This window comes from Phoca vitulina, unplaced genomic scaffold (assembly GCF_004348235.1).
Source record: "Phoca vitulina isolate PV1807 unplaced genomic scaffold, GSC_HSeal_1.0 scaffold12, whole genome shotgun sequence".
Lineage (NCBI taxonomy): Eukaryota > Metazoa > Chordata > Mammalia > Carnivora > Phocidae > Phoca > Phoca vitulina.
The window spans coordinates 5,493,622-5,598,129 of record NW_022589715.1 but is presented as its reverse complement, the minus strand read 5'-3'; the positions used below and the strand labels follow the sequence as shown (position 1 = coordinate 5,598,129).

Here is a 104,508-nt window from a genome sequence, read left to right as displayed (position 1 = left end):
ACCTGAGCCGAAGGCAGACGCTTAACGACTGAGCCACCCAGGCGCCCCTGCTTGTCTACTTTTTAAAGGATCAATCTAGCAGGGTGCCTGGCTGGCTCCATTGGTAGAGCATGCAACTCGATCTCAGAGTTATAAGTTTAAGCCCCAGGCTGGGTGTAGAGATTACTTAAAAATATAATCTTTAAAAAAAAAAAGGATCAGTCTAGTGAGAATGGATTAGGGAACACTAATACAGAACTAGGAAGATCAGTCAAGTAGGGGCTTGAGTGAAAGAGAGAGGGAGAAGTTGAAGTTCAGAAAGGAATATTCAATGAAAAAGAGGCAGAGAGGGATGCACAGAGCACAGGTGCAGGGAGGTAAAGCCTTGGACAAGATGAGGAAAAACCTCCTGTGCTAACAGAGAAGAGCCTTCCTTTCTGTCGTTCATTTACTACAGATTGAATTGAGCTCCTTCAATATACTGAGCACTCTTCTTGGTGCTGGGGATACAGCAGTGAACAGAACAAAGACCTGGCTCCCGTGGATTTGGTTTTCTTAGGGGAGGGGCATTCTGGCAGGGAGAGGGATGTTGTGATGGGGAGGAAAATGATAAATAGATGAATAAGTAACATGTCAGCAGTTGAGGGGCACCTGGTGGCTCAGTCGTTAAGGGTCTGCCTTCGGCTCAGGTTGTGATCCCAGGGTGCTGGGATCGAGCCCCGCATTGGGCTCCCTGCTCGGCGGGAAGCCTGCTTCTCCCTCTCCCACTCCCCCTGCTTGTGTTCCCTCTCTCACCGTGTCTCTCTCTCTCAAATAAAATCTAAAAAAAAAAAAATGCCAGCAGTTGATACACTGCTATGAAGAAGAATAAGACAGATTAAGACAGAATAAGGAATTTAAAGAGTAATGGGGTGTGAGGTACTTGGTATTTTATGTAGGGTAGTCAGGGAAATCCTCCCCAGTAAGGTGACATTTGAGCAGAGATGTAGAAGATGTGAGAATCTCTTGATCTCTTCTTTCAGTCTAAGATAAGTGAACATCCTATGTGTTCCCATGATGCCTTGTGCTTACCTCTATCCCAGCACTTGCTATATATATATATATATATTTAAACATCTATCTTCTTTCTGCATCTTTTATATCTATCTTCATCACCAAGTACAATGACTGGCACTTAGTCATTAAACTAAATTAGCGGGGCGCCTGGGTGGCTCAGTTGGTTAAGCGTCTGCCTTCGGCTCAGGTCATGATCCCAGGGTCCTGGGATCGAGCCCCACGTCGGGCTCCCTGCTCCGCAGGAAGCCTGCTCTCCCTCTCCCACTCCCCCTGCTTGTGTTCCCTCTCTCGCTGTCTCTCTCTGTCAAAAAATTTAAAAATCTTTAAAAAAAATAAAAAATAAATTAAAAATAAACTAAATTAGCATTTATTGAATGGCTGTAACAGTTTTCAATTTACATATACTAAGATAAATTCAAGATGAAGTAATCATTTAACTGTTAAAACTATGAGACTGAGAAAAATATAACAGTGAATACTACAAAGAATTGATGCCCTTAATATAGTAAGAGATCCTAAGAATCACTAAGCTAGAAAAAACACCCCAACAGAAAAATCAACAAAGGACATAAACGAATTGCCAGTAAGCATAATGTTGAATCTCATTGTAAATAACAAAATGCAAATTAAAAAAAAATAGCTATCTTAAAAATGAAATTTGGTAGATTAAAAAAATTCATCCAGTGTTAATGAAGGTGCAGAAAACCAAGTACCTTTGTGGACTTGTTGGTGGGATACAAGTGGCTGCAACCATTTTGGAGAGCTATTTGGCAACATGTTTTGAAAGCTTTTACATTTTTTTAAAGATTTATTTATTTTAGCGGGGGGAGGAGGGGCAGAGGGAGAGGGTGAGAATCCCAAAGCTGACTCCTGCTAAGCGTGAAAGCTGATGGGGGCGGGGGGAGGGGCTTGCCTGTGGGGTTTGTCATGGGGCTTGATCCCACAACCCTGAAATCAAGAATCAGTCGCTAAACTGACTGAGCCACCCTGGTGCCCCAGCTTTTACATTTTTTTTACACTCTTTGACCCAGTAATTTCACTTATGGAATTATTCTAAGGAAATAATCAGGGATATATATAAATATCTATCGAAGGTATATACACTTCAGCATTATTTATAATACAAAAATGAAAAGAATCTAAATTTCTTACAATGGTAGATACTGATGAAATGGAATACGACTGCAAACATTATAATGTTGTAGAATATTTAATAACTTGGGAAATTGTTTATGGTGTAATACACTGTATTAGTCGAGGTTCTCCAGAGAAACATAACCAATGCCAGATATATACAAAATAATATATAAAATAAGGAATTGGCTCATGCAATTCTGGAGGCTGAGAAGTCTCAAGATCTGTAATTGACAAGCTGAACACCCAGGAGCCAATGGTATAAATTCTAATCCGAAAGCCAGCAGGCTCAAAATCCAGGAAGAGCCAATTTTTCAGTTAGAGCCCTAAGGCAGGAAGAGACTGGTATCCTGGCTCAGGCAGTCACACAGGAGGAATTCTATCTTGCTCAGCCTTTTGTTCTGTTCTATTCAGGTCTTCAATTGATTGGATGAGACCCACCCATAATAGGGGAGGCAATCTGCTTTACTCAGTCTATTGATTCAAATGTTAATCTCACCCAAACACCCTCACCAACACACCCAGAATAATATTTGGCCAAATGTCTGGTCCTGTGGACCAGTCATGTTGAGTCATAAAATTTACCATCACATATACTAAGTAAAAAGAAAAGGTTTTTACAAAACTATATCATATAATTTTTTTCCAAAGTGATATATGCATAGGTAAAAATTGGAACTATAAATTTCAGTTATTAAGAATGGTTATATCTGAGTGGTGGGATTATGGATAACATTTATATTCTTTATTTAACAACATTCACTAAATACTGAGCACCTACTATATGATAAGGACTATGCTAGGAACTAGGCATACCGTAGTTACTGAGATAGCTTTGGACCCTGCCCTCACAAAATTCACAGCCTGGTATTTGTGCTATTATATAATTTCCACAATCAACATGTTACTTATAATCAGGGAAAAAAAGCCTGTGATAGTTTTGTGGGCTAACTCATGTAATTCTCACAACTGGATGAGGTGGGTATTATTGTCATTTCTCTTTTATGTATGGGGAAACTGAGTCCAAGTGAAGTTAAGTGACTTGCCCAAAATTATAGTTGGTATGTGTAGGGAGAACAGGATTCAAACGCAGGTGGTTGGACTGCAGAGCTCACAGTCCTAGTCAACAGTACAGCATGAGCTAACTTATTTGTTTATTTATTTAATTTTATTTAATTTTTAAAAATTTATTTAATCTCTATACCCAATGTGGGGCTTGAACTCATAACCCCAAGATCAGGAGTCACATGCTTTTCTGACTTGGCCAGTCAGGTGCCCCAAACTACTTCTTCTTTTTTTTTTTTTTTTAAGATTTTATTTATTTATTTGAGAGAGAGAGATCATGAGCAGTGGGGAAGGGTAGAGGGAGAAGCAGACTCCCTGCTGAGCAAGGAGCCCATACAGGACTCAATCCCAGGACCTTGGGATCATGACCTGAGCCAAAGGCAGATGCTTAACTGACTGAGCCACCCAGGGGCCCCCCAAAAATTAAGCGTCTGCCTTTGGCTCTGGTTTGGCTCCCTGCTCAGTGGGGAGCCTGTTTCTCCCTCTGCCTCTCCCCCTGCTTGTGCTCTCTCCCTCTCTTTGTCAAATAAGTAAATAAAATCTTAAAAAATAAATTGGCAATTATTTATTGAACATCTACTTTGTACCTGGCACTGTTTTAAGATGCTTGGTCTACAACAGTGAACAAGAGAAGTATTTTACTGGGAAAGTTAAACCATGTAGGATTATTGAGTTTTTTTTATTCTGCTTTTCATATTTTCCATTTCCTGCAGCAAAAGTAAATTATTTTTATAATTTAAGAAAGTTTTTACATTCCCAATTTAATATCACATGGATAATTAATAATCTTTTTTTAAAGATTTTATTTATTTGAGAGAGAGAGAGAGCACACAGAGGGAAAGGAAGAAGCAGACTCCCCACTGAGCAGAGAGGCCAATCCCAGGACCCAAGATCATGACCTGAGCTGAAGGCAGATGCTTAACTGACTGAGCCAACCAGGTGCCCCTGGATAATTAATAATCTTATCCATATAACCCAACGGAGTAATTGAGCTAAGTACAGAAGAACATACAACACTGCGGTCCAAAATAACTCAAAATTTTGAATTGGATTATGATTATTAGCTTTAAATCTTTTTCAAAGTATGCTTGAATGTATATCACATAAATGAATACAAATGAGACAACAAATGTCTAAAACATTAAGTGGTTTTTCTAAACCCAAATAGTAAATTGCAGAGACAGGATTCAATTTCAAGTCTTCTAAGTCCCAGGTCATTGTCTTTTCATTAACTCAGACTGTATTCATCAAAGAGGTAGCTGGATGGCCTTGGGCTAATAATTTAATTTCTCTGATTCTAGGAAGTGATACATTTAAGCTAAGCTTTTAAGTATAAGTAGGACTTTCATAGATGGGACTGTTCATAGAAACAATGAAGGATATTAATATTATAAGGATAATGGCATAAGGAAGGGGGCAGAGGTTTGTTCAAAAATGAGCAGTTTACTTTTATTTGTAAAGTGAAAAAAAGAGTTAACATATGTAAAACACTTAGTATGGTGTCTGGCACATAGTAAATACTCAGTGAATACTCCATCCCCACGTTGGGCATGGAGCCTTGTTAAAATAAAAAAAATTTAAAAATTATGTACTAATTATAAATGTTATATCTGAATTAGTGAAAAGTTAAAGGATATTTTGGAAGAATTAAATTTTATATATTCTAAAGTTTGTGTGTGGGGGTGTATATAGGCTATAAAAGTGCTTCATTAAAGAAGGAAACAACATATTGATAAATTGACTCTCAAATATATGGTATTATTTCACATTCCCATTACTGTGTATAAGTGCCAATTTCACTGCACTCCTGACAAAAACAGCATATTGTTTTAATTTGCATTTTTAGTAAGGATAGACATATTTTTTTCTTTGTGGTTCTTTTCTTGTCTGTTTCTGTGGGTTTCTTTTTTTTTTCCTATTTTTTACTGGGTGAAGTCATTCTTCTTTTTTTTTAAAGTAAGCTCTGTGCCCAAGGTGGGGCTTGAAGTCAAGACCCTGAGATAAGAGTCACATGCTCAACCCACTGAGCCAGCCAGGAACCCTGTCATACTTTGTTCTTAACTAGAGATTCCAGACTTGGATTTTGGGAACTAGGTAGATCTGAAAAACTTTTTCCTTTTTTTTTTTTAAGATTTTATTTATTTATTTGACACAGAGAGAGAGAAAGCGCACAAGCAGGGGGAGGGGCAGAGGGAGAGGGAGAAGCAGGCTCCCTGCCGAGCAAGGATCCCCAAAAGTGGGGCTCAATCCCAGGGTCCCGGGATCACGACCCGAGCTGAAGGCAGACACCCAACCGACTGAGCCACCCAAGCGCCCCCACAAACTTCTTTCTATCAAGAAACCATGAAGAGGAGTGCTGGGCTGGCTCAGTCAGAGGATCATACTGACTCTTGATCTCACGGTTGTGAGTTGGAGCCCCATGTTGGGTGTAGAGATTACTAAAAATAAACAAACTTAAAGGAAGAAAAAGAAAACATGAGATTTTTTAAAAAATTACTCTCAGCATCCTTTCATTGGGGGCGCCTGGGTGGCTCAGATGGTTAAGCCTCTGCCTTTGGCTCAGGTCAGGATCTCCAGGTCCTGGGATTGAGCCCCATATCAGGCTCCCAGCTCTCTCTCAAATGAATAAATAAATTTAAAAAAGGGGGGGGGAGGAACATTTAAAAAAATAAGACATATTCACAGAATAAAAGATGGTTCTTCCCGAGAAGGAGTGGTTGGCAATAGTTCCTAGTTTTCTGGAATTGGAGATATTTTTATCAAAGTTCTGATAGTCCTTGTGGCAAGATTTGGGTACCACTGCACTCACTGTGTTATAATTCTAAGTCTTAGTCTCATTTGAAAAATGAGGTAGTTAAACTGATTTAATAAAATTCCTCATTTCTCTATGTGTTTCAAACCACTTCTTTATTTTTTTAAAAAATATTTTATTTATTTGAGAGAGAGAGCACGAGCTGGGCAGGGGGAGAGGGAGAAGCAGACTCCCCATTGAGTGGGGAGCTCGACCTGGGACTTTATCCCAGGACCCTGAGATCAGGGCCCCAGCCAAAGGCAGGCACTCAATTGACTGAGCCACATAGGCGCCCCTCAAACTGCTTCTTTCTTACAAAGTCTGAACTTACCTCTTTGAGTCACGGTGTATGTATCCATTTGTCATTGGCTTGGGAATAGATTTTCTATTTGCTTTTTTAAAAAAGGTATACTTAGAAATTAGCTTCAAAGGAGCACCTGGGTGGCTCAGTTGGTTAGGTGTCTGATGCAATTTCAGCTCAGGTCATGATTTCAGGGTCATGAGATCGAGCCCCGCGTTGGGCTCCAAGCTGGGCATGGAGCCTGCTTAAGATTCTCTCTCTCCCTCGCCCTCTGCCCCTCCCTCTCTCTCTTTTTCTCTCAAAAAAAAAAAAAAAAAGCTTCAAAGACTTTGTAATAAAAAACAACACCTTCCCCATTGTTCACGAACATGTATCTCCCCATTCCGTAGGCAAATGCCATAGAACCTTAAAGAAGGTTTCAGCATTTGATTTTGGGATTCCTGTAGATTCATTTTTCATGAAGAAAATTTCTTTTTCTGCCTTGTTGCTTTTTATAAGTGTCAGATTGTTTTTGTCTGTGTGGATAGGGTCAAAGAAGAAAAGTGACAATTTCACTTAGAAGTCAATGAGTGAAGAGACAAAGGTGTCTTAGGAGTGGCCACATAAGGCTAGTTACTGTGTTTCAGGGTCTAGTCCCCAGCTTTGCAGAAACAAAACTTCACTTTTGTCAGTGTACCCAGGTCATATCAAATTTTTAGCAACTGACAAAGGTTAGTCAAAACACTGCTACTCCCGTCCCTCTTCATTCTCCTAACAGCTAACATTTATTGAGTACTCAGTATGTGCTAGACACTGGGCAATGTTAATTGCTTGATTTACCTCATCTAATCCTAACAACAACTCTCTAAGATGGGTAGTCTTGCAAACCCCATTTTGCAGATGAGGAAGCTGAAGTACCAGGAGATTAACAACTTGGTCAAGGGTAGGCAGCTATTAAATAGTGGATCCAAGCTTCAAACCCAACTGTCACACTCCATGAGCTTATGCTCTTAATCATTATACTATACCTACCCACCTTAATCATTATACTATACTATACTATACTATACTATACCTACCTAAAAGTATATACCACCTGTTTTAGGAAAGAATTCATAAACAAAAATCATTTTTATTAATTTACAGTAGAGGATATTCATTTCCAGGGACTAAAAGATCAGTATCAAAACATCAAATAAGGGAAGTCAACGGTCTTGAGCAGTAATCTTTAAGTATAGCTGAGGGCTGGCTAATAACATAGGTTCTCTCCTAAGATAGTGCTGAATGAACTGCTAAACTCTATCCAAGCCAGTCTAGCTCTCTCTAGTTAAGACAACAGGCTGACCAAGTCCCTTTCATTGATATTCTTTCTTTAGATAAGGAACAACATAATTGAACTGGGGTTTGATGGTTTTACAGTTCCACACTTTTTAATACAATCAGGCATTCCTCAGAAAGCCTCATTTTTCCTAGATTGTTTTATACTCCTAAACCACCCATTTAGGTAGTATTTGTATCAGTGGATCACTCTTGCATCACATTTTCACTCTTCCTAGTTTCACCCTTTGAGGTTGGTGAAGGCACGGGCATTCTTAATGAGCCACTGTTGCTCCCTCACCCCCATCTTCACACTTCAGTACTGACCATAGTCCAGTTCTTCGCTAATGAAAACTTAATTTCTTTATACAATATGAAAGAATTATAAACATGATTCTGAGAATTTTTCCTTCCTAAAATTTTGTAAGAGCATTCTAGAGGGAATTGAAGATTATGAAATGTCGAAAAAAGAAAAGCAAATTGTAGTTGAATATAGCTGTTTGGACTGACCCACAGTACATATACATATATATATACAGCAGATATATAAATACATATGAAAAGACTAGTGTTTAGAAGTACAGACTATTTCTTTACATTAAAAATAGATACATGTGCAAAAGGCCTAAATTTGTTTTTGTTTTAAGGTTTTCACATATAAGCTAAAATAGTGACAATGATTTAAAAGTGAAACTAAAATAGAGAAGAAAATAAGAGAGAGTGAACTGTTTCTTTAATGCTTCTCTGGAAAAACTGAATCTAGGAAATGCAGATAAATTTTGAAAGCTGCTGTAAAAGGATTAAGAATTAACCCACCCTCTCCTAAACTAATGATAAATCAATATTTAACAACAGTAATATATCAATAATTACTTAAAAATTTCATATTAGGAAATCTTAGACTATTCATTGAATTAAGTAGTTTTATATTCCACTTGAATCTGGGGAGGTGATCTTAATTTAACTCAATGCTATAGGCAGAAATTTATGTGGCTGAAACTGATTTCAAAAGAATCAGTGGGAATAAAAGTACTCTGTACAATAATATCTCCCTGATTTGGATTGACATTTAGTGAAAAGAATTCGTTATGTGTTCTTAGAGAAAGAGTGTACAGTAGAATAGTGTATGGAAATACTATGCGGAACTATTGTTTTTTCATGGTACCAGCCTAGAATTGGCCCTCCTCTAATAGAGATAAAAACCTGTAATTAGCTTATCAAAGCACCTGTCTCTAGAGAGGTAGGCAAGCCAGTCGGGGTTTATCCCTTTTCCTTTAATGTGCTTGAAAGCAGTTTGTTATAAGTTGGAAAACTGCTTCTTTTAATATTTTTTACAGTATTACATCCTTCAAAATTCTCTTTAGTACAATAGACTTTGTATACAAAGACAAAAAACATTTATTGAGGCCTAATAGTATACTAAGTACTATCTTTCAATAAATTACTTATGCTTTGTGCAACAGCACTTTTCATAAGGTTTTTTTTTTTTTTTTTTTGAGAGGGAGGAGGGAGGGGTAGAGGGAGCGAGAGAATCTTAAGCAGGCTTCTCACCCAGTGTGGAGCCTGAAGTGGGGCTTGATCTCACAACTCTGAGAGCATGACATGAGGTGAAATCAAGAGTTGGATGCTTAATAGACCAAGCCACTCAAGTGCCCCCATAAACTCGTAATAGAAGAAAGTCAAATTAGTGAGCCTTTACAGAACTGATACTCTGTCTTCCAGGAAGTATATAAAAAGATCTTTATCATTTAATCCTTTGAGAAGAACCCAGTTAAGTGGAAAACAAAAGTCAATAAAACTAAAAGGAGAACTGGGATTCCTGCGTGGCTCAGTCAGTTAAGTGTCTGCATTCAGCTTAAGTCATGATCCCAGAGTCCTGGGATCAAGTCCCGCATCGGGCTTCTTGCTCAGCGGGGAGCCTGCTTCTCCCTCTGCCTGTGGCTCCCCCTGCTTGTGCTCTCTCTCTGACAAATAAATAAATAAAATCTTAAAAAAAAAAAACCTGAGAACAAATATAACATATCCTATAGAACTTCTATTTTCTTGCTAGAATTTTTTTGCAATGGATGTATTCCATAATTTGATAAATCTGAAAAAAAATGTGTATGAATTTGTAACATTGTCAAGAGAGGATTCCTACTTCACCAACTAAATCTCCTTTCTCCTATACATCATGTGCAGTTTACAGATGAGAAACAGAGAGATATAAATATCTAAGGACTTCATCTTTCAAGTGCAACAATTCCAACTCATATATTCCAAGTATTTATGGTGTAATGTCTTTTTTTGTGTGTGTGGCTGGTGAAAAAGAAGTTAAATCTGTATTTGTAGACTTGGTGTTTTGCAAATACATTGTATAAAATCAAAGCTGAAAAGTATAGCATGGGAAATATAGTCAATAATATTGTAATAATGTTAAATGGGTGACAGATGGTGACTACACTTATGGTGAACATAGAGTAATGTAAAAAATTATTGAAACACTACGTTGCACATGTGAAACTAACATTGTCAACTATACTTAATAAAAATAAAAAATAAAATCAAAACTGAATTCTAAGCGATTCTATCTAAAGAAAAGGTTTACATTTATTTTATATAGAGAATGGCTGAGCTGCAAGGCTGTTACTCAAAGACAACTTAAAGTCCCAGTCCTCAGGATAAGTTATTAGTGGATGAGATGTGTTACTACAATACAAAGCAGAAAGCACTAGAAAGGAAGCACAAGTAAGTCTGTGCTTCAAATGCAAATAATTTCATAATTGCCACTAGCTAGAATGCTTTAAGGATTTAGGGTTTTTGCACAATTTCATAACCGGAAAACGAAACAAAACTCTATTCCTTTGTCCCCCAAGAACTCGTACGGTGTTGGAGAAAATTGGTTCTGAAGGGGCCGGAGGGTCGGTGCAGTCCCTGGGGGCGTCACTCTTTTTGAAGCCCAGGGTGCAGTGACCACTACTCAGAATGGCGGGGTTCATGGAGTTCTCACCCTGGCCAAGCTCCCGATTACCTGTGATGAGCCCCAAAGATGACTGAGTATCAGTCTAGGCCAGGTCCCCCAGCAGAAAGGCGGCGGCAGCTGCAACATCAGCGGTTAAATTTTACAGCCTTTCATAAGGCCGGTCTAATGTACCTGTAGTAAGATTACTAGAGCTGAAGGTCCCTAGATTGGGGGAAATGAAAGGGGGGAGGGAGAAGGGGAGGAAAATGAGGAGGGTACAGGAAAAGGGGGAGGGGAGGGGGCGGGACACCGCGGGGAAGTCCACAGGTTTACAGGCGCGGTCTGGCGTTCCCATGGAAACGTATCCCTCCGCCCGCGCCTAGCGTCTTAGCCTCTTCAGTTCCCTCCGCGCCGCTTCTCCACTGTTTCCGCCCAGCTCCTTTGTGCCGCGCAGAACGTCGAAATGACGCATGCGCAGAGAGACACAGCCGCCGCATATATAAACGCGAACCCAGCCTCTTCCTCGTAGTGCCGCCGGGACCGTTGGCTACTGAGTAGGTTTTGGAGCTTTTGTATTCCTCGCTCCCTGGGCTCTGCGAGCTGCAACAGCCGAGCTCGCGAGCCAGTCATCATGTCGCGTTACGGGCGGTATGGAGGAGGTAAGAGGCCAGGGCCCGGTAAGGGACGTTGCTGTGGATGTAGTGAGTATTGCGAGGCCGTGGGGTTGGCGCGGCGGTTGGGAGACGGTTATTCCGCGTGCGTAATGGCGGCTTCGGCGCACACCATACGAAGCCGGAGGCCGCGGGGGCGGGGTGTCGAGGGCAGCCGGGGGATGGCGGGTGCAGGTCTGTGGTGGGTTCCGTATTCATTCTTGGGCGATTTCGTTTCCCACCACAGCCCGAGGCAAGCCCACGATCACTGATTCCCTGTTGCCCTTCCGCGAGGCGCCCGCCTGCCCCCCCGTCCCCCCCCCCCCGCTCTCGGCTGCCATTTTGCGCACATTGACGACCATGGTGGCGCATTTCCTTGGCGCTTTCCCGCCACTTTAGCAGACAGATGTGGTCGCAGCCGTAAAATCAGGGGTGAATTTGAGACTGAACAAAAGTGTGGCAGCTTCGAGCTGCGCATTCTCGTCAGACAATCGGTCGAACTGAGGAGTGGGAATGGAGACATAATCTTTTCGTCTGGCGGCTGGTTTCTTTTCTCTTTTAGCTCTTTCGAGCGCGGTTTATGGCTCTGGGGCGGGGAGCTGGAGTCTGGGCGAGCCTGCGCCTGGGGCGGTTGCCGCGGAGGACGAGAGCCGGCGCAGCCCCGCTCTCCCGGTCCGGCCCCTGCCGGGGCCCGCCCGCTGCCGACGCTGCCGGCCCGCGCGCTCCCCGCGCGCCCGGGGCTGCCGGGACTCGGGGGCGGGGCCGGGGCGGAGCCCGCCCCACGCCTCGGAATATCCTACCACGTGTCTGTGCTTCTGTTTTGGAGGTCGTTTCCTTATTAGAATGTAAAAATCTTTGTCATACACCTGGCTTCTCAAAATGTATGGGTTTTGCTGGTTTTAAGGCTAAAGTAAATGTTTGATAAAGCATTAAACGTGCTTTGCACAGGATTAAGGATGGCCTGTTTGGGGCACAGAATTCACTCAGACTTAGGCAAATTTTGCATAACATGCATTGTTCTATTTGCGTTTTTAAACAGAAACCAAGGTGTATGTTGGTAATCTGGGAACCGGTGCCGGCAAAGGAGAGTTAGAAAGGGCTTTCAGTTATTATGGTCCCTTAAGAACTGTGTGGATTGCGAGAAATCCTCCAGGATTTGCCTTTGTGGAATTTGAAGATCCTAGAGATGCAGAAGATGCAGTGCGAGGCCTGGATGGGAAGTAAGTAAGATGTTGGTTGTGAAATTGACGTGTATTAGAATATTCCTGTGGGCTGGGTAGTGAGCTAGGTGATAAGCTTGGATTTTGTAGTCTGGAGGAGACTAAATAGCTAATCATAATTCTGTATATTTAAGATATGAAGGGGGCGCAAAGGTGGAGTTGGAAGGGTTTATAAAGATAGCTGAAGTTTGTGAGGGAGAAGAGTGGTTGGAAAGTTCTAAATCTAGAAGTGATGTGTATTCTTAGCATTAGAATTTTGTTGATTCTCTTTTATAGGGTGATTTGTGGTTCCCGAGTGAGAGTTGAATTATCAACAGGCATGCCTCGGAGATCTCGTTTTGATAGACCACCCGCCCGACGTCCCTTTGATCCCAATGATAGATGCTATGAGTGTGGCGAAAAGGGACATTATGCTTATGATTGTCATCGTTATAGCCGGCGGCGGCGAAGCAGGTATTTATTTTAAGAAGAGAATGGTTGGTATACTAGTTAATCAAGTAATTTTTTTATTAGCAAGGCAGAAACTAGTATTTTTCTATAAACTTGAATGTTAATTGTACAGGTGTATTTTACAATTTTTGTTTAATTAAACAAATGTTAATATATTAATAATCAACCTGGTCAAAACCTTTCAGGTTTCTTCGTTTGAGTCAGTCGCCTTGATTCAGAATGTCACGAGCCTTATGATATCATGCTGAGGCGCCTTGCAAATCCGACAATTAAGATCCTCCTAGACCTTGAGGTGATCAGCATAAGAGGCCAGATCCCCTCGAGTCATCTACACCTAGCTTCACCTTATTCTTTAAAGGGCAGAAAATTTGAGACGGTGATCGCCGTAACAGTAAATTTGGCTTACAATTGGGGCCCCCTCCGGTTTAGAAAGAGGAACACCAGATTGACCACATTCCCAACTAGAAAAATCTTCTTGCGTCAATCAAGCCTCACCTGGCTCATTTGGCTGTCAGTTTGATCGTCGTTAGATTGAAGAAAACATCTAGATGCAGCGATCGGCTATAGATACTTCTAGATCGTCTAGATCTACTAGACCATGGGCCAAAGAGGGTCGACCTGCAAACTTGCAAGGTTTATTTTAAATACACATTACAGTGTTTTATATTATGTAATTCTAAGATGTAATTCAGCTTTTAACAAATCTTTTTTTAGGTAGTAAAAAAAAAAAAAAAAAAAAAAAAAACTAATAGGCCCAGAGTTTATTTCCAAATGAGACACTAAATTTAAATAGTTTTGAGATTTGATTTCAGCAGAGGCACACAAACTCTAAAAACGAGTTACCATCTAACATTTTGTTTTTTTCTAACTTAAAAAAATAGGTCACGGTCTAGATCACATTCGAGGTCCAGGGGTAGGCGATACTCTCGCTCACGAAGCAGGAGCAGGGGAAGGAGGTGAGAAATACTGCTTAATTTAAGCTTTAACAAGTGATAAGCTAATTGGACATAAGACTTAAACTTGGATTTATGTTTTAGATCAAGATCAGCATCTCCACGACGATCAAGATCAGTGTCTCTTCGTAGATCAAGATCAGCTTCACTCAGACGATCTAGGTCTGGTTCTATAAAAGGATCGAGGTATTTCCAGTATGTAACACTTTTTTTCCCTTATTTGTATTTGGATTGTCAAGTCTTAATGACTGCACTTTAAGACAATGAGTGTCTTAAAGACATAATTGAAATGGATTGCTTCAGAAAATAATTTTTTGAGGTCTAAAAGTTGAATTTATACGTGACCTGTAAATGGATATTACTGTAATTATACAGATAAAGAAAAGCCCAATCAAAGATTTTTAAAGGCTTGAGAGGCTATGGTAGAGGATGGTCCAAAGCACAAATCCTCAAGTCATTCCAGTGAACACTCCGGGTAGACATACTGAACTCGAGTCAGATTATGTCTGTCTAGGTAAATGATGCTACCTTTAAAAGGTGATAATTTCTGGATCTCTGATAAGGAGGCCCATTAGAACGAGTAGGATAGGGTGCCTGGGTGGCTTAGTTGGTTAAGTGACTGCCTTCGGTTCAGGTCATGATCCTAGGGTCCCAGGATCGAGTCCCACATTGGGCTCCCTGCTCAGTGGGGAGTCTGTTTCTCCCTCTGACCCTACCCCCTCTTGTGTACTCTCTCAAATAAATAAAATCTTTAAAAAAAAAGAATGAGGAGGATACTTAGAAGCAAGTTGAAACATAAAAATTTTTCCTTTTTTGAATGATGGGTGAATTTGAGACCATGGGAAGTTGTTTACAGTAGTAGTGTACCTGTGGGTGAATGTAGGCTGTTTTTAACCAGAGACTTACACTGAAATGTAAGAAGTTAAAAATCAAACTACGAACCTTATTTTTTTTACTCCTTTTATAGAAGTCTTTTAAAGGTGATAGAAATGGTTAAGATTCTAGAAAATGAGATGACAATACTACAGTTGAGTCACTAGTAGGGAATGCCACTGGGAGTTAAATAATAGCACAAAATCTCTAAATGCAGGGATTCTAAAATTTTAGTGCACTTGAGAAAGCTTTGGACTCCTTAGATGAATGCATTGCAGGACCCCAATTTGTGTATTTTAGAGCCAGATTTAGTTTGTATGACAAATCGATGGTCCTGAACTGTGAAAGCTTGTTAATGATCTTAAGAATAGTCTTTAAGACCCAGTTGTGACTTTCTACTCACCACCAGAAGAATTGAAATCTCTGTTTAGGGGTCTGTGTGATGTTGTTTTGATTCCTTTAAGATAAAAATAAACCAAACCATAGCAGTCTTAAATGAAAACCATTTTTTATTTCTCTTGGATACTATATACTCTAAGATAATGTCATACCTCTCTTCAGGAACTGTGACAATCAGTCCAGATCAATGAGTATGATAGAACCAAGTAATTGAAGTGGTAGTTCTTACTGAAAGTGTCGTTTGTCCAGTCATAGGCCGATAGAAGAAAAGAGTTGTGTCTTGCTTAGTTTTTTTTTTTTTTTTTTTTTTGTAATACTTCATTAAAAAACTTTTAGGGGCACCTGGGTGGCTCATCGTTACGTGTCTGCCTTCGGCTTAGGTCATGATCCCAGGGTCCTGGGATCGAGCCCCGCATCTGGCTCCCTGCTCAGCGGGAAGCCTGCTTCTCCCTCTCCCACTCCCCCTGCTTGTGTTCACTCTCTCACTGTGTCTCTGTCAATTTTATAATAAAATCTTTTAAAAAACAACAGTTTTTTTAATCTTTACACCCAGCGTGGGTTCTTAACTCCTAACCCCTGAGATCAAGAGTCACACACTACCTACTGAGTCAGCCAAGCACCCTGTGTCTTGCTTAATTTTAGTTTCTCTATTCTTAGTTTACCTAATAAAAGTGCTCAATAGGTGTTTAAAGAGATTATTCCTATGAACTAATTGGTATAATTGTTTTTCTTTTTATTAAGATCACGGTCGAGGTCAAGATCAAGATCCAGGTCTCTCTCACGACCACGAAGCAGGTAGGGTAAAAATCTGATGAATGCTCTTCTGGTTATATGGCACCAATATCCAAAGAGTTCAAAGTGTTTTGAATTGTTGAAATTTCAAGTGTTAACTTTAAGCTTAGGTGTTAGTGGAACGCAGTACCTTCTTAGTAAATCAAACTTTAGAACTTCCATTTATACGTGGCCTATTGTGGCTGACTTCCTGGACAAGAAAATGTCAAGCTGTAGTGAGAAGTTTCTGGCTTTGGGGTTACATGAAGAGGCCTTGTTAGAACTGATGGGCGCATGGAGAAGCATTCTGAGATAATTGTGCTTAAAGCAGATGTAAAGATGATGATGCAGTGAAGCAGTTCACTCATTTTATGAAGAACAGTTGTTGGAAGATTGGCTTTTGTTTGCAAAAACTGCAAGGCTCTTTCTCAGTTTAATTGTGGCCTGACCTTTTAATTTTAAGCTCAGGGCAACTTTTGGGGGTTCATTTCATGATACTGTGATTATAAGAAAGGGATTGGTTAGTACTTTTTCTTAATAGAATTTCTCATGTTTTGACAGCCGATCAAAGTCCAGATCTCCATCTCCAAAAAGAAGGTAAGCTAAATAATTTGTTGCCAAATCTTAACTGTCAAGTGTGGCCTCTGCAGAATTTGTTTTGCTTACTGCTTACTTTTGCAGGCTTTGAGCTCTTTGGAGAATTGGTGCTATATATATTACTGTATACTAAGTCTCTTAGGTGATTGCTTTTCCTACTTCAACATTCGTGTGTATTTTTGGTAGATATTTAGTCATAAAATGTTACGGTGATTATTAAGATGTTTAGTGCTGTGAACCTTTAACTGTATAATTTCATGTTAAGAAACCTTTTTCCTCCACATGGGACGATAGGTAAATGAAGTACCCACATGAAGGAAAAACCTCCCAGAATTCAAATAGTTCTCTCGCAGTTATAGCAAGGTGGCTATTAAACCTAATCTTAAGTGGGGACAAAGGATTTGTATGTAAATCTTCTGATTTTTAGCTTTCTGCCATAAAGTACTTCTGGCCACCTTTGAGTTTATTGAAATTGAGTTTTGCCCTGACATGTACACAAGAAGAGTAAATTTCAGTAAGTACTAATCAGTGCCGAACTTAATTTTTTTTTTTTTTTTTTTAGTCGTTCCCCATCAGGAAGTCCGCGAAGAAGTGCAAGTCCTGAAAGAGTGGACTGAAGTTTCTCAAGTTCACCTTTTAGGGAAAAGTTATTTTGTTTACATTATTATAAGGGATTTGTGGTGTCAAAGTGTAACCTAGGAAGGGTATTTCAACCATCTAATCAAAATGGATCTGGATTATTACTCTGTAAATTCACAGCAGTAAGATAATATAAAATTTTTGTTGAATGTATTAACATCCTATGGTCTGAAAATGTGGGTTTTTATTTGGCACATTTAAATAAAATGTTTCTAACTAGATTTCTGATTTGTGTTCAATATTAATCAGTTTGTTAAGCTTGAGGGGTAAACCTTGATATTAACCATATTCATACAGACTTAACATTTCAAAGTTTAATGGTGTTGAGTCGTCAACGTCATTAGCTGTGGTATACATACACTTTGAAAATTCCTTTTTATCCTTAGAGCTTTGGGTGAGATAAGAACTCAAGTCCCCTTAATAGCATAAGTGTATATGACAAGTCCCTACATTAATCTTTTGGAGTTGGTGTTATTAGATACCAAGCTCTAATCTCAATCTGTCAACCTAGAGGGACCAATGATTCCGAAGGCTATTTAGTTAAGTATAGTAACTGAGGTTTTGAGGCTATTAGATGGGATGGTGTCAAACTAGAACTCCTGATTTTATTAAGTTCTACCCAATGTTTTTTTGTTTTTTCAACATTTTATACCACAACTTTTGCATGTTTGAGGAATTGTCTGAATTTGGGACAAAACATCTTCATGTAAACCAGCTTTGCAAAATTTTCCAGTCCGGATAATCTGTCTCTTGAAATGGATTGCCATATTCTGAGCAGAGATCTGTTAATTCCCAATCTAGGTTTTTCAGTTTCTGACTACCAACATCTTATTTTGCCAGGCTGGTGCAAAAGTAATTAAAGATGTCAATCAGAGAAAAAAAAGATGTCAATCAGAAATGTTAATGAGACTAAAGCAGTTCTGTAAATCTCACCTACATTTAGCAACACCTTATGTAGTTGTTTTGGTAGCATCTGGTAGATCTTAGAATATAGCCAGTAGATTCTTTATTGAGACTTTATCTTTAGTAGGGCAATAGTTAATTTTGAGTTTTCTGGTCAAGCTTTTACCAGGTATTCATTAGCATTGGTGCAAAAAAGCGGAATACTGGTCTGCATCAGATTTCATTTGGTCTGATCACTAGTGCGTTGAAAGATTGGATGCTTTGTTTTCAGAATTTTGACAACTGGCTGAATTATAATGGTGTAAAGCTGTGTATAATTGGCAGGCTTATTTGTTCCACTTGGTCAGCTTTAATTGTTCTGTATTATATAAAGATAAGTTCACTTAATAAATCTGCAGAGAACAAACAATCCTGATATCAATTTTTGGAAGTGGGAGTTCTGAGCCAAGAGTAGGAATTACGTGTAGCTTGGGGATGGATTGCTAGCAGCATCCTAGAGATTAGTACAAAAGGATGAGAAGGATATAGAGGAGGGTAGGGGCAAAAATGGGTTTAAGAAACCAGCACAGAAAGTTTTGCCCTTAATGAGAAAGGGAATGCTGGGTATCTAGGTTAGTACCTTTCACATGCTTGACAGCAACTACTTCTGTGATTAGTATACATCTTAAAATGATAACACTTTGATGCAGTGTACTTTTGTTTACAGTTTAAGATGTTAGGAATGCTAAATTTATGTGACTGACTTGATAAGTGCTAGTCTAGGCTCATTCCTTCTAAATTTTAAACCTGGCACTACCTGGTAGCTAATTAAACACATTAGACACAGTACTTTGGACATAAAATCTTACTTTGGTCCTCTCACCTACCGAGAGGTGTTGAAAGCTAGGTAATGCATACCCCTGACTTCACAGTGATAGTTTTCCTTTGGACTTGGAGCTAGGCTAAGTATTGAGTGAAAGAGGTCCTACCACCTTGCCATGTTCCCTCCTGAGGATGAAGGAAATCTGAGGGAGTTTGGAAACACCATCAAACTGAGAATTGGTTAAATGAATGGTGGTATGGGATTGTGATTTCTCCTTTGTGTAGCCTATCTTGAAGTCTAAAGAGCATGGTGATTTCCAAGATAATATTAAAAGGAAGTGGAAGCTCTTAACAGCTTGGCAAGGAGTAATCAGAGTGAAGAGTAATAGCAAAAGAATTCATTAGATCTGGCTCTTCTTGAGCAACCGTTATTTGGAGGCCTTTGGAAGGGAGGGCTGTACAACCTCGATGTAAATAATTGCATAGCTGGAAAGACATGATGGAGTAAAAGTCGAAGTAACATACTAGGGGCCTGGCTGGTCTTGGAGTATTTGGAGGGTGGTGAAAACTGGTGACAAGCCAAAGAAATGGGGTGAAGGTGCCTAGGTTTAAGGTATGGTAGTATTAAAGCTGTTCTATCCAGAATTATCTTAAGGGACGGTGGCAGGGAAACACCAGTAGGCAGCTTTAAAGCCAGATAGGTTACTTTTTCCACACCTTAGGGGTTTCCTGTTACCATTCTAGTAAAAATACCAAAGGACATTTTGTCAATGCCCACAACAAAATAGTGCTGTTAACCCCATCTCGCAGAAGAGGAAATGGGTTCAGAAAGATTAATACTGTACTATTATCCTGTTAGGAGGTAGGAAACGTTTGAATCCTACATACCATTCCAAAGCCCTTTTTTTTTTTTTTTAAGGATTTTATTTATTTTGACAGCACAAGCAGGCAGAGCAGCAGAGGGAGAGGGAGAAACAGGCTCTCCGCTGAGCAGGGAGCCCGATGCGGGGCTTGATCCCAGGACCCTGGGATCATGACCTGAGCCGAAGGCAGACACTCAACCGACTGAGCCCACCCAGGCACCCAAAGCCCTTACTTTTCTTATCAATAAAGCACCTATGGCTCCTTTAAAACAAAACCATATGGGAAAATCAGAAAATACAATCTATGATTCTACCCATTGTAGATTATGCCATTGCTAATAATTCGGCTATTTTCTTTCCAGACTTAATGAAGAAAAGATGCTGGATAGAAGGATAACAAGCATGTGGAATGCAGTAGCCAATTAACTGTTACGCCCTCAAGGCCAGTTCTCAGATCTAGTGCTTTTTCCCTTTCCCATAGGCCATTGGCCCAACTTATTTTCCATTTTATTTCATTTTTTGACTTGGTAATATATATTCAAGGTGTATACAGTAAGAAGGCTCCCTACCCTTAACACAGCAGCACAGTTCTCTCCCCAAAGGTAACCCCTGTTACCAATTATATAGCCTGAGGAAATATACATAGATATTTTCTTCTTTTTCCTTTTAACACAAAAGAGATAGACCTTCTTTTTCTCACTTAACATTTTGGAGTTCTTTTATGTAGGTAAAAATGGCACTTCCTCATTTTTTTATGTTGCATACTATTTAGTTCCTGGATATTGCATAATTTATGCAGTTAACTTTTGTGCCCCTTCAATGTGCCAGGTATTGCTAGCCTTGGAAAACAGGTGAACAAAGTCTGTCTTCATGGAGCTTAAGTTCTGGAGAGACAAATGAACAAACAGGTGGGTAATAACATATATGCACAACCATGAAGCTGGGGGGGAGAGAGGGGGTTGGTTGGTGTTGAGTAAAGGGTATCTAAGGAAGGCCTCTGATGGTGACATTTGTGCAAGTGAGGGAGTAAGGTACATCAACTCTGGGCAGAGCGCACAGTAACTGTGAAGGCCCTGAAGAGTTTTCAGTTGGGTAAGGAGGCCACTATGAAGTGAACAGAAGCGAGAAACGGGAAAAGATGGCATAGGAAGGGAGAGGGCTGTAGGATATAGATCATACAGGACCTTGTATACTTAGGAGAGTGCTTGCTTTTTTTCCACTGAGCGTTTTTGAGCGGAGTTAACAGGAACTGAATCAGTTTCTTATCACCTGATAGGGTTGTTTCTAATTAACTGTAACAATGCTGTAGTGAATCAATCACCTTGCACAATACAGTACATGTGAGCCTGCATATCTTGGATAATCCCTAGAAGTTGAATTGCTGGTCAAAGGATATGTGCATTTATATATATATATTTTTTAAAGATTTTATTTATTCGTAAGAGACAGGCAGAGGGAGAAGCAGGCTCCCCGCTGAGCAGGGAGCCCGATGTGGGACTCGATCCCAGGACCCTGGGATCATGATCTGAGCCGAAGGCAGACGCTTAACCATCTGAGCCACCCAGGCGCCCGTGCGTTCATATTTTTGCTAGATATTGTTAGTTTGCCCTGGTGACTAGGTATATGTCTGTTTCTCTCCTGTTGTCTGCGTGGTATACTTTGTGTAACATGGTGGGCTATCACTTGTTAATTTTACCAATCTTGTGTTGGAAAATGGTGTCTCAGCATAGTTTTTTTTTTTAATTGTGGCAGAATGCATATTTTCCCCCTATTCTGGAAAGTTTCCACATATTCAAAAGTCTGGTTGACGTTCCCTTGCTCTCAACACCGTGAACTTCTATAGTCGGATTCCTATTCACACTGTAATTGCCTATTTACTTCTGTGCAGGTATGCTGCCAAAAGTCTAATTGGGACAGCATGTACCAGGCCTTACTCCATTTCCTCATTGCCTGGTACTTGATGAAGGAAAAGTTAGTTAGTGGATGAATGAATGAATTCTAACCTATTAAACCAAGCATATAAAACTGGAACCTCCTCTCTTGTCTGAGACCTTTATAATCCCCATTTCAATGAAAAGTTCCCATTTCCTTCCAGCTGCCTCTAAGACTGACTCTGACCCTGTCTGACTCTGCCTGCAGAGGATCTGGATCCACAGGCCGCTGTTAATGTCCAGCTCCACTCTGCAGCTCTAGTGCAAGGGTTTTTTCTCATTTGGCTTAAACTCCAAGAGTTCTCCTCAGAAAGGGTGTGGAAAATTTCTGTGCAGACAGTTCTCTGAGAAGGGTGGAGACTTACCTACCACTCCAAGAGCTGGTGAGCCCAGATGAGTCCGCCTATCCCATGTGAGAAACATAACGTCATTGGACCAACAGCAGCCATTTCATATGACTATCAGCTGCCTAAGGTTATATCCTGTAATCCTATCCAGTTCTCTGCAGATTCCCTGGGTGGTTCTTGGTAACCAAAGCTTGCAGGAGGCTGAATGTGATCCTATAGGAAGACCTGTTAGTTTTTTGTTTTTTTTTTAAAGATTTTATTTATTCATTTGAGAGAGAGAGAATGAGAGACAGAGAGCACGAGAGGGAAGAGGGCAGAGGGAGAAGCAGACCCCCTGCTGAGCAGGGAGCCCGATGTGGGACTCGATCCCGGGACTCCAGGATCATGACCTGAGCCGAAGGCAGTCGCTTAACCAACTGAGCCACCCAGGCGCCCGGAAGACCTGTTAGTTTTTATTTTGGGTTGTAGCATATCTTGAAGAAATCTGGATTCTAGAAAATGAATCTGTTCAATGCCAAGAATAAAAAATCTGGCTGTAAAGAAAATATATATGGCAGAGGTAAAGTTAGATGGGCTAGTTTATCTCAGTCATTGTCAAAACAACCATCACCAGAGTTCCTGGGCTCCTATAATAAGAACATACTGCCTTCTTTAACTAAGTATGGTTATACTATGCTTTAATGTTTATATTCTTTCAGAGTGCAGGCTGTTTAGACCAGGATTTAGGAAATGATGGCCCACAGGCCAAATCTGGCCCACTGCTGTTTTCATACAGCTAATGAGCTAAGATGGTTTCTACATTTTTATGTGGTTGGAAAAATTAAAAGTGTAATAATACTTAATGACATGAAAATTATATGAAATTCAAATTGCAGCATCCATAAAGTTTTACTGGAACGCAGCCAAGGCTCATTTGTTTACCTATCATCTCTTGACTTTTTGTGTTACAGTGGCAGAGTTGAGTAATTGTGACAGTAAATCACAAAACCATTTACAGAAAATGTTTGCCGCCCCTGGTTTAGACATTTATCTTCAACTGTTCACAATCTTCCGTATAATTCTTTCTGAAGATCTTACCGAGACACACTGTTGGTTCGGGAAGGTTGTTTCTCTGTGACTCATTCTTGAGGAAGTGCTTCATGAAGCTACGGGGCAAATTCTAGCTAAACATTTATGCACTTAGAATATTAGTGAAAGCTTTTACTCTAGGGCGGTGGTTTTCCCTAGTTACATATTAGGATCACCCAGAAGCCTTAGAAACATTCCAATGAAGTCAAAATTGCTGAGGGTGATGCCTGAGCATTAATATTCTAAAAATCTTCCTGGTGATTCTAATACATAACCAGAATATTGCAGTTGGGGGTAGTAATGGCCCACCTAGTTCACTAGTTACTGGACGGATTGGCCTGGCTTATTACTATTATAATACAGTTTGCAATACTCATGTGATTCAAAGGAAGGTTCTAATATGTATTCTTTATGTTTCTCTGATCCTTTCTCTGAGCAAATGACCTTATGCTGGAATGGAACCTTTCTTTCTTTCTTCCTTTCTTTTTTTTTTTTAAGAATTTATTCATTTGAGACAGAATTTATTCATTTGAGACAGAGAGCATGAGCGGGGGAGAGGCAGAGGGAGAGGGAGAAGCAGACTCCCTGCTGAGCTGGGAGCCTGATGTGGGGCTCGGTGTGGGGCTCGGTGTGGGGCACGATCCCAGGACCCTGGAGATCATGACCTGAACCGAAGGCAGAGGCTTAACCATCCGAGCCACCCAGGCGCCCCTGGTAGAACCTTTCTATGAAAATGGTAGAAACTGCATTTTAACTTATGTAAATACCAGCAGAGGTCACTGTGCTCAGAGAAATATTCATCTAAAAGTTAACATGCTGTTCAGGAAATTTGAAGCAGTATTTACTAGAACTATTGGTTTTACCCAACACTGAGGTGACTCCAAGAGTAGCCTCTGGTCACAATTATTGCTTCAGAGCATCTATGGCTCTTCTAGCTGCATACATACATTTATAATTGTATCTTTCTGATATGATGATGCTTTTATTATAAAGTATTTTTGTCTCTCTGAATATTTCTTGTTTTAAAGTCTATTTTGTCTGATAGTAATATAGCCACTCCAGCTCTATTTTTTTTTTTAAGATTTTATTTATATATTTGACACAGAAAGAGAGCACAAGCAGGGGGGAATGGCAGGCAGAGGGAGAGGGAGAAGCAGACTCCCTGCCAAGTGGGGAGCCTGATGCAGGGCTCAAACCCAGGACACCAAGACCATGACCTGAGCTGAAGGCAGATGTCCAACCAACTGAGCCACCCAGGTGCCCCTCCAGCTCTCTATTGATGACTGTTTTGTATGGCACATTTTTTCCATCCACTTAGTTTCAGCCTATTGGTGCATATAGTTAGTTGCTATATCTTGCTTTTTAATTTCAGTCTGACAAAACTGCCTTTTGGGGTATTTAAGCCATCTACAGTTAATACAATCATTGATATGGTTGGATTTACAATTCCCATTTTTTTTTGTATTTCCCTTTTTTTTTCTTAAAGATTTTATTTATTTATTCATGAGAGACAGAGAGAGAGAGAGAGAGGCAGAGGGAGAAGCAGGCTCCCAAGGAGCAGGGAGCCTGATGCGGACTCGATCCCAGGACCCTGAGATCATGACCTGAGCCGAAGGCAGATGCTTAACCATCTAAGCCACCCAGGCGCCCTGTATTTCCCATTTTTGTTGTTTTCTATATGTTTCCTGTCTTCTTTCCCCTCTTCCTCTTGTACCTGCCTTCTTTTGTATTGTTTTTTTGGTGTATCATTTTAATTCCTCTTGATTTTATTTTTTACTGTATTTGTGAGTTATTTCCTTAGTTGTTATATCTTCATTTATCACAATGTACTTCACATTAATATTCTGGTAAAATACAGAAATTTTGCTCCAATGTATTTCCTTTTCCTGGATTTCCTTCCCATGTGCTGTAGGCATTATAACTCAGTGATACAGTGTCATAATTTTTGCTTTATATGCAGTCTTATGTCTTTTAAAAAAGAGATGAGAAAATACACAGGCCCTTTTTGTTACCCATAAATTTACTATATCTGATATTCTTTCTTTCCAAGGATTCATGTTGCCATCTTAATTTCCTTTTAGCATGAAGGACTTCCTCTAGTATTTCTGGCAAGGCAGGTCTGCTAGCAATGAATTCTCTAATTCTTTATCTGGGAATGTTTTCATTTCATCTTTGCTTTTGAATGGTAATTTTGGGTGATATGGAATCCTTGGTTTTTAAGCACTTTGACTATGTCATTCTGCTGCTTCCTGGACTCCACTGTTTCAGATGAGAAGTCACATGTTAATTGTATTGGTGGTCCCCTGTAGTAATGAGTCCTTTTTCTCTTGCTTTCAAATTGTCTTTGTTTTTTGGCATTCAGTAGTTTAAATATTACATATCTAGGTGGGGATCTTTTTGTATTCTCTTGGAGTTATTTGAGCTTCTTGGTTGTATTGATTAATGGTTTTTGTCAAATTTGAGAGTTTTTGCCATTATTTTTTGAAATATTTTTCTGACCGCTTCCTCTTCTTTTGTTTTGTTTTTTGTTTGTTTTGTTTTGTTTTTTGGTTCTCAAGTTTTATTCAAGAACTCATATAAAATATTCCAGATAAATGAGTTTTAATCCTCCTCTTCCTCATCCTGGTTAATCTGGAAGTAATGCATTTTGTAACTCTCATTGCTGTTAGCTACTGTGTGTAACCAATCACATAGATTATTATTCTTCAAATATTTTTTGGTGAGATATTTCAAATACCTTTTGGAAAAAGGCACCTCAGAGGTCACAGTAATCTTGCTCTTGCTCCTTTAGATGGTTACAACCTCTCCACTGAGACTCCCAGTTTCTCCATTCACTTTCCTCTTGCAGAAACTGCTCAAAATTGGCAGTGTCCATGATTCCATCCTCTACAGAGGGGGTGCGGTCAAGGGTTCCTTTTTCTTGCTCCCACTTCGCCATAAGCTTTTTCACAGGTGCCATGGCACTGTGGAGACAGAGCGCGTCCTTTCCTTTTTGGACCCTCACACATGTGTTGATGTGCTTGATGTCTTACAGGTCTCCGAGGTTCTGTTCTGTTTTCCTCTTTCTTGAGATCTTATTTACTTACTTGAGAGAGCACACACAAGCAGGGGGGAGTGGCAGGCAGAGGGAGAGGGAGAAGCGGACACGTGGGACTTGATCCGGGGACCCTGAGATCATGACCTGAGCCGAAGGCAGATGTTTAACCAACTGAGCCACCCAGGTGTCCCTGTTCTGTTTTCTCTATTTTTCAGATTGATGATTTCTATTATCTTCAGGTTCACTTATTTTTTTCTCCTGTCATCTCAAATCTTAGCTTCTCTAGTGTTATTTCATGTGTTACTGTACATTTCAACCCTACAATTTTCACTTGGTTCTTTTTTGTAATCTATCTCTATTCAACTTTTCGGTTATTTTTAAAAACATTCTTGGGGCGCCTGGGTGGCTCAGGCATTAAGCATCTGCCTTCGGCTCAGGTCATGATCCCAGGGTCCTGGGATCGAGCCCCACATCGGGCTCCCTGCTCCGCGGGAAGCCTGCTTCTCCCTCTCTCACTCCCCCTGCTTGTGTTCCCTCTCTCGCTGCGTCTCTCTCTGTCAAATAAATAAATACAATCTTTAAAAAATAAAAAAAACATTCTTGTGTTTATTTTGTAAGTTTAGCTTTCTAGGGGGTTGCCCTGTGTCTGCATAGCTTAGTGGTGCCAAGAAACCCCAACCAGTCAGATTTCTGCCCTTTGCTGATGGGTCTGTTTTAGATGGGGAGTGAATTCAGTGTTTGGGCTGTTTTCAAGTCCGTCCTGGCTTTTGCTTTTTGCTGAACCCCTTTTAATTTCCTGTGCATGTGCATCCAGCCTCAGAGTTGGCCAGGAGTGTACAGCTTGGACCCTACCTGGTCTCTGCTATGCATGTGCACAGCCTCTGATCATCCCGAAATCTGCATTTTCCAACCAGAATGCAGGGTCAGGCTAGTAGAGCCGTCAGCTGTCCCTGCTTGCATAGCAATGAGATCATTGATAAAAATGCTGGGTATTGGTATTGGTATCCCCCGCTGCTCCAAATTGAGTGAACAACCCCTTCAGCCACAGCAACCTGCTGGCCCACACGTTCTATTTTGCTCTGGCAGAACCTCCACAGTGACTGAGCTGGGGGAGGAGGAGGGTGGGAGCAGCTCCAGGCAAAAATGCCACTGTCTCCCACGGTCCCTGCACAAAGTCTGCAGTTGTCCAAACATAAAACACATCTTAGATTGTTGTATGCTTTTGGCCAGTTTCCAGAGCAGCAAAATTGTTTGGTCAATTTTTTTTTCAGCATAATAGTTGCTTTTTTGAGGAGAGGATTTGCTGACCTCCTTCCTGGGCTATAGGTGGAAGTGCTACCCAAAGCATCTGGGACTTGAATTATGTTTTGAATAATTGGAGGAGAAGTTGAAACTTGAAAAAGATAAATGCCTCAATTGGAAAAGGATTGCACTCCTACCAAAATTATCTAAATAGCCCACGGCAAACTGGTGATCCAATTGTTTAAAATGGTTACGACTGATAATGGGAACTGGCTAAGGAACAGGAGGTATGTGCTGTGTTTCCCTTCTGTCTTCTGCTGGTAGTTCTGTATTCTTTCACGCTCTACTCTTCACGAACTATCCTTGTATTCATCGACACTAACTTCCTTTAGTCCTTTGAGATTAGACGGTCATTGGTTACCTAGCGGTCACAACAGTTCAAACTCCACAGTATGCCATCTTAGTTGGTCTTTACAGCGATGTCTGTGTAGTTGTTTAGCATCACATCTTACCTGGTTAGGCAAAATGTCTGGGAACTAGAAAAATGAAAATCCCACAGCTAATAAGAACTTATATTCTAAGAATTTGAAACAGGAATCCATAGATCATTGAACTAAGGTCAGTGATAGGCTCACCTGTGAAGGGTCAGAACTCAGAATAATAGCACTAGTCTGGTTGTGGGTAGGGGGGTGTATGGTAAAGAAGGCATGGACTCCTGGAGGCCTGGAGACTTATTCTTGTGGGGGTGGGGGTAGGTTGTGTTGCATTTTAGTGGGTATTTGCATTTTCAACAAGGCTTTAATAGACCTGTGGTTGTGTGGTGTTTTTCATATTGAATACCATGTTTGTCTTTACCATCTCACATGAGCTAAAATTGTCCTGTTATTAGACTGTAAAGTTTTGTTTCTTGCTGACACCGTCACTGAGTTCGTCGTCAAATGCCACAATCAAGCTCACATGTTGTCACACTCTACATGTCTCATATAGAAGGTCTTTTCTCAGGAAAATCAAAGTTCTCTTTTATGTGTGTATTTTATAAAAAGGGATAGATTGGTTGCTACCACAAAACATCAATTTCTCTAAGATTTTACTCTCATCAGATTTGTTGTTTGACATATAGTTAGCCTTTTTATTGTCTTTCATAAAAACAATTAATTACCAGTATCTTCCTCCAACTGCCCCAAAGGTACATATCCTTACTGGGGCTAAGTAACTCTTATTTATTTGTTTGTTTTTGTTTATTTGTTTTGTTTTTGTTTTGATTTATTTACTTATATATTAAAGAGAGAGAGCACATTGGGGGAGAAGCAGAAGGAGAGGGATAACCAGACTTTGCGCTAAGTTAGGAGCCTGATGTGGGGCTGGATCCCACGACCCTGAGATCATGACCTGAGCCGAAATCAAGAGTCAGATGCCTAACTGGCTGAGCCACCCAGGTGCCCTATTTATTTATTTTTAATTTTTTTAATTATTTTTTTTAATGAGTGGAAGATGTTACTTTATTTTTTCTTTGTAATTATTTTCTTTTTAAAGACAATTCTTTAGAACAGAGGAAAACAAAGTCCGGTTGAACAACATGGGTGTGAACTGCACAGGTGCACATATATGTGGGTTTTTTACAGTTCAGTACCTTAAATGTATTTTCTCTTACAACTCTCTTAATAACATTTTCTTTTCTCTAGCTTACTTTACTGTAAGAATATAATATATAATACATGTAACATGCAAAATATGTGTTAATCAACTGTTTATATGTTATGGTACGGCTTTCGGTCAACAATAGGCTATTAGTAGTTAAGTTTTGGTGAGTCAAAAGTTATACGTGGATTTTTGACTGCATGGGGGTTGATGCCCTGAACCCCTGCATTGCTCAAGGGTCAACTATACTTGGGTAATAAATGTAATCTCAAACCTAGAAGCCACCAAATTGGGAACTAATTTGTAGTTGTTATGTTTCCTTGTGAATAAGAAAATATTCTTTTTCTTTCTTCTCTAGGGTTTCCCGAATGATTTCTGGCACCTAGAATATTACAACCCTGCATTGAACAATTAATTAAACTAGTAGATAGGTTGCAATTAGCTTAATATTTCATCTCTGAGGCCCCTTGGCTAAAGTATATATTGGTAGCTTTAGGGTGAAGAAACCTGGCAACCTTACCCAGGTGAACAAAGTTAACCTCATTGGTGAGAGGCCACACCTGGAACTTGGCATTACCTGAGAGGCTGCAGCATGAAGAACAGCATTATTTCAGTGATACTCCTGTGAAAGATGTATGACACCAATCTGATCAGGAAGAAACACCAGACAAATCCTAATGGAAGCACATTGTATAAAATAGCTTTCCTGCAACCCTCAAAAATATGAAAGTCGTAAAGGTCAAGTCAAGGGAGAACTGAGGAATTGTGTCGGATTGAAGGAAACTGAAGAAACAAGTATGGTCTGTGCTCCTGGTTTGAACCCTTTTGCCAAGAAGGACGTTGAGACAGGTGCTGAAATTTGAATGGGATCTCTGAGTGAGGGGAGTATGGAAATTTTTCTACTGTTGTTGCAACTTCTCTGTAAATTTGAAATATATTTTTTTAAATGTGTCTCCCCCCTCACTTTGCAGACTTAAATTTTTATTTTTTATTTTATTTTTTATTAAAGATTTTTATTTATTTGGCAGAGAGAGAGAGAGAGCACAAGCAGGGGGAGCGGCAGGCAGAGGGAGAGGGAGAAGCAGGCTTCCCGCGGAGCAGAGAGCCTGACATGGGACTTGATCCCAGGATCCTGGGATCATGACCTGAGCCGAAGGCAGATGATTAACTGACTGAGCCACCCAGGCGTCCTAAACATTGGTTTTGTTTTTTTTTTTTTAAAGATTTTATTTATTTATTCATTAGAGAGAGAGAGAGAGAGGCAGAGGGAGAAGCAGGCTCCGAAGGAGCAGGGAGCCCGATGCGGGACTCGATCCCAGGACCCTGAGATCATGACCTGAGCCGAAGGCAGACGCTTAACCATCTGAGCCACCCAGGCGCCCCTAAACATTGGGTTTCTTATTGAAGGGTTTGTGTTCTAAATCTGCCACTTCCTGGCACTATTACTTTCTCCAGCTAGTGACCTCTTGTTTTTAATGAGGATTTTGCTACCTCATTACAGGTTGTAAGGGTCAGATGAAATAATTTCTCCAATCATACTTTTGGCAATCAATAAAATGAAGAAGAGCCATTAAGGAGGAGAATCCTGGCAAGATGGTAACAGTGTAAGAATTGTCCAGAGGGTCCTAGAAGAAGGATGTGTGATGGAAGCTCTAAACAGTAATGTAGTTAGACCTCCACCGCCTGCTCAAGCCCAACCGGGAAGAGAAACAGACCACAGCTCCTAGCCCTCAGGCTCTGGCTGGCTTAATCATTTGCTGTCCACCTTCTCAGGTCCTTCGTTACAGCACAGGGAGGGCCTGTGGAAAAAGAATTTGACTAGTGGCCAGTTTTCGTTGTAGCCCTGCAGACATAGATTTACCTTCCAGATATTTTAAGTCTTATCCCTTTGCCTCACAGGTGAGAAAAATTGAGGCCAAGTGAAATTAGATTGTTTGCCCATGTAGTAAATGCCAGTAGCAAAGTTAGTGCTCAGGGTTTGGTCCATCCTGGTGCAATTCTACATCACCTTATTGTCACTGTTAGTCTTGTCTTCCCCAAAGAGACTGACAGATCCCTGAGGGAATACACTATATCTTAGACATTACTTCCTGAATTCCTTAAAAGACTCAGCAGAGAACTGTGGATACAATAGGTATCTGGAAAATCCATGATGAAATGAATTAAAAATTGATCACTATTTTTGATTTATTGTTGTTGCTAAGAAAGAGGGAGTATGGGAAGCTCAACAGGTGGCCAGTTAGGTGGCTTTCTTCTAGGAAGATGCTGGTGCTTGGACTGGAGAGCACAGTGGAATCCAGAACACACCATATACTCCGTCAATTTCCCAAAAGTCCGTGTCTGACAGATTTAAAAATGAGTGAAGACACGGGGAGTCTTCCGAAGGTACAGCTTTTGGTTTTATTTCAACTGGCTGCTAGTATACAAAAGTAAAAGGTACATTCCTTTAAAAACCTAAACCAACCACCAACCCAAACCCATAACTGGTAATTCAATTGTTCAGGAAAGCGGGGAGCCCCGGGCTCATCTACATAACACGACATTTTGCTCCAGGTGCAATGTGCAGCCCTCAGGTGAGGCCCTGTCTCCACACTAACACAGCTCCGGTCTCCGGTGGCTTGCTGGCTTCCCATGCCTTGGCTGGGCTGGGACTTCTCAACCCCAAAGGCAGAAAATCAAAATCACAGATTCTTTCTGGATATTTTGACCTGGCCCTTTAAGTGACATCTGTAAGACAGCTAAACTCAAACTCAGACTCATACAAACGTGAATCTGGGAAGAAAGGCTGACCCAAAGAGAGGAGGGTCAGACCCCCCCTTTCCCCATCAGTGACCCCGCGAATGCCCTGGCAGACTGAAATGGAAGCAAAGAAGGGGACTCGAATGTGCATGACCTGATGTCAAGTCCTGGCTAAAATCGTCCCCAGCCGTGTGTTTTTATGAGGGTCATTTACCCTCCTGAAGCCCCGGCTCCCTCCCTCTGTCATCTCCTGCCTTCTCAAGGCAGACTGGTCCATCTGCCAGCATGGTGCAGGAGCTAATGCGACTGTAATCCGAAGTGCTGCACAGGAGGGGCGAGGTGGTTTGAGGAGGCAGAGGAGGAGGACAAAGAAAAGGAAAGAAAGAATCAGAGAAAGGTAGGGTGGAGAGACGGGGCCAACACAGTACAAGGGGCGTGGGCACCCCTTCTGGGCTAGGGTCGGGCTTAGGTGATGACATTAGTGGGTGGGTCCTCTTAACTACACAGAGGAGAGAGCTGCTCATTAGAGCTGACCTGGAGCCAGTCACTGGGAAAGAAAATCGATACTCAGACTCACTACTATGAAGCTACCCTTCACATGGCTTTCATCACAGGATCACTTGTAAAGCCTCTGTCGCCTCTCTGGGCAGGAGACAGGCTGCTGAAGGGGCTCCCAGCCTGGCCCTGGAAGAGGTCACGTCTTCACACTTCCTCAAGCCACAGAAAACTTGAACCAAGTGGTGTGGTCATACTCATCCCCAGGCCTCAGCAGCACAGGAGGGAAGTGGGGCTGCGAAGGGAAAAAGAGGACAGGTTACACTTGCCAGCCCAGCTGCACCCTGCCCCATGCAGGATGGCTCTGGACTGGTCTCTAGAACCAGCTGCCAGGGTAACAACTGTTTACTATTGGTTTGCACTGAGAACTCGAGCCACATCACTGAGCACGTTGTTACAGCAGGACTTTCCCGATGAAGGCGGCCGTGTATCAATTTACATTCTGGTGCAAGCTGCAGAGCTGGTGCTTTGGGGAGCACTACTCTAGGCAGTAGCTAGAAAAAGAAGTCATCAGTAAGCAAATAGGAAGAGAAGATGGGATCATTTTAAAAGTGTGGTTGCAGGGGGCACCTGGGTGGCTCAGTCAGTTAGGCGTCTGACTCTCGATTTTGGCTCAGGTCATGATCCCAGGGTTGTGAGATCGAGCCCTGTGTCGGGCTCCGTGCTGGGCCTGGAGCCTACTTAGGATTCCCCTTCTCCCTCCCCTTCTGCACCCCACCCCTCAAAAAAGTATGGTTGCGGAAGATGAGCAGGTATTGATAAGGGGCAACATTGAACTGAATAAAGGCTTTGAAGGCACAAAATAGATTAAAAAAGACATAAATGCTATGTTAGTAACTTGGCTAAAGGTTTCCTCATCATGACTGGGAGAAGAGAACCCTGTGGACTTGTGATTCACACAGACCTGAGTGTCGTGACCTCTGTCATACAGTGTGACCCTGGGCACAACACCACTGAGAAGCCAGGCTGGAGCTTTACCTGATTGACGGCATCAGGCCAATTCTGGGTCTCGAGGCAGAAACCAGAGTGCTTGGGATAGACTGCTCCCCCCTTGCCCTTCAGCGCGCCATCCAGGAAGTTGCCTGTGTAAAACTGGACCCCAGGCTGGGTGGTGTACACCTCCAGTAGCCGCCCGCTTCCAGCATGCCGGACCCTGGGGGTAAGGCAGACCACGTCGGTACATCGGTACGGGATGCAGAGGCCCGCAGGGACCGGGCGAAGCTGGGAAGCAGCCTCTGAGCCAGTAAGCAGGCCCAGCCACAGAGCAGGGACAGATACACGGAGACAAAGATGAGAAGAGCATGATGGGAGATTCTCGTAGTCTCCTGGGTGAGGCATGAGCAGGTGGTTCTGAGGATCCTCCAATGGCCACTTCTCACTGATCTTGGCTTCTCTGAGGAAGGCTCACCCCAGCCGTGTGTGTGTGTGTGTGTGTCTCTCGGGGGCAGCCAGGTTGAAGAGACACAGTTTTCAGGTTCTGGAGGGGCTGAGAGCCTTTCTCATAAAGAGTTGGAGCTCTCTGCTTGGCCTGGCAAAGCCACCAGCTATGTCTTGAAAGAGAAGAGATGCTTCTCTAAATTAAACCATCCCCCTTCCCTGGGGCTCGAGCAGGCGGCGCTTTTTAGTCAGATGTCCCCTGAGAACAGATGTACTGTCAGTTTTTGCTAGATTCACTGTTTCCTTTAAAAAAAAAAACAACCCCCCCCCCCCAAAAAAACAGTTCTCTACAGAGCTGAGAGTACCTACCCGCTCCCATACTTGGTGTTGAAGGGATATGGATAAAGAAAAGCCTCAGTCTTCCCCTCTTACTGAGAGGTAAAACATCCCAGCAGTGTATGGTCCATGAAGACGTTCAGGGAAAGATGTTCGGGAAGAGGAGGGCCAGGATTTGAAGAGTGGAGAGAGGCCGGAGAGTCTCCTTGAGGTGGGTGCAGGAGAGAGAGAAATGTGAGCACTAGGCAAGAGGAGAATGGCAGAATCCAGCTGGAAGAACACAGGGACTGGGGCTCTGAGGCAGAGAAGGCTTTTGAAGTTTCTCTTGGAGTTTGAATCACTTTCCCTGCTTTATTTCAAATCCATTTATTCTAGAGACATTATTTGCTGGTGCCAAGCACGGTGTTAGGCACTAGGGTGGGGAGGGGGGACTCAGGGAGACGAGACGGTGCGAGGAGTCAGAATTTAGTGAGGAGGAGGGAGAGTGCACACAAATGCCACTGAAACAAGGCTGCTGGTGGTGCTGGTGCTGGTGCTGGTGGTGGGTGCTCTGGGGAGAAGGGCAGCCTCTGACGCTCCATGGAAGTAGACAGGGCACGAATCACATGTGAACAAAGTACAAAGGGCTCCAGAAGTTCAAGGAAAGCAGAGGTGACTTCAGTCCAGAGGAATCAGGCCTTCTAAAACCAGTGGGCCTTAAAGAACAGGCACAGATGGGGAGAGAGGCAGCGAAGAGAAACAGGCTGCCAGGTGGGAGCCCAGGGCTAATGGCCTGATGCGGGAGGGGGAGCGGCTCCGGCTCCCTGGAAGAGGAGCTTTGAAAAGTCGGGGGATGTGTATGCGGTCCCTGCAGCAGAGTAAATGCTACTGATCGGCCAGAGAAAAAGCTCCTCATATAGGACGTGGCATCTCTTCTTCCCCACAGAGGCAGCAAGTGAAAAGGACCTACCGTGCACAAAAGTGCTTTTCTTTAGATTCCTTCAGACAGAAATTGTGGTCGAAGCCATTGATATGGAAGTCCTGCAGGTGTTTTCCAAGCTTGACTGGCTTCCGCAGGTCAAAGGCAGTTCCTTGTACTGGAGCAACTTCTCCTGGTGGGAAGAGGCAGATAAAAAGGCAGCAGGCTGGAGCACTCTGGCCAGGCTTTCTTGAAAGAGGAGAGGGATTCTACTTCAGAGCTTTACACCGTGATCCAGTTTAGTTTCTGTCTTTATTTAAAAAAAATTTTTTTTTCTAATTTGAGCATAGTTAACACACAATATTGCATTAGTTTTAGGTGTGCAACGTAGTAATTCAGCTTCTCTCTACATTATGCTGTGCTCTCCATAAGTGGGACCCCCGTGTATCACCAGGCAACTCTTACAGTACCACTGACTATATTCCTTGTGCTGTGCCTTTTATTCCTGCGACTTATTCATTCCATAACCGGAAGCCCAGTTTATTTTCTTTAAAAGTCTTCTTTGTCCTAGAATAGTGTCACATATTTAAAGGTGGACACAAATGCTAGTTAGTTAACATACTCTTTTAGGGTTAGAACTACTTTTGCCGGGGCGTCTGGGTGGCTCAGTTGTTAAGCGTCTGCCTTTGGCTCAGGTCATGATCCCAGGGTCCTGGGATTGAGCCCCACATCGGGCTCCCTGCTCCTCGGGAAGCCTGCTTCTCCCTCTCCCACTCTGCCTGCTTGTGTTCCCTCTCTCACTGTGTCTCTCTCTGTCAAATAAGTAAGTAAATAAATAAATCTTAAAAAAAAAAAAAAAACTACTTTTGCCTTTCATGTGGTCAGATGGAGATGTTGTAGGAACTTGGTTTCTGTGCTATTTTTAGAGGAGAGAGAGGTAGCATGCAAAGTGGGTCTGAAATCTTAGGAGGCTGAGAAAAATCAGGAACTTGTACCTTACCACTAAAAGATTTAAACAAGTAAAAGGAGAACCAACTTTAGCCGTTCAAAACATTGAGTTCTGCTTTTGTGTGTTCCTAAATACTAAGAGGAAACACGAATCTCCTATCTTTGGGCGAAAGACGGCATCCTTTTCTTAAACTCGGAGCTCCTGTTCAGAAACATGGTCTTCCTGGTATGTGAGGACTGGAGTCTGTGAGTTCACACAGAGCTGCGGGGATGCCTGGGGTCCAAAGCACCCAAGGGGGACCCAGAGGCCTGGCCAATACCATCCTAGCGTCCGATGCCCACTATTTGACCAAAGGAATTTGGGAAGCACACAGAAGAATCCTTCTCTTACCAGAGTCAGCTCTAGGAAAAATTAAGTAGCATTCTTTTTGAAAACACCCCTTAAAACCATCTATTTCCTTTGCCCAGTTCTGCTTGTACGAAAAAGAATTTTTGAATGGGTAATATTTGCACATGTAATCTATTTATTTATTTATTTATTTTAAAAAGGTTTTATTTATATGAGAGAGAGTGCGAGAGAGAGAGCATGAGAGGGGCGATGGTCAGAGGGAGAAGCAGACTCCCCGCTGAATGGGGAGCCCGAGGCAGGACTCCATCCTGGGATCCCAGGATCATGACCTGAGCCAAAGGCAGACACTCAACTGACTGAGCCACCCAGGTGCCCACATGTAAACAATTTAAAAGGTAACAAATGTAAAAGATACAAAATACTATAAATGAAAACAATCTCTCTCATCTTTGTTCCCCACAGATCCAATTTCCTTCAACAGAAGCAACCACTGTTGCTTGTTCCTGACCCATCCTTCCAGAGATGTTACAAGGATATCGAAGTATGTTAACGCAGACCCATGCACACACACACAAAGATAGAGCCTATTTCCACCTTGATCTTTTGATTCAATTTGTCTTGGAGGTTGTTGCTAAATTTATTCCTATGTATTTCATTGGACAACTCTATATGCACTCATATTTCTATTTTTTCTATGATAATCTGTCAATTTAAAATTTCTTTTCTGGTGTCATAATTGCAAATTTACATTTTTCTAGAAACATATGCATTCCATCTATATTACTCTCACTTATTTGTAGAGTTGAGGAAGACAGTAACTTATGATTCTTTCAATTTCATCTGTCTGTGGTTATTGGCCTGTGCTCATTTCTAACTTTGTGCATTGAATAGGTTAGCTAATGCTTTATCTATTTTATTTTTTCCCCCCTCCAATGAAGCAGCTCTTGGATTTATGTATTAGTACTACATTTTTCCTCCTCTTTTCAAAATAATAATTTCTGCTTTTATTTGTATTAATTTTTCTTTCGTTTTCTTGGGTTTATTTTGTTATTTTTCAAATATCTTGCATTAGATGCCTAATTTATTTTCACATTTTTTGGATTAATATAAGTAGTGCTACAATATTCTTCTGAGCAATAGGCTTTATAACACATATAGGAATTTCTGTTATATATAATTATAACATCATATTTCCATTTATTATATATTCCAATATGTATTATGTATATATTTCCATTATATGTAATTATGATATATTATTTACTTATTTTCTAGATGTTACTAGTTTTGGGGTTTGAATTCCCTTTTGATCCAAGAATTATTAAGAGTTAAAACATTTCTAGGTCAGTATTGGCTGTCTTACTCCTATTTTGTGAAACTACCTGAAGTTTTCTTTATGCTCTCAGATATGGTGAACTCTCATTGTAAATTGCATCCTTTATCATTACAAGGTACCCTCCTTTATGTAATTTAATGCTTTCTGTCCTGAAATCAGCCTTTACTGATATCAAGATTGAGACTCCTGCCACTTTGGCTTTCATTTGCTTGGTTTGCTTTGAAATCTCATATTTTTAACCTTTCTGTAAGACTTGGTTGCACACAGCATTCTGATGGGTTTTGCTTTGTGATTCAATCTGAGAGACTTTGTTTAATAGAGGTATTTCATGGCATTACTATGACATATGTATGTTCTAAGTATTCTTAGCTCTGTCGTTACATTTTATGGTGTGCTTTCTGTGTTTATGAATTTTTGTTGTTGCTTGCTTTTTAAAATCTTTTACTATATGGTCTGTGTGTGTGTGTATGTGTGTGTGCCTTATAAGTTTGAAAGTTTGTAATTTTGTTTTAGTGGTTACATCTACATATAAGTAACTTCAATATAATATACTTAGTCCTCTGTTTCTCAGAATCTGCTAAGCTTTTCCTTTCTTACCCTTTCTCCTTTCTCTTTGCTACCTGACTTGGGTTTCCGATGCTTTCAACTGTTAAGAATCCTAATAAAGGCACTCTTGTTTCCCAGTAGATGGTGCTAGAGACACAATATAAAGAGCTTGCTTTATAAACATCCACCTCTGAATTCAGAGTCAACCCTCTAAAACCTGATCAGTTCTAGGAGAATGAAGAGTTGAAGTTTTTGGGTCCCTCAGGCCAAAGGCCAAATCCTGGATGGTAATGATCACCTGGGTGCTACTGTCTTGTGAAGTCTGAGTGACCAACCACCTCCCACACTGATTTATAAAAAGGTAAAATGTTTCCTTATGAAACAATTAGTCTGGGAAAAAGCAGCAGCTGTTTTCATGGGCTTAAGAAGATTTTTGTCTTACCAACCCATATTCTGAGTATCAATTTATGTTATGCTTTTTTCCCTAACCTTATATGGTATTCACAGTATTTAGTTCCTTAAAGTCATGCTTGACTCAAAATCTGACCCTTATGACAGTTCCAATGTGATATTGCACAAGTCAGTCAAGATTACTTATTTCTCAAAAAAAAAAAAAAGATTACTTATTTCTCTTGACTTTAAGGTAAAAAGAAAGTCATGGAATTTTCATGAAGGAGGGAGCCAGGGCATATTTCAGGTCTGTTTACCTGATACTGAGCAATCTACAAATCAAGGTTTATGTTAACTTTTCTCTTTGTAAAATGAAGCTATTATTTGCTGCCTTATACATTCATGGAAATATTTGATAAATGATAAACGGTTTCTGGAGGGTTACATAAGTAAACAGGCCAAATTTCAGGATAACATATGTAACACAAAGGAGAGCCTACAGGGGGTAAGACTTCAGAATGGCAGAGAAGCCCTGACTTAAAAATGAGAAACTTGGGATAATTCCAAAATGAGATGTTAGCTAAATGAGAAGAAAAAAAGAGAGACGGTTCCAGTCTACCTTGTTCCAGCCTCATGCCCTGACATGTACCTAATCATCGGGCAGATGGAAAACTTGGAATTGGTCCCCCAGATTCACTATGTCTTTGGGCCCTTTCTCATAACTGGAATGTCCTCTCTGTGCCTACCTCCACCACACCCTGGCAACGTTGTTTAAGAATACTTACTCTCCAATGTCATTTCCTCTGTGAAGGACCGTAGCCACCACAACTAGAACTAATCTCCTTTTCTACTTGGTTCCTACCACACTTTGAACATACTTTCTTCAAAACATTGATCACATTAGGCATAATTATAGGATTATATCAAGCTCCTAGAGGGCAGGGATTGTGTCCTTTTTACCTTTGTACCCTCTGAGCATGAAGCGAGCCTTTACTTGATTGAAAAACTGATGTATGTATGAAGTAGAGGCAGAAAAAACAGGGACAACTGTGAATGTTGGTACATCCTGTGGCAAAGTCAGAATGAAAGATCTAGAAAGTACCTTAGGAATTACCTCATCCAGTCCCCTCGCTTTGCAGATGATAAGATTGGGACCCAGACAGCTAAAGGGACTTGCCCACGGTGACACATCTTCACAGTGTCAAAGTCTCCAGGCTCCTCACCCTGGAGTGACTTGGTTACCGTACCTTCTACCGCCAACCCTCCAAGTGTTCTTGATTTTTCAAAGAATTTGGAAAATCAATGTGCTGTTCTTCTAATTTTGGTCTCTCTGCATATGTGACTTTGTACTTCGGTGCTAAGAATAGAAGATGTCAAAATCGCTCTCTCAGCAACGCTGAGTGTACAGAAAATGAGGCGGAAATGGAAAGGGTGCCCTTAGAGGGGATGTCACATCACCAGACTGCAGTTTTGAAGCCACCAGGAAGCTGGGGTGTCAGCAGAGAGAAGTTGTTTTCTGAAGGGGATTTCTTAATGCTCCTGCAGGCTGGCTGTCTGTGCATAATGCCATAATGCCTGGCAGATGGTGGGCTCTGACCCAAAGATACAGGGTTACAGCTCTGGGGCAGGCGAACAGCCTGAGGTGGCATTTCTACGTCCCCATTTCAAGGAAAGCCTGACTGCTGGCACCACGGCAGACTCATCTGAGGTTACTGTCATGAATTTAGAGTGAGACCGGTCCCTGCGTGGTGGCAGCTGTGGAGGGCATGGCGGGTTGGGTTTGTTAGGAGAATACACGGAAGAGGGAGGGGGGTGAGGGAGTGGAGAGCACATGCAAAGGGGTGAGTCTAATGATGGACTTCTGATTTAAGTAGGTGGAGAGCGAGCTCGTGAGCAGGCAAGGGGCAGTGAAAGTGTGGTAGGATCAAGGGACTATGGGTTTGTGTGACATCAAAGAATTGTTGGGGCTGAAAAAGACATCTTAAATAGGGATTATAGATGGCTACAATAAGAGGTGATGACAAAGTCAAGGGTATGACCCAATGACCATGGGATTGAGTTGGGGGACAAGGTTGGGGGACAAGATCATTGGAAGAGAGGATGTCAAGAAGAAGCTGAGAGGTCAGTATCATCAGTATGGATAATGAAATAATGAGGGACTATGACAGGAGTGGTGTTGGAATGACAGTGAGCCAGGGATGAGCTGATGAGATCTATAGCCGACTTCAACAGATGTGTCTCTCTGGCAACTACAGCTGCCCCATCCTTGCAAGAAGATGATGTAGACCTGTTAATTGGAAACAGGACTCTCTAACATTCCAGATCTCTCTCACAAGGTGTTAAATCTTCCTTTTCCTATTTGCATTCCTGACAGAGTTATAATGACCTGCCTTCTGGCAGCAAAGGAAAAACTCACTGCCTTCATGAAATCCATCTGCCTTCATTCATATCTCTTTTCTCACATAAGGGGTTCTTATATGTGTTCTATTATATGGACTTTGGCCTTTTCCCCATGACTGCTTGTGGCAGATTCCATCTTTCAAAGATGGCCACACCGGTATGTATCCCATTCCACAGGCTCTACTTACAATGTGATGTTGACACTCCTTCACTGAGAGGTAGAGTCTTTGTTCCCCACCTTAAACAGGGAAGGACCCCTGTAACTGCTTCGACCAATAGAATATAGCACAGATGATGCTATGTGATTTCTGAGGTCAGGTTATAAATACAAAGTGGTCTTGCCTTGGCCCTTGCTCTCCAGGTTATTTCCCCTTGGAAGCCAGCCGCCATGTTGTAAGGAAGCTCAAGTCACATTGAAAGGCCATCTGTGGGGTGTTCTGGCTCATAGCCCTAGCCAATAGCCAGCATACAAGTAAATGAGCCCCAGACATCACATGCAGACACAAGCTATGCCCTATCTAAATTCCTGACCACAGAAACAATGAAAAATAATCCATGAAGTGTGGAGTAATTTATTATATAGCAATAGATGACTAGTATACCGCCTTAGGATGTTTTCACCTCTTGGCACTTGACTAGTCTTGACAGGAGGTTAATGCACCCCTCCCCTCCCTTTACTACATAGTCAGAAGTGTCTTTAATTGGTCCTACCTTAAGAACACTAATCCTCGTAATTCCTTTTGGGTGGGGGAAAAACAAATACAAAGTTGTTAATTCACGCATTTTTGAGTAGCTTTTACGTACCAGGCATGAAACTGACCTCAGAGAGCCTAGAATCTGGTGAAGGAGACAGATAAAAAAATTAACACCGACAGGAGAGTGTGACAAAGGCCATGAGAGCGGCGTCCAGGGGGCTCTCATGGAGGAGAAGCAGCCCCCAGTGCAGCTGTGGGGGTCAGGAAAGGGTTTCCAGAGGTGGTGACAGGAGTCTAATCTTGAAGGATAAGTCAGGACTGGCTCAGTGGACAGGGTGCGGGTCCGAACAAGCACAGGAATGGACTGCTGTCCCCTGTGAAGTTGTATCTGGAGTGTAGGCAAGATGCATTTATATTACACATATCCTAGAGACTGCTCACTCTGACTTAATGTGGGGGGCAAACGACTTAAGAAACGGAGTAGAAGGTGAATTAGTCCTTTGAACTTCTGATCAAACACTGACTCCAGTGAAATGGTTTTTTGTAACATCTGGGCATGAACACTCTCCCGGTGTCTGACTGAGAAAATTCACCTGGGGTGAATTTTAATTCAATGCTTTTAATTTCTCATCATCAGAAATAGCTCTTTCCTCTGCCTGGTGGCCCTAGTTAGTACCTGCCTCTCTGAGAAGATGAACAGATGGTCACTGCAAGAGTCACTGCATCTGTTCATTTTTAGCCCCTTCCTGACAGGTCCCCTTTCTCGCTCATCTTCACACAACCCCGTAACACAAGTGCAGCCATAAGATCAGAGTCCCACTGGACAGTCCTCAGCAAAGTCTTATTTATAAAAACAATTAAAAATTATTTTGGGAAAAGGGAAGAAAAAAGAGAAAAGAAAATCTGGCATAGACTTTCTAGAAAAATTAGGATGAGTGGAGAAATTTTTTCCAAAAATTTTTTTCTCCCTTAAAAAAGAAATCTTAAAAAAAGAGAAATATTTTAAAAATGAAGTATATTATTTGAACATTATTTTCTATGATTTGTCCTATATTTTGGTTTACAAATCTATGTAAGACATCTTAGGATTCAGACAGACTTACTAACTGACCTTGGGCAAGTTTCTGTGCCTCTGTAAGATTCAATTTCCTTATAAAATAGAGCTCATATTGGTGTCTACCTAAAACAGATATTGTGAGGTTAGAGAGAATGATATGAAGGAACCTATCTCTAGGGCAGTACCTGGCACATAGTGCTCTGTCTCTTTGTCACACACACACACACACACACACACACACACACACACACTCTCTCTCTCTCTCTCTCTCTCTCTCTCTCTCTCCAGAATAGAGAACAAAGAGAACACTTATTCATTATAGCATAAATCATTGATGCAAAAGGAAGGTACATTTCTGCCTCCAGGGAGCAGTGCCATTTTCATTAAAAAAGGAATAAGGGTTTTTTTGGTTTAGTTTTGTTTTTTGAAGCTTCCTTCCTTAGTGATTTTTAAATCTAGAACTGTAGTTTTTAAACCGGCTTTGGAGTTATGTACTCCTTTGAGAATATTGTAAAAGTTAAGGGCTCACTGTCTAGGAAAATGCATACAAATGTAAAGAATGTTCTCAGAACCTCTGAAGGCCAGCCATGCATGACTGGTTAAGAATCCCTGATTTCCAGGCCGATGAATACGTTCTGCCAGACCACTACTCCTCACCAAGCAAGTTGCCCTCTCATGACCTGAGACTAAAATGCACATCTGGAATGTTGCAGTCACACAACCTTAGGGGTCTGGTCAAGAAAATGCAGTCTGGGGGTCTACTGGGAGACTCACAGCAAAGGCTTTTTGCACAATACATCAGGGCCTCCTTCTGGACTATCTATGATGCCTCCATATTCTTGCAGGACGTACAATAAACTAGTATGTGAAATACGCAGGAGCTTGTCTCAATCTGAGCAAATCAACAGCTTACAGAAATTGCAGGAAAGTGAAGCATCGGAGAAAGTGGAAATTGCCCCTAACGACAGCTCAGAAAATGGGGCTGATCGGGCAAACTGTGTCCTTCCGGGTTACAGTGGCTCTCAGGAATCGAGATCACCAATGGCTGTTATCGACCTCCCAGGAGCAGCATCTTGCTCACTTGTTTGGCAGTCAAACTCAAAAGATACTAGAATGGATTTTAAGAGTCAGGCAGCCTGGACTTAAATTCTTTGCTGTAAAAATGTGTGGAGGTTGCTTAGCTTCTCTGAACCTTGCTTTCCTCATCTGTAAACCGGGGATAAGAAGAGTATCTACTTCATGGGATTATGAAAATTCAACAAGGTAAGGCACATAAAATGCTCCGCATCCTACCCAGTGGGCAGGAAGTACTCTGTAACATAGCTGTTTTTATGGAACGTGGCCAGGGGTGATAACAGCATAGACTGTGGGGTTAGGGAGACTTGGCTCCAAATCCTGACTTCCCGGATTACTTACCTGCCTAGCTTGGTGCAGCTTAATTAACCTCTCCAGATGTCCGTTTCTTTGAGGCATAACTGAAGCATTACACCTCTTCCAAAGGGTAGTGAAATGAGCTAACGTGTGTATGTGCTTAGCGTAGTGGCTGGTACATATTCAACACTCAGAAATGGTGGTGATGGTGATGAAAATGGTAATAATAGTAGTTAATCCTTCCAAAGCTCTTATGAAATGCCGGGAGCTGTTCCACGCACCTTACATGTAATACCTCATTTAATCTTCATGACCAATGAGGTAGGTCCAGTGGATTCCTTTACTTTACACATGAAGTTTGCAGAGGTTAAATAAATGATCCAATGTCACAGAGCTGGATTTAAACCTAAGCAGTTAGGGTTTGAGTCCCTGCCTTTAGCTACTTCGTTTTCCTGAGGATGTGTCAAAATCAGCATTTAAGCATTCAAGGTCACACCAAGGGCTCACTAAGTTCAGAGGCATTTTCCATTTCCAGTGGAAGCTCCCTCACCCGTCCCCATCAGTTTCATGGCATCCTGGGGCACCCACTGCCCAAGAGCAGGTGCATTGCTAGGGCCAGATGTTGATCTATGAGAATTAAGACTGCCTTCCCCAGATCCTCCTGGGTCCACCGGGCTCAGTCTGCCAATGGTCCTTCATGGCTCCAGCAGGAGAAGGACAGCCCTTCTGCCTGACCACACAGAGAGACAGTGTTCGGCGTTTGCTTGATGATTTCAAAAGGGGAACGTGTTGGGGCAGAAACATCTTCCTGCATGCTTGTTCTGCGCTTCACAGTAACTTGGGCAGGCTCCAGCGACAGTGGCGTAATTAGGGAGCCCAGGCTCGTGGTAGACCCATGGCTTCCTGCTGTCCTCCAAGAGCCAGGAGGCTCCCACAGTCATGGGTCACAGGAAGCCAAGAAGGGTGGTAACTGAAGAGAGCCAAACTGCATTAATGGCCCAGGGTCAGAGAATATAACCAGTACAGGGGAGAGGGAAGAAATCAATCCAGCCTTTCTGGTCAACTGGCACAGTGGCACCCAGAAATGGCGTTATGTGGGGGATCTAGCCCTTCTGATCTCCATCAGTGCTTCCCTTTCTTGCAAATCGCTCCAAATAAACCTACAATTTAAGTTTCAAGGCACGCCCCAGCCTCCCTTCCAAGGAGACGGGGGCCCCACGCTCTGCCTACACAGAAATATTGCCCACCACGACTGCTTAGCCTCCCGTGGTTTAGTCAGGACACAGAAGGGCTGTGGAGCCAGAAGGAAGGGAGCCAGCCTCCTAGGTCTCATTATCTGCAGGACGTGGTCAGTATCTCCCCTGGTAGGTGCGTTCTGCAGACCCTGCATTCGACTCAGTCTTTGCAACTGGACCTACCTAGACGGTCAGTTTCACAAACTATAAATTTAGGAGCTGCCCTCTGTCCTGGGAAGAACTCTGGAATGGAATGGAGTCCTGGAAGGCAAGATGAAGCATGCTCACTAGGAGACAAATCCAGATATATTCAAATACAAATCGTCCCCAGGCTACCCCCTCGGCTTCTCTGGGTTACAAAGCTGCTGGCTCGGGGAGCTTCGGGAGAGGGAGCACCTGGGCTTCAGTGAGCAGAATCTGCAGGGAGCTGTCACGTGGCCTCTGATCTGTGGATGATCTAGATGAAGATAGAGAAGGTATTCTTCTCAAATTAGGACAGACAGCGTGAAGCTAGGAGGCAGATGCGCTTGGTATAACAGAACCAGGAATCCAAAAGACAGTGCAAAGTGGGGGTAAAGCACTGGTTATACGATGAAATTTGTGAATAATGGCAAAGGATATGGTCCTGCACTTGTGTCCAAAAAAGCCAAAAACCAAAAAGCAAAGGACACTGCCTCACTTTACACTGTAACTCCAACCCTGGGCACGAAAAATAATCTTTGGAGGTTCCATCTCCTTCCTTGTAAAATTGGGACAATATAGCCCCTATCCCCTGAAGTTGTCATGGGGATTAAAACAGTTATTGTGGGCAAAGTGCTTAGCACAGGGAGGATGATGATAATCATGACGGTGATAACTAACAACGACACGTTCTTCATTAAGTGCTTCACACCTAGGCAGTCTGGTTCCGGAGCCTGTGTTCTTAGCTATCATGTTATACTAATTCTCATAAACGTTAAGTCTGATGACTACAATTATTACTGACTAGGGAGATGTGAGCTGAGCTGCAGCATGTGTGAAAATGACTTCAAGGATGTGGTTGGCAGTAAGTTCGACAGGAGTCACATCAAGAGTGTAATGAGGTGGTGACAGTTCTTGATAACTTTGTGCAGTGCGGGCATCCCAGATGGAGAGGCCTAGACACACAGAAGCAGAATCAGAGGACAATGACCAGAATGGCCAACTCAGGGCAGAAGAAGAACAGCTCTTCCTGGAAGAAGAAATGACTTGGGGGCACCAGGACAACTACCTTCCAAGGCCTTGAGCCAAGCAGTAGGCAAAATGGGGCCGGCTCTAGATCCCAGCTCAATTTCTGGAAGGCTTTCTGTGTGACGTGCTGACCCAAGGTGGCCAGGGACCATCCTGAGCTGGAGGCACCTGAGTGCCTGCGGAGCCCACAGTCTGGGGTTCAACTTTTCCGACTGTGACCTTCCAAGGCTGTAGATCCATTGTCCCACGTGATAAACAGAATGAAGCAGGCTGTTCCCTTTAGGGACACACTGTGACATCTAGTTATTTCCCTCCTCTCTCTTTTTAAAATCAAATTGTTAGCTTGTCTTATCTAGGGAGGCCATAGGCTGAGAGCAGCTCTTTGTAGAATGACCTACAGAGAGGCCCAGAAGTGGGAGAATGAAGAGCTGCAGGGGGGAGGGGAGCTCAGAGCGCAGCAGGAGGACAGCAGGGTTGTTGGGAAGAGGAGCGAAAGGGGAGGGGCAGGTGCCCAAAAAAGGAAAAAGTAACAAACCTGAGGCCAGCCAGAGCTTTTTCGTGCTTTTTATGGGGCTAGAGAAAGGGTGGACCCAGGACCACACCTGGGGCTTTTTAGAAACCGGACCCAGAGGCTCTCCCTCAGGCCAACCGAGTCAGAATCTGCATATTAACAAGCTCCCCAGGTGATCTCTGTGCGTACTAAAGGTGAAAGGCACTGGTGTGGAGACCATCTAAGGGAGACCCAGGCTCAGATGTGTCCTGCATTCATCTCAGAAAAAAAAAGGGGGGGGATGGGGAGGAAAGCTGGGGCAACGGGAAGAGCGGGGAGTCTGGTCTCCATGGGGACGGCCCAGCCGTGCTTCCAGCCCAGCTGCTCCAATTCTGTCCGTTTCTTTATCTAGGCAGGTTCAGAAGTCAGTCCCATTTGCATAAGGAAGCCAGCAGTAATGGGGCTCATGGGCACAGGTACTCATCTGACATCTAATTAAGCCATCTTGGTATATCATCTCTAGAATGCCTGCTATTATTTTAAGAAACAACATAAAGAGAATGATAATTAAAAGTAACACCCTGGGTGGGAATTTTGTCTTCATTCCAGTGGTTGGCAAGTAAAGCACCCTGGGATTTTTTTTTTTTTTTTTGAGGTAACATTTCTATAAATTTTCATAGATCACACAACCTCAAAGCTTGTCTCTGCTGCAGTTTTCCCCCTTCCCTCTGCCGGAGCTTTGGGTTTGTGGCTTTATTCTACTGCTGTTTTCTTTCTTTTTTTTTTTTTCTTTTCACTGAGTATTTTCTGATTTTACTTTGACTAGCAATGGGGGGAGGGTATTGCTTCTGGATATTACATGTCATCTGAGGCATAAAATGCTAAACCCAGTTACATGTTGTTTTCAGGTGAGAAGGCAATTTTACACTTCACAGTTGGTCCCACACGAGGCATTTTCATGCAGGGAATTTTTCCGTCCTAGACTCACATCAAGATGGCACCCAGGGATTTGCTGCCAGTGGGAAGTGCACCCACACTGTCTGGGTGCAGCCTTCCCGCAGGGGCATTCCTGATAGACCTGTTCTCCAGAGTGCCGCTACACTCCCCTGGTCTTCAGGTCCCCCCGCCAGAGCGTCCATCAGGCCCCTCATGTCCTCTGCTACGTGTCTGGGCCCAGGGTCTATGACCTGAGCCGCTGTGGTTAGTAACACTCTTAGTGGCCTGCCTTACACCCTGTCCTCCTGCCCCTCCAACCTGACAAAACTCCAGCTTTGGATCATCCCACGGTCCACCTTCTCTGCTCCCGACTCGAAACTCCTGAGAGAATCCGGAGGAAACTCCCAGTGGCACCAGCTGAGGCCACCACAGATTCCTGGTCTCCATTCTCACCTGGAACCCTCTGACAAACATTTGACTTGCCCTCCATCAGCTCCTCTGCCCTGAAAAAACCTCTTCCTTGACCCTGCATCTGCACCTCATGGAGGCACCCTGTCTTCTTCCTTTCCCGGGTTTCCGAAAGCATATTCAACACCCGTGGTTCCCGCTGCTCAGTGGGGAGCTTACAGATGTACAGTCGCTGGCCCCACACGAAGGCAAATGACCCAGAGTCTCCGAGCTGGGGCCTGAGATTCTGTCTTCAAGAAAGTTGCCTTGGTTGGCAACTCCTCATTGGCCTACGCTCCCCGACTCTCCCTCCTCACTTTCAGTGGCTCCTCCAGCTGTCAGAGCCTGGCGTCTCCCTCACCACTCTGTGAAATGAGGTCAGCAGGGACAGCCACGACAGCCCGCACTCTCTCCCCAGGCCTCCGCAGGGAGAGTACCCTCCGGAGTACTGGTGCTGTTGGTCACTCCTAGACTTCCGGTCACCTTTTCTCTTTCTTTGCCTTCTACCTCTGACCATCTCCCCTGGCGCCTTTTGTGTAAGCTTTTCTTGCACCTTAAATATCGGTGGTGCTTTCACGAAAGTATCTCACTCTCCTTGCTCCTAGATCCTCACAGACACTAAGAAACTTCTGGTAGCTCAGGGGCATCTTGAGAAAGCCTCCTTCTACCCTTGTCTCCCTTAGCCCCATGGACATTACCTCTTCTCCTGTTCTTTTTTTTTTTTTTTTATAGATTTTTATTTATTTATTTGACAGAGAGAGACATAGCGAGAGAGGGAACACAAGCAGGGGGAGTGGGAGAGGGAGAAGCAGGCTCCCCGCTGAGCAGGGAGCCCGATGTGGGACTCAATCCCAGGACCCTGGGATCATGACCTGAGCCGAAGGCAGTCGCTTAACCAACTGAGCCACCCAGGCGCCCCCTCTTCTCCTGTTCTGACCACAGTAGATTCTTCACTCCCTGTGAGCTTCTCAAGGGCACAGATAGTGTTCAATCATCTTTCCATGGCCTGCGCCTCAGGAAGCAGGTAGCAATTAGCAGGCGCTCCATAAAGGTTCGTCAACTGAATATAAGTCTGCTCTGAGTACTTGTGTGAATCAGCCTCAGGCCCATAGTGCAAAGCCCGCAGTTACCTCTCAGCTCCTTCAGAATGGGGTGACCTTGAAGGAATGAGCTAGAGCCAGCCCCTGTCTAGACCCGGGGTGGGGAGGGTGGGTGTTAAACACCGGCTCTCCAAGGGTGGCAGTCAGAGCTCTAGCAAAAAACACCTCTTCTGGCAGATGCACTTGTTGTTCGTCTGAAATTTTCACAGGAGTTACATAATGCCTGGCCAAGTGCTAATTTCTGAGCTTTCCTCCTGCCAAATTCCCACCACACCGGCTCACGTTTGCCAGTCTTGTAGCAGTGATGTGTTTTCTCGCAGGGAACACAAGTACTGCTTTGGACGTTATTCTAGAGCCTCATAAAACTGTTCTTGGGGCCCTTTTATAGAGAAGGATTCAGTAACGCACCCGGTTGGAGAGTAGTATTGCTACCAGGAGAGGTCCTTAGAGTTCTTGTCATGAACTTCCTCGAACTGTCTAGGAGGGACCTGTCCTAGCAGAAACAGCTCCAGGTAACTAACATCCCATAAGTACCAGTATCATGAGTTTCACTTTTTTAGTGTTACTCGAATCCTTTCTTTAATAACACTAGCCTTATTTCTTTAAGCACAGGACATGTGCTATATGCATGCCTGTGTGTTCTCCACGGTGATGGAGAATGGAAAAAGAAGAAACTTCGGGCGTAGGCCCACAGCTAGAGGTGCTTGTCTCGAGAGCTGCAGAGCTGAAGGTGACAACCAGGACACCATGCTCTGGCTTCCTGCCCACAGTGAGGCCCCGCGTGCCTGCCTGCTCCTGTACGCCACAGACTGATGGCCAGACCTGGAGTCTTGACTGCACCAAGGGCTGGTGGATACAGAAAGGCAATCGCATTCATCGGATCAAGCAGAAACAGAGAAGCTGGCCATCCAACCCTCACTCCTGGCAGTTCTTGCTCCTCCAGATGGAACCTTGGAGAAGTTCCTTTCCTTCTGGGAGTGCCATCTTCCTCCTCTCACTAGTCTTCTAGCTCCCTCCAGAAAATCAACTGGTGATGAAGTAGCAAAAAAATTGTAAAGCCACCCTGAAGATTACCAAAAGGAAAACACACTATTGCTCATCTCCAAAACAATGGCTATCTTATATATAATAATACATAGTAGGATAACCATAAACTATCATTACCTTGAGAAAGGACAACCCTCCCCCCCACACACACACACAAAAGACAAACCCTCTGTGGACCAAGATGATGAGATCAGCTCATACAGGGCTTTACACAGAATTTTGGGGGCCCGTGAAGCCCCTGAAGATCTCTCATCATCTTCCCAGACATACATGTATGGATCCTGGTTATGAATATCTGGGTTAGAGGCTCCATGGAGTCTATGAATCAGGGTTAGAAACTGACTGGATTTCAGAGTTCAACTGATATAACGCCCATCTGATGAGAGTTAGCAGATTAGCTTATGAGGCCCAGCGAGTTTTCCTGGCTGACTCGAGCGCACAGCCGGCGGGTAGTAAAAGGGAGCCCGGTGTCCAGGCTTTCTGAATCCCGGTTATCCTGCCCTGTTGTGTTCATATGCTCTGTTGAAAACAGATGTCAAGAAGGGAGAAGACTGGAGAGAGACTGAGTGTAGGGAAAGGAGGGAGTACCTGTTCCTAGAACATACAGCCTGGCTCTTACCGGGTTTCATTTTTGTGTTTAGCACAGTTTTCTAGCTTTAAGCCAAAGAGACCAAGCCTAAAGCTCCCTCCAACTCCCTACTTTAGACCTGTAACTAAATCCTGCTAGATCATCTCAGGCCGACTTGTGGAAGGGAAGATAAGAAAGGTGAGCTCTGGGCACAGGGTGAGCTCTAAACAGTTCCTGTCCTTACACAAACCCTTAAACACCAAAGAATCTATTGTTTGCAGGAAGTGGGGAAAAGACTTCTAAGGAGAAAGCATAGCCTTGAAGAGTAGGGGTTTTATGCAACAGAGAAGGGGGAGCTGGGTGGTCCCTGTGGGTGGCAGGTGTGTGGGATATGAGTGAGGCACGCCGGGAGATGGGTCTGAGGCAGCTGGTGTGTGGCCTGGGAGCCACCTAAAAGGTTTTTAAGCTTAGGGTATCAAAGCAAGATTTGCATTTTAGATAGATAACTTTAGTAACCAGATGGAGGCTAGATCTAAAGAGATTTTTTTTTTCCCCAGTTAGAGAGCTATTTTCCAGATTCATTTGTTCATCCACTGATCCCAATTTGTGAAACTCATAATATAAGCCAGGCAGTGATCTAGACAAGAAAAGACAGCCTAACCAGGATAGTGACGATGGAAATAGAACAATATAATCAATAATACACACTGAAGAGACAGATTCGAGAAATACTTAGGAGTTCAAAATCAGCACGACTGGATGATTAACAATACTGGGGGGAGGGGAGACTCGAAAGAGGAAGTATACTGATGGATGGTTGAAACTAATATTATGTCCAGAGGACTTTTAGGGCAGCGAATACTCTGTGTGCTATCATTATGATGGATACGTGTCATTCTACATTTGTCCAAGAGTGAACCCTAATGTAAACTATGAACTTTGGGTGATGATGATATGTCAATGTAGGTTCATCAAGTTGTAACAAATGCTCCACTCTGGTGGGGGATGTTGAAAAGGGGGGGTTTGTGCATATGTGGGGGCATGGGTATATGGGAAATCTCGGTACCTTCTGCTCAATTTTGCTGTGAACCTAAAAATTCTCTAAAAAAAAAAAATACAGTCTTAGTTTAAAAAATCGGCAGCACCTGATGACTAACAATACGGGGCGGGGGGAGTGGGATGCAAAGAAAGAGGATGCATACTGGTGTAGGTTTGAAACTAGTACTATGTCCAACATTTTAGAATCATATAAAGTCTAAAGGAATTTTTTTTTTTTAAGATTTTATTTATTTGACAGAGAGATAGCACAAGTAGGCAGAGGGAGAGGGAGAAGCAGGCTCTCCGCTGAGCAGGGAGCCGGACATGGGGCTCGATCCCAGGACCCCAGGATCATGACCTAAGTCGAAGGCAGCCGCTCAACTGACTGAGCCACCCAGGCGCCCCAGTCTAAAGGAATTTTCTGTAAGAAGCTCCAGAATGATTAAAACATGTAGATCAAAACAGTCTTCATTTGCACCATCTTTGAACCGGGAGACTACTTTGGAATTTGTTATTTCTCCAGGGCAGAGACTTAGACTTGCCCTAGGGAAGTAATTATAAAATTGACTGAATTGTAGGTTGAACCCAGAGAGGGTGAAATAAAATACAAAGGTTTTTGCTGGGCCTTTCTCCACAGCCTCATGGTAAGCCTTTCGTACCAGAATTCTAATCTTGTCAAAATGGGGTTGCTTTCATGTAATTTTAGAAGGCGCTTTCAAAAACCGAGAGCAGCAAGAACAGCAAGTGAACACAGATGGGCTGGGGGACAGAGTGGGTTGTGTAGATTTCTATAAAAATAAAAGGTACCTTTTCTTAAGGAAAAGAATAAGAGAATTTTACTAATGTTACTGTAAGAGGCAAAAACCTAGTCAAAGCATTCATTTTTTGCTTTCTTAATTCCTCATCTACGACTGTAAGTAAAGAACAGCAACATTAAAAGAAAAGAAAAAAAAAACCTGTGTGCTGCAAACGCCTATAAAGACACGTGCTTGGTTCTGCACAATGTTGTGTACGTGATAATATCTTGCTGGGCAGGTTGCCCACACGGCCTCCAAGTCTCACAGTTCTATAAAGCGAAAAGGGGACGTATAATGTTTACAACCCTGGGAATGAATTAATCCCCGGGGAAACCGAAGGCCAGAATTTTCTCACCTGCTCACACTTAGCTGGCTTCGTACCTGAGCAGAGCTCTAGGAACCGATTTCCTCTTGTTGCCCCAGGACAGGACAACTAGACTCGGGTCCCGAAGCTACATGCCCAACATGGCTGCACAGAGATCTGGCACTGGAATGTTCTCTGTCTGTGGACACCGACTCTACACGGGTCCTTCCTGATAACGAGCTTCTGGGAGTTGCCCTTTTGGGAAACTACAGGGACAGCCCCGACAACAACAAATATAAACGTACACTCAAGACGATCTGAAGATGCCCCAGTAACAGAGTATGAGCCCATCCTAAGTAGTGGCAGATGCTTTATGGGCTGCATTTTTTTTTTTTTTTAAAGTAGGGAAGGACAACTGCTCAGAAGCAAAGCTAAACTAACTGCTGACATGCAAACCCAGCCGGACAGCTTGGCTGCAGACGCTGCTCTCGGTCTTCGTGAACCAAGCGTGCAGCCCTGCAGAAGCCTTCCGACGGTGCCGCCGGGCTGCAGGGGACACGTGTGAGCGAGGACCCCGTGACCCAACACCCCCACCAGCTCCAAAGTGCCCAGGATTACATCCAGAGCAGTGGCTTCAGAAGCCAGGTGATGGATTCTAGTCTTCTTCTTCTTTTTTTTTTTCCCCCAGAAAAAAAAAAGCAAAGACGCTGGAGTCTTGCAGCCTAACACACAAAGGATATTGTTTGCCTGCATTTGCCTGGAAGCCTCCAGGAATGACAAAATGGCAGAAATTTCCAGTGGGAAAGCGGGGGTGGGGGTGATTTGATTTGAATGGGCCCCTTTGAAGGCTTCTGCTACCCCCACACTTGCTGAGGATTTTCCACTGAGCTTTGGGAAAAGGATAGCTTATTTTTTTTTTTATTATTTTTTAAAGATTTTATTTATTTGACAGAGAGAGACACAGTGAGAGAGGGAACACAAGCAGGGGGAGTGGGAGAGGGAGAAGCAGGCTTCCCGTGGAGCAGGGAGCCCGATGCGGGGCTCGATCCCAGGACCCTGGGATCATGACCGGAGCCGAAGGCAGACGCTTAACGACTGAGACACCCAGACGCCCCAAGGATAGCTTTTTAATAGGAGTGCACAGAAAGGGGGAGAACGAAGAAGCCACGTAATGCAGGCTGTTGTCTTCTGTGTCTTACTGACCGAGAGGGCTGAAGACATTTTCTGTGCTCCCCAGATTGCCAACAGGAAGAAAGCCAGGAGCAAAACAGGGGCCTGAGGCCGCCAGAGGTCTGAGGGTGCTGCCTGGGTGAGAGGTCTAAAGGGGGGCTATGAGTTTAAGACAAGGGGATTTCATGATATGTGCTTTCTTTGGCTCCCTCAAACACTATGCCAAGGCAACCCTTTCCTTTCTGTGTGATGAGGCCCAATCGGTGAGCCTGCAAGAGGCAAAATGGAGGCCAAGGCTCTGCCCCTCCCCCCCAACACACACGGGGAGGGGGAAGGTCCCTTTTTACCGACTACCTCGGCCACAGTATCACAGCTACTGTACAATAAGAGGTGCTACTTTCTTGTGATAGTGGGCTTTCCCTTCACCTGAAAAATTATTTACCGATTATCTATGACCAAGGTGAAAAACGCCTGCAAAGTTTAGATCTGCATCAGCATTTCCCTCAGAAATAGTTTCTATGAAGGGCAAACAAAAAGAAGGAGTTGAAACACAAACATAAGTAAAAATTAATAGTCACAAAAGGCAGGAGCCTGGGACTATTAAACATCTTTGTATCACAGAAAGACACGAGCTTCGAAGCAAGCCTAGGGGGCCTTGGCAGAAAGTCAAGAGAAGGCTGGCTCAATGAAGCTACAGAAATTGCCATTTGTCAGATGAAGCATTTGGGACAAAATGGCACAGAATTCAAAGAATGATCTGATAAAAGTCCTCATGTTTATACAGTGTTGCTCCGAGCTTCCTCCAAATCCACCACAAATTCTCCCGCAGAGCTACCCTTTCAGACATGTTTCGCGGCTGTCTCTTCTTGGGATACTGGGTGCAGGTGGAGTTCTCGGTTTCTTCTTTTGTACAATGATGATAAGAGAGACTTTTCTCTCTGGGAGCTCCAAGTAAAAATAATGAGGATTTTTATGACCCTAAAATAAGAAATCTAAAAAAACCCAAAGACACAAGGATTTGGGGTGGAAAGCAGAGGATGGGGGACGGTGCCTAAAATATTTGATGGTAGAGTAGAAGGCACTCACACACAAGGAGACCAGCGTGGCCTGCCAACCTCTGCAGGGCTCCCTGCGACCAGGCAGCAGCCCCAGGGAAAGCCAGGGAGAGCCAAAGGGTCTAGAATGAACTCACTGCCCAGCACCCTGCTGGTTAAATGAGGCATCTCATTGTAAGTCAATCTCCCAGATGACCGAAAGCTACCCAGGTACACGGTGAAGCTTTTCTTCTATTATGCCAGTGAACTTCCTACCCTCTTCAACAGAGATGACCCGTGGAAGACGGTAGATCTGCAACAATAGCCTGCTCATGACAGGAGCTGGTAGATGAGAAGACCGAGAACAAGCAGGACAAGGGATGCATCACCAAACAAGGTACGACATTGCAACAGCGCAATGACCTCCGAGGTTACTGAGGGGCGCGGAGAATAATTCTGAGCTTTAAACTGGACTGTTCTGGAGTTGTTCCTTTTCCACATTCCCTTCCTGGCCAGTCTAACACGGCCAGGCACTTCCACTCATGCTCTTTACTCTCAGGCAAGCTTCTTAACGCTCCATCTTTGTCTTTCTTTTTTCCTCCCCTTTCCAATATAACTTGTTTTCTGCTTTCTTTGCAGAAAAGTCAAAATAAAGGGAGGAAAAGAGAGAAGCTATAAGGCTACTTCTATAAAAGGTAGAAAAGAAATGAGAACTGACAACTGTTGAGGGTAGCTTTTTTTTTTTTTCCTGGCTTAGTTCCCAGGTCATGACCACATGGTGATCTTGTCTATCTATATCATCAAGAAATGACTTTTCTTTCCTCTCCCACCCCACCCCATCCCAGAACCCTTCTCAACATCTAACCACACGGTAGGGTCTGCAGAGTACAGGTGTAGTGAAGAGCTGAGTTTGAATACCAGTCTCCCTAGGTTTGAATCCCAGCTTCCCACCACTTGTTAACTGGGTGATCCCCAGTAAGTTACTGACACTTCTCAGATTCCAGGTTCTTGATCTGTTAAATAAGAATCGTTATAGGAGGGACGCCTGGGTGGCTCAGTCGGTTAAGCTTCTGCCTTCGGCTCAGGTCATGATCCCAGGGTCCTGGGATCGAGTCCCACATCGGGCTCCTTGCTCAGCGGGGAGCCTGCTTCTCCCTCTGCCTGCCTCTGTCTCTCTCTCTCTGATGAATAAATAAAATCTTAAAAAAAAAAAAAAAAGAATCGTTATAGGATTCTGGTATGGATTACCATTTATAAAGTCCTCTCTGAAATATTAACTATTATTATCATAAACCTTCACCTCACCTCACAAATAAACAGTATCTTCCTTTTTCTCAATTCAGCACAACCACAATCTCTAATATTGCATACCAATCCCCAGAACTCTTAACCGAGTGTGACTGGTCTAACGGGTTTCTTGTACGTCTCAAGGAAGTGGCCTTGTGGTTCAGTCCACTTCTGGCTCAATGTCCGGAAGTTTAAGACTGGACTCAGGTACACCTGTAAGTCTGCCCTGTGTAGATCAGCCTTGAACTCTAGGCCAGCCTAGGGCCATCCAGGGCCATCCAGGGCCATCCAGGATTGCAGCCATACGAGAGCCTGGTGCGGATCTGACATGGTCCCCGCCAACCCCTCTGCGCCCGTTGGTTTTCTGCCACTGAGAGCACGCCCCGGATCCTTCAGAAGTGCAGCACCTTCCTGGGCATAGTCCTGCTGTTCCTGTACTCCCTTTCCTTGTTCATCTCTATCCAGAACACCTTTCTCCTCGTTGCCTGGCAAATCTCCACCTGCCCTTGCAGGTTTTATTTAACTCACATCTCCTCCATCTGGGAGCCCCCAGGCTGCGCTTTTCCTCTGAAGCAAGTCTCTGAGTTCTATCTATCCTGACATTTTCCAGGTTAATGGATAATATTCTGGCTGACTCCTTCACTAGACTGTCGATTCCTGGTGAGCCCAGCAGCAGAGGGGAGGCATTTCCAAATGACCAAATGACTTTGGACTGGTCTCAGAGTTAAGCCACACACTCATGGGCTTTGGGTCAGGGTTAAGAATCCGATGAAATCTGGGCTCCCAGAGATTTGTTCTTGGCTGAAAGAGGGTCAGACATGTGAATTCTTCCATCAGGGCAGGGCAGAGTGGAAGTGACCGCCCATTTCTGGAGGCAGTTCCGAAGGAAACATACAATTCATTTGTTTCTTACACATTTCTGACAAAGGGGAGGAAGAAACAACCCTATAATTTCAGTTGAAGTGTCACTGGGCAAACAGACATAACTTCTGTAGGACTGGCTAATGTATGGATAGGTAAAAGAGACTTACGGATTTTTGTATGTGCTCTGAAGTTGTTGCAACTTATTTGCTTTCATGACAGAGTTCTAATGGATTTGAAGGGTGGCAGAAAAATAGCAGTAAGATGTTATAATAAGAGCCTTGTAGAATCATGGAATGTAAGCACTTCAAGTGATCTTTCAGACCAATTACTGGTTCACAATCATGAGTCCATGATAACATTTTTACTGGTCTACAGAAAACAGAGATGTATTTGGATAATCTATCACATTTCTTTAAAAAGCAAGATGAATTCAATTTAAAGGGGTGTTCTTTATTCTGAGATTAAAATTTCCCCACTTTTGTGCTATTAAAATATTTTCTTTTATAAAAAGATGGTGATTATAAATGGCAGCTTGGGTTTTAAAAAAAATAAATGTAGTCTATTTCTTCCTTTTTTTTTCCCCCCCAATAGGCTCCACGCCCAACATGGGATTTGAACTCAGGATCTCAAGATTGAGAGTCACATGCTCTACTGACTAAACCAGCCAGGCACCACTAGTCTCTTTATTTCTGTCCCCCATTATTACCCTGGTTAGTTTAAATTATTTTTTTAAATTGAAATATATATACATACATTCCCATTAGTTTTAATAGCCCTATATTTATGATCGCTTTCTAACTTGGCAAAATGAAAAGTTGGGCAACCCCATGTAAGTCTCTCAAATTATTTTTTAAAGAAAATTTACAGGTCCATAATATTGGATTGAGTTCAACATCCCTCCCATTTGCAGAAAAGGAAATGAGGGCGTAGGGAAGTGAAATGTTAAAGCATTACACATACACTGAAGGTTGCCTAGCGAGTTAACGGCAGAGCCCAGACCGAAACCAGGGCTCTTTTTTTTTTTTTTAAAGATTTTTATTTGTTTATTTGTCAGAGAGAGAGAGAAGCACAAGCAGGGGGAGCAGCAGAGGGAGAGGGAGAAGCAGGCTCCTCACTGAGCAAGGAGCCCGATGTGGGACTCGATCCCAGGACTCTGGGATCATGACCTGAGCCGAAGCAGACGCTTAACGACTGAGCCACCCAGGCGTCCCCAAAACCAGGGCTCTTGCCTCCCAGGGTCCAGAGCCCTTACAGCCCTGTTCAAAATTAGTACAAAGTATAGAATTTGATCCTAAAACCATTCACAGTGCAGACCTGAGCTGACCGTGAGTTTTCTGCATCCCATTAGACTACATGCTGAGCTCTACGGTGCTTTGCCACAATTCTCTCTTACCATCATGACAAATAATCTTTACACGGCATGAATTACGCATTTTTGTGATTTTCATCTGATCAAAATGCAACAGGACAACATAAGATTTTATAAATATACACAAATAAATATGCACTAATTTCATCACCTCCACCTAAAAGCTACTGAATTCATTTTCTTCCTTTTCAGTCACAAACCAGCAGCTGCCACCATTTTCCCTTTGGAGTTCACAATACAGAGTTCTAATGCAATCCTGCGGCATCTAGGACAGGATGGGCTGGTTTACTCATCCTCACGCTGAGTCACGCAAATATCAGAAGATGACACATGTTACCAAGAAAAATGTAAAAGCCTTTAAACCCAGCCCTGGAGCAAGGAAAACTGCGATGCACAAATTTTTAATCCATTTATCTTGATTTCTCGTTATTATTCTAATGAGCTCTGTAGTCCCTATATTTCTGGGTTTCGAATTCCTGCTGTTCACGGGAGTTGCTGCTTAGCACGCAGGCTCACATTCTTACCATTTTCCTCATACAAATTTTGAACTAGTGGCCATAAACACAACCCCATTATTTTAAAGACACCCAAATAAAACAAAAGCCCTTACCTACAAAGTAAGGCAGGTGTCCAGGAAAATTAAAATATCTTACTTGGAGCTCTGGGCTTTTTAAAATTTTTTTTAAAAAATTTGAAATAATTTTAGACATGAGAGAGGTTACAAAAATAGTACCTCTCTGGGGGTGCCTGGCTGGCTCAGTCAGTACGGCACGCGACTCCTGATCTCACGATTTTGAGTCTGAGCCCCACGCTGAGGGTAGAGATTTCTTAAAAATAAAATCTTAAAAAAAAAAAAAGTACATCTCTGTATACCTGTCCTTTCCCCAATGTTAACATCATAGATAACCGTGGTACAATGATCACAACTAAGAAATTAACACTGGTTCAATACTATTAACTACACGCTTCACTAGAATTTCACCAGTGTTCCCACTAAGGTCCTCTTTCTGGCTCAGGATCCAGTCCAGGATCTCCCATTGCATTTAGTTGTCCTTGTCTCCTTAGTCTCTTCTGTGACCATTCTTCAGTCTTGCTTCAAGGCCAGCATGACCTTGACACTCCTGAAGAGTACTGCTTAATTATTTTGTAGACTGTCCCTCAGCTGGGTTCACGTGATGCCTTCTCCTGAATGGAATGAGGTTAGGCATTTCTGACAGAATATGACACAGATGATGTGCTCTTCCAGGACATCATATGAGGAGGGTACAATACGTCTTACTAGTGGTGACGTAAAACTTGATTATTTGATTGTGATGACGCCCTTGGCTTCAGAGTGCTCATATTCTGTCATTCTAAGCTCTTTACTAGCAGAGGAGACAAGCAAAGAAGTAGTAGCACCCTTCCAGGGGTTGGGAACAGGGGGAAAGGCCTTCCTGACCTTCCACGAGTAGGTGCCAACGGATGGGCTGATGGAAGGCTGGAGCTCTGAACAGATGCCTGAGAGAGTGGAACACAAGACAGCAGTGCTCTGACAAAGGGGCTCCGACCTGGCACCTCTAAGTTGCTGTCACACAGGCAGGAGATCTTGGCCAGCCAAGCAAGGGGCAGCAGGCAGCAGCCCTTCTTCCCAGGGGAAGCGGAGCTCATGCAAAAGTGTTTGTGTGGTTCTGGATTTCTGCTCTTTTTTCCCTTCATCCTCTGCTTTTGTTTACTTTTTCTGTGGCTAAGCCTTCTACACTTACCTCAGCTCTGATTTTTTTTTTTAAAGATTTTATTTATTTATTTGACAGAGAGAGACACAGCGGAAGAAGGAACACAAGCAGGGGAAGTGGGGGAGGGAGAAGCAGGCTTCCCGCCGAGCAGGGAGCCCGATGCGGGGCTCGATCCCAGGACCCTGGGATCATGACCTGAGCCGAAGGCAGACGCTTAACGACTGAGCCACCCAGGCGCCCCCTCAGCTCTGATTTTAATGAAACCTAAATAAGAATATTTATCTACTGCTTTGGGGTAATTACCTCAAGTGAATTTCTATAAGCTGCCACAAATAACAGCACCCCTGCGAGCCACCTTGCTGTCATCCATCTGTCCCCTGGAGGCAGATGGCAGTGCACCTGCAATCTAGTACAAATCTACACCACTTAACCCTGGAAACAACACAGAAACCAAGTTTGTTTGTTTGTTTCTTTCTTTCTTGTTTTTAATTGAGATATAATCCACATACCACAAAATTCACCCTTTTAAAGTACACAGTTCAGTAGTGTTTAGTATATTTACAGATGTTTAGTATATTTACAGGATATTACCATCACCACTATCTAATTCCAGAATCTTTTCATCACCCCCTACCAAAAAAATCTTGTACCAATTGTCACTCTCCATTCCCTTTGTCCCCAGCCCCTGGCAACCTCCTAATCCACTTTCTATCTCTACGGAGCTATGGATTTGCCTATTTGAACTAAGGTAGTTTTTTTGGTTTTTTTGTTTTTGTTTTTTTTAAAGATTTTATTTATTTGGCAGAGAGAGAGCGAGAGCAGGAACACAAGCAGGGGGAGTGGGAGAGGGAGAAGCAGGTCTCCCGCGGAGCAGGGAGCCCGATGCGGGGCTCGATCCCAGGACCCTGGGATCATGACCTGAGCCGAAGGCAGATGCTTAACGACTGAGCCACCCAGGCGCCCCTGAACTAAGGTAGTTTTGATCACATATAATAACCAAGATGATCTCAATCCAGTTAACCTAGGAGGCGCACCACACACACACACACACACACACACACACACACACACACACACACACACACACACACACACACACACACACACACACACACACACACACACACACACACACACACACACACACACACACACACACACCCATAAGGCTTGAGTTTGGTAACACCTCACCTTCCCTTTTGCTACTGTGGACTCTCCATGCTACCCCACCCCCCCAACTGTGTCTCAGAGGTGACACGTGCATTGTCCTCCCCAGGGTCCAACCTTTCCTCCTCCATCTAAAACCAAGTTGCACTGGGGAGGTAATGCTTAGGCAAATTTAGCTCCGCTGAGGTGCTAAGAAGTACCTGATTTACATTTTAGCAGAGAACTCTTGCCGTCTACGGCTCAGCTAGGATGGCCGTCTGACCCAGTTTGTTTAGAACTGCCCAGTTGCCCAAGCTTAATTATTAATAGCATCCCCTTTCCCTCTCAAAAGTGTCCTGGCTTGGGTGTTTAATTATATGGTCACCCAACCTTAACCCACATAAATGACTAATCACGGTAATTATAGGCAATTTGGCGGGCCAACAGAGAAAATAAATTTAGGTAAATGAGGTTTCAGTACTCTCCCAATCACACCCCAGCTCTGCATTCCCGTAAAAACGTTGAAGTTCACCAACCTGTAGGAATCAGGGTTTCATCCACAGGCAAAAAGGCATCAGCTTCTATTGTGACTTCATGGTCGTATATGTTTGGGGAACCCTGGGACAGAAAGGTAGAGAAAGAAAAGAAGATCTAATGCTTAGTCTTATTTTGTATTTTTGCTTTTTTTTTTTTTAAGATTTATTTATTTGAGAGAGAGAGAGCACGTGAGCTGGGAGGTGGGGTGGGGGGAGGGACCGAGGAAGAGGGAGAGAGAATCCCAAGCAGATTCCACGCTCAGCGCTCAGTGCTCAGCGAGGAGCCCCACGCAGGGCTTGATCCCACGACCCTGAGATCATGACCTGAGTGGAAATCAAGAGTTGGACACTTAACCGCCTGAGCGACCGAGGCGCCCCAGGTATTTTTGCTTTTTAACTTCTCTGCAGAAATGTTTTCAGGCATTGACAAACACTTTAGAAATCCCATTTGACCTATGGCGACGATTAATATGTTCATTTAAGTGTAGGTAGATAGGTCCTCAACATAGCAACTGATATATTTGGAAGAAGTTTTTGAGGGTGACCCCAGCATGCATCTTCTTGTCTAAGTGGAATTACGAGTGTGAAAAGTCAGAGAGACATCAGTGGTTTGAAAGACTTTTCGACTTTGGCTTATTAACAGAGGGGTTTCTCCCACTCTCCCCACATGCTAGGAAACAGAAGAGCAGGAGTTGTTGACCTGGAACACACAAGTGCTGGATGGCCAACACCTTGCCTCCAGGCTTGGAGGTGGGGTACCTGTCCCCCTTCTCTGGCCCAGCTCCCACCCAGAGGACCCACTCTGTACCACAGGACAGAAGCCCGGCAGTCAGAAGTAGAGTTCCTACATTTGGGAGCTCGCTCATCTCTTCCATTAAAGATGCAGCCTGCCTTCCTGGGGGGGGGGGGGGGAGTCAAAGGCGGGTCAGTAGCCAGAAGGCCCGGGGTCTAGTTCCGGCTCTCGTCGAGTGGCCCCAGGGAAATCACTTAGCCTAGAATCTCTTGTCCTTCAGGGTAAAACAGGCCAATGATGCTCCTTTTCTACCTTTTCCAGGGTGTTTGTGAAGGATGGTTAATAAAGCTATGTTGTGCTGCTTGCAAATTGGCAGGGACACATACAGGTTTCTGATAAAAAGGATTATATTTGAATACTGTATTTTCAAGCTTCACAGCAGAAGTCGTGGAAGGGGAACCGGGAGAGGGCTTCTGCTTGGTGAATGCTCAAAACTAAGCTCAACTAGTGCTTCTCAACTGGGGATGATCTTGCCGTAGGGCAAAATTTGGCAATGTTCTGGAGACATTTTTGATTGTCATGACTGGAGGTGGTAATGCTACTGGCATCTGGTGGGAAGAGGCCAGGAATTCTGCCCAACGCCCTATAATGCACAGCCCTGCAACAAAGAAATTGTCTGACCCAACATGTCAATGTGCTCGGGTTGAGAAACTCCGAGCTAAGCTAAACTGAAAGCTAAGCTGGGTTCTTGAGAAGCAAGCAGAGGGAGGCAGAGCCCTGTGGGTTAACCGAAACAGATCCTCTAGTCAGAAAGACTTAGGCCCACACAATCAAATGGAGTCGTCCTGAGGAGAAATGCCAGGATTTTAGAGACCATGAGAATCTATGTCTAAACAGGCCAGAAATTGCTTTAATTACACTCCGAGGAGGCTCTGTTCCTCAAGAACTGCCCTGGTCTTGTGCCCTCCCGGTGGGTACACATGGGCAGGGGTAGGAGGGGACTGGAGGCAAGGCCAGGGCAGAGGCCTCTCCTCTGCTCCCATAGTCTCTACCTTAGTCACTCGTTTGGTCCCTGTTCTGACCTGAGAAGGTAGGTCCAAAATGGGAGGGGTCTGCACCACCACCTACAGCAGCTCTAGACTAGAAGGGGTCTCTCCTGGCGGACTCCCCCTACTCCCATCCCCTCATGCCTCAGGGGTCCTGCCAGCACCGAAGAGGCCTCTGGGCCTGAGGGGAGCAGAGATGAGGGAAGAGAACTGGGGACTATTTCCCTGGCTCTATCCACTCGATGCTCAGCCGAAGGTTGAGTAGTATTCCATTGTATGAATATTTGGTAGACTGTTGCTTGTTTCCAGTATTTTTACTATTATGAATAAAGCTGCTTAGGAATTTCCTTTTTTCTGTTTGTTTTGTAGCACCAGGGCAGGAAGAAAATGATTCAATCACACACCAAATAAACTGATGAGTCTGAGAGGTTAAGAAGAAGCCTGGGTTGGGGGAGACGGAAAGGAACATTTATGAGAGAGCCACTCCCTTAATGCATCGGGTCACCAAGCGGCACCTATGTTCCTTTATGAAAGGGAAGCAGGCTTCATTTTACCATTCTTCTGACCTGGAATAATTCAATGATCCACTCTGGTGGAATATTCCTGCTGGATTCATTTCCTTTCTAGGCCGATGAAAACCTGGCAAGGAAGGCTGATCCACCAACAGCTCTTGAGGCCCATCTCTGGGTTCACTGTTGGTTTTGGTTAGCTTTGCTCAGCTGCTACTAGTTCGGAACATTAAGCATTTATAAAGCCCTTTGTGGCCTGCCCGGGGCTTTACAGACCTCTCCGTGTGTTGCCACTAGGACGGCCTTCATTCAGCTCTCCTCACCTTGAGCAGGGTAGCACCGACACTCGAGTACTACCCCAAGCCACCGCACCTCCCTTCCTGGCACCCTCGTTTGCCCCTGGCAGAGCGCTGACTTGAGTTGTCCTGTGCTAGGGTCATATGCCCGGGGTAAAGGACGCCCTCCCTAATCCCACCGGGTGGTCCAATTCCCTTGCTGGTACTCGGTTAGGCAGGGCATGGGACACACTTCTGGCCCATGAACTGTGAGGCAAAGGCTGCTGGAGAGCCTCTGGGAAAAGTTTTGTTTAGTCTTAAAAATGGAACATTAGAGATATGAAAAAAAGGAATAGGTTCTTTTTTGCCTCTGGGTGTGACTACACGAAGACGTGATTCCTGGAGCTGCGGGTCACAACCATCTTGTGGCCAGGAGACAATGAGCCCGAAGACAGGAGCCAAAACACTGAAGAGGCAGAATGGGAAGATGGAAGAACCCGGGTCTTTGCTGACATACCTCTCCAGTCAGGCTGGAACCCCACTATTGCCTTTCATCTCAAATTCCCCCCAGGCTGCTTCATTGCCCAGTTCGGGGTTAGATAAGGAAGGAACGAGGACAACAAACAAAGCCCAAACAACCTGCAACCCATATACCTTTTCCATTCTTTGAAAAACACAGTTCTCTCCTCCCCCCAGGCCATCAACACTCAATCTTAGAAGTGATGAATCAAAATTTGGCCCCAGGTAGAACAAACATATTGCTTATTAAATTTAAAAAAGAAATAAACAAGCAACAAGAAAATACATAAGATGAGCTGACCACTTTAAATGATCAAGTTTTGAGTTATTTACCTGGGGAGGGTTTAAGACACATAATAATGCTTTCCTGGGTAGGGTAAGAGATGTTCGGAAAATGCAGAGGCCCCTGGACCCCAGGCCTGGTGAGTGACCACCCACTCTCATCAAAGGGCCCCAAAGGGCTAATGGCCGTCTCCCATCCTCAACCCTGAAGCTAGTGGCTGTGGATTGCAGTTGCACTCACTAAGACAGTATACAGAAGGGGGTTAACGTTGACTACCCCTGTGGGTGGGTCTGTGATCTGCGAGGGTCCCCCTGCCTGGTAAATGGACAGAGCCATAGTGACCTTGCATTCCCATTTTGTCTCCTTGATTGGAATACATCAGAAGATACTTACATATTTAATGTATCATTTCCATTTCTGAATCTATTTCTTTAGATTATAAAATAGGATGTCCTAAGTATACAAAAATGTAGAAAATAGTAAAAAATCACCATGATCTACTCCCTATAAAAAACCACCAATTGTTTCTTTCTGTCAAGTTTCTTTCTGAACTTATTAGAAAAGGAGGGTCTTTATGCACATTATTGCAGAGCCTCTTATGGCTGGGTATGTTTGTTTGGGTTTTGGTTTTTGGTTTGTCTTTAAGATTTTTTTTTTTAAAGATTTTATTTATTTGACACAGAGAGAGAGAGAGCACAGCAGGGGGAGCGGCAGACAGAGGGAGAGGGGGAGGGAGAAGCAGGCTCCCTGCTGAGCAAGGAGCTCGATCCCAGGACCCCCCGGGGTCAGGACTGGAGCTGAAGGCAGACGCTTAACCGACTGAGCCACCCAGGTGCCCCAGTCTTTAAGATCTTAAGGAGGATGGTGGAAGTTTCTGAGGATAAGCAATAGGCAAGTTTAGAATTCTTTCTTTATTTTTAAGGGGAGAACTTTGGAAATTACATAAGAACCAATTAATTTGTGCTATTTGGAAAGATCCTAGGAAAAAAAAGCAGCACATCGTCAGCAGACTCCTAAAAGAGTGTAAAAATGCAAGATATTACTAGTTGGCTGTGAACATCATCGTGTGGTAGGAAATCATGCCAAAGCGATTCAAGTATAGTAGACAATGATGAGCTTTTTAGATGAAGAGGAAGTAATAGATAGAGTCTACAGAGTTTAGCTAAACTTTCTACTCTGCCTCATGTAACAGCCTCCTCAACAACCTCAAATATTACCATTAGGAGGGAATAAGGTAGTGTAGAGGGGATTACTGAGGGGTGGGGAGTCTCTCTATAGCACTCTTACGGTGGGCTACATGCTGGAGGCACACAAATGTTGGCAGCATGTCTAAAGGGGCTGAGCCAAGCCCATTTTTAAAATTCCAAGGATGGAAAGTGCCTTAACTGGAAACTTTTAGGGGTAGGAGTGGAATGAGGAAGCTAATGTAAGCTCATGTTACAGTGAGATGAAAGGGAGTTCTTGAAATAGCTGGTTCCTTGTCTGAACATGTGGGAAAGAGATAATTCTCTGGGTAATACAATGTACTCATTCTATCTTTCTCTGTAACTTCCATTTATTGAGCACCTACTATGAGTCTTTGCTAGCCATTTTTCCTCAACGCCAGGGTTGACCCCATTGCAAGAGTAATTCCGTGCTGGGTTGGTCTCTCCAGCCACTCCCCAGGTCACACAAAGCACATGGCAGGAGAGAAGAGGCAGGTTACCCTTTATGGTACAGCAGCAGAGCAGAGGAAAGTCCACTTACCTGGCCTGCCAGGTTGAAATAAGAATGGTTGGTCAGATTGACCGGTGTGGTCCGGCTGGCCTGGGCTCGATAGTTGATCATAAGCTCCCCACCATCCAGCGTGTATGTCACCCAGACTTTCAACTCTCCAGGGTAACCTTCCTCACCATCTGGACTGACTCTTGAGAACTGGACACCATTTGACAGCATCCGAGGGGTCCAGAGGACCTAGAAAAGTGTTTTCAAAGCTGTTAAGTCATTGCAATCTCGAGCTAAATGCCACGTTTCAATATTTAAAGCTAGCTAATTCTAGGAAGAGAAATGGTTATATGATCTTCAAGATGTTTGAATAATAGCTTGGATTTTAATTGTTCTAAAATTTTGTTTTATACAAAAAAGTAGATCTTGAGAGAAAATTTTTTACTTTCTCTTTTCCTACTCATATTCCCCATACTCTTTCTCTTTAAACTTATATGTATGTGTCTACAGTGTTTTCTTCTTCCCCTTCTTCAAAACTTTTTTTTTTTATCTTGATGCCCCATTCTGATAAATGTCATATAGCAAAATCTGCTAATGGTATTTAAAAAATGACCGTAATAAATGAGCCCCTCTTTCCCAGGGAAGTACTATTTATGAATATTTATAAAAAATGCTCCAAGATTCTCTATATTCCCTGGGCAGAGTTCCAAACAAGTAAGAAGGCACTTGTTCTATTAGGAAGAAGTTCTGCCCACATGTCAGGAGTCCTGATTTGGGGGCCAGGTTTGTTCCTAGCTCAGTGTATGATGTCGGGCATCAGTCCCTGGCATAAAGGGGTTGAAAAATGATCTTGAAGTTTTCTTCTTATTCTAGAAAATATGGTTCTAAGGGTGGCAAGAAAAATATGAAGAAAAGTTTTCTAGAATTTTTTGCTTTTGGCAATAGGAATTTTTGATTCACACACAGTGGTTCCTCTCACCTTTGCCCTAGAGTCCTCAAGATTACCCTTACGAGGGAGGGACAACCAGGATTTCCTGAGTGCCCATGATGAGCCAAGACACTTTGCTAAGAACTTCACAGAAACTCTCTATCTGTCTCAGAGCTGACTCAATGTAGCCACCACTATCTTCATTTAATGATGAGAGAGCTGGGCTCAGAAAAAACACACTGTTTTTCCTAACTTCTTCCAGCTGAGAAGACAGTGGTCTGATCCTGAGCTGTTTTCCTTATTCCATGCGATCAGAGGACATACTGTCCAGAGAGTCCAGTCCCTCTGGGGAGTCCTGGGGGTCACTATCAAGAGGTCTTTGCTGACAGGAGATGTCCATTTGTTCAGTGCTTACCAGCCACTGACCTGGTGCTTTACATAAATCATTTCATAAGGTAAGGATTTGGTTGAACCAAATGAAATGACCATCTTTGTAGGTCAAAACAGTTGAACACTGGCAATTTCAAATCGCTCCAACTAATACTATGACCCCATTTTACAGATGAGCAAATTGAGTTCCGTGGTGCTTCCTTGCCTACTTCCACCTCCCATATTCCAGGGGGATTGAGTAGAACCTTTTCATACTTCATGCTCATTGTTTAAAACTTTTTTTAAAGATTTATTTATTTATTATATATATATATATAGAGAGAGAGCGAGAGAGAGAGAGAGAGAGAGCATGTGTGCACACATGCGCATGTGCACGAGCAGGGGGAGGAGCAGAGGAAGAGGGAGAGAGTCTTAAGCAGACTCCAGGCTGAGCATGGAGCCCGCTGCGGGGCCATGCCCATTGTTTAAAGGGGTAAAAAAATCTTGTTTAAAGTCATACATGTCATTAGTGACAGAACTAGGATTCAAACTCAGGCCTGGCAGTCTACACCATCCACATCTTCATTTCAATGAATGTTTTGTTTGAATCTCCTTTTGTCAACAGAAGAGTTGAGGCCAAACACTGTCATTCCAAATAGACTTGAAAGATAATAATTTCTGTGGGTCACAGGAATGGCCTTTGAGCCCGGGCTCTGCCCACCTGCTCCTAGCATGGCCTGGATCTCTGTCACTGATGTTGAGAGATCCCACATTTACCAGGAAGGGGAGCCCAGCAGGAGCGGAGGTCTCTGCATTTACCTACGGTGAAAGCAGCTGGTATCCGAAACAAATTTACTGACCTTAGTAAAAAATTAATTTTACACCCTAGTTATCTCCTAGAAATGTTGAACTTTCAAGACACTTAAAATATAAAAGCCGGTTATATGCATGATTAAAAAAAGAAAAAAGAATCCCCCAAATGGAAAATTTTGGGAATAAAATATTTGAAATAAAATGTTCTTGAATTGCTACCTAGTCCTTGTCCTTCAGAGAAAGAACACAGTGGAAAGTTTTTTGTGTAAACCAATATTATCAGATTAAGTGTAATTTTGTGGAACACACAATTTCTATTCATGGGAGAATATCCCTGACCCTGCACTTTCCGAATTTCCTGAAAAATTTCCGCGTTTGCATCTTTAGGCCTACTTATATGCCATTTCTAATCCTGTTAGGTTATTCAAATTTCATCTTTTAAAAAAATGTGTTGATATAAATAGAACAAGACGTATCTACAAACCAGCTATTTGTTCAGTAATTGTTGAGATGAAATACAACTGGAAACGAAGTTCATCTGAGACTGCTCATGTCACTGTGTGCAAGCTTACGGTTCAAAAGCTTTCAATATCTCCAGGATAACATTCCAAGTCTTTCCCCCACCCTTTCTGGGCTTCTGCACAGCCATTTTTTCCAGTACCTACTTACTAAACGAAATGCTATTCTTTCTTCAAGGGTGGTTCCAATCCTCCCTCCCGAGTTGCTATGAATCTGTCCACACCCGGTTTCTATAGCACACTGCTGGCATCTATATGAGGGGGCTGGTTGCCTAGAACAGCTATTTATCGAAGGGTCTGGCTCCCTCGCCATAGGGGAGTCTCAGGAATCCCTGCCACATTATGCTGCCCGGTTCACAGAAGGAACTCAGGAGGCACAGTGCACTGAAGGATGTGTTTACTCACTATTGGGCTGTGTTTTTACAGGGCACACATGTGAAGCAACACCACAGAAAACCCCACAGTGGAACAGAGGGAAGAGGACCAAGCCAGAACAGGTGCTGTTCTGAGGCTCTTCTGAAAATCCCTGTCAGAACAGAGCTGGGCCTAACTTCCCCTGGCTGGGCTTTGCCCATGGCCCTGCCATATTCCGGAGACCCTCTGCCCTAGTGCTGCTAGGACCGAGGCTACCCCTTGCCTTCACGCCTTCCTGGTGTGAGGAGTCCAATCATGGAGGAAGAGGGACGAGATGGGGCAGTGCGGTTCTAGGCCACAGACAGGAAGTTGGTGAGACAGGGGCAAGAGAGTGACCAACTTCCTTCAACAGGACAGGAGGCAGAAAGAGGCAGAAAGGAAGAAATAGTGATCTTTAACTGCCATACACATGCCAGTATTTTCTGGCTCTTCTATAGGAAATAAACTGGCGGGGGGGGGGGGGGGGGCTATAATTTAAAGAAGAGTTAGCTACCAAAATTATCTCCCTGAAATTAGACTAGTAAGAGAGTCGCAGGGGGCTAACCCTCAGGACTCCCACACAGCTAGGAAGCACGCCAGGCATTTCTACTTCAGGGAGAAGCTGTCTGATCAGTTTGCGGTCCTAACCTTGTTTTTCCAGGGAGTCACTTGGGGAATGGGAGTTTTAATGTGGAAAGAGGTAACTGGGGGAGGATCTGAAGTAATTTTGAGGCATGAGGCACTTCCGTGGAAGGCTACGCCTGGATGTGGCACCACACTGTGGTGGGGAGGGGGCTTAGCGGCAGTTTCAGGGGTGTGTGTTGGACCGGGGGCGCCTACACCAGTGGTTATGGTGTAGAAATGAGGGCTGTGGGCCGGGCCGCCCAACCTAGGAGTTATATGGCCTTTCAGACCCTCAGGTTTCTCATCTGGTGATAACGCAGGGCTCTCATAAGCATGAGAGAGAAGACGTGCAAAGGCCTCGTACAGTAAGTGGCAGGTACCAGTTTTAAGCCACTTTTCCATTGCGCCCAAGGTCCACTGGACTTCCTGATCCCGACACAGGGAGAAAGTCATTCCCCGTCTTTCCCTTTCACTCAGGGCTCCCCTGCCTGTTACAGTCCGAAGAGCTCCAGAAGGATGGGTCCTGGAACAGGGCCAGCGCATCTGCTCCCCCCGAGTCCCTGGATCAGCCTCTTTCCTCTATCACCTCCCCACGCATTTGCTGCAGGGCCGAGGATTGAGCCTGGCGAAGAGATGGTACGTTTGAAGGTTCTCTGTGAAGTACGCCAGGTGAGGACCCTGTCCAGTGCCCCTGACCCACCTTGTCAAACCCTCTGACTCCTCCGTGCAGACTGTTGGGCCCATTGTTGATGGCCAGCTTATACTCCTTCCCGTCCAACGTGAATGTTCCTTTGGCAATTCGGTTGGCCGCCCTGCCAACCACGGCTCCAAAGTAGGGCTGCTTTTGGAGGTAGCCTGCAGGACGCGAGATGGAATGTTTTTTTAAAACTTCAAACCGAAGCTGAGGCTCACAGCGCTGCCCACCACTTTCTTCTGAGAGCAGCTGAAAGTAGGAACAACTTGGGCATATTCTTTTTTTTTTTTTTTTAAGATTTTATTTATTTATTTGACAGAGAGAGACACAGCGAGAGAGGGAACACAAGCAGGGGGAGGGGGAGAGGGAGAAGCAGGCTTCCCGCGGAGCAGGGAGCCTGACGCGGGGCTCGATCCCAGGACCCTGGGATCATGACCCGAACTGAAGGCAGATGCTTAACGACTGAGCCACCCAGGTGCCCCCAACTTGGGCATATTCAACTCCTCAGGGGAGCACAGGAAAATGGTGTTCTTTACACACGACGCTTTCCCTTTCCAAAAGTAATGTGTGTTCTTTATAAACATTGTGAAAGAACTTCATAAAGCACAAAGAAGAAATTTATTTTTTATAAAGATTTATTTATTTGAGCTGGGGAGAGGAAGGAGAGGGAGAGAGAATCTTAACGAGACTCTGCACTGAGCACAGAGCCCCACTTGGGGCTGGATCTCACGACCCATGAGATCATGACCGAGCCAAAACCAAGAGTCGGACGTGCAACCGACTGAGCCACCCAGGTGCCCCAGGATATTTAAATCATCCTAATCTCATCACCAGAGAGAACTACTGTTAATATTCTTATGTATAGCCTCCTGCCTTTTAGTACATGCAGACATGTGCTTTTCTTCTTCTTTTTATAAAGAAGTGGAGTCTTAATTTACATGCTGCTTTGTAATCTGCTCTTTTCTAGGCCAATCAATTTCCTTAACTAAACATTTCCTTAACATATATTTGTGTTGTCTCAAGAATTCTTCTTCTTTCTCTTTTTATTTTTTTTAGAATAATACAATTATTTCATGAAACTATCCTTTAAAGAGCATGAAAAAATATATAGATAGAGTAGACTTGTCAGAGGAAATATAGGACACCCAGTTGAATCTGAATTTCAGATAAACAATAAATAATTTTTTAGTATAAGTACAACCATATTATTGTTATGCATGAGACATACTTAACACTTAAAAACCATTTGTTGGGGTGCCTGGCTGGCTCAGTCAGAAGAGCATGTGACTCTTGACCTTGGGGTCGTGAGTTCAAGCCCCAGGTTGGGTGTAGAGATTACTTAAATAAATGAAAAAACTTTTTAAAGAAGTTTAAAAAAACGTGGGTGCCTGGGTGACTCAGTCGGTTAAGCGTCTGCCTTCGGCTCAGGTCGTGATCCCAGAGTCCTGGGATTGAGCCCCACGTCAGGCTCCCCGCTCGGTGGAGAGCCTGCTTCTCCCTCTTCCTCTCCCTGCCGCTCTGCCTACTTGTGCTCTCTCTATCTCTCTGTCAAATAAATAAATAAAATCTTAAAAAAAATAAATAAATAAAAAGTTTAAAAAAAACAAAAAAACTCCATTTGTTATTTATCTGAAATTCAAATTTAATCAGGTGTCCTGTATTTTCATTTGCTAAATCTGGCAACCTTAATAAAGAGTAAAACGTGAAAGGGGCTCCTGGTGGCTCAGTTGGTTAAGTGTCTGATTCTTGATTTTGGCTCAGGTCATGATCATGATCTCGGGGTTGTGAGATCGAGCCCCACGTCAGGCTCCATGCCCAGTGAGGAGTCTGCTTGAGATTCTCTCTCTCCCTTTGCCCCTTACCTGCCCCCCACCTGCTCTCTCTCTCAAATAAATAAATAAATCTTAAAAAAAAAAAAAAACATGAAAGTCCCTCTTTTATGCCTCAACTCTTCTTCTTCCCAGTGACAACCAATGCTAACAGTTTGGCATATACACTTCCAGTTTTTTTGTTTTTTAATTAACTATAGAGAAGCACATACAATTACACAAATGCAATATTTATATAAAGAGAATCGCACTATGCACATTGGTTTGCAAGTTCTCATTTATCAAATGCCTTAAGATCTGTCCATGTGACTACATATCCATCCACCATATTCTTTTTTTTTTTTTTAAGATTTTGTTTATCTATTTGACAGAGAGAGATAGCAAGAGAGAGAGAGCACAAGCAGGGGAAGCAGCAGGCAGAGGGAGGGAGAAGCAGGCTTCCCGCTGAGCAAGGAGCCCAATGCCGGGCTCAATCCCAGGACCCCGGGATCATGACCTGAGCTGAAGGCAGACACTAACTGGACTGAGTCACCCAAGCGCCCTACCATGCTACATGGCATACTGATGAGCAAATTGTTGTGCGGCTTTTTAGGGGCTATAAAAAGCAATGTGCTTGTGCCCTTTTACTTACAAGTCTGTGCACAGGAATGTTACATAGATCTTTCCTTCTCTTTAAGTTCCTCTACCATATGATTACAATGGTAGAGACTAAGGTTTGAAGGTAGTTTGTTTTTTGCATTATCACTAGCATCACTGTCTACTCTGTTTTTCACTCAGATGCCCTTGGAATTCCATCCCCCTTTCCTGTGGTACTCTGTATCCATCCCGTCTATGTGGATGAGAAGAATATACAATTCTCAGGGAAATCCAAACCAAAACCACAATGAGAAACCACCTCACACCAATCAGAATGACTAAAATTAACAAGTCAGGAAATGACAGATGTTGGCAGGGATGCGGAGAAAGGGGAACCCCCCTACACTGTTGGTGGGAATGCAAGCTGGTGCAGCCACTCTGGAAAACAGTATGGAGGTTCCTCAAAAAGTTGAACATAGAGCTACCCTATGACCCAGCAATTGCCCTATTGGGTATTTACCCCAAAGATACAAATGTAATGATCTGAAGGGGTATGTGCACCCCAATGTTTATAGCAGCAATGTCCACAATAGCCAAAACATGGAAACAGGCAAGATGTCCATTGACAGATGGGTAAAGAAGATGTGATATATATATATATGTGTGTGTGTATATATATATATATATATATATATATATATATATATAATGGAATACTACCCAGCCATCAAAAAAGGTGAAATCTTGCTATTTGCAACAATGTGGATGGAACCGAGGGTATTATGCTAAGCAAAATAAGTCAGTCAGAGAAAGACAATTATCATATGATCTCACTGATATGAGGAATTTAAGAAACAAAACAGAAGATCATAGGGAAGAGAGGAAAAAATAAAACAAGACAAAAATCAGAGAGGGAGACAAACCATAAGAGACTCTTAATCATAGGAAACAAACTGAGGGTTGCTGGAGGGGAGGGAAGTTGGGGGGATGGGGTAACTGGGTGATAGACATTAAGGAGGGCATGTGATGTAATGAGCAGTGGGTATTATATAAGACTGATGAATCACTGACCTGTACCTCCGAAACCAATAATACATTATATGTTAATTAATTGAACTTAAATAAAAAAAGAAGAGAATGCAATTCAAGCATATGAATTTTTACCATGGCTGGAGGGGTTCTCAGGATACAGACCTTGAACCATTAGGCCAGTTACAGATCATAGGTTCCCATTACTCAACCAGTTGGGCACAAGTGAAACATTAACCATCCTCTTCCAGGTCTCTCCTGATTCACTCCCCGGCTGACCTGCAGGTCCTCAGAGTCCTGCCCATGGACTATCATAATAGCTAACACCAAGTTCTTCCTAAGGCTCGGCTACTTTCTAAGTGCTCTATTTAACTCATTTCATCTTCAGGATAGTTCTACGAGCTAGACAGTATTACTACCCTCCTTCTATAGATGTGGAAACTGAGGACAGAAAGGCTAAGTAACTTGCCCCCAAACACAACTAGTTATCAGAAGAACCTGGATTTGAACAGTCTGGCTCCTAAGGACTTATTCTGAAGCATCACATTATTTGAAAACAAGGCTTTCTGGTGAATTGATCTTACTACCATCCCTTCGCATCGGCCAGACTGACCTCTCCATCAGCTCCCACCTCCCTCCCCACCCTCCTCTCTTTCTGAAGCTGCAGCTTTAAAACTCCTTACACTGGGTAACCAAAAGGAGTTCCAATGGGCCAGGAAAACTTCTCTTGGTTTTGCTTCATCTGCTTTTGTTTTTTTAGTAGACTTTATTTTTTAAAGATTTTATTTATTTATTTGTGAGAGAGAGAGAGCACAAGCAGGGGGAGAGGCAGAGGGAGAGGCAGGCTCCCTGCTGAGCAAGGAGCCCAATTCAGGACTTGATCCCAGGACCCTGGGATCATGATCTGAGCTGAAGGCAGACACTTAACCGACTGAGCCACTCAGGCATCCTAGACTTTATTTTTCAGAGCAGTTTTAGGTCTACAGCAAAATTGAGCAGAAAGTACAGATTCCCCATACATCCCCTGTCCCCACACATGCATAGCCTCTCCCAATACCAACACCCCCCATCAGAGAGACACATTTCTAATTGATGAACCCACACTGACATATCATTATCACCCAAAGTCCCTAGTTCAACAGTAGGGCTCTCTCTTGGTGTTGTACATTCTATGGGTTTGGACAAATGAATAATGATATGTATCCATCATTATAATACAGAGTATTTTCGCTGCCCTAAAAATCTTCTGTGCTCTGCCTACTCATCTCTCCCATCCCCCTAGCCCTTGGCAACCACAGATCTTTTTACTGTCTCCATAAATTTGCCTTTTTCAGAATGTCATAGTTGGAATTGGATAGTATGTAGCCCTTTCAGATGGGCTTCTTCCATTTAGTAATATGCGTTTTAGTGGCTCCTTGTGGCTTGATAGTTCATTTCTTTTTAGCACTGAATAATATTCCATTGTCTGGATGTACCACAGTTTATTTGTCCACCTACTAAAGGACATCTTGGTTGCTTGTTTTGGCAATTATGAATAAAGCTGCTTATAAACACCTTTGTGCAGGGTTTTTTGTGGACATAAGTTTGTGTGTGTGTGTGGCCATAAGGTTTTAACTACTTTGAGTAACTACCAAGAAGCATGACTGCTTGATCATATGGTTAGAGTACGTTGGGTTTTGTAAGAAACAATCAAACTGTCTCCCAAAGCGGCAGTACCATTTTGCATTCGCACCAGCAATGAATGAGAGTTCCTGTTGCCCCACATCCTCACCAGCATTTGGGGTTGTCAGTGTTCTGGATTTTGGCCATTCTGGTAACCCTCACTATTATTTTAATCTGCATTTCCCTGATGATGTATAATGTGGACCATTCATCTGCTTTTCAGCTCAAAAATGTGAAGAAAAGCAGCATTTTTGTTCAAAATTATTTGGCCGTATGTATCTTTGATTCCTACTTTGATCCATTCAACAAATGTACACGGAGCCCCAACTCTCCGTGGAGACAATGACAAATCCAATAGCAGTGCTGCTGGTTCATGGACTTGCAAGAATTCCCTCAGAAGGGACCACTCTCTGGCCACAGTAAATAGCCCATGGAGACAAGAAGCACTTGTCAGTGCTTGGTTTAGAGGAAGAGTTTTCAATGACTGAACCATAAGGACAACATAAACTACTGCTCCCAACTGTCTCCGAAAAACTCTTCAGAACAAATGGATTTTATACTATCTTCATATGTTACTAAGTTTTATATCAAATCAGAATTATAGAAAGTGACAGTCCTCAAATTCTGAATAGGACATGACTAAAAAGCTTCTTTTGAAATGCAGAAAATATGGGGTGCCTGGGTGGCTCAGTCGTTCAGCATCTGCCTTCAGCTCAGGTCATGATCCCAGGGTCCTGGGATGGAGCCCTGCATCTCCCTCTCCCACTCCCCCTGCATGTGTTCCCTCTCTCTCTGTCTCTGTCTCTCTCTCTCTGTCAGATAAATAAAAAAAAAAAGATTAAAAAAATTTAAAAGGATAAAATAAAGACATTTTTGAAATGCAGAAAATAGGGGCACCTGGGTGGCTCAGTCGTTAAGCGTCTGCCTTCAGCTCGGGTCATGATCCCAGGGTCCTGGGATCGAGCCCCACATCGGAGCCCCACATCGGGCTCCCTGCTCTGCGGGAAGCCTGCTTCTCCCTCTCCCACTCCCCCTGCTTGTGTTCCCTCTCTCGCTGTGTCTCTCTCTGTCAAATAAATAAAATCTTAAAAAAAAAAAAAAAAAAGAAATGCAGAAAATACTGTTTTCCATGCAAAAAGGGCAAAGTTTCTAGGTCAAGCCACGAATGATGATTTAATCAAGCCCATTGCTGATGTGGGATAAAGGGTAGAGGAAAAGTCTGTCCCTTTACCTGGGCAAAGGACTGGCCAAAATATATTAATGGATCTTTCCACTCTTCTACCATCCCAAGGACCCCAGCTGTGCTGTGCACCTCATACAGCCCAAATTTCAGCCAGAGTGCCCTAAAGTCTGAAATAAAAGTGCCTACTAATCCCAGGCGAAGCTTCTACAACCTGAATGACTTTCCTTTGGCTTTCGGAGGAAAACAGCCATTACTTTCATTGACAAGCATTTTAATTGTCCCCAAAATTTTATATATTTTCAAATGGCTGCTGGTTATCCACATGGGTCTTCATGCCCTTTTTTCAGTATTAACTAAGTGAAGTAAAAGGTTCCAGGGGGGCGCCTGGGTGGCTCAGATGGTTGAGCGTCTGCCTTTGGCTCAGGTCACGATCCCAGGGTCCTGGGATCGAGTCGCGCATCGGGCTCCCTGCTAGGCGGGGAACCTGCTGCTCCCTCTGCCGCTGCCTCTCTCTATCTCTCTCTCTGACTCTCATGAATAAATAAATTAAAAAAAAAAAAAAAAAGGTTCCAGGAGTGTGAGGGAAGGTATTTGGAGGCAAGGGAAGGAAAAGAGATAAAAGCTATTGATTGTTCACGACAGACACTATCACAGCTGGTAGCACATTTAATCATCATTATCCATTAAATTTAGGTGAGGAAATAAGTCTGGGGAGGTTCAATAACTTGCTTAGGTCCCACAGCTTTAAGGGACAAAGCAGAGATCTAAACCAGGAATCCTCAATGTTTCCTCTAAGGGCACTGGGCATCTGCAATACCGAGCCCCTCCCTTTTCCTCCACCCCCCTATGAACTGCGGTTTTCGAAAAACACAAAGTCTGTTTTTTCTATTTCTTTCCATAATGGCTCTCATGGCAGTAATAGCTGGGTATTTGGTGGTGACTGGGGGGGGGAAGATAAAGGGGCAGGCAGGTGGTGATTGTGTGGGCAGGTTGTTTATACCCGTGGCTTATAGGCAAATAGTCTCATCACAGGTTTTGAAAGAAGTCATAATGACTGTAGGTGGGACAGGAAGACGAAAAGCATTTTTAAGTATTTTAAGTACAAAAAAATGGCAGAAAAATTCATAGGAGGCATTACTGATTTTTCCAGGCTGTAACTAAAAGAACGTACGATTTACCTCTTTAGAATTCTACAGAAGAAAGATCTAATTTTCCCAGGGAGAAACTGAACCATTCTGACCTCCGGTCATGGCCATGATCCAAGCAGATTATATAAGCTATCTGGGAAACTGGAGAGCATTCACATCTAACCTGGCAGTTAGGAAAGGACCATGTCTCATGGAATTATCCATGCTTAGCTCCTCCCTGTGGCTCAAAACGTTTTGGGGACATAGTGATGTCAAGATAACCCCCTACTCTGTCATATTTTGTCATGTCTTGTAGCGTTAAATGATTTACCTCCGTTTTGTTTATATAATACTTACATATTCAGACACTCCAAAAGAATATGCAGTGAAAATAAAGTCTCCTTCTTAACCCTCCACCCCAGCTACACAGTGTCTTTTCTTAAAGACAATCATTATTAGCAATTTTTTTCTTTTTTAAGATTTTTTTTTAAAGTAGTTTCTACACCCAACCGGGGGCTCAAACTCACAACCCCGAGATCAAGAGCCGTACTCTCCACCAACTGAGCTAGCCAGGTGCCCATTTTTGCCAGTTTCTTACCAGGGGTTTTAATACACAAGAATTAATCAAAATAGTAGTAGAGCACCATTTCACACTACTCTAACCAAGACAAGTATGCTTCCTGTTATGACATATATGAAGTTTTCTTTTATCTTTAGCAATACTGAAAGAATCTACAAAAAAACTGAAAGACAGGGCTGTAAAAGGGGAACAAAGGGCCACTTGCAATAACCACGAGGATGGCTGCACATATTAGAAAGCACTAACTGATATTCTGAGGGCTTTTTTCCAACTTCTCCTCTTCTGAAAATAGTGTGCTTTCCTTTTAAAATCAATAATTCAATTATCTAAATTATAGCATAGGAATGAGGATGTCTGTCTCGACCCAGCACCCAGAATATTTTAGAGGCTTTGATTCAACCTTTTTGGGAAGCCTGTGATGTATCCTAATAAGAAAATGCTATTTAATGTTCTCAAGACAGGTTACTAACTGGAGGGCAATACAGCACAAGCTAGATCCCTATAATCCGAGGGCATCTGTTTTTTTTCTCCCTTTTAAGAACATGTGGGGATAATACTTTCTTCACCCAGATTCCCACAGGAGTCCTAGCCTCAGAGACGACTCCACTGTATGGATGCCCTCACAAAATCGGCACCTCCACGCCCATGAAGACACTGCTACTTCCCAGACGGCATGTCCCCGCACACGGTTCCTAAGAGTCCCACAGACGCTCTGTCTTTGAAGATCCGTGTGATTCTTGCAGCAGAACTAAAACGGGTAAGGAGGGAGGGTAGGTGAATGTGTGTGTGTAGAGGTGCAGAGGGAGGGCCGCTATCTCTTGAACGGTGATAAAGCAGAGATGGAGGAGGTGGTAAAAGTAGATGCTGACAGCTTAGCATCTCCAATGCTTTGTTGGCTCTGGAATTCTAGGCCCCTCATCGAATTCTTCGACTCCACTGGGCAATTCTGCACCAGCCAAGTAATCTCTTTGTGATTCTGCGTCAGCCTAGAAAAATAGCTATGCTACTAACAGAGAGAGCAGTGACTCAGCAAAATGACTCTCAAGAATCCTCTTTTGTCACTTGTCAACCCTCTTGCCTTCTGACTCTGAAGGCAGAAGATCTGAACCCCCATCAGAGAAAAACCAAGACCCAGAGTTTTCTGTTGACTTCTAACCATGAGCCATGTTACATTAGCTAAAGAACCAAGCAGATAGAAAGACGCACCTAAAGGAAAACCTCAAACCTCCTCTCTAGCAGTTTTTGTGCACGCCCCTTCCCCTGAGCAAATGGTATTTATCTTCAAGCAGTTTCCCTTTGCCAACTTTATTTCAGACCTTATCTCCAATGTCTAGCTACACAGCAGGGACAACAGATAGCTCTGCGTCCATTTTCCTTTGCTGAGATCAAACTGCAAGTGTAATTATTCATGAATCCGATTATTTGCCTAATGTCTATCTCCCCAGCTAAAGGGCAAGCTCTATGAGGGTGAGGACCATGTCTGTCTCACTGAATGAGAACTGAATGAACCGTTTTTGAATGCATGGATTCATACATGATCCTAATTGCTCACGGATTCCACTAGAAGTTCATCCTAGTTGGGAGACATTGCTAGACAATGAGTTGGTCTTCCACTTCTGCACCCACTGAGCCATGTTGGAGCATTTCTTTCTTTCTTTCTTTTCTTTTCTTTTCTTTTCTTTCTTTCCTTCCTTCTTTCTTTAGATTTTATTTATTTGTCAGAGAAAGAGAGAGAGCGCGGCAGGCAGAGGGAGAAGCACACTCCCCAACGAGCAGGGGGCCCGATGCAGCACTGGATCCCAGGACTCTGGGATCATGACCTGAGCTGAAGGCAGATGCTTAACGATTGAGCCACCCAGGCGTCCCCATGTTGGAGCATTTCTGAGACAATCAGTCCTCCAAGAGGATCTGATGAGGGAGAAAACAAGTAGAAAAGGCAGGTCTTGGATTGTCCTACTTCAGAACACAGGGGAAGAACGGGGAGCCACACCCCCTCTAGCCAGCTTTTCCCTCTCCTGCCCTCACAGACCTGGCAGTTCAAAGATGGCTCCTGGGTTGCTGGGATTTCATCTTACCCTCAACTATTCTAAATTAATTAGAGCAAAGCCTAACTGGATAACCAGAGGCCAAGTCCTGTAGCTGTTCGCATTCATTTGTCTTTTTTCCGGACACTGGATGGAAACAGAGTTGGCCGACTGCTAGCACTCCTGACGGCGCCAAGCTCGGGGACTTGCTCCGGCTCCCCGCCGCCAGCAGCCCGATCGATCGGGGCGCGTGTCCGGGGGGGGCCGGGGGCCTGGGGCCGGCCCGGCAGCCCGGGGCAGAGTTCAACCCACCTTCCAACTCTGCAAAGCCGAGCACCACATCTGACGCCTTGCCCTGCCTGTCTTTGACCTCCAGGGCCGTAATGGTGCAGCCCCAGGAGATGATGTCCACTTTCAGCAGGTCTGACTGCAGCTGGAACTTCTCCACTGTCCCTGCCCCTGAGGGCAGGTCTCCAAACACGGCTCTGGTCACCGAAGCCATGGGGAAAGCCGGGGGCGTGCAACTGCTCCCAGCCCTGGGAACTCCAGCCTCCAAAGCTGGAGCGGGAGGAGTTTACTGGAGAAGAGGCGGGACCCGGCTCAGACTCCTCCCCTTCCTTGCCTGGATTTAGAGAGTGACCGCTCCTGCAAAAAATATCCTCTGGCGACTTCCTAAATCTTTCCTTTGCCTGAGGGTGACAGGAAGGCAAAACTTCCAGACAGGCTTTTCCTTTGCTAACTCTGGCTGCATTGCATGTTGGGAGTGGTAGTCTTTGGAAGGTGAAATTGCATTTTGGGGCCTGTAGTCTTTCTAAACCCAAGTCCTGAATCTGCAGGATTCTACCCCCTTCTCTGGCACGCGGTTCTCAAACAAGCAGTGAGCTAGCTGTTCATTAATGTTGGTGGCAGACTTTCAGATGAAATTCTGGAAAATGCAGAGAGCAGAATTAGAGATAGACGAATGTTGGGGTTGGGGGGGGGGCGGAATTCTGGTTTTAAATTAACTCTTTGATCCAGAGGAGAAAAAAGTGCAGAGGTAATTTAGAGAAGGGGCAGATAAGTGCAGGCGACTCTGAACATTGAAGATTCCTTCTGTTTGTCCCACACGGTGAAGCTCTGGACATGTTTGTGCTGGAAGCTCTGCCCATGGGCTTTCCTGGCGGTGGGTCTGGAGTAGCAGCCTGGACAGAGTCAAGTGTAGATGAACTAGGGCTTAGTTACCTGGAGGTGGTCAGAGACTGCCTCTGACTTTCTTTTCTTCAGGGGTCTGGGGACTGGCCTTGAGGATCTACCCTGTCTCGTTCCTGAAGTCCAAAATTCCTTTAAGAAGGGATTAAGGGAGCGGTGCCTGGGTGGCCCAGTGGGTTATGGTCATGATTCAGGTAGTGGGATCAAGCTCCAGGCTCCCCACTCAACAGGGGAGGTGGCTTGCTTGAAGAGCAAAGAGCCCTTTGCCCCTCCTCCTATTCATGTGCTCATTTGCTTGCTCTCTCTTTCTGTCTCTCAAACAAATAATTTTTTTTTTTTTAAAAGGGCGATTAAGGGAATATTTATTAAGGTCCCCTTAAATGTCACATACTGTACTTTTATTATCTCTTTTCTACAAGCAGAAAAAGGCTTTAAGTATGTACTGACGGGAGAGGAAAAGACAAGCAGATCATTAAATAACCGTCCTGCTTTAGAGTACCTCTGAGTTATCTGAGACACAAGAATGTGTATTTCCAGGCTCATCCCCGGAATTTCTGATTCTGGGAGTCAAGGGCAAGACTCAGGAATCTGCCCCTTTCACAGGTGTCCTAGGTTATTCTAATGCATATTACCTGGGACTTTGAGACTTTGAGAAAGGCTGCTCAATAGTCTGATGACTAATCTCAGATTTTTTTTCCCCCCAAAATAGGCTGTGATGCCATAAGACTAAGATAGAGCTCCTAAAGGCCTTAACAGGATTGTCAAATAAAATATAGGAGCCTGTGTATTTCTTTGCTAAATGTGTCAACTCTAGGCAGTACTGGTCCTAGGAAGGGGGAGGATGCTGGAAGCCGGAGGACATGTTTTATTTGACTGCCTTCATACTCCTCTTTGCTTGACGCTGCTTTTGGTTTGGTTCCTAGGTACCACGGAGGGGACTCAACTAGACTGTGGTAAGCGCCAAAACGCATCTATGGTCAGGAAATGAGGAGCATTGGAAACGTGTTCCTGGAATCAGACGCTAATACAACAGAACTGTCGCTCAGCCCTTCCTTTCTGTAGTTTGAAGGAGTATTTAACATTCTTGCCACAAGCCTCAATTCTCATTCATGAAGCAGTGGGACTGTGAGAGCAAAGGAAAAAGAGAACTTGCAACAGGCCTTAGGGAAGCGTAACACATAATAACAAAAAGACCCAAACAAGTGAAATGACAGATTGCACCGTGCACACACAGTAACCGATAGCACTCCTGCGTGCTGCTTCACCAGAAATTCTCATGAACTCGGCAATCCTCATCAGCCCACTTAACATTTGTGGCTGATTCATGTACAAGCCCTTTCGGCAATGCTGTGTTAGCACGGATGTCTCAGAATCTCTTCTGTGGGCAGGAAGATTGCATTTTCTTTTCTCAGCCTACAGTTCTCAGTGTTCTGCCAAGCTCACGTTGTTGTCACAGAAAGAGAGAAATGCATCTGAATGGCCAGAGCCAAGTGTCACTAGGAGAAGTATTGTAGCTAGGCTTGGTAGAAAATGAAACATACTGTGATGTCTCTCTAAGATGTAAGGACTGCATGTCTTCAGCTCATTTTCCTTTCACTTTTAAGGGCCGAACATGGTGTCCTAAATAGGACTACCTTGTGTTAGGTCAGCTTTCAGGCACAAATCTTGACTTTTCTTACCAACATATCCTATTTTCCTAGTTCCACAGTGATAGTTTAAAGGAATATTTGTGCATTTGGAGCACCTGGCCAGCTCAGTCGGTAGAGCATGTGGCTCTTGATCTTAGGGTCATGAGTTCAAGCCCTACATTGGGTGTGGAGCCTACTTTAAATTTAAAAAAAATACATATATTCAGGGAGATCTAGCTTATTTTGCAAGGTTAAGTATTTGATATAAATGATATTTCTGCATCCTTCTGCACTGTTGTTTTTCTTCCTTAACATTATAATTATGAAATTTATGCCTGAGCACCTGTGGAGTCCCTAATGCATTTATTTTCCTGTTATGTCATATTGCATTACATGGATATATACCAAAATTATTTTATCTATTTTTAAATTGACAGACTTTAGGTTGATTCCAAATTTTTATTCTTACACATAATATTGCTATAAATATTCTTATGCCCGTATGCAAAAGATCATCTAGGGTATATTCCAAGACATGTAATATACCCAGCAATAGCCCGTGACATGTGCAATTTGACTTTATTAGATATTGACAAGTTGTCCTCCAAAGTGGTTTTATCAATTGCAAGTTCTACCAGCTGTGTATGAGAGATGCTTCACATCCTTTCCAGCATTGAAACATTCATTCAACAAATATTTTTTAGCGATCTACTAACCTGTTCTAGTTACTGGGATACAGCAGTGAAAGTTCTCACTCTTGGGGTGCCTGGGTGGCTCAGTCGTTAAGCGTCTGCCTTCGGCTCAGGTCATGATCCCAGGGTCCTGGGATCAAGCCCCGCATCGGGCTCCCTGCTCGGCCAGGAGCCTGCTTCTCCCTCTCCTACTCCCTCTGCTTGTGTTCCCTCTCTAGCTGTCTCTCTCTCTCTCTGTGTCAAATAAATAAATAAAATCTTTAAAAAAAAAAAAAAAAGAAAAGAAAGTTCTCACTCTTGTGGAGCTTCCATTTTCTTGGCAGAAGACATAATAATAAATAAACAAACAAATGACAGTATAGTAGGTCTGGAGGTGATGAGGGCCTCGTTTCCAGAGTGTGCACGTGCCAAGGACTAGCTCTTCTCCTTGGGCCCTTCTTTACCTACAGTAAGTGAATGCAATGCCCTCTTGAGCCCAATGTAACCTAATCCCAGAAACTAATTTTTTAAACTTGTAATTGCCATAAAAATTAGGAGATGAACATTTTACATTGGTGTAATGTATTAGAATTTGTAGAGTGCTTTGGCATCCAGGTCCTCAGTTGACCACAATACCAGGGAGCATATAAGGAAGTGGTTACATGCTCCTATCTCTGCAAAATAAGCTAGATCTCCCTGAATTTAAGCCATTAGTCCAGGGTCATTTAGCTCGGGGGCTTTGTAGTGCTAGGATTTTAATCCAGAGCACTTCCCACTACATCCTTCAGCCTCAGGTAAGCAATGATAGTCAGATATGTATTAGACCCTCATAGTGCTCTGGAAACCCCATTGATTGATTTTTCCTTAGTCTGAGTGAATGGTGTTGCTAAGGGAGTGGTTTGGGGGGATGTCTTTTCTTCCCCCTCATTTTTTGATATGAATAATAGATGGTTAATCAATTTCATGTAAAGCTGCTTCAAAACAAGTCCCTCATCCATTCCCTTTTTTTTTTTTTTAAGATTTTATTTACTTATTTGACAGAGACACAGAGAGAGAGGGAACACAAGCAGGGGGAGGGGTAAGAGGGAGAGGCAGGCTTCCTGCTGAACAGGGAGACCGATGCAGGGCTCCATCCCAGGACCCTGGGACCGTGACCTGAGCTGAAGGCAGACGCTTAATGACTGAGTCACCCAGGCGCCCTCATCTATTTCCTTTTACTTGATTGTGGCACCTACTTATAGAAATTCTAAAGCCACAACAGGCCTGAGCACATTCTTTGGTTTTATATAGACTGGATAAACTCTTCTGGTTGTCCTTTGTGACAGCAATAGTTTCAAGAGTCAGAACTCTTTTAATTCCACAAGTCATAAACCAACTCAAACTTGGCTTAGGCAAAAAAGGGAAATTATTAGATAACATAGTGAAAAGTCTGTGGGTGAATCTCCCTTCAGGCGTGGCTGGATCTAGGCTAAAACTATGTCAATAGAACTCGGTTCCTCTCTCCTCTTGTTCCGTTCTCCACTGTGTTGGCCCTATTTTCAGGCTGTTTTTTTCTACCTATGATTCCTAGCATCTCCAGGCTTATATTATCCCTACAGTAGCAATCTCAGGACACAGCAAGCCTCACATTCCCAAATAGTATCAACAAATGTCCCAGTGTTGAATCTCACCAGGTCTTGTGCCCTTCTGCACCAATTGCCTGGCGCTTGGTAGGGTTGGGTCAGCCTCAGCCAGCAATGTGGACTGGGGAGCGGGAAGGGGTGATTCTCCAAGGGAAAATCTAGATGCTAGTCCCAAAGTGAGAATGGATGCTGAACAGGCAAAAACAACATTCGCCCACCAAAAAGGGTCATGGGGTAATTTCGTTAGAGAATTGTTCAACGGGTGCACAGGGAATTCTGGCAGAGAGAATTCATGCACTTAGAATATTTGACACATCAAAATACCTGTGCCTCACAAAGAGCCGTCAACATTCTGTCAGTGGCTGTGTAGCTGGGGCTGCCACATCCTCAACTCTATTCTTCTTTTATCTTTGTCGGCTCCGGTCTCCTGACTAATGTGGTAGTGACGCAAACTTGCTTGAACCTTTCTCAACATCTTCAATTACCCTGCTGTTTTTCAAAGGACAAGAGCTGCCAACATTCTAGAAAGAATGTTAGCTCGGATTCAGCCTCGCCTGAAGCACATTCACCCCCGCCTTGTCTGAGATCAAGGCAGATCCGGGTTCATCTGGATTCCCTTCCTCATAATATGGAATCCTATATCAAAAAGCATGGCTGAATACTAAGTCTTGGCAGAAAGTAACACTCAAGCATTTAAAACATTTAAAGCTTATCTGACTCACATCAATGTGGAGAATTTGCTCTTGTGATTTTGCCAGCCTGATTAAGTAACCTTCGATTCAGTGCCTGCAATAGCTGCTCACCAGTCATGGTATGATCTTAATTTCTCTAGGACACTTGTTCAAGAGGTCCCAAGTGGCACACACTTCTTACTTTTATAATTTCCTGCTTTTGAATGGATCACATTTGGCTCAGCTTGAAAGATAAATTTCTAACAAGATGTAACAAGCATGTTTTTTTTTTCTTTTTTCTTTTTTGCCAAATTAGAACTTTGAAAAGTTACTCTTTGATTAGAAAGAATTAGATTTGGCTGCCTATTACAGAGATCTAAAATAACAGCGGCTCAAGAGAGATACAAGTTGTTCTCTTTTTCCCTAAAAACGGTCTAGAGGTAGGTATGTCAGGATCTGAGATTTTACCCTATTTGCAAGTTAATAAATTACTGTTTCATAGATGCTGACTGAAGACAGATTTCTGGGTCCAAGACAAAGGATTTCATTACTCACTGCATAGCAAGAAGCACACGAAGCCTGCTGGTGCTGGTTCTCTATGCCCCCCACGACCCATGGAGGCAACATGGAAGAACCAAGGTAGACACGGTATGTATAGTGGGTTTGCATTACACCTGGAATTACCACTTTTATTTTTTTTTATTTTTTTTATTTTTTTAAAGATTTTATTTATTTATTTATTAGAGAGCGAGCGAGAGAGAAACAGCATGAGAGAGGAGAGGGTCAGAGGGAGAAGCAGGCTCCCCGCTGAGCCAGGAGCCCGATGTGGGACTCGATCCCAGGACCCTGGGATCATGACCTGAGCCGAAGGCAGTCGCTTAACCAACTGAGCCACCCAGGCTCCCTGGAATTACCACTTTTATAGTGAGTGGTAAGCAAGCCTACTCTTTGTCTGGGAGAAGCTGAATCTACTCACTGTAAACTCAACCCCGAGAAATGGTTGCCTAAAGAGTAGTCAGGGCTTTGCATTCTTAGCATAACCAAAAAGGATGTTCAGGGATGCTCAGGGCCTTGGTGGATTGGTTCTCTCAGCCAGTCGTCCAGGTGAGTATGGCAGTTCTGCTCCATGTGGGTCATCTGGTACATAAGTTCCCTCTAACTTGTTGCTTCACTATCTGAAGGGTGTGACCTGAAGTCCACTTAGCCAAGGACGTATGCCACTGTGTCCACATTTAGAGCAGCAGATGGAGGGGAGGAGGTGTGGAGGGGGGATGTTGGAGAAAGGGCAGGCCCCCTCCCTTTGAGGATACATCCTGAAAGTTCCATAACTTATTCACATAATCATATCAAACTTCAGGGTAGGTTGGGAAATCTTGTTTTCTCTGGGTTCTGTTCATGTAGTATAAAGATGATGATATTGGAGCAATCTGCCACACTCTTTACTAAAAGTTTATAGTATTTCAATAAATACTTTCCAGGGACCTTGGAGGGTTGCTAACACCCACCTTGTCCCTCCCATTCTTTGCACATAATGAAAATTTGAGCCTGGTTTGGGTGTACACTAGCCAGATAGCTATGAGCACACATTGGGGATGGTACTACGGGTATCAGGTACACTTCGGGCACTGCCCAAGGTGAGAACACAAAGGAGTCAGAGCATTTCCGGGGATCTAGAAGAAGACAGAGATTTTAGTCCAGAAGATGGTGGCTTTGTGAGTGTGGAGCTAGAAATTGCAAGGATCAAAGTGACAAGGTCTGCAACAGCTCTAGTTGGAGAGGTTCATAATGTCCAGAGGGTGGGTGGTACAGGGTGTGATCCAGTTTGGTAGTGATGTGTTTTTAAATGGAGGAAGAGCTCAAGCCACACAGGATTTCCCCCCAGCCCTCCCAGAAATGGCTTCCCTGAAGGATATCTAGAACCCCAAGTCAATCACCCACAGTGCATGCGCTGTTTGTATCTTGGAAGAGGACACTGAGCCAGAGTCGGAGGGAGGGTTTTAAGGAGTCAGTGTTGACCCAGTGTAGTCACAGGAAGAATGTCCTGGTGCCAAGTGACTGGGAGCTGCCTGGGGCACTATCCTAAGGAGGGCCTAGCTGAGATCCTTGGGGATGACCTTGAAGCTGGCAGGTACTTTCCCCTCATTAATGGTGGCTCTGAGGTATAGCCCTCTAGTTCCTGGGGAGCTTCTCTTTCGTGGGAGACTTGAGCCTCTACTCTAAGTAGAAGCACTTAGCTTGTTCATTCCACCTGGACTTCAGCACATAAGGCTTCTGTCATGTCCCTTGATTTTGTGCCACCTTTTACCAAACTGACCGCATCTCCCTCCCTGCAGGTGGGCAAGACAATCATTGACCAGGTTACTTTGTCCTAAAAGGGTCTTAGTAGAAGAAGTCTCTGTCAAAAATCACCACATATTTTTAAAAAGTTGAAGAATGAGGGCCCTTTGCATGGTTTCATGTGGTACGCTAAGATGGGTGGCATTGACTAATAAAACAGTGTGGCTTCTCCAGGAGGAAAGAGAGGAGAAGGCAAGGAAGGGAAGGTATAGCATCCTAATAAACGCTGGGACAGCAGTGCAGCTGAGACCTCAGGAATGAGTCCAGGATAGGAAAGCTTATCAGCAAAGCCTTCACCTGGACTCTTGGGGCACATTCTGGTGGAAATGGCTGAGTGAGTTTATTGTAGCAATTTTGGGGCATGAAGGAAGGCTTGACTACTGATAAATAGCCAAGTGGAGCTAGGGCAAAGAATCTAGCTAGATGGAAGGGGTCTGGCAGGTCAAAAGGTCAAGAGGCAGGTCAAGTGGTATCCAGCCAGAGTCAAGGTGGTCAGTGAACCCAGATTCCAAAAAATGGACTTGTGCCCTATTCTAGAGTGGGCCCTTGCCTCCCTGGCCTGTTGGAGATTGTCCACTGGCTATGGTGTGGATTACAATCAGCAGGTCAGAGGCACATAGGCAAATTCTGCCCTCCTTTGGGTAGGTTTGAACAGGGAAAATTTAAGCCCCACTTCTGCTCCTCTTCAAAAGGTTAACACTGAATTTAGGTCAAAGAATTGCAACAGAATTGGCCATTTCTTCTGGGCTTAATCACATTCTATAAAGAAGTGCAATTGTACAAGGGCCCAGGTAAAGTCAAAAGGAGGTGAAATATGACAGGGCCCCTGTGTGGTTTTTTTCTGATACCAAATGTGTCATGTTTTTACAGATACCAACCAATTCTATGACACTAATTGGGTGCCCAACAATTCAATTCAATTCTGACACTATTCACATAGAGTTTGGGTCAGATCTCATGAGTTAAAGGGCTCAGTCCCAGAGGACTGGCTCCACATCACACATCAGTTGCAAATGGGGTACGCAGGCTACCCAGACTTCTTCCAGCCTGACTACAAATTTGGAAGTTCCCATGAGCTCCCTTCAGATTTGATAATTTGCTAGAATGACTCACAGAACTCAGGAAAACACTTCATTTAGGTTGACCGATTCATTCGAAAGGTTGTACTTCAGGAACAGCCAAGTGGAAAAGATGCATAGGACCAATTATGGGGGGTTGGGGTGGGGACTGGGGATTGGTGTGGAGCTTCCATGTTCTGCATGAATGTGTTCACCAACCTGTCCTTTAGGATTTTTATCAAGGTTTCATTAGGTCAATTAATCTAAATGGTTGGTTAAATCCAATGGTTGGCATGGTTGATTAAATCTCTGGCCATTGATGATTGAACTCAATTTCTACCATTCTCCCCTCATCGGAGGTCAAGGGGTGAGGCTGAAAATTCTAACCCTCTAATTACTTGGTTGGTTTTTCTTGTGACCAGTTCTCAACCTGAAGCTATCTAGCCCCCTACCACACTCCAACGGTTGTCTCATTAGCATAAAACAATCATCACTTAAGACACTCTTATCACTCAAGAGAGCTCTGTGCCAGGAAGCAGAGACAAAGACCAAATATTTTTTATTATCCTACAGCCCCCAACTGGGCCCTACCATGTACTCTGTCTTCAGGGAGTAACCAGGTCAAGGAGGAGGAAACTTTGGTGCACCTTAGAATATTTTGGGGGCCCTATTAAAAATATAGATTCTTGGGTCTGACCCTCAGTGGCTCAGTGACTCTCAGTCACTGAGGGAGGGACCTGGGAATCTGTATTTTTAATAAACTCCCTAAGTGATTCCCATGCTCACTGAAGTTTGAGAATCATGGAGCAAGCATTTCCTTGAGTCGTTCTCCCACTCCCCCAACACCATTCCTTCCAGAAGCATGTCCAATCATGCCATGAAAGAAGAGCCCCAAGTCTGCCTACAGGTTACAATCTTCCCCTGACTAAGGACAAGGAAGAATTACAACTGAGTACAGAGGACCCCTAGGTGAGGCCAATCTTTAAGATCCTGGAGATTCTGCCTCAGTTTGGAATCAGAAACTCAGAAAAAGGAATCAGAATTAACACTGGTCAGTGTCTGTTGTGTGTCAGGTGATGTGCACGCTAGGTGTTTTATGCAGTGTCTCTGCCTGGGAGGTAATAACCGTTGTTATTCTCATGGCTGAGAAAACTGAGACTCAGGGAAGACTGTGGCCGAGGAGGCTCGGTGGTGTCAGAGACTTCCTGGGAAATCACCCATCCTGCTGAATGTTTCCTGTCTTTTTGTTGAACTCAAATCCCTAAGGGAGAACCCAGCCAACGGTTCTAGAAATTGCTGGGATCTACGTATCTCATGCTGATTATAACACAGTTGATCCCAACTTGTGCCTCTTCTGACATGATGCGTGTGCCCTGGACGGAGGGTCTAGGTCCTGTCTGTATAAAATAAAAGCCCATTCTGTTTCTTTTTAAGGGGGGAGGGGTATCCTTTTCCAGTACCAGGCTCTAGAATTTAAGAACTGGTGACAATGAAGTAATAATCATGGGCCATTTGATGAGCATAGATTGGAGCAAAGAGCTAGAGAGTCTTGGGCCAGGGCCGGGTCCCCCAGAACATACCTGATCCCTAAGTGAGAGTTATCTCTGGTGACCAGATTGCTGATGTCTCCTAGATTCAGGGCCATGCGTGGGCAGTGCAGGATAGAATCAGCTGATGTTTGTATGTTTGACTCTGCTTTCTTGGTGCTTCCGTATCAGGGGTGCATAATCTAACTTGTGCCCTACAACTGTTTTGCAGAGAAGATGGCTTTTCCTATTGTTTTGTCCATAATTGATCTGGGCTTCTCTAGAGCTCCCACCTACATTGTTAGTTGCTGTTAGTGGTGGTGGTGGTGATTAGCTGGATGTCTGATTTGGTTTAAAGCATGGTGATGCTGATAATTGAAATGATCTCTCTGAGCATGTTAAAAGATAAACTGAGGCAGATTAAAAATTTAAAGAGCTTGGGGCGCCTGGGTGGCTCAGTTGGTTAAGCGACTGCCTTCGGCTCAGGTCATGATCCTGGAGTCCCGGGATCGAGTCCCGCATCGGGCTCCCTGCTCGGCAGGGAGTCTGCTTCTCCCTCTGACCCTCCTCCCTCTCATGCTCTCTGTCTCTCATTCTCTCTCTCAAATAAATAAATAAAATCTTTAAAAAAAAAAAAAAAAAAAAAAAAATTTAAAGAGCTTATTTGAGTGAAACTCTACTCGAATGGGCAGGACCAAACTGGAAGTGGTTAGGAGTAAGAACTTTCTAGAGAAAAGATGGACATAAGGAGATTACTGATTGGTTATAGTTTAGTCTAGTTGGCTGTTTGTGATTGGTTGTCTTTAGGTTTCAGTTTCATAACCTTGAGGCATTTACAGGCTTAGATTTTGGTTTGCTTACATAGGCTGCCATGGCATTAGGGCCACCTTGGTCTAATGGCCTCCTTATTTAATTAATTTAATAGGTATGTTCAGTTTCTCTTGGATAAAAATACTGTAACTCTCAGATAACCTCCCCCCTTGCCTGCTTCTTTTCCTAATATGGTGAGCAGGTGTATGGAGAAGAGGCAGGGGTGTAGCTTAGGAGCCTACCACAGCAGGAAGGCTGGGGTCCTCAGGCTGGGGGTCCTCTGCCTCCATGGCTGCCTTGTCCACCTGTTTGCTCTGTGCTGTGCTGTTTCCTAAGCTGCATCCTCCAGCAGTTACCAGGTGACCCTTAACAGCCTTAGCAATGCCTCCTGGGAACACTGACCCCCTCTCCCTTGCAGACTTCGCCTCACCCCAGCTCCCTCTGACTGTGGACCCTGAGCCTGCTTTGTCCTCCATTGGACCCCTGCCCAGGGGGTCCACTGCAGCCTCTGCAGTGGTGTCTTCTCTTTGGTAATCCTCTCTGTAGTATTCTCCAAATAGCCTCCCTACCTCTGGCCCCCAATCTCTTTTTCTTGCTTTCTTTTTAAAAATTTCTTTTTAAAAGATTTTATTAATTTATTTTAGAGAGAGAGAAAGAGAGCATGAGCTTGGGGGGGGGAAGAGGAAAGAGGGGCAGAGGGAGAGAGAGAGAATCCTAAACTAAGCCCAACACGGGGCTCAATCCCAGGACCCTGAGATCATGACCGGAGCCGAAATCAAGAGTCAGATGCTCAACGGACTGAGCCACCCAGGTGCCCCACTTTCTAAAACATCTATATGATCATGTCACTCCCTTCCTTCAAAACCTCTTAAGAGCTTCTATTTCCTGTAGGATAAAGTTTAAGCAACTTAGGGGTGCCTGGGTGGCTCAGTATTTAAGCGTCTGCCTTCGGCTCAGGTCATGATCCCAGGGTTCTGGGATCGAGCCCCACATCGGGCTCCCTGCTCCATGGGAAGCCTGCTTCTCCTTCTCCCACTCCCCCTGCTTGTGTTCCCTCTCTCGCCGTGTCTCTCTCTGTCAAATAAATAAATAAATAATCTTAAAAAAAAAAAAGTGCTTCACTCTTGTTTAAAAAAAAGAAAGTTTAAGCAACTTAGTCTGGTACACAAGACTTGAAAGGATTTGGCCTCAATTTGCTTTCTAACATCATCTCTCCTTCTCCAGCCTCACATACCCATCTAGCATATCATGCTCTTTCGTGCCTCTGAGCTTATACATTCTTTCAGTCTGGAACTCTCTTTTTTCTCCATTCTTTTTTTAAAGATTTTATTTATTTATCTGACAGAGAGAGAGACAGTGAGAGAGGGAACACAAGCAGGGGGAGTGGGAGAGGGAGAAGCAGGCCTCCCGCGGAGCAGGGAGCCCGATGAGGGGCTCGATCCCGGGACCCCGGGATCATGACCTGAGCCAAAGGCAGATGCCTAACGACTGAGCCACCCAGGTGCCCCTTTTTTCTCCATTCTTTAGGGCCTAGCTCAAATGCTTCTCTGTGAAACATTCTTTTTCTTCATCTGTGCCCAGATCTCTAGTGTGGCACTTACCTTATTAGATCTATAAGGAAGATAAAATATTTTATTAACATATAATGTATTATTTGTTTCAGGGGTACAGGTCTGTGATTCATCAGTCTTACACAATTCACAGTGCTCACCATAGCTCATACCCTCCCCAATGTCTATCACTCAGCAACCCTATACCCCCCACCCTCCTCCCCTCCGGCAACCCTCAGTTTGTTTCCTGAGATTAAGAGTCTCTTATGGTTTGTCTCCCCTTCTGGTTTCATCTTGTTTCATTTTTGCCTCCCTTCCCCTATGATCCTCTGCCTTGTTTCTCAAATTCCACATATTAGTGACATCATATGATAATTGTCTTTCTCTGATTGACTTATTTCGCTTAGCATAATACCCTCTAGTTCCATCCATATCGTTGCAAATGGCAAGATTTCAATTTTTTTCATGGCTGCATAATATTCCATTGTACATATATACTACAGAAAGATAAAATATTTTAAATTAAACTTTAAGGTTTAAGCAAAATATGATTCTTCACTAAATTATAAAATAACTCGCATCCCAACTATGAATGGTCTCTTCTGTGCGCAAGCAGCAGCCCCTGGTCATTAAAATAGAACCACTTTGAAACATATTTAAGTAATTTTTAAATAAGCAAGTCTCTGGGGCACCTGGGTGGCTCAGTGGGTTAAGCATCTGCCTTCGGCTCAGGTCATGATCCTGGGGTCCTGGGATCCAGCCCCATGTCGGGCTCCCTGCTCAGCGGGGAGCCTGCTTGTCCCTCTGCCCCTCCCCTTGCTCATGCTTGCACTCGCTCGCTCTCTCTCTCTCTAAAATAAATAAAATATTTAAAAATAAGTGAATGAATGAATGAATAAATAGGCAAGTCTCATAACTGGCTGGTTAGGAGTGCTTTTGGTTGCAAATAACAGGATATCTGTTTGCAATAGCAAGCAGCAGTAGGTTAACACAAAAGAGTTTTCTTTTTCTTAGAAGACGAGAAGTCCAGAACTGAGCAATCCAGCACGGGTACAGCTGCTAAGAAATGCTGATGAGAACCAAGGCGCTTTCAAATTTTTCTGCTCCGCCTTTCTTAGCTGATGGGCTTTTATCCTCATGCTTGTCACTTCATGTCCCCAACAGGCTGTTGGCACCTCATATTTGCCTTCTAGGCAGGAGGAAGGGGGACGGCAACAGGGACGAAAGCGCTGACAGTTGTATCTATCCCTTTGGCCGCTCCTCACAGCAAATATGGAAAATCAGGTATTTGCTTTCCAGCCTCTATAGTAGAAAAAGGCAGAAGAGGACCCTGTGAATGGCTTTGGGGTTGCTGATCCCCAGTGTCTCTCACGGGGCTCTATTGGGTTATTCATGAGATCAATTACAAAGAAGGACCCTGCTGGGAAGAGGCGAGGGAGCATGGTGGAAAAATCCCAGGTCTGTATAGTGTCTATCCACACTTGTGCAGCCACCCCCCAAATCTAAGTGTGGAACATTTTCATTATCCCACTAAGTAACCCCCTGCCCCATAGCAAGTCACTCTCATCCTTACCCCCAGTCCCCCAGGACCAGGCAACCATTATTTTACTCTCTGAGAACAAATGTTTAAAAGGGTGATTTTTCTGCTAGAAAGTCAGTAGAAAGCATTAATAAAAATGAGTTTCAGGGCGCCTGGGTGGCTCAGTTGGTTAAGCCACTGCCTTCGGCTCAGGTCATGATCCTGAAGTCCCGGGATCGAGTCCCGCATCGGACTCCCTGCTCGGCGGGGAGTCTGCTTCTCCCTCTGACCCTCCCCCTTCTCATGCTCTCTCTCTATCTCATTCTCTCTCTCAAATAAATAAATAAAATCTTTAAAAAAAAAAAATGAGTTTCAGGGCAGGGACTTAGATTTAAATATATCACGAAAGGCAATTCATCTGCTGTGGTAGGGTTTTTTTGTGAAGGAAATGATTCATTATCTCACTCAGTGGAAGAATTCCTAAGCCCCTTATCCCTTTCCTCATTTGGTCCAAAAGAATCATGCTGTTTGCTAAATCTTGTCTGTTTTCTATTCCAACCTTTCTTAAAGCAAGTGAGACTTAGAAAGACATAAAGTAGATATAAAGTTACAAAGTCAGAATTTGAATTCAAAAACTCCCTAGAGGGAAGGCTTTCATTAAAACAAAACAAAACAAAACAATACACCAACCCCCCCCCCCCCAAGGCCTGAGTAAGCCAAACAAGCTGCTAATTGGTAGTGATAACTGGAGGCAGGTGCCTTTTCTTCTCTCCTTGAACGGGTGTAGCCTGTCCCACTTTACATGCAAGAGATACTATCACTTATCTACCGAAATGAAAACGAGCAAATGCACCGAAGACTCAAGAGTAATTGCTTTCATTCTTGTTTGCAGCATTCCCTCTAACTGTCATATCCTGCTCTGCCGGGTACCTGTTGTAGCTAGATGAGAGAGAAAACAGGAAATGAAGCAGGTAATTAGCGCGGGCAAACTACCATCACCAAGGAGGATCCAGGGCCACCGCTTTCTGATCAGAAGTTTGGGGATCAGTAAAGAAAACCAGAACATTTGTGCCAGGTAATACTGAAAATAGAAAAACTGTGCCCAAACAGAAGTTGGGGGGAACGTTTCCATGAGCCAGCTTTTGAGATGGGGTTACATACCACTTAAAATAGAGCTCTTACCCTTGAAGACCGCAGATTTGAATGTTGTTCAGTTGGTTTCAAACCCAATCAAACTACCGAGCTTATTTTCCTCTGAGCTATTTTTTTCTTTTTCCTTTAATTACTATCACTATGGCAGAAAGATGTCCATTAAAAATGGTTCAGGGCTACCTTAACTTTATGCTCATTTTTATCTTGTTTTCTGAGATTTAAATGCATCAACTGCTGAGTGGGTGCTTTAAAAACCAATAATATTACCCCTGAAGAAAAGATAAATCCCTATTTTAGAATTTTTTTTCCAATTTAAAAAGTTTGTAAATGAAAAGTATTTCCGGTTTCTGGAACTGCATGGGCATTCTTAATAAGCACAGTTTTTTATTTGCTGCTATTTTTTCTTATTCTTTTGTCATTAAATTTTTGAGGCATGTGAGGGGCGCCTGGGTGGCTCAGTCGTTGAGCGTCTGCCTTCGGCTCAGGTCATGATCCCAGGGTCCTGGGATCGAGCCCCGCATCGGGCTCTCTGCTCGGCGGGAGCCTGCTTCTCCCTCTCCCACTCCCCTTGCTTGTGTTCCCTCTCTAGCTGTCTCCCTCTCTCTCTGTCAAATAAATAAAATAAAATCTTTAAAAAAAAAAAAATTTTTTTTGAGGCATGTGAAAAGAGGTAGAGAGTAATATAATAAATACTGAAGTTTCAAATCTTTGCTTAAGAAATAAAATGTTACAAATAAAATTGGCCCTTCTGTGTATCTTTTCCCAAGCGCATTTCCCCATCTTCCCCCACAGAAAAGCCGAATTTGTGCCTGACTTGGGTTTTCACTCTCGGATATGCCTTTGTCATTGTGACACATATCCATGTAATATTTGTTTAAAACAAGACAAAAGGACCCAAATAGAGCTGCTAATGCTAAGCTCCACGTTACCAAACTGAGACCATGACAGTTTTGGCTCTCCCAGGAACGGAATCTTAAACCCATCACCTGATCAGCACTATTAGGTAATCTGCCCGATAGATCCCTACCATCCCCTAAAGAAAATTAACCTTGCAATAACCAGTCCGCCTGTTTGCCTAGTACAACCTCCTTGTTCCCGCTCCCTTCTGCCTATAAAATCCTTTATTCTGTACAGCTCCTCAGAGTTACCCTCTATCTGCTAAAATTGGATGCTGCCCAATTCATGAATCATTAAATAAGTCAATAAGATCTTTAAAGTCTACTCAGTTGAATTTTATTTCTTAATACCCTAAACAAAATCAGGTTTGTCTGCATATTTTATTTTTTAAAGATTTTATTTATTTATCTGAGCGAGCGAGAGAGAGAGAGAAGGAGCAGGGGGAGGGGCAAAGGGAGAGGGAGAAGCAGAGTCCCCGCTGAGCAGGGAGCCCCAACGTGGGACTCAATCCTGGGACTCTGGGATCAGGACCTGAGACAAAGGCAGACTGAGCCGCCCAGGCATCCCCGCATATTTTCAGCTTTTCAGGATGAAGGAGGCACTACAATTCCAGCGTCAGTTTTGGCTTTGGGAAGGCCAAATAGCCGAATACCTACTGAAGGATCATTTTCGGCACTCAGTTCAGGGCTCAAGGCGTGATCACGGCTCCTGTGATCTCATAGGCAACGTTAGAGCTAATCGGTGCTGTCCTGTAAGTTACTCAAACAAGATGTTATTTGGATTTATTGTTAATATCTAAAAATTCATTTCAAATATAGCTTAACACTTAGATATAACTTGGAGTGAAAAATCTCTGTATATTTCTGTATGTTGAAATTCTACCAGTTGTTGAAGTAGAAGTATGTATTTATTATTGCAAGAAGAATATGCTGCAATAATTGACGACTGTGAAAGCTGCTAATTGTATGAAAAAAAATGAGAACTTTTCAACAGCTAAATAGGGAAATAGTTAATGCAAATATTCAGTACATTTGCTAGACAGTTTTAGGAAGAAAAATAGATTTTTATCATGTCAATAAAGGGAAATCCTTATAAAAATAAAAATACAAGTCGGAATAATAGAGATTAAGTTATATCCTAATTTTAATAATTATCCAACTCTTTATATACTAGAATCTAAAACATTAAATAAAATAATCTTGGGGAGCCTGGGTGGCTCACTCAGTTGGGCGACCAACTCTTGGTTTTGGCTCAGGTCATCATCACAGGGTCGTAGGATCGAGCCCTGTGTTGGGCTCCACGCTTCGCATGGCGTCTGCTTGTCCTTCTCCCTCCCCCTCTGTCCCTGCCCCCGCTTGCTCTCTCTCTCTCTCTCTCTCTCAAATAAATAAATAAATAAATAAATAAATGCTTTAAAAAAAGAATAAAGAAGAACTCTATTTAATTTTTAGGGTTTTTTTTTTTTTAGAGTGTGGGAAGGGAGGAAGGAGAGGAAGAGAGAGAATCCCAAGCAGGCTCCATGCCCAGCATGGAGCTCGATGCAGGGCTCAATCCCACAACCCTGACTGAGATCATGACCTGACCCAAAATCAGGAGTTGGATGCTTAACTGACTGAGCCACCCAGGTGCCCCTAATTTTTAGTTTTAAAATTCCATTGAAAAAACATTTTTTTAAAGATATTTATTTATTTATTTATTTATTTATTTATTTATTTATTTAAGAGAGAGTGAGCCAGCGAGAGCGAGCATAAGCAGGAGGAGCTGCAGAGGGAGAGGGAGAAGCAGGCTTCCCACTGAGCAAGGAGCCCGATTCAGGGCTTGATCCCAGGACCCCAGGATCATGATCTGAGACCCCAGGGTCATGACCTGAGCTGAAGGCAGATGCTTAACCGACTGAGCCACCCAGGCACCCCTTAAAATTCCATTTAGATCATGAATTGGTTAAGAAAAGGTGTCATTGGGAATATTTTTTTTTTTATGAGAATACATTTAGGATGTCAATTTTGCCATCTCAAAATTTCACCAAGAGGGAAAACTCCAAAATCATGCACAATATTTATAATAAATCATTTTTGATTCAGGCATCACAACAAATATAAAATATATGAAGAAAAAGTATTAGAGAAAAATTAGATGATCTCAGAATAGCTTTGCTGTTCTGAGCTCAGGTGAAAATGTGTCTGTTTAACATCACTCGTAGGTAGAACAGTGTCTGCAGGAACAATATTGCATCTGACCATGCTAAAGAAATGATTGTTTATGTACTAGGATGTAATTGCTACTAAAATTAATAAAATAACAATAATTTAAGATTCATTCTTGTGCCCCAGAAGCCATTCTTAGATGTTGACATTTATCTTTGTCTTCAACTAAATATTGATTTTTAACCTATTGGCCCTCCGCCAAAGTGTATATTTGGTGTACCTCAGTTCGTGCTATATATTTTAAATAGTCTTCAACCTGATTTTTTACTCAACTTTATATTCTTGAGATTAGTTCATGTTGTTACATGTAATTCAAGTTATTCTGTTTCGCTACTGCTATGCAGTTTAGCATGAATGGTATGTTCAATTCATTTATCCCTGTTCTGTTGATGGAAATTGAGTTTGTTTTCAAATTTTCACAACCACAGCAAACAATCCTGCTGTGTGCATTTGTGTACACACATATCATCTTGTGAGGGCTTCTCTAATATTTGTACCTAGAAGTGGTGGTGACATGCTTTCTAAATCTTTATGAACTCAAAAGAACACCTTTGGACTGATGACTCCCAAACTGACACCTCCAGTCTTGTCCTGTCTCCCGGGCATCAGACTTCCATCTCCATCTGCCTTATAAGTATTCCAACTAGAAGCTTGGAGGGGCCACTGCCACGGTAGGCTTATCCTGTTCAGGACAGAGCTCATGGTTTCCACCCCAGCTCTTTCCCTATAAAACACATGTGAGTGTCACAGTTACAAAAGCCTTGGGCATGCAAGCTGTTCTTTACAAAATAGGAACATCATCTACCTAATGATCAAATTCTTTCTAATTCAAATTATTCTCCTCTTTTAAACATAGATAGATAGACAGGCTGGCCTTTCCAGCATTGCTTTAGAGCCGGGGTCGGGAAATGTTTTCTGTAATAGGCCGGATAGTAAATATTTCAGGTTTGCTGGGCATTAGGGTGTTCTTCACAACTACTCATCTCTGCCGTTGTAGTCTGAAAACAGCCACAGAGAATGGATGAACACATAGGTGTGGCTGTGTTCCGATAAAACTTTACTTGCACAAATAGGCAGTGGGCCAGATTTGGCCCGTGAGTCATAGTTTGCTGACCCTCTTCTAGAAAGTCAATGGTTGTCACATAATAAATGATTATTGGCTTCCCGGACCATCCTGTGCCGAGCTGTGCATCCTAGTAGCAGCTAGATTGTGGTTCTGCACAGTAATGGGGCAATTTGCTGCGCCTGACCCTGTGATTTATGATTTGGGTATGGTATCTGAGATCATTCTATGTTTTCTCTGCCTCTAATATCTTTGTTAATATCATGTGTCTCTCGCAGTGAGCACCCCCAGTGGTCTTGGGTTGTACTTCAGTATCAGATGCTTTGGCCAGTAACTACTCTCTAGTCCTCTACCAAAGTGATTTTTTTTGTAAACCACGTAGCCTATATTTTAAAGTCAGATATTTCTTCACAACTATTCCACCCTAAATGTGGCAAAAACTGGCCCAGAGTCCTTAATTATTTATATAATTAGTTATGCACCATTTACTTCTTGGGTGATTTTGGCAGATTATGTCCTTTTTCTGACTTTTTATTTGCAAAATGAGACTAATAATACTTATCATGTAAGTTTTCTGCAATGATGAAATGAGCCTATGTGTATAAAGGATCCTGTGGCCAGGCACATAGTATGTGCTTACTAATAATGAAGAAGACAATAATAGCAAACGCTCACATTGCATTTGCCATGCATTGTGCCTGTATTGACTTGAATAAACCTTACAATAATCCTATACATAGGGATTATGGTTATCCCAATTCTACAGATGAGAAACTGAGAGAAAAAGAGGTCACATAGGGGCGCCTGGGTGGCTCAGTCGGTTGAGCGTCTTCCTTTGGCTCGGGTCATAATCTCAGGGTCCTGGGATTGAGCCCCATATCTGGCTCCCCGCTCAGCAGGGAGTCTGCTTCTCCCTCTCCCTCTGCCCTTCCCCTCCCTGGTGAGCTCTCTCTCTCAAATAAATAAATAAAATATTTATAAAAAAAGAAAGAAGTCACATAGACTGGATTTAAAACAAGGCAGTCTGGCTCCAGAGTTGCCCTAATAAGAATAAAAGACTAAGAACATGCTCTAATTTCTTGATTATTATCGTGCTGCACTGTATATCTTTGTTCTTATATCTTTGTCCACATATTAGATTATTTCCTTAAAACTCCTGTATATTTTCATTTATAATATGAAATCAAAGTGTGGAAGGAGCCTTGTGATATGGAAGGGACCTTAAGAATTTAACACTATTTCAGTAATTCCATGAGAGGAGGGACGCCTCCACATCGATTGCTGAAGACCTCTTATTTCACATTTAAATAGTCTGGGAGTCCTGTCTGAAACGTCCGGAAGGAGATCAAGATCATTAAAGTGATTCAGCATCATGAGCACATGTATGAGATATGTGAGGTGTTGTATAACAAAGAAAGCATGGTGCACATGTATTATGTTTGTATTATCATGTATCGTAGCAGGCTACCTCCTTGCTTTAAACTGAGCAAATACGGGTCTAGGAGACGAATTTTCTCTTGCTTCCTTTTTTTTTCTTTTCTTTTTCCTTCTTTCCTTCTTTCTTTCTTTCTTTTTTTTTTTTTTTTTTTTTTTGCGTATGGCTCAGGACCTATTTTATTTAAGAGCAATTAGATGCAGTGGTTGCCATGGTAAATACTTTTCATAAGAACTAAGTAATTGTTGAAAGCTGTTATAATTTATCATTATTTCAGAGTGATTTGAATGTTCTCACTTTCTCCTTTCATTTAAACATTTTATCTGCATCAGACTTTCTTTTTAAATTTTCTCTGGAAAAGACATACCTCATTAAGGACTAGGATACAGTAATTAGAGTGAAAATATATGCATTTTTTTTTTTCCTCAAAGAAAATTGTCAATATGGTGTTCTGCTTTTTGATCTGCAGGACTTAAAGTATCTGACTCTGACCTCACGTTATAGTTGCTTTAAACCAGGCAACAGATCCTGGTCTTCAACACTTCGGGGAAAAGAAGCGCAATTGAGCCATTTTACCACAGAGGGAGTACTTGTGAATACTCACATTATAAATGTGCTCAATAGCATCATAATGGAATCATACTTCATTCAAACTCTAAAAGACAAAATTTAAATGCAGTTTTATAGCAGAGATGAGTTCTGCAGCTGTGCTAACAGCGTCTATTGCCAGGTGTCCCGTGGCTTACCCTGCTAATTGATACACGGTACCTGAAGATACCAAGATAATGAACTATCCTTAAAAAGAAAAGGACTTGGGGCACCTGGGTAGCTCAGTTGGTTAAGCGTCTGCTTCAGCTCAGGTCATGATCCCAGGGTCCTGGGATCGAGCCCCGCATCGGGCTCCCTGCTCTGCAGGGAGTCTGCTTCTCCCTCTGCCTCTGCCCCCCCCCCCCCCACTCATTCTTTCTTTCACACTCTCGCTCTCTCCTTCTCAAATAAATAAAATCTTTTAAAAAAATTTTAAAAGAAGAAAAGGACTCTAACACACAAATGACATCAAGAACTTGAATTGATATAAACAGGATTGAGAAACATGAGGTGGAGGATTTTTGTTGTAACCACATACTCGTAAAAATAGTCAACCCAACAGAGCCCAAAATGTTCAGGTGTATTTTAATCACAGGGTGAGAGACTTGCCATGTATCCTTCTAGGGCAACCTTTGTTTTTGTCCCTCAAAATCTAAGACTTCTTATTTTCCTAAGATGATATTGTGGAACATCTATTGTGGACTTATTTGTTTTTCTTTTTTTTCTAGGATGCATGATAATCTCGCCCATTAGTGAGTTATCTGCACATATACTGAGCTCTCTTCTCTCTCCTCTCCCTGTCTCCCTTTGTTTCCCTGTCCATTCCTTCCTTATCTCCCTCTCCTCCCTCCCTCCCTCTCTCCCTCCCTCTCTCCCTTCCTCCCTCCCTTCCTTCCTTCCTTCCTTCCTTCCTTCCTTCCTTCCTTCCTTCCTTCCTTCC

At 43.4% G+C, this 104,508-nt stretch overlaps 3 protein-coding genes and 1 pseudogene across 7 annotated transcripts in view; 1 reads left to right on the top strand and 3 right to left on the bottom strand.

Annotated features, from left to right (window-relative positions):
* LOC116636027 (tetratricopeptide repeat protein 39B-like) overlaps nucleotides 1–10,775 on the bottom strand; it is a 17,762-nt gene extending 6,987 nt beyond the window's left edge. Inside the window, exon 1 of the mRNA XM_032410330.1 lies at nucleotides 10,633–10,775. The gene's annotated coding sequence lies outside the window, so the exon portion shown is untranslated. The remainder of the gene's footprint in view (nucleotides 1–10,632) is intronic.
* Nucleotides 10,776–11,053: 278 nt separating this feature from the next.
* On the top strand, nucleotides 11,054–18,427 carry SRSF7 (serine and arginine rich splicing factor 7). Of its 4 annotated transcripts, none has more exons than XM_032410332.1 (8): nucleotides 11,054–11,222; nucleotides 12,253–12,433; nucleotides 12,710–12,886; nucleotides 13,765–13,839; nucleotides 13,921–14,022; nucleotides 15,850–15,903; nucleotides 16,441–16,476; nucleotides 17,039–18,427. In XM_032410332.1, exons 1-8 carry the CDS (start codon nucleotides 11,195–11,197, stop codon nucleotides 17,091–17,093), a joined length of 708 nt encoding a protein of 235 aa, XP_032266223.1. In that variant the 5' UTR covers nucleotides 11,054–11,194; the 3' UTR covers nucleotides 17,094–18,427. The 4 variants fall into 4 exon arrangements, with proteins under 4 accessions (XP_032266223.1, XP_032266222.1, XP_032266225.1 ...); XM_032410331.1 differs by having other exon boundaries at nucleotides 13,921–14,031; XM_032410334.1 differs by lacking the exon at nucleotides 16,441–16,476.
* Nucleotides 18,428–25,629: 7,202 nt separating this feature from the next.
* On the bottom strand, nucleotides 25,630–25,992 carry LOC116636483 (annotated as a pseudogene).
* A 5,345-nt stretch (nucleotides 25,993–31,337) lies between these two features.
* GALM (galactose mutarotase) lies at nucleotides 31,338–82,291 on the bottom strand. Of its 2 annotated transcripts, none has more exons than XM_032410328.1 (7): nucleotides 81,962–82,291; nucleotides 71,646–71,800; nucleotides 67,343–67,549; nucleotides 62,232–62,313; nucleotides 34,902–35,043; nucleotides 33,218–33,392; nucleotides 31,338–32,474 (listed from the first exon to the last, which is right to left on the bottom strand). In XM_032410328.1, exons 1-7 carry the CDS (start codon nucleotides 82,149–82,151, stop codon nucleotides 32,397–32,399), a joined length of 1,029 nt encoding a protein of 342 aa, XP_032266219.1. In that variant the 5' UTR covers nucleotides 82,152–82,291; the 3' UTR covers nucleotides 31,338–32,396. The 2 variants fall into 2 exon arrangements, with proteins under 2 accessions (XP_032266219.1, XP_032266220.1); XM_032410329.1 differs by lacking the exon at nucleotides 31,338–32,474 and adding an exon at nucleotides 33,986–34,157 and having other exon boundaries at nucleotides 33,337–33,392.
* Nucleotides 82,292–104,508: the final 22,217 nt, after the last annotated feature.

Coding starts and splice junctions, on each gene's coding strand:
- SRSF7 (XM_032410331.1), top strand. CDS start 11,195: ATGTCGCGTTACGGGCGGTATGGAGGAG. Junction 11,223..12,252: donor TTACGGGCGGTATGGAGGAG/GTAAGAGGCCAG, acceptor GTTTTTAAACAG/AAACCAAGGTGTATGTTGGT. Junction 12,434..12,709: donor GTGCGAGGCCTGGATGGGAA/GTAAGTAAGATG, acceptor TCTCTTTTATAG/GGTGATTTGTGGTTCCCGAG.
- GALM (XM_032410328.1), bottom strand. CDS start 82,151: ATGGCTTCGGTGACCAGAGCCGTGTTTGGAGACCTGCCCTCAGGGGCA. Junction 71,801..81,961: donor CGGCTTTGCAGAGTTGGAAG/GTGGGTTGAACT, acceptor CGCGTCCTGCAG/GCTACCTCCAAAAGCAGCCC. Junction 62,314..67,342: donor ATTTCAACCTGGCAGGCCAG/GTAAGTGGACTT, acceptor TTTCTGTCCCAG/GGTTCCCCAAACATATACGA.